Source organism: Colias croceus, chromosome 4 (assembly GCF_905220415.1).
Source record: "Colias croceus chromosome 4, ilColCroc2.1".
Classification (NCBI taxonomy): Eukaryota; Metazoa; Arthropoda; class Insecta; order Lepidoptera; family Pieridae; genus Colias; species Colias croceus.
In genome coordinates, this window is record NC_059540.1 from 6768267 (window position 1) to 6892677 (window position 124411).

The following is a 124411-nucleotide window of genomic DNA, read 5'->3' on the forward strand; positions in this document are numbered from 1 at the left end:
AGATGTTCTTAGCATTGCCGACGTGAGGAAGGCGCTAACACGGTTGAAGCCAAAGCGTTCAGCCGGCCCGGATGGTATACCAGCCTTTATTTTTAAAGATTGTGCTCGAGTGCTGGCTGAGCCACTGCTGCATATTTTCAATACGTGTTTGAATGTAAATACATTTCCAACACTATGGAAAACTACGCGAGTGATACCTGTGCCCAAGGCTAAATTGTGTACCAGCGTACAAGATTACAGACCTGTTGCAGTACTATCAACGCCTGCAAAGGTTTTTGAGGCCGCTATACATCACAGGGTGTACGAGCAGGTATCGGGGCAGCTGTGCGATGCACAACATGGGTTTCGGCCGGCGCGTAGTACTTCCACTAACTTACTCAATCTTATGGCGAACTTAGTTCCGGCGGTGGATGCAGGAGTGCAGGTAGACGTAGTATACCTGGACTTCCAAAAAGCATTTGACACCGTCGACAATGATGTCTTATTGAAGAAGTTGGCGGAAGTAGGATGCACACCGAAGCTCTTGCAATTCTGGGCATCGTATATGCAGGACCGGCAGCAGTATGTTTCTTACAATGGAAGTCAGTCCGAGCCCTTCTTTACAAGATCTGGCGTAAGTCAAGGCAGCAATCTCGGTCCTCTGGAGTTCGTTCTAATGATTAACGACTTACCGGATGTTCTGGAGTACAGTCAGTGCCTACTTTTTGCCGACGACCTGAAAGTTTTTCTCCGAATAAACGAGGAGACGGACTGTGAGCATCTACAAAGTGACTTGCTAAACATCTTCAGCTGGAGTCAGCAAAACAAGCTACATTTCAATATAGCTAAATGCTCCGTAGTCAGTTTCACTCGCGCGAATAAGAGTATACACTACAACTACTCGCTTGGATCCGTACCTATTCAACGGGTGAATAAGGTGCGTGATCTAGGAGTATACTTCACACCGGACCTGATGTTTCGTGAGCACATCACAAATATTTGCAAAAAGGCTTACAAAAATCTTGGGTTTCTACTGCGGCACGTAAGGGACTTTACAAATGTAGCAACTGTAAAAGTGCTATACAACGCGCTAATACGCAGCCACATGGAGCACAACTCCAATATTTGGTCTTCACATGAAGAAAAATATAATGTGATGTTAGAGCGGGTTCAAAATAAATTCGTAAGACACCTTTATTTTAAACTTTACGGGGTATACCCCTTTTACCCATTAATGTATCCTACCTTATTCATACTGGGTATGGTAGGGTACAATGAACTTAGAGTGCGACGGGAATTTTCCATTGCGCTGTATTTAATTAAATTATTGCGGGGATTTGCACATAACCCTGGAATGCTGCAATCTCTCTCATTATGTGTGCCGGACAAGTACACTGAGAAGCGTCACAGGCCGCCGCCAGTGCCGGATTAAGCCAGCGCGGGGCCTGTAGCAAATTCTGTCAAGAGGCCCTTCGTTTGCTATAGTTTCTCAAGTTAAAGGGTATTAAATAAAACTGTACGTACACGGTGCTTCTGTGTGGGTGTTATGTTACCAGATATTGAAAATTTTCCCAAATTTTTCCCCGACTACGGAAGAAAGAGTGTTATGTTTTTCGAGTGTATCTATGTATAATATTTCTTTGGCACGCCCTGCAGTATAAACCACTGAACCGATTTTGATTTATGAGGTGACATTGCAATCATCTGAATTATTATGGTAGTGGTGTTAGTGACGTTCTACATAAATTAGCTGTCAGGGTTTAATTTTAATTTTAATATAAATATTTGTATAAGATAATTTTTATAATATTGTAAAAATTCTTTTGTTACATAAACGATAAATTTTTAATTAAATAAATTACATAAAAAAATGTTTCAAAATTACAATGATTACCTATATTATTTCTTATTTTCAAAATATATGAATGCGGATAGCGGTAGTTTTTAGTCTAGAACACGGGACATTTTACTTTTAGAAAGAAAGAAGGAAGAAACCATATTTTATTCCAATACACACAAACACACAAAAATAGCATTGTAAATTATGAATAATAGGTAATAGAAAACATAAATTTATGTATGGTTGCTTGCGCTAAAAAAGGAAGCCACTCAGGATACCTGAGGCATAATACCTTAACACTGATTTTCAGTGACACCTTACGACATCCACATTGTCAGCTGCATTACTGGATAATAAATAAATATAATTCCTGAATAATAATAATTATGTCATATCCATCATGGAGTTCAAATGAATTAAATCGCGGGCGAAAACGTCTCTGACGTTTTTGTAACAAAAAAAAGTATTATGCTTATTAAAATTATCTTATAATGATCATGAACCTTTATTGCACTATACAAATAATCACATTCACGATCGAAAAATCCAACAGCACTACCTCGAAGATCTTTTAACCATTTTACCGTTTTACCCATAAAAATGGCAAATTCATTTTCAAAATACTGGCAGCATACGTTGAAGTTTTGTATTCCTTCGTTATTCGTATATGTAAAATAAAAACTGCGTTAAAAACAACCGACTTCAAAAACGCAAAAGTAAAAAAATAAAATAGATTTGATATTATTAATTACTACATATTATTTAGATGTGCTATATTTACTAAAAAGGTTTGATGTCGGTGCACGGGCTTAATACTGAGTGCTTAGTGTATTTACTACTAATACTTTTTAGTGTATTTTTCAACACGAATCAAACGAGCCCGAATTCGATAAAGTTGACTCAATATATTACTGAGTTCCTATGGCCACCTTCCGATTCTATCATCAAATGAGCTCTATGTCGTGATAATATTTCATAGCTATCTAATTTACATACTTATACGAAATTTCAGCTCAATCGGTTACCGGGAAGTGAATCAAAGTTACTTGCTACATTTCAATATTTTAGTCATCGAGTACAGACAAAAATGCTCATAAAATAAAAACTACTGGGCCTATCCAAATAAAATTTTTATGGGACTAATTGGACACCATCCCGCATCGAACAAAAAAAGAATCACGTAAATCGGTTCAGAAACCTCGGAGAAATCGGCGTACATACATCAAAAAAAAAAAATTATACCGGCTGAATTGATAACCTCCTCGTTTTTTTTTTGGAGTCGGTTAATTATTATTTGTATACAAAATTAAATAAGCCAAATAATCTACAGAGAACCTGTAAAACGATGTTTTATCTTTTTGTTTGTTTTCGGGAACAAATTTTACAGCGTTTTAATATCACAAGACAGCATTTTTTTACTAAAATAGCAAACCCCTTTTGACGTATTGCATGACACTATAAACGCTATAGCACTGGCGGAGGTTCGTATTCGTTTTTGATTTCGTATTTTTTTGACAAGGGCGATGGATGATTGTCATGCTCCATCTGCCTTTTATTTTGTAATCTAAGGTTTGATAGTCGATAGAATCCTATTTTATTTGATCGGGTTGTTACGACTAGCTCGTTCGATGACAATATCAGGGGATTTGCCGTGCTACCAACTTGCGTGTAGCGCAGTGCAAGCAGTACAACACAACTTTTGGTGTAGCCAGCGCTCAATTGTAGAAACGTGGTAAAATTTTAAATTATTGTTGTAGATTTTGATACCAACGTTTCTCGTGGTAGGTACGTGTATTTTTTTTACGGTACGTGTATTATAAATTGATATTTTTTTACGGTCAGACAGGTATTAGACCGCGGGGCCCCCCGAGCCGCGGGGCCCGTAGCATTTGCTACTCTTGCTACGTGGCTAATCCGGCACTGGCCGCCGCTACTTTATGTCCCTCAGGCGCGAACCATGCTGCTCGCGAAGTCTCCTCTCGTGCGAGCACTACCTACGCATCCTTAATGACCTCCATGGCAAAGTGGACATTTTTACGTGCCCGTTGGGTGAATTAGCAAAGGTTCTTCTGTATATTATTAGCTATTAATTGTATAATTATTATCGTGTTAATTTATTCCTTAGATTAATTACTATCTAGTTTGTTAGTTTAAGTTGTTTTATTATTAGTTTAGTTTCTGTGTAAAGTTTTTAGTGTAAGTCAATACCGCATTAGGTTAAGCCTGTAATGGTAATTTGATATAATGATAAATAAAATAAATAAATAAATAAAAAATAATAATTCTACTAAGATGGTAGGTATGTACTATAGATTTTTATTTTAAATAAACGCGATAAGTACGTACCTATACAAAAGTCTAATTGCGTAATTCTTACTTGAATTGACCCGTAGAAATAGCCTAATTAACCCGATCGTTATCATAAATTGTCGTTATTATGTCATTCTGACGAGCGTTTGGCCACAGGTTTGGCGTAGTGAGTTACTTACCAGATGGTTACGAGTTACCATTTAGGTTGCTTCGGCTAACGGTTAATTTCCAAAATATAACCATTAGGTACTCATATTGATATAATAATATGTATAATATTAATTTTATTTTAATGTGAATATTTGTATTCCAAACATTCATTTCATAATGTCTAATAATGTTAACTTTCAAAAGACTATCATCATAAGACATCCAAAGGAAGCAATGGAAATCATAGAGCGTGGTATATAATGAGTATTGTGTATTTTTTATCTAGATCTATATTTGACTGCAATATTGGTTTTATATCGGTTCCAGCATTACTACTGGAAATCGACCTACCGACGTTGTTCTTTTTTGTGATCCCATAAGAAATATTTTGTAGTATATTTCCACTTAATTCCATAAAGAAGCTAAATTATATAGGTACATATATTTATTTATTATTAATTAAAAAGTGATATGTGCGGTAGTGACCTACCTACCTGTGGGAAATTATATTGTCTTACGTTTTGATTACACTAGGGAATAGAATAGAATTTCGTCAACGTTGCTGCTGCAGAAAAATATGTCATAAACACTAGCTTCTATTCAAGATAAGGTCGATAACGTGATTCATATAAGTTTCTAGTTGCAATGACTCTACAGTCTGTATTATTCTCGCATCTATATCTGTATGTAAATATAGATATACTTCTTGTATATGTTTACGTACCTAATGTTGAGCAGAGTGTTCTTAGCTACCTACTGGGTATCTACAAATGCAGCAATATTATATGACATTTAAATAAATCACAGCAATATATCATTCGATATCTTGAGAGGACGTGTATGCGTCGTGACGTATCAATTTACAAAATACATTGTTCGTAATTCACACTGGGCTTTAATGTTGTTTTTATACATATGTACATTGGAACCCTGCGACAACTAGTGCCATTTAGCACCAGATGACACAAACAAATTGGACACGATTGTAAATCTATGTTTTCAAAACAAACGCATATATTATTAGGTACCTATTACGATTTACGACTAAAGCGTTAAATCGATTTGAAAGTGGCTCTTCTCAAATAAACATACAAAGCTGAACATCTTTTTTATAATAAATGACTATGAAGATAAGTTATTATTTATACAGTAGAGTTAAGAAAATATAATATACTTATATAAAGTAACTTTATAGGCTCTACATTGTTGCGAATTGATTTTTCAAAACAAACCATAATATAAACAATAGAGATAGAATCATATTAATAATTAATTAATGGATGCAATTACGATAAATCGTATTTTGAATAGTTTATTTTTTCAATAGTGAGAAATTAATAAATAACATACGCTAAGTCACGAATCGCAAGCACGACACCCATTGTCCATTAATCGAAATAATTTAGATAAATATTTATGCAAGATGGTGAGTGTATTATTTCGTGCATAAAATATTTTGCAGGGTCAATTTAATAAACATATTCGGTATATTATGTACATTGCACGTACCGTACGTAATGGGAGTGCTATGGTATGTAGTGACGTATCAGAGTATTTATTGTTCCTTAATGATTTTGTCACGATGAATGTAGAGATCTTAGTAGAGATATTATATAATATGTAAAGATGTATATGGGAGTGTTTTGTTTTAATTCTGCTGTGTAATAATAATTATAAGAGTCAGTATGTTTGAGTCACAAATATTGGTAATTTGAGACTCGTGTATTTAGTGGAGTGCCCGGAGCATTCAAAAGCGTAAACATCGGATTAGAGTTCGTTTTAATTCTATCATTGAATTTATTTTGAAATGTTGTGACATAAAGTGTTAAACATTAAAACAACATACCTCCCCCACTTTTATAACAAAGATATGGGAAGCGCCACACATTGCCCAGCCCTACGGAGTATCCCACACATGCTAAAACAAATTGTATTTTGTTCGCCCAAAACGGTCTCCTCGGCTTCAAGTGGACGGTTTCCGCATCCTCCTCTTCTTCCCCGCAATCACTTTCGTGTGACGCAGTATCTTCATCGGGAGGCCTAAAACAAAGAATTTCAATAACTTAATACTTGTACAGTTTCAGAATATGGTGATTTTAATATAAGATTCGAATTATAGCCACAGTTGCCAATATGGTTTTAAGGAGAAAATACTAGAGGGAAAATTCAAAAAGGCCCAGAAGAGATCCTTTCGTACCGTAGTACCGCCCATTTTCGAGTTGTCTTCAGTCTTGTATTATTGAGGTTTTTTGTAAGAAATTAATCTAAAAGTAATCAATACATTTTTTTGGTTTTCCCCATTAAATTTATGAATTGAAATTGCTACTATAACCAAGTAGGTATATGGATGTCTATATGTAATAAAAAAAAATAATAAAAGAAAGAAAAAAAATTTAATACTGAATCTGAACCATAATTTCGCGGATTACCTTACTTCATAGGGTAAGCATCAAATCGACTAAGATTAATACAAGGTAATAAGGCTTAATGGCTTTAATTATGTACCTACTTAGTGAAATGAATGACGTCACATCAAGTGAAGTCTATTAAATAACTTTATAAAATAATGGACATCCATTTCATATCTGGATTTTCGCCAGTTATCTTATCTTAATATATATAAATCTCGTGTCATCTTAATATATAATAAATCTCGTGTCACAATGTTTGTCCTCAATGGACTCCTAAACCACTTAACCGATTATAATAAAATTCGCACACCATGTGCAGCTCAATCCAACTTGAGAGATAGGATAGTTTAAATCTCAAAACGTTTAAGAAAAAGCGGGCGAAGCCGCGGGCGGTAAGCTAGTATTATATAGAATTTTAGATGGGTTCTGCCGAAAATAGTTTTGCAAGAATATAGGTACTTAGGTATTTAATATAATATCACAGTATTACAATATTATTTCCTATGTAATACTGTGATAATATGCATTACTGTCTACGCTGAGCTTTTTCATACGCAGTCGTACTCGGGGCACCCCGGGCGGGGGCAAATAAGTAAGTATTTCTATAGGTTATAGTCACTTTATAGTAGTATTTAGTGATGCAACGAATACTACTTTTACGAATACGAATACGAATACGAATATCAAACCTAATATTCGGCGAATACGAATACGAATACGAATATCTCGCCTTGGTAATAAAATACTTATTTATTTAATGAATGTTTACTCTTCTAATAATTAAAATTTACAATAGGCAAATTTTTATTTAAAAAACATAAAATTCGTAGATTTTCTGGTTTTAGGCGATTTTTTTTTCAGTCTGGATGTTTCCAGCCGTTGAAAAAGTCTTTCCGAAGCGACTCTACATGGCTTCAGTGAAAAATATTTTTGGGCGAGTTTTTTCTGACTTGGAAAATGGAAATCTTCTCGCTAAAAGGCCAGTGGATCAGCAGTCTCAGCACACGTCATATTTTTACGCGCGTTTTTTAAATCTGTAGTAAATAGAGTTGCGTACAAAAATATTCGTTTTTAAATATTCGTATATTCGCCGAATACGAATATTCGGTAAGGGGCCATCCATAAAGTACGTCACACTAATTTCATGAGATTTTGAGCACCCCCCCGTCCTTGTCACAGGTGGTCACATTTCTAAGATCCCCCCCTCCCTAGTGTGACGTCACATGTTTCGCAATTTAACATCGAAAAATTATTAAATTAAAACAGCAGTTTCAAAATAGTTTGATTTCCATTTAAATTAAGTACTTTTTTTATGAAATCAACATAGTTAGTCCATTAAAAAGTTACATTTGGGTTCGCATTTTTTAGAGGACGCAATTTTATTTTTTTGATGTGTAGGGGGGGTCAGTGTGAAGCTATCGCTAAGTTTGTGGGGTCGCCACCCTTGTTCCGCGGCCGCCATCTTGAAAATAGCGGTTGATATGGTTTTTACGATATATCTCTTAAACTATTTATCTGATAAAAATAACATTGTAAGCATTATTTGTTGCAAATTAAATTCTCTACAACTTTAGTCCAGTAATTTTTTATCGTAGAACTATAAATAAAAAAATTATAAGTTCAGAAATTAGAGATATTTATAATTTTAGATAATTTTTTTTATCATTTTAGGAAGAAATTATATCAGACAATTTTTGTGGATTGTTTTTCGAGGAACAGTTTTTATTTACAACATTTTTTAATCACGTCAGTAGCGGTTTTACACATCCAAAAAATAAAATTGCGTCCTCTAAAAAACTTAAGATTTGGCCTAAAAAATGTAACATTTCAATGGACTTTTGAAACAATAACAAAAAAATAAACTAATGAATAAATATAAATTGTCAGCAAAACAATTTAAATCGTATTGCCCTAAAGATAGAGTTGGCCATATTTTTTAGATTAATTTATATTTCAAATTACGCGATTAGTACCTGTAGATTTTGAAATGTGATGTCACGAAACTTAGGACCCCTCCCACCCCTTGTCACACCATGTCACACTTTGTCGACCCCCTCCCCCCCTCTTTACGTGTGACGTACTTTATGGATGGCCCCTAAATGTCTACTATTCGGCGAATACGAATATTCGTATTCGTATTCGTTGCATCACTAGTAGTATTTCTATGTGTTATTCTGATACAAAATTTCATCACTGCTTCTTTTCTCCATCTTCAACATTTATTACGCAAAATTAATAGGTATCGATTTTTTTTCACATAATATAGGACATAGAAAGGAAGTGACAAGAACATTACGATACGCCCGAAACAATGACCAATGTACGGATTTTTATATACATAATGATTAATAATTGTAGATACATATTTGAAATCTGAATCGGAGGTGACTGATATTAACTGAAATCGTTCCATATCAAGGTTTATACCTATTAATGTATTATTTGTGTAAATATGCCTATTGCTAGACGCACTACTTCAGTTGACTTTATTTCAACTAGTTCCTAGGATTTTATTTTATATTTTACCAATTTATTTTATATTATTTATATTGTCAACAGATTACGAGTTAATTGGTGAAATGCACCTAAAACGGGTACAGCAAACAGGACATCCTATAATATACCTATTACCTTATATTGTATACGTAGTATATTATTATTAGTCTGTGCTATTACCTACAAGGTGTAAATATTGGTATAATTAGATATATAAATTATATCTAGTAAATAAATCCTACTTATTAATATTATAAATGCGAAAGTTTGTGAGGATAGATGCACATAAAGTGTATGTATGTATGTTTGTTACTCTTTCACGTTTTCAAAATATACTACTGAACCGATTACGTATAGACTTGGATTAACACATAGGATAGGTTGTATCCCGGAAATCCCACAGGAGAGGGAACTATGCGAGTTTTTCTTTGAAAACGCGGGCGAAAAGCTAATTGGTAATAAGACAAAGAATTTGGAAAAGAAAAACTGAAATTATTTTCGTCAAATTTTATTAAATGAACTCTATAATATATCCTAGAAAGTAAATATGAAAGGAAAATGTGGGTTGAAAATTCGAGCATGCAGAATTTAATAATACCGATGGTCGAACAGCTAAGCTTTTGTGTTTTAATTCTGTTTTCAGCAAATATGGAAACCAATTGGAAAAATACAAAGTAAGACCGAATCTACACTGTGGAACATTTTATCAAGTTTTTTTTAAAATATATGAGTAATAAACTTCATATTTAATTTTATTTGACATACCTTTATGTTTTAAAGAAACAAGTAAATATGAGTTTAATATTATAACTATAAATGCTGATGATTTATGTAAAGGCTTACCATATATTATATAACTTAAATATCTGATTCCAGTTTTAACTTGTGAATTTAATCATACTGTACATAGAACGATTTTAAAAGATTATGAGAAACGTGATAAAACTTACAATAGGCAATCAAATTTATGACAAAATGAAAATTCATTTCCGTAGATGATTCATGTATATTCGGAAATACGAAGGTATCAATGGGTAATAGACCTATTTTTGATATTAACAAATATTCGGATATATAGGTCTGATTAGTTTATTTTCAGAAACGAATAGTAGTAGTTTGAGCCTTAAAAAATAGATAGTACCCATCTATTTTTTTTAGGCTCAAACCCATGTTTTGTCACGTATTCATAAAATCTGTCGACAATACAATATTGGTAGTTATTTAGGTACAATCATATTGCTAATAATATTATGTGAAATTTTAATACATATCTACAAAATATATCTACTGATGTAGGTATCTAAAGTATTTATTTTATAATGCAGGGATATGGACATTTAAATCTTACAAAATGTATTATTCATTACTCTAAAACCAGTGTAATTAAAAGGTGATTTCATTAATTCTACATTGGTAAGTGTTTGGTAAGTAAGTGTACATCTAATGTATGAGTGACAATGACACTTTTCTAAAAACTGCGAATTGTGTTTAATTATGAGATTGTTTCGGTGTGATAACGTTTGGAAATGGGTATTTGCTATCATATCGCGGGTAAATAAACATTTGACAAGAGTTTAAAGAATAAGACAGTAATCCTCAGCTGTCAACTTGTAAGTACGTAAACGTTTTTAAAATCATTATCAAATAAACGGTGATAAGGCCGAGCGCGCGATCAATCGTTGTAACCATGATATACGGGAGAAGATAGCGACGTTGCAGTCTTATCTTTGAACATGAAGGTCATGTGCCTAAAATTTCCCTATTCTTTCGACATAACAGGATGTAAGGATCTAAGTACTTAATCATCAATACCTACTTTGCACTTTACCACGGTTTCAATGCAATTCTCTAAGAGTGCTAAATTTAATCCTTTATGTACCATTTATCTCGACGATAATATTATCGAAGATTACGAATTCCTACGTCGCTTCTTATCACAAGTTGTATTATAGGTATTTGACGTTTATTGTTTTTAAATAGTAATGGGAAAATTAGATGGTATCTAATTATCAACTCATAAGTAGAATCAAATGAGAGAAAGATAATCAATTAAGAATACCTAGTTCGACGACCTATGAAATATTATTCCGAGCTAATCACGTAAAAATAAATTCAATTAGTTTTTTCCATCAAGTTAAAATTTAAAATGTTGTTTTTATATTTTATAAAAAACTTTAATTGGTAGATAATCATGAATACAGTAAAGTATACACATTGATTCACAACAGAACAATTACAATTCGAACGACAAGGAGAAAACGGTTTTTAGAGGCATGGTTAATCTATAAATAGTAAAGTTAGGTATGTTACAAACAAAGAGTTCTCGTCATCTTTCCAGGCCAGTAAATAGTTGAAATTAGTCCAAATAGTGCTTCAGAGTAAAAATACCTCGTCTAATGAGGAATTACTGCGGTACCTACTTTTAGCTAGACGTCTGAGTGGAAAAATTGCTTCTCGAACACCCTTTGAGATCATTAACCTTACGTGCCTGTATGTTTTCTAAAGGCTAAATAATTATAGTGTTATATCAACATTTGAGGAATATAACTATATACTATGATAAAATAAATTCGATGTCCCTGTCTATCCATCTGGTATGATTAAATCTTTAAAACTGCGCAACGGATTTTGATGCGGTTTTTTTGTAAAGTAGATAATATTTTGTAGAGTAACTCTCCAGGAAGATTTTAACTTTTAGTAGGTATATCATTTATTAGGATTTAGTCTAAGCGAGTGAAGCTGCGAGGGAAAGCTATATATACAAAAGCTACCCTTACCTAAATAAAAGTTAGATCAGCTGCCACTCAAACAGACATTAGAAATTTAAAAACATATAATTAGGTACCAAGTATTTCTCTTTAATCATGCTATTTTATATTTTAAGTCCAGTCTATATTTTTTGCTATCGATAAATTGGTGAGACTGAGATAAGATTTGCTTCTACGTAAGCACGGATAACCCAATGTAGTTGTACTATAAACCATAAAGATCAAACAGTCATAATTCATAAATAACACAAAAACCTACCTACTTCATATACAATACAATTTCATCATAATGCTTATTTTATATGTTACCTATATTATAATAGATACAATGAGGTATAGACAATATTATATGGAGAAAAATCTATCCTAACAAAATTATGTACCTAGGTACCTATATCATTTATTCTCATTAAAAATTATAAACACATAATATGCTGATAATAATTGTTTCAGAGGTACTAGATGATACTAATTGGATTACAGTGTATAATTCTGATATTTAATAGTTAGTTACATTTATAATAGCTCAGTTGTTAGAATTTTAACAATGCCTAAATGTCCTAATATTGGTTATGGAACAGGTTTAGGCTCAGGGCCATGGTCTACTTGCGAAATAGTTGATAACAATATATTACAACATTTAAGATATGGATTTTTTATTAGTTAAGACATTCCTGTACGATTAATAGTTGATTTATTAATAACTAGCTTTCCACCCGCGGCATCACCCGCGCAGTCAAAGAAAACCTGCATAGTTCCCGTTCCCGTGGGATTTCCAGGATAAAACCTATCCTATGTTCTTTCTCGGGTATCAAAATATCTCTATACCAAATTTCATGCAAATTGGTTCAGTAGTTAAGGCGTGATTGAGTAACAGACAGACAGACAGAGTTACTTTCGCATTTATAATATTAGTATGGATATATTCTTACGCGACAATTTTTAGATACCTATATTAAAACCTATGAGACTTGAGAGACTGCTGTAAAGAGCGATATTTATTATTAATTATTTATATATAATCTAACTAATAATATCTAATTAATTAAAGTAAGTAAATCGATGGTTAATTTAATTTATACATTTATTTTTAACATAGAGCAAAAGTTTATAAAAAAGTGATATACGTATTATATTGTACTAGTTACATTAGTTACGAAAGTAAGTAAAATGTATTATTTATACCTATTGTTTAATGTTTTTACTACATTTATTGCAAAAAAGGAATATTGAACAGAAAAGTAATTTAATTTAATAATGAAATTTTCCTGTATTTTTATTCCATTTTCTCTATATTATAATATAGAGCATTGTTCATAAGGAAATGGCAATCAATGGCATAATTTTAGAATAAATTATAAATTTAGCCATTTTTTGCGATTTGATAAGCTAGTAGTTAATCCTATGTGATTGTTTGGAAGGAGGATCAATTGAATAATGGGTTCTTAGAGGATGTGACATCCGTTGCTTACTTACGTAGGAGGACGAACAAGATGAAATAGTTCAGTTGGTGAAGTTGGAACGCGTCTTATAACCATTTTCCGGCCGTCCGTGCATCCCATGCCAATAGAAGCGAGGGATCGGACGGATGGGGCATATTGGTTTGTGCCGGCATCGGAACCCTCGGGGTACGTGGTCACTTGGTCGTAAGGGCGAAGGCTTCTCGCAGACGCTGCACCTGATGCAGCATTGACATCTCGAATGCGATGCGTATCGGTAAAGCTTTTCACTTTTCGCATCTGACCAGATGGCGTAACAGTCGGTGTCGGCGATTGTGAATACAGAAGTTTTGAATGTTCCATGTCTGATCCATCATATTGATCCACGTGGACCGCCCGGGCGGCTTCCGCTGAGGTTTCTTGTGAGTCTCTATTCATATTATCACGTCACAGGGTCATTACGCGGTGATTGATGTCGCGTTTGCCGCTGGCAACGCGCTACTTATAAATAAAAATAATCTACCGACTCAACGAGCGAGATCGGGTTAGATGGCCGACCGACTGACTCGTCATCGTCATTCGCGACAATTCGTAAACACAATGTGATTCTGTTATTGTAGAGTGGGGAGAGCGAGAGCACAGGAAGAGGCGGGGGAGGGCAGAGGGCCACGCATGCGCTGTAACGACCGTGATATGCTAAGCTGCGCCCGCGCAAATACATTAAATTTAAAAATTTACTATGGTTTCTTATCGAAGATTTTCTCTCTTAGTTTATGTTTTTAATTGCGATTTGTATTTGTCTACATACGTTTACGTAATTATACATTATGTACCTATACGCAAAAATGTATCAGGTAGAGCAAGCTAGGCGGCCTCATACCTACTTCCTTTATTTTAATAATTAATTATCGCTTCTGAATTAAAATTATTTATGTTTATTTATTACAAAATTAGCTGCATTTCACTCATACTATAAATATTGATATAATATTTCACACTAGTTGTGCAACCGGCTTCGCCTATAGGTATACATTGTCGAAGATTGGTCGTATAATCTCCGAAGCCTCCGAAGCCTTCTTGGGCTCATGCAAAAAACTATACTGATGATCATATGACATTCTTTTTAAATTAACTCAACTTCAACTCAATTAATTTAATCTAAGAATAAGAGATATAATTTTCTCGATGTCGGTGTTGTGAACATTTTTATCATAGCAACTCTTATTGATTTGCTACCCACAATTTAAAGATTGGAACGATTTCCCATCTCATTGTGACACAATTAATTTAAAAAATATGAAAAATCGGAAACATCTCTACATATCCTTACGTTGCGTTGGAGAGAACTAAGTATTTAATAAATATTTATTTATTGTTATAGAATATTTCGAAACAAGAGCCTCCCCGTTGTCAAAATAGTTTTATATATCTATAATTTAGATAAATTTTCAAAAATTATATCTACAATTAACCTTATTTATACATACCTAGTATCTACTATGACATAGTTACGACTGTTTTAGTAACTATAAAATTGACGACGATATTGAAAAGGAGAGTCACAAATTAAAGCTAATAGTCACAATGATATATCCTGTTTTCATGTTGAACAAACAAAACATCTACCTAATTTAACAGGGATGGTATTGATAGCAATGCATAGGTACCTACGGCTACAAATGAAGGGACAAAAACTATGTATGGTAGTAAATCAAGTTCGTAGGTGAGTTTCACTTTCAGATGCGCCATTTTGAGAACAGAGAAAATAAGTCATGCCTATAAAATATTTCGATATAATATCACGTAGGATTTTTTTTTGAAATATTATAGTTTCCGAGTATCTCATGCATTTGATTGCTTTCGTATGTGTATTCCTTGGTGTATTCTATTTTATTTATGTAATAAATCAAATGCATGAGATAAGTACTCGGAAACTATAATATTGTTACATATTATAGTTTCCGAGTATTTCATGCATTTGATTGCTTTCGTATGTGTATTCCTATGTGTATTCCTTTGCTGTGGTTGTCTGGCAGAAATCGCTCGAAGCGATAAGACCGCCCTCTGTACTTGTTCTGTACTTTGCTGTATAATTGTTTTATCCTCTCTTTTTGTGTACAATAAAGAATTTTTATTATTATTATTATTCCTTGGTGTATTCTATTTTATTTATGTAATATCACAGATTAAAAAAATATGATTATATATAATTATTATATCTACGCGAAGGAAACTTTCTGTCCTTATTCCTGTCGTATTTATTACAAGAGACCACTTTTTGTAACAATTTTATTATGCTCTGTGAGATTATTTGTCAGTTAGATAATACCTCTAATAAACAGTATCTATATCAATCAACGTAATTTATATTCCCTTAGAATAATGTCTCATTACTAATTAGTTATTAACATAGATCAAACATATGAAAAATAAAATATTTTAAAACTAAACTTTAATCAGAATTAATTTTGTTATCATTTTCATTTTATTGTCTTATTTAAGTGGTCTTACAAGTGTTCATACCGTTTGAGGTAATTTGGCAGTAAAGGAAATTTAATAATTTTGAGATTGTGTTAAGCATACACACAAATCCGGAGTAATAATGAAGTGATAAAACTCGGATTAAATGAACTATATGGCCTCCTTACTCTTAGAATAATTATGAAATATCAATTATAAGCATCTTGGAAATATCTAAATGGTTTAATAAAGTCGTTATTATTTTCTAATCTAGTCGTTACCATAAAAATAAGTCTTAAAAGGAATTTATCGTGTTAATATATTAATATGTTAATATATTTGCAGTTTAGAGCATCAAACTATTTCATTTATGCTTCAGTGCTTCATTATTATGCAAAAATGAATCGCCAAATGTGTTGCTAAGCGTTTAACTCGGGCAGAAGGAAAGTTCATAATATTGAGATAATAAGTAAAGGGGGCAAAAGAACAGATCTACTGCTCTGCCTACTGGGGCAGCTAGTAATCAATATTTTTCTTTTTTTTTTGCTCTGACATCGTACCCCTTTATTCATACTTTTTAATATTTAACTTTTTATTACTAATTATTAAGTTATTTTATTTGTTTAACTATTTAATGTACAACACCTAATTAAAAATAATTACAAATATTCAAGACGAGCTCAAATCGTTTACTAATATAATTTATGGATTATTTCTTAGATATTCTTTTCTTATAAATATTCCGTTTGATAATTAAGTGTCGATTTTTCAATCCTTGGTTAAAACTTATCCGTCCAATAAAGTATTACACGATAATATTAAAATGTCACCTGTACACTGTCAAATACAGGTAATTACTAATTAGAATACATTTTTGAAATAGTAGTTTATTAATACGTTATTCAACGAATAAGTTTTAACCAAGTATTGAAAAATCGGCCCAATGAAATAAGAGGAAAAATTTTATAACAAATATTGCACAATGCACACATTTATTTAATTCACCACAAATTAAAGGCGATTATTTGTGATTATACGGTTAAAAATACAATAACCTACCTACTCAGGTTAACTATTTTTCATCTATGATCCTATTTCCTCTTCTTTCGATAAGTTGGACGCTAAAAACATAATATTAATGCCGAAACCATTTTTTCTCGATTTGCTAAATATAATTTACATACAATGGTTCCATACTAAATAGTTATTAATGATGATTAATAAAATAACACATTTTTTTAAATAGTACAAAATTTAACTTACCATTGATTATAATTTTTTTTCACTTGAATAAGATTTTTAGGCATATTTTTAATGGGTGCGATGTTGTTCTCTATATCGTTACGTAAAAATTACTAAATTGAGTTAGAGTAATGCGTGCTATAAATATTTTGGCACTTCAAGCCCCTCCTTTACTACCTACATGCTAATTACTCGAACGTTATATCTTTATTATCACCGAGTTTATCTTCTTTAAGATTATAAATATGAATAAGGTGTGTCTTATTTTCAATTTCTTGTACTAAGACATGTTTAGTGCTAATCCTAAGAAATGACTTACGAGTAATTATTAACGTAGAAAGCAATATTATTACAATCATTTAATTTATTATGAAACATGTGAAGATAATTCCTCATTCCGTCTTTCACTTTATACCTACTCGTAAGTTTAACTAGTGTGTTACTAGTCATCTCGTAACATTTTGGTGACAATGTAGGTAATAAGTACAAACTATATATTAACAATAAAGCCACACTTATTGTTTTATCTAGCTAGCCAAATCACATGACGAAAAATCTGCCTTCATCTGATATTCACAAGAGAGAAAGGCACAGACAGATTCCTTTATGTTTTTCATATCCTACTTCTTGCTGAACGGATTTTCATGAAATATGGCGCACACACAGAGGGTAATTTGGAGTAACACAAAGGATAGGTACATAGTTTTTATGCCGAAAATCTAATGTAACCCTTCCCCCAGAAATTGGGAGAATAGTATGTTTGTTATGCCAGGTACAAATACCTATAAGCTCCTGCGTCATTTTTTTAGAAGGAGAAGGAGAGACTCGATATAAAAATTAAAAATAGTGATCATGATCGTACAACATAGTTACATATATAAAAAAAATATCTTACTCTATCTTGCTTTTGAGTCCTCTAGCTAAAATGTTCAAAAATAAAAACATAGGTAAGTATATACGGATTCGAAATTAGGAAGATTAATTAAAAATTAAAAAAAAGGAAATTCTTGTCCCTAATAGGTAAGTGGGAATTTTTTTTGGGTTTATGAAAAATATATCGTTTTTGGGGGGAGGGTTTAAACTGAAGTATATAGCGCAATAATTGACGTCACCATGAGTGAAAATATCATCGTACTCGGCGATGGGTGAAAAATTGAAAAAAACGTCATAACTCCGAAAATACGAAAAATCGCTTTATATACATGGGGGTGATTCGGATAGCCCTCTAGGTCCTCTACCTCCCAGCTTCCGTTCATCACTACTTTTTGAGACACCCTGTATATCATAATAAGTTTTATGCTTATCTATACTTTATAAGAAGTATAAAACATACTGCGCATACTGCTTATAAAGTAGATAAGCATAAAACTTCTATACTTTATAAGTAGTATGTTTTATACTACTTATACATTTATCGCAAAGGTTAATTAACTGATATTTTTTTGTTATTAATTTAAAAATGCTTTCCGTTCAATAAAATATAAATAAATACAGTAGCAAACAAAACCTTAAATGTAATTCGGGGTACCATTTTTAGTGCTGGGGATGTATGTTACATAAAAATTACTGGGCTGATTTACATATGTGAATATTTTCTTCGTATGTGGGAAGGAAAGGAAAATATAAGGAAAACAACAGAGGACTAAAGGTGTAAATAAATTAGTTTGGTTATACAAGTAAAAAAAGAGGTTTCACTTTTATATTATCGGGTAGGTGCTATATATGTAATCACATATTATGTAGTAAGAAGGACTGCACAAATAAAACAACATTTATTATTATTATTTTATTAATTATTTGCTTACAAACTACATTCGATAATTATTTTACACAAAATCATGGTGATTTCGAATATTTATATAATGAATATCACAACGTTCAAAGAAGGCGACGTTAATAGAAATAAAACAGTAAATAAAATATAAACGTTAATAAAGTAGGGCGCGGCGAGCGCGAGCGAGGGGAGCGCTCGCGGCGCCCTGCCCGGCGGTCCTCCGGCGGCGCGGAAACCGAATAGAGAAGAGCCGACACCGCCCGGCGCCGGCGGAGGAGCGGGGCGAGACTAGCTACGGCGGCCGGCCCGCAGGAGCGGGGCAGTGGGCGGGCCGGCCAGCGGGCGCCCTAGCGCTGGAACAGCGGGTTGGGGAAGTCGGGCGGGTGCGGCAGCGGCGCGGGCGGCGGGCGCGCGCGGCGCCACGCCACCAGCCAGCACGCCACGGCCGCCGCCACCGCCACCAGCGCCAGCAGCGCGGTCAGCGCCAGCGCCACGGCCAGCCCGGCGGCCGACACGCACACGTCGGCGGCACCGCTACCGGCTGTACCGGCGTCGCGCTGCCGAGCCGCGCGGGACGGGTCGCGCCGCTCCAGGGTTAGTATTTGATTAGATTCCACCGTCACCTCCTCGCGGAGACGACCCGATAGCGAGTCGTCCTCGATAACTTCTCGCTTTCTGCGTTTGCCGAAAGCGTCGTAGCCGCGGCAATTAACCTGTGTAAAAGGTTTCATGTTTAAAGATCACATCGTTACCTATTATGCGAATAGTGTACACAATTATACAATACTACGACAATATCAACGAGAATATGATGAAAAATGCTTCATAATTGAGACAAGATTTTAAAAACGTTGTCCAACTTCATACTTTCATTTTCATTAATTCATTCCCAAATTTTATGTTTAAAGAAAAGAATTCATTGCTTACCGGTTGACATTTTCCAAAGCAGACACGTATGTTGCACTGGAATCGTATATTATCGCTACTGGGGAACTTGAACGCGTTGAAGGAGGCCCGTAGCGCGGTGCCGTCCTCACTGCGCTCCCACTCGCCGAAGATGGCCGCGTCCGTCGCGCACCCGTCCGCGTCCGTCACCGTGTACTCGTTCTCTATGTTCGTGGATACTTCGCTTGTTTTCGCTATGCAACTACGCGCAAAGCCTCCGTATATGTCTATAAATAGTGATTTTTATGAGTTTCATAGTAGTTGAGAACATGGATTCAATATTTACAGTCTAAAAGAAAAGTGAGTCAAAATATCCAACTTGCAGATTTAATTAGTTCTTAATTAATTATAATAAAGGTTAATTCGATATTTTAGATTAAAAGTTTTTAATTTTTATATAGACTATTCAACTTTTATGCAGTTACTTAATCCCTTCCAAAATCATTGCATCTTCGCAAGCCATTGTTAAAGACAATTAAATAACAAACAATTCATCAATTAACAACCAAATCCTAAATCAAAACTTACTCGACGGTTGTACATCCACTTGTAGCACCAGATTCTCTCCAATCTCAGCCGAGCTGACCTCATCCCCGGTTCTAGACACAATCCGCATGGAGCACGTGGGCGGAGGGCCGGTGTTAGCGATCGTGCCCGTAGTGGTCAACATCGACACGTTGAAAGCGAGCGTCACGTTCTGTTCGCCCGTCTGGTATATGCACTTTATGTGGAACGCTTTAGCGTTTGATGTTACTAGTTTGGGATGTTTCTGCATTACTAGCACGAAGCTTGCAAGGCCCTGTGAAAAAGTTCAAGAAGGTTATTTGTTGAGTCCCACAAGTACGAAAACGTAAATATACATTAAATTCTATTTTATTATTTAGAAGGACCATAGACAAAAGAAGAAGAAGAAAAAATCTTCATCACCATAAAAGAAAAGACGTTGCACTTACGTTAACGTGAACCAATCCACAGTCACCGAAATGAACTGTGAAGTCAATAGGGCTTTCTTGGCTTTCCGTTGTGTGTACTACAAGACGACACCGTTCGTCTTTACTGTATCCTTTCACATAAAGCACTCCATTGAAGTCTTTAATTTTAAGGCTGACTCTCACACCATCGGCTAAGCAATGGACCTATAAAGTGAAATAAAATTAAATATTTATAACGAGCTTTATTAAGAGAAATTTACATATTACTAATGTATATATTGTGTTGTGATAATAATAAACAATTACCTGCATATCCGGTAATGGGAAGTCTGTTCTATAAGTTATGTTCGGTGTAGTCGTGGCATTACATTGGACTTTAGGATTGCCGATATATCCGGTTATACACGTGCAGCGTGAACGATGTCCGACTGCTTCACAAGTAGCGTATAAGCCACAAGGTTCGGCTTCGCAAGCATTCACGCATTTACCATTGATACATCTAGAGTCGTCGTTACAATGATCGTCTGACCGGCATCCGATCGGCACACATTGGTCACCTCTGGCCGTAAAACCACGTTCCGAGTCGCACACGCATCTACCTCGAGCGTCTACTATTTTGCCCTCCAAGTTAGTACAGGGCTCGCATTCGCCGTATTCATTTACACCTTGACCATCGACGCATTTTGTAACAGGAGCTGGAAAAAAATCTTTATAAATTTCTGCGTAATTTTGAATAAAAAAGGTATAAAAATATAGCATCGAATGTTTTTATGTGTGAAATCATTTTTGAAAATTACTTACGTTTGTATGGTGTGCATTCCAATAGAGCATTTCCTTTGTAACCTTGTTCACATTCACAAATCATAGTTCTTACTGGATTTGTATCCGCTACTTCGCATTTCGCGTTTATACCACACGGTTGTATTTCTAAACAAGGATTGACACACTTTCCGTCCAAACAAGCGGTTCCAGGTCGACACTCCACGTCAGAGGAGCATCGTTCTTCAGTTTTATTGCAGCCACCTGCAGTACTCTGGTAGCCTGGCGGACATACACAGTAGACTTCGTGCAAGTGCACGCGACATTCCGCAGGTTTTTTGCATGATGTAATAGTGCAAGGTTCGGCGCACTTGTTGTTAATACAAGATTTCTCAGGTGGACATTCACTGTTTGCGCGGCAACTGATCGGTGAGCAAGCTATATTAGGATTGCCAGATGTTCCGAATTGGCAGCGGCAAAGTGCGCGATGTTCTTCTCCATAACATTCTGCTGATTCTCCACATAGATTCGGTTCCGCTGCACAAGCTGGCACGCAACGGTTGTTTATACAAGTCTCATCATCGGCGCATTGACTGTCCGCACGACAAGTTACGGAGAAACAGCCCGTGTGTGGATCACCAAGGAAGCCAGGTCGGCAAGCGCAAACAGGTTTATGATCTCTTATTTGACAATCTGTGTTGGGGCCGCAGTCACAAGGGTTCTTGCAGACGGATGTTATGCAAGCATGATTTGAGGTACAATCGTTATCAGCTTCACAAGCGACATCGGATATTGTAGTGGCGGGTCGGCACACGCCGCCACCGCCGCTAATGTATCCAGGTGGACAAGAGCATAGCATAGTGCGTACGGGTAGAGTCGCTAATACTTCACAATGAGCTGGTGTAGCACATGGTCGCAATTCGGTACATGGATTTACGCATCTAGCGGACAAACACGCTAGTTTAGATGGACAATCTGCGTCGACGATGCATTCTCCCGTTATTTCAGGTCTACATTCCACGTACGGGCTACCACTAAAACCATTTTCGCATTTACAGACTGGTAAGTGATTGCGCACTAAACAAACAGCATTTCGACCACAGTTGTTGTCAGACAAACATGGATTAACACATTTGTGTCCTCTGCAGAGTTTGTCTCGTGGACAATCGCCATTCGAGCGACATTCAATAGGGATACAGTTTGAATACGCATCTCCTTCGAATCCAACGCGACATCTACAGAGTGGATGGTTTCTTTCTACATAGCACTCAGCATTAAATCCACATGTGTTGTTTAATAAGCAAGGACTGACACAATTGCCGTTAACGCAGGCTTCGTCTGATGGACATTCTGAGTTTGTGCGGCATCCTACAATACGACAGGCGCTGTAAGGATTACCGTCATAGCCTTCTCTACAAGAGCATACGGGTCTATGGTTTCGTATGAAGCATTCAGCATTATCACCGCAATTACATGGGTTTCTGCAGATTCGGTTAACGCAAGATTCTTGATCGCTACATTCACTATCTGAAGCACAGCTCAAAGGTGGTAATTGAACTGCGTCGCACGTTCCACTTTCATTAGGAACATATCCTTCAGGGCATTTACAAATTAGTGTGCGGAATGGAATACTATCAGATACTGAGCAGCGAGAGTTTCCTTTGCATGGTTTCAGTTCGTAGCAAGCGTCACGACATTCGTCCTTAAGACAGGCGTGGCCACTGGGACAATCCGCATCCACACGACATTCGGGTTGACCAACAACTTGTACTCTTTCACATTGCACAAGAGGATCTCCCAAAGGTAAGGTCGCAGGACACTTGCAAGAAGCGGCATGATTTTTAGCAAAACATTCAGCATTTGATGCACAAGGGTTTCGTCCGGCGAGAGAGCAGGCGTTTTGACAAACACCGCTTATACAAACACTATCATCACTACAATCAGAGTTTGCTTCGCATTCTGAAGCTTGGCATTTTGAGAACGGATTTCCTTTTGTTCCAGCAGGACATCTACAGTTGGATCTATGGGAGCTTCCGTAACATTCAGCACTAATAGCGCATGGAGTTTCGACTAAGCATGGACTGATGCAGGCTCCGTTGTAACACATATCGCTATCGTTACACTCTCCATCTGAAGAACAGCCCACTAAAAGAAAAAAAAATGTTAAAAATGTCACGAATAAATCCAATATGGCGAATTTCAGGGTGAACTGGGAAACAACTAAATGTGTGTTTACATTACTAACCTTTAAAGCAATCGGTGTACGGATTACCGGAGAAACCGCGTTGACAATAGCAAACTGGATGGTGTCGTACTACATTGCATTCAGCGTTCGTTCCACAGTTACATGGGTTCGCACAAGCTCCGTTGATGCAAGCTTGTGATAGAGGACAGTCCGAGTTTGCTTTGCAGCCCACTGGGATTATTGAATCTTGTGATGCTATAAAAATAAATTAACAAACGTTGTAACATTTTGTGTTAAATTTAAATAAGTACTGATTACAAGTATAAGTATTTATTACACAACTGATCATTAATATGTTGTTTCTGTATTGAAAGAAAGAAAAATGATTTATATGTGGCCAATATTTAAATTTAAAACTACTTATATTAATTTCAGATAAAACAATTTATTATATATTTTTTTGTCAATCAACTTATTGTTGTTAATAAACTAAAAATTATTGATGTTAATAAACTAAAGAAACTTACGCGGCAAGCAGCGTACTCTCGCATCCCCAGTGTACCCCTTAGGGCAGGAGCACTTAGGCCTTGCGTCCACCACACGGCACAGCGCGGCCGGCCCGCACGCACCGGCGCACGGGTTCACGCACGTGCGCTCTACGCAAGCCCGGTCTGCACCGCACTCCTCGTCGCTGTAGCACTCGTAGATTGTTGGTTGTCGCGGTTCTGTGGTAACGTAGCGAGTGATGTATTGTTTTATTTAGAATATTTTGTCAACACTAGTATTATGAAAAAATGATGTGTTTGTTTGAAATGAATAGGTTTCAAAATTACTGGACAGATTTTAAAAATTCTTTCACCAACAGATTGCTTAGCTGCATTATAGGTTTAAAGACTTTATTACTCATAAGAACAATTTGTTTTACCTGCTATCTTAAATTAACTTACATTATTCCTGATTGACGTGAAAAAAAAGGAATAAAAAATATAAAGTATGTCGATGATATACTTTATTTTTGTGCCAAGTTAACTAAGGAAGTGCAGCTAGTAATTTATAATCATCGTTACTTTCAAAGATATTCATGATTACAGTTGGAAGTTATATTTATAACTCTTACCTGTATTACATTCAATTCTTGGATTTCCAGTGTATCCGGCTGGGCACGTGCATCTCGCTACGTGGTCTACTGACTCGCATAGAGCGTTCTGTCCGCACGGTGTAGATCTGCAGGCATCGACGCAACTTCCACGTCGGCATATTTGGCTGTTAGCACATTCTGAGTCAGACGCGCATTCCGCTTGTGGCGGCGCGCGACAACCAGAATCAGGCGCCGCGCGACCACCGTCTGAACAGACGCACGCTATCGCTCTCAATGGCAGTATATCTATAGTTCTACACAGCAGACCAGCTTCACATGGGTTGTCTTGACAGAGATCAGTACAATGCGAATTCACGCAAGCGAATGGTGACGCGCAGTCAGCATCCACTGAACACTCTTCTACATTTTGTACTGTAACGCATCCGCGGAGGTATGGATCGCCAGACCGATCGGGCGGGCAACTGCACACTGCTCTGTGGCCAATTGGTGTACAAATAGCCCCAGAAGCACATGCGTTCTCAGAGCAGACAGGTTGACAGACACGATTGAGTCGATTGCAGGCTTTAGTATCGTCGCAATCCTCGTTGTATTGACAAGCGGCTGCGATGCAGGCACGTCGGGGGTCACCCTGAGTTCCCGCTGGACAGCGACATGTCGCTACGTGAGCGATGACGTCACACACAGCGTTGCGGCCACAGGTCGTTCCAAGTACACAAGGATCTTGACAGTATCCATTGACGCAGGACTTATCAAATGGACAATTATCATCTGCAGTACATTCAGCTGTAAAAAATATAACATATTGTAAAATAACTAATAAACCATTAAGAATCTAAGCCATTAAGTCTCAAATTATTAGCAAAATATGTTTCATCCTGTCAGGTATTGTATAAACTATAAGTAATGTGTATATTTCATGAAAAATTACAAGACAAACCACTGCATTTCGTGATACAAAGTTAATTTCTAACTGTTATAAGGTATAATTCAACATACACTTCTAATAGACACTTCATCACGAAAATCTCTATAATTTTTATTAAAACGGTAATCATAATGTTAATTTATAGCATTCAGTAAAAAATAGATAATCTCAGAAAAAAATCAATTATACTCAAAAAACTCACGTGTATAACACGATCTAGCAGGATCGCCAGCGGTACCAGGTGGGCAGCGGCACCGCGCACGGTGCGCGGAAGCTTCACACAACGCACCGCTACCGCACGCGTTTGCACACGCAGACACGCAGCGGCGGGACACGCACGCCTCCGCCGCACCGCACTCCACGTCCGACAGGCAGATGCTGCCAACGGCGGCTGTACGAAATGTTAGTTATTTTAATACTGCTTAATAATAATAAAAAATAAACAAGTTAAACAAATGGAAAAAGTGAAGTATACAGTTTCATATAGGAACAATGAAATAAACGGGCTTCTAGTTTTTTTAAGTACATTTATTTTAAAGGCAACAAAGAGGTTTCAAAAGGATGATATTTTCTAAATATAATTTACAGAGGATGGTAACATTTTTATTACGTCAGATAGTTTTTAACATAATAATTATAAGGTACGCGTCACGCGCACTCACTATAGAATTTCCATGTTAACAATTTTTTATTCAATTTTTTAACTACAATGTATAAACTATAAAGCAAAAAAAGAACTTACTCGGTGTGCAAGCAACATTAGGATCTCCCTGTAGCGGGGGTACACACGAACACGAGGCTCTATGCGACACCGCACGGCACTCCGCGCCCGCGCCGCACAGCTGCGCTTCACACGCTGGTGTACATTGACCTTGTAGACAACGCTCTTCGTCATTGCAGTGCGTGTCTTCGCTGCATTCGCCCCCTTGTGAATAATTGGATGTGTTTGTTGATCGTAATGTATTTATACAGCTACCCGCAAAAGTTTGAAAAAATAGGTTGAATTTTACTTTGATCGAGGTTCTTTCTATATCCATGCTAATGCATTGATATATTATATATGAAAGTTATTGTGTCAACTCATCTCATAAAATACTCACCGTGAAGGTAATATAGTTACAGTTTGTACAAAAATTGTCTTATTGCTATTTTTTATTTAAAACGAGCTGTTAATGTGAAACCTTCAACATTCTGTGTGGTTTGAACAATCAAACGTTATCAAATTTTTTTATAAGTTTACATAAATGTGTACAGATTACACGTTTGTAAAAAAACAAAACACGTCACTTGATAATTTGGATAATTGTTGCAGTGTATTATACAAATTTTTACACGGTGAAACACAATCGGTGACAATATTTACATGCCAGTTTCGTAGGACCGTTTGATTACCAATACTCACAATAATGTCGATTTCTATTCCTTCCATTAAATTAAAGGTCAAATGGCAATACTGCAAAAAATAGGTTAACAAAATTTAATGAACATTTTTTTTATATCACTTTATACTTACTTGGGTTGCATTGCAAGGAAGCATCGCCGGTCAAGGGCTTGGGACACTCGCACACTAAGGTTCGGAACGGCAGAGTGTTCGCAACTCTACACGTAGCGCGAGTACCGCAAGATGTCGAGTCGCATGGGTTCTTACAATTTCCTTGCAAACATGCCAAGTTGGGACCACATTCAGCATCGCTTGAGCATTCTACTTCTTCGAGGACTACAACAAAATGGAAGTATGTAGTTTTGCAATACTTACAAAAACTTTGTAACATTTAATTTTTTTCATTTTTGTTTGTACGTTGATTATAAACAAATTATATTATTTTGATTTACTGTAGGAACTTACCAGGTTGACATTGTATTTTGGGGTTTCCGATTTGCCCACGCGGACACTCGCATGTCGCCTTGTGTCGAATCACTGAACACTGAGCTCCTGGCGCACAGCTGCCGGGGCACGGATCTTGGCAAGTATTGCCACGACAGGCCAACCACGATGGGCAATCGTCGTCAATAGTACATTCTTCTTTACGGCACTCGACCCATGGATCTCCTCGCGAACCAGAGTTACACTCGCAGCTCGCAACGTGCCCGCGGGCTACGCATTGAGCGTCAGTACCGCAACGGATGCGGGAACACACTTTTACGCATGAACCGCTGTCGCAGCTTTCGTCGTATGGGCAGTCGTTATTGCTGTGACATTGGACTGTAAAGGAAATTATGAATTTAGTAATACAATCCTCATAATGATTAAATTTATAAAAGGTGAGTTGAATATTTACGTACCAGAATAGCATCCAGTGTAAGCATCTCCTTCGTATCCAGGTAGACAGGCACAAAGTGCCCTGTGTTGTTTGGCGATACAGCGTGCGTTCAAGCCACAGCTGTTCTGAGCGCAAACTGGAAGACATCTAGAGTCGATGCAAGCTGCATTGTCTGCGCACTGTTCGTCTCTTGTACACTCTGGACTTGGAGTAGGCGTATATGTTGGTGTAGATATTTTAACACGTTCACATCGAACCAGCGCATAACCTGTGTAGCCGGCAGGGCACGAACATATAGCTGAGTGCCTCACACCCGTACATATAGCATTTTCACCACAAGAATCGATGCATGGGTCGGAACATTTTCGATTTATACATGAACGATCGCCAGGGCAGTCGTCATTGACTATACACTCTGGGTATGTACAGAAGCCGTCTCGACAGGTTCCATGCGGGCCACACGGGTTCGGGTCACAAGGATCGTAAACGGTTGGCGATGTTGTGGGTACCTCTGTAAGATTAAAAATAAAAAAAATTAATATTATTCACATTTTATTTGCTTATTGACAATAAATGCACTTATTTTGATAATTATTAATACATATTGTTGAATTATTAAAAAAAAAAACCTTCTTTTTAATTGGAATAGAACAATTACCTCTTGCAACACAGTTGCTGAAGGGATCGCCAGTGGTTGATGGTGGGCAAGAACAAATAGGTGCATGATCGAAGACACGACACATAGCGCCATTGCCACAAATTCCTTGACATGGGTCTATACATTTATTGCGGACACAAGCGCGATCTCGTGGACATTCAGAGCTGACGACACATTCGGGGCGACAACCAGATGACGAGGCGTCTCCACTAGTGCCACTTGGACAGGAACAAACAGCGTTGTTGTTCACAACTGAGCACAAGGCTCCGGGTCCGCACGGCGATGGTGTACAAGGCGGCGCTATAACAATAATAACTTACATTATTGAGTGAAATACTTAGCTAAGATTAATCGAAATAAAGTGGCTATTTTGCTTTAATGTTATCACTTTTATATAGAGCTTGTAATTTACCTGTTATGACTACGTCACATTTTTCGAACGCATTTCCTCTCGTTCCTGGTGGACACGAGCATAACGGCACATGGTTAACGGTTTCACAGTCGGCTCCCACGCCGCAAGTGCCCTCACACGGGTCGCGGCATTTAGAGCGGATGCAGGCTCGCGTCGGAGAGCAGTCCGAGTCGGCGAGACACTCCGGCCGACAGCCAGTGTATGGGTCGCCTCTTAATCCTGGCTCACATTCACAGGACGCTCCACTTCCTCGAGCGCGACAAATCGCTCCCGGACCACATGGAGAAGGATTGCAAGGGTCGTTTGGTAGTTTTTCTGTAACATTTAAAATAGTGTTATAGCGCGACTCCGTAATAACTCGACAAAGTTTTGAAGGGCAAAGCGGTACGGAAGCTTTTTCGATAGTTTTTTTGACGAGTTTGCGATTGATTACGTTTCACTAGAAAAACCCATGCCTAAGTTTTTAAAGTGAAAACCTATCCGAATCGCGCTTTCGTCTCGACTACAACTTTTAGCAATAATATTTCACGCGTCGTTGTAAGATTAAGCAATCTTCCAACTCAGTCTATCTTACGAATATTCTCGACGAGTCGACACTCTATAAGGGGGTTTCCGGTGGTGTTGGGAGGACACTGGCAACGCGGTTCGTGTGCAGCCGGAGTGCAGAGGGCGTTGAGGCCGCAAGCGCCGGGGCAAGGGTCGATGCACCGCTTGTTGACACACGTGAAGCGCCACTCGCAGTCCGACGAGCTTAGACACTCGGGGCGGCAGAACGGTGGATTGCCCAAATAGTTGTCTCGGCAGCGGCACGATCCACCAATACAATCTGCATTGGGGCCACATTCAGTGCAAGCTGATGGTATTTTTGGTTCGGACTGGATTGCTGTGGATAAATGATTTTTATTGCTTAGTGTGTACATAATAATATGTATTATGACTATATAAAATTAAGAATACAAAAAAATAAGTTTATAAATATTTTGTAAGTTTACATTTTCTAAGAGAACATAAATGATTTGCCTGTATTCTTTTAGTCTATTTTACCTGGTAAGCAGCGAATGAACGGATCGCCCGTATATTGTACGGGACAACTGCAAATTGGTGAATGTGCCATTGTGTGACAAATTGCATGCGTGCCGCAGCTGCCAGGGCATGGATCTTGGCACTTGTTGTTGCGACATGCGAGGTTGGCGGGACAATCAGAATTGTGCCGACATTCGGGACGGCAAGCTGGCGGCTCATCATAGGTCGGTGGCCGGCAAGAGCAATGCGCGACTGTACCATCAGCGCGGCATATACTATCTGGACCACACGGATTTGGCATGCAGGGATCGCTTACCGCTGGAGCTAATAAAAAAAAATACATTCAAAAAAATATATTTACTAACCAAAATTTTTTAAAGATTTTAAAGGCAGAAGGAAAGAAAAAGATCTTCAAGTACTATCAAAAAATAACAAAGAAAAGACGGAAAATAAAGAGAACAAAACATAAAACAGAATAATTGTATGGTGGAGTTTGTATCTGTCAAGTCCTCATTTGCACTTATGCTTGAACATGATACATCGCTAGTTTTCTGGGGTTCTTAATTAGCTTTTAAAATTATAAAACCTTACCTATAACGCGACGGCATGCAATAAATGGATCGCCTTGAAGTGGCATAGGACATTCACAAATTGCAATATGGTTATATACGTTACAAACGGCATCAAATCCACAAGCGTTTATGCAAGGGTCGATGCATTTGTAATTAATACATGCTTGATTTTTAAGGCATTCATTATCACTAGTACATTCTGGTCTACATTCCACGTAAGCGTTGCCGTGATAGCCTTGAATACAAGAACATGTTCCGTTCGAGCAAATAGCGTTTATTCCACATGGCGATCTTGCACAAGGATCAGATGTCAGAGATGGGGTATCTGAAATAATAAACATGCATTATTTTTTACAAAGCAGAGCAAAGAATAATATTTAAAACGAAATTATTGGAATCAAAATCACTTCCAAAATAGTTCATCTAATAGTAACAATTCTTTTACCTTTGATTATTACATAGCAGCCGACAAATGGATCTCCACGGTATCCTTCAATACACGTACAGATAGCAAGATGGTTCATCGCCCTACATTGTGCATTACTTCCACATGATCCTAAGCAAGGGTCAACACATTTTTCACGAACACATGCTTTATTATTGGGACAATCTTCATTAATTGTACATTCTGGCGCACAACGAGGCGGAGTACCGATGTATCCTTCTTTGCAATTACAAATTGCAGATCCGCCAGAATCCCTACAGTAAGCATTTGGTCCACAAGGATTGGGACTACAAGGATTTCCAATAGTATTAACTTGAGGTCTTTCTTTAACGCAGCGTACAAATGGATCTCCTTCATAACCAGGCAAGCAAGTGCAGTATGGGCTATGGCGATGTATTTGACATTGTGCATTTTCTCCACAGGTGTTCACACATGGATCGACGCATTTTTGTTTAATGCATGCTTTATTGAGTTCACAATCTGAACTCATGACACATTCTGGTCTACAGTTTGGTGGATAACCCGTGTAGTCCGGTAAACATGAACATATTGCTTGATTATTTCGAGCCAAACAAGTACTATGAGGGCCGCATGGCGATGGTGAACAAGGATCAGACGGTTCTTCTGTAATAACAAAGATTTCGTTATTATATTAAATTATTACATTATAAGAGATTCAATACATACACAGTAAATAGGTGTAAACTTACCTTCTTTAAGGATACAGTTGTCATAAGGATTTCCAATGTATCCGAATATGCATGAACATTTAGGTGAATGATTTACAGTTTGGCAGATTGCATTGATACCACAAAATCCAAGACAAGGATCGCGGCATTTATTATTTATGCAACTAAGACTTTGAGGACAGTCAGAATTAAGCAGACACTCTGGTCGGCATCCTTCATACGGGTTGCCATAGAAATCACTTATGCACGCACAACTTGCTGAATTATCACGTTCTTGGCATACAGCATTTGGACCACACGGATTTGGCGTACAAGGTTTCGTTTTTTCTACAGGGTTTTGAACTGCAACTAAAAACAAATGTAAATTCTTATTTGTTGTTACTTATAAATTTTTGATTAGCTATGCCACAAACGATCAAGAAAAGACAATCAAATAAAACAAATATTTTAACAAGGATTCATTGATTATAAAAGTACCTGAAATAATCACGCATTCGTTGAAAGGATCCCCTCGGTATCCCTGTTGACATGAACACTGAGGCGAGTGACTGACCACACGGCACTCAGCATTGCGACCGCAGGTGCCCACACATGGATCCACACATTTTTTATTTATGCACGACTTATCGAAATTACACTCGCTATTTGATACACACTCTGGACGGCAATAAGGCGGTTGTCCTATGTATTCATTCAAACAAGCACACTGTGATTTTCCGTTTGATTCTTTGCATACTGAGTTCGGACCGCAAGGTGAAGGTTCGCATGGGCTCCTTTCTATACTGGGTTCATCTGTAAACAATTTTTAAACAATATGAATATTCTTGCAACACATTTACACTAGAAGTTATTAAAATATCGGTAAAGTCTTACTTTGTACTTGTAAACATTGAATAAACGGATCACCAGTCAATCCATTACGGCAGTAACAAATCGGTTTGTGATTGTGTATTTTACATTCTGCGTTAATACCACAAGAACCGAGACATGGATTGACGCATTTCTGGTTGGAACATGATAATAATGCTGAGCAGTCTGAATCGATCACGCATTCAGGACGGCACGATGGTGGAGCTCCGACATATCCCAGAAGACAAGAACATACCGCCTGGTTTTGTATATTTCTACATACACTGTTTGGTCCACATGGTGACGGTATGCATGGATCAATATTTTCTTGGACAACTAAAAAAGAAAAAAACATTATAAATCAAACGTTCTTGTCATTTTTGTTACTACATATTATCAAAAGCAAGTTATCATTTGAAACTAACCTGCAAGAGGAGAACAAAAGACAAAAGCATTGCCTGATGTATTGCGCGGGCAAGAACACATCGGAATGTGGTTGTAAACTTCACAGGTTGCGCCTCTACCACAAAGATTGGTACATGGATTGACACATTTAGTGTTAACACAGACTAAACTAGAAGCACAGTCTGAGTTGTGTGTACATTCCGGGCGACAACTCATGTAAGGATTTCCGAAGTAATTGGGTAAACAAGAACACCTTCCGTCATTACATTGGGCATTAGCTCCACATGGGTTAGGATTACAGTTATCATATTTCTCTGGTATAGGTTCTGTAATAAATATATACATTTTAGGAATTGATTTGCACATTTAAGACAATTAATCATAAATACAGTACACAAAGTTATACTAATACATACCAATAGCTTCTTGACTATAACAACTTTCAAATGGATTTCCAGTGTATCCTTCTGAACAACTGCAGATAGCCGCATGTTGATGGACGTGGCATACGGTCTGTATTCCACATGATCCAACGCAAGGGTCTTTACATTTTTGGTTGATACAAGCCTTGTTGCTCGGACAATCTGAATTAATAGTACACTCAGGCCTGCAGTTTGGTGGTGTTCCTATGTAATTAGATATGCAGGAGCACACTGGTGCTTTGTTCATGGTTTGACACAATGAGTTTGGTCCACAAGGCGATGGCACACATGGGTTCGAATCCACTACTTGTATTTCTATAAAAAAAATATATCAATTATTGGTACGTATATAAATTAGCCAACTTAAGAATAATATTAAATAGGAGTTGTTTATTTTACTTAGTACAAGTTTTAATGTGAATTGTATAGAACTCACTTGGAAGAAGCGCGCATCTTATGAAGGGATCTCCTTCATATCCTTGTCGACATGAGCAAATGGGAGCATGGTTAACCACTCTGCAATCGGCGTTTTGACCACATACATTAATACATGGGTCTACACATTTTTGTTGAACGCAACTCTTAGTCGATGGGCATTCAGAGCTTACTGTACATTCTGGTCGGCAATTAGGCGGTACACCGAAATATTCTGGTAAGCAGGAACAAGACGCAAGGCCATTGTTACTTTTACATACAGTGTTACTTCCACAAGGATTTGGTACACATGGGTCGCGAGACGTAGTTTCTAAAATAACAAATAAAGAAATGAGATAAACTTGATTGTTATGAATAAATATTGATAACAGAACTTATTTGAAACAAAATTAGAAACCTACCTTCTTCCTTAATTATAATGTGGCAGTAGGAATATGGATTTCCTGTATAACCAGGAGAACATGAGCAGGACGGTAAGTGGTTTACAACTTGACAAATTGCTGTTGAACCGCAGACACCTGGACAGGGATCTTGACATTTATTCTTTAGACATGCCTTATTATATGGACAATCACTGTTTACTACACATTCAGGGCGACATCCTTCATAAGGATTTCCGAAATAACCTTCATGACAACTACAAGCAGCAACTCCAGAAGTTGATATTCTACAGTAGCTGTTTGCTCCACAAGGTGATGGGTTGCAAGGATCTGTTGGCTCCAATTTCTGTGGTATTTGATAGCATGATAAGAAAGGATCACCACTATAACCCTCTTCACATGTGCACATTGCTGTGTGAAGCCGCACCGTGCATTTTGTATTTGTGCCACAAGAGCCCACGCACGGGTCTTTACATTTGTAATTTATGCAGGCTTTGTCTGCTGAGCATTCATCACTTGATGTGCATTCACGGCGGCAGTTAGGCGGTGTTCCTTCGAAAGTGGGTTGACAGGAACAAATATATGAATCACCAGTATTTGTTACTGAACAAGCACTGTTTGGTCCACATGGTGAAGGAACGCATGGATTTTTTATTGGCTCCTCTAATTTTTGAACTAAAATAAACAAAAACAAATAATTATGACTTTGGAATAATAAATGCTTTTCTAAATTGAAAGATGTACTAATAAAATAGTGTTTTTACTAACCAAAACAATGTGTAAACGGCGAGCCTGTATATCTTGGCGGGCAAGAACATACAGGATTGTGGTTGATAACTTTACAATCCGCATTGGGGGCACATGATCCTGGACATGGATCTTGACACTTCATATTTATACAAGCTAAAGATAGTGGACAATCAGTGCTTTGTATGCATTCTGGTCTACAATTAGGCGGGTTTCCCACATAACCTTGTATGCATGCACATATTGCTTGTCCACTAGAATCTCTGCAAATACTGTTAGGCCCACAAGGAGAAGCTTCACATGGTCTACTCGAGGGTTCTGAAAATGAATTTATTTGATAAACACTTTTTCTTTAAATAATTACTCAAAATTAAGTATATTATATTATATTGTATGAGAATAATTTTTATAAATACGTACTGTCGATTTTCAAGCACTGTGTAAAGGCATCACCAGTCATACCAGTTCGGCAACTACATACTGCAACGTGATTGTAAACATTACATTCAGCGCCCACTCCGCACATATTAATGCATGGATTCACACATTTAGAACGTAGACAAGTTTTGTCGAGGGGGCAGTCGGTACTGAGCACGCACTCTGGTCGACAACCGAAATAGGGATCTCCTGTATATTCTGGCAGACATGTGCACTCTCCGTTGTTGCAAAGGGCATTTGGACCACATGGCGAAGGATTGCAGGGATCTTGTTTTTGTGGTTGTTCTAAAAACATAAAGTGAATTTTAGTTTGAAAACTGACTAAATGGTTTTTCTTTTTATGATAACTAAAATAACATTGAATATAAAAATACGCTAAAAATATATAAAAAAAATTGGGCAACCAAAACTGTACCTTCAATTTTAATTATGCACGATGTGAAAGGATCTCCTCTGTAACCTTGCGGGCATAAACAAACTGGTACGTGATTAACAACATTACAGATTGCGTTGAAACCACATGAGCCCTGACAAGGATCTTGACACTTCATATTCAAACAAGCTCTATCGCTGCTACAATCTGTGTTAACTATACATTCTGGTCTACAATTTGGTGGGCTCCCAAGGAATCCAGTCTTACAAGAACAGGATGGTATACCTCCCACGTCGCGGCATTCAGAATTTAATCCACAAGGAGAAGGTAGACAAGGATCTGTCGGTACACTTAAAACTGGTTCAATATCAAGTACAATACAAACTGAGAAAGGATCTCCCGTGTATCCGTTTTTACACGAACATATTGGATTGTGATTTATAACCCGACAATCTGAATTAATTCCACAGCCGCGAGGACATGGTGATACACATTTTTGGTTTTCGCACACTTTATCAAGTGGGCATTCCGAATTACTTAAACATTCAGGTCTACATGTAGGCGGTGAGCTTTGATAGCCCGGTTGACATGAACAAACAGCAACATTATTTCGAGCGTTACATAAGCTATTCGGTCCACAAGGTGATGGGTTACATGGATCCACTATTTCAGCTGCAAAAATAAATTTTATTGTTAGTTTAAAAGTACTTCCTTAAAAATATTATGTTCGAAAAGTACTCAATAATATAACTTACTGTGAGATTTATATGAGCATATTTTATACGGATCTCCAAAATGTTGCTCGGGGCAGGCACAGCTTGGTATGTGGTTAGTAACATAGCATTGAGCATTAATTCCACAAGTTCCGGGACATGGGTCGATACACTTATTTTGTTGACAGGCCTGATTCGACGGACAGTCTGAATTAATTAAGCATTCAGGTTTACAAGAAACATATGGATCACCGAAATAGCCCGGAAGGCAAACGCAAGATCCAACGTTATCTTGTTCTCTACATTCAGTGTTGCTTCCACAAGGAGAAGGCACACACGGTGTCGGTCGTTCTATAATAGTTGGTTCTGATTGTAAAGTGCATTGAAGGAAAGGATCGCCAATATAGCCATTTTGACACAAGCATATCGGCGTATGACTGACGACTCTACAATCGGCGTTTATACCACAAGCGCCCGCGCATGGGTTGCGACATTTTCTATTAATGCACGCCATGTCAGAGGAACATTCGGTATTGCTTGTACATTCTGGCCGACATGCAGGTGGTGAACCAATAAAGTCAGGCAAACATTTACAGTCAGCTTGATCTCCAACCTCGACACATTGTGAATTAGGCCCACATGGCGATGGCAGACATGGGTTTACTCGAATAGGTGGTGAAGATTCTGTAATGATAAAGTATTTTAAAACACGGGTGCATAACATAAAATATGCAAGACGATAATTATTTTAAAAATAATTAAAATAAATTACAGAATTTTGAAATTGAGATAATAATGTCAATTACTAGAACAATTTTGTACTGTATATATATATATATATAAAAATAAACACAGTTGTATTTATTAAGATAAGAAACTTACGAATCGGTTGGCAAGCAGAGAATGGATCTCCAGAATATCCACGCAGACAAGTACACACTGGATTATGATTAATGACCATGCAATTTGTATGCTGGCCACAGGCGCCTGGGCATGGATCGATACATTTCTGGTTGGAGCAGGCCTGATTTAATGCACAATCGGAGCTGAGTATACATTCAGGACGGCAGTTCGGTGGTGAACCTATATAGCCTCGTACACATACACATACAGCATGACCATTTATCTCTCTGCATTGACTGTATGGGCCACATGGTGATGGATTGCACAAATCGGTAGGTGTGTAAACTTCTGCAAATAAATCAGTAAAATAAATACCTATAACCTTTGCTAAATAAGAACATTACGAAAACTTTGTGAATTATTTGTGCGTGAATTACCTCTGATTATGGAGCAATAATTGAAAGGATCACCGCTGGTGCCGCGTGGACAAGAACAGGCCGGTATATGATTGATTACATCGCAAGTTGCGTTCAATCCACAAGTATTTGCACAAGGATCCATACATTTGTTGTTTATACAAGCCTTATTGCGAGGACAATCAGAATTCAAAATACATTCTGGTTTGCATCCAACATAGGGTTCTCCATAATATTCAGGAAGACAAGAGCACTCTCCGTTATTGCATACCGCATTAGCCCCGCAGGGAGATGATGAACAAGGATCACTTGTAACGGGTTCTAAAAAAAGAATATTTTTTATATATATTACTTTTAAAATAAAAATTAAAAAAAAATCGGTAAATCAGTAATTTTTGCGTCATACTTAATTAATATAAAATATACTTTATTATAGAAATGCTTCATAATAAGAATAATATACAGGGTTACAGGTTAAGTCGACCTATTCCTGTTAAGAGCGTATTGTAGGGGTCAAAACAAACTGATTTGATCTTATAATACCATATCCAAAAGTTAGTCGTTGAAGAGTTATCGCAATTTTAATTTTTTTCTTGAAAATGCAACTTTATCTTCGCATTTAGCGTTTAATTTTTTATTTTACTTATTTGGTCTGGGTTTTTTTGAGTTTTTATGTAAAGGTTGAGTTAAACAATAATTCTCAGCAATAAAAATCCATATCGCTGCAAACAATTCAAAGAAATGGCTTTTAATCTAAAAATAATAACATTAAAGTAATTTAGTTAACTCGTTTTAAAGACAGATATTGAAAAAAATCTCTATGAAAATGTGTCTGCAGATGTTTTTAAAAACATGTACATGTTCTTAGCTATGTAAAAAGGTATGATAACCTCAGGTAGCATTCGTAGATTCCAAGAAATCGGGGATAAACATGGGACAGTGGTAGTAAAGTACAACATCAGAATAAATTTTGTCATAATTTATTTTTCTTAAAAACTTTACAGTTCCTGCTCAACATGACTTCCTCTATTGCGAACACATATTCGAAACCTTTTCCGCAGAGTACTCTTAGTCAAGAGCCAATTAACAACTGGGGTAGTCACCCCAGTTGTTAATTGGTTCCTCATCTTATTGGCTGCATCGATAATTTTTTGTCGTAAAATATCAACAGATGGAATCGGGTTCGGCTCATTGTACACCAGACTCTTCATATGCCCCCATACGTAAAAGCCCATGGGGGTTAAGTCTGGACTTCTAGCCAGCCATGGTATGGGCCCACCTCTTACGATCCATCTGTTTGGATAGTTGATGTCTAACCATTCTCTGACACTTCTTCTGTAATGTGCAGGGCAGCCATCATGTTGGAACCACATGTCTCTTAACAAAGTCAAGGGTATGTCTTTAAGTAGGTCACTTAAATGTTGGCGCAGAAAGGTCTCATAATTTTCACCATTTAGGTTGTCCGGAAGGAAGTATGGTCCAATTAATTTATTTGAAATTATCCCCATCCACACATTAAGACTGAATCGTCTTTGTGATTTTTTTGGATTCTTCTTGTTAGGATTGCCACGTGCTTTCGGAGCCCAATAGTGAGCGTTGTGGTAGTTTGTGATCCAAGTTCTCGGGCAACGGTTGCCCGAGAACTTGGTCTGTCTCAGTGGTTGGTCACAATGAACACTTCAGGATATTACCCATATCACTACATGCCCGTGCACGTGATGGAAGAAGGAGATCCTTTAAGAGGACTAGATTTTTATTAGATTCATGTTGAATGCGGATCTGAAAAACCCCTCGTTTTTCAAAAAAAAATTATGGACAGATGAGTCCAAATTTTATCAAGACGGTATCAACGATAAGATCGTAAGAGGTGGGCCCATACCATGGCCGGCTAGAAGTCCAGACTTAACCCCCATGGGCTTTTACGTATGGGGGCATATGAAGAGTCTGGTGTACAATGAGCCGAACCCGATTCCATCTGTTGATATTTTACGACAAAAAATTATCGATGCAGCCAATAAGATGAGGAACCAATTAACAACTGGGGTGACTACCCCAGTTGTTAATTGGCTCTTGACTAAGAGTACTCTGCGGAAAAGGTTTCGAATATGTGTTCGCAATAGAGGAAGTCATGTTGAGCAGGAACTGTAAAGTTTTTAAGAAAAATAAATTATGACAAAATTTATTCTGATGTTGTACTTTACTACCACTGTCCCATGTTTATCCCCGATTTCTTGGAATCTACGAATGCTACCTGAGGTTATCATACCTTTTTACATAGCTAAGAACATGTACATGTTTTTAAAAACATCTGCAGACACATTTTCATAGAGATTTTTTTCAATATCTTTCTTTAAAACGAGTTAACTAAATTACTTTAATGTTATTATTTTTAGATTAAAAGCCATTTCTTTGAATTGTTTGCAGCGATATGGATTTTTATTGCTGAGAATTATTGTTTAACTCAACCTTTACATAAAAACTCAAAAAAACCCAGACCAAATAAGTAAAATAAAAAATTAAACGCTAAATGCGAAGATAAAGTTGCATTTTCAAGAAAAAAATTAAAATTGCGATAACTCTTCAACGACTAACTTTTGGATATGGTATTATAAGATCAAATCAGTTTGTTTTGACCCCTACAATACGCTCTTAACAGGAATAGGTCGACTTAACCTGTAACCCTGTATACATTACCTTCCAATTTAAAATCGCATCGAGTGAACGGATCGCCTGTATATCCAGGAATGCACGCACAGATAGGTAAGTGATTATTGACATTACATTCCGCATTAAGCCCACAGGCTCCAGGACATGGGTCTCTACATTTGTTATTTATGCAAGCATTATCAGCATTACATTCTGAGCTTAATGTGCATTCCGGTCGACACCTAGGAGGAGTTCCAATATAATTTGCAAGACAAGTACATCTAACGTTGCCATTATATTCTTGACATTGCGCATTCGGTCCACATGGTGATGGTATACAAGGGTTTCTTTGGGCTTCAAGTTGTGGAACCGACAAAGGAACTAAAAACAAAAAAAAAAAAAATACATCAATATACAAAGCAACAAATAAAAATTATTCCAAGTTCGAGTCATTTAAGATATTTTTTAATGATTTGTAGTTTGTTATGTAACATACCTGGCATACAATATGAGAAAGGATCTCCAGTATATTGTTCCTGGCACGAGCATATTGGGTTATGATTTATAACTCTACAATTAGAGTTCCTGCCACATTGTCCTTGGCACGGATCAACACATTTACGATTAATACATGCTTTGTCACTTGGACATTCGCTGTTTATTGTACATTCTGGACGACAGGAAGGAGGAGCACCGACGTAGTTTTCTAAGCAAGTACAAATTGCCTGTGAATTTATTTCTCGACACAGACTGTTAGGTCCGCATGGTGATGGTGTACAAGGTGTTACCTTGACATCTGAAAATTAGCAAAAATATGAGAATATAAATTTATAAAGAATAGAAAAAATTCGATCACGAGGCGGGACTTGAACCCGCATCCTTCGCGCCATTCCGGGGCGGATGCCTAACCAACTCAGCCACTCAAGTCCCGCCTCGTGATCGAATTTTTTCTATTCTTTATAAATTTATATTTATAAAGCATTTGAATGCCATAAAAACCAAAAAATATAAATTCAAAAATATGAGAAGTCAGATATTTTAAATAAAAAGTAAAACAAATGTAATAAAATAGCTACATTTTACATACCTTCGATTTTCTCCTTACAGAATGTGTATGGATCACCAGAAAATCCAAGTGGACAATAGCAAGAAGGTATATGGTTCACAACTTGACAAATACCATTCGGTGCACAGGTGCCAGGGCAAGGGTCTCTGCATTTATTTTGAATGCAAGCTAATGTTGGATTGCAATCGCTGTTCAATACACATTCGGGGCGACATGCTTCATAGGGATTGCCGATATATGACTCTAAACATTTACAAGAACCTGCACCGTTTCTTTCATTGCACTGAGCATTCAGTCCACACGGGGAAGGTTCACAGGGTGAATTGTATTCTATTATGGAATCTCTTATAGGATTACAGGACACAAATGGATCTCCTGTTTGTCCATAAGGACAAGTGCAGATTAAACCATGACTTATAACGACGCAATCAGCATTGTAACCACAGCTGCCTGGGCAAGGATCCTTGCATTTTTTATTTATACAAACTAGATTTGTAGAGCATTCTGAGTTACTTATGCATTCAGGATGACAATTTGGTGGCGCTCCTTCATAATCTGGCATACATGTACATGAAGGTGCCTCGCCTATAACCTTGCAAATTGAATGAGGCCCACACGGTGAAGGTGTACAAGGATCTACAGGTGGTAATGGTTCCGAAACTAAAACATAAAAAATAAATATTATTAAATTATGCAGTAACATACTTAATTCAATCGATTGAAAGTAAAAAAAAAAAAAAATTACTTACCGGTAGGTGCACAATGTGAAAATGGATCGCCTGTATATTGCGGTGGACATGAACATATAGGATTATGATTTATTACTTCACATCTAGCTTCATAACCGCAACTTCCGATGCAAGGATTTATACATTTATAGTTGTTACAGGCCTGATTGGAGGGGCATTCGGCACTTATTGTACATTCTGGACGACAAGAAGGTGGACTTCCAATATAGGTTGGCAAACAAGAGCATATAGCTTGATTATTTATAGCTCGACACTGACTATTAGGTCCACATGGATTCGGACTGCACGGTTTGACTTCAGAAACTACAAAAAAATTGTCAATATTAATGATAAATAAATTTTTATATTATGGCTTATGCCAATCACGCATGGAACATCTGAAAAGTACTTACTTTCAGTTTTATGACATTCGACAAATGCATTACCAGATGTTCCAATCGGACATGTACAAATGGGAATGTGATTGTAAACGTTGCATTCAGCATTTGGCGCACACATATCAGGACAAGGATTTATGCATTTGTTTCTAGAACATACTTTATCTGTTGAACATTCCATACTTGTGATACATTCAGGTTTACAACCGGAGTAAGGATCACCAAAATATTCGTCAATACAAGTGCAAATGCCATTTGAACATTGAGCATTGAATCCACAGGGACTCGGGTAACAGGGATCTGGTTGTTGTTCTTCTAAAATTTGAGAAAAAATATAAATTTATAAATTTTAGAGATAAAAGCATTATGTAGTTTCGAGTAATCAATCACTACGTTACCTACCTTTTATTGGTTCTATAACATAGCAGCGGGTGAATGGATCACCAGTTAAACCTTGTTGACATGTACATGCAGGGAAATGGTTGAATACTGTACATTGAGCATTTATTCCGCAACTACCAGGGCAGGGATCAATGCATTTCATATTGATGCATGCTTTGTTAGATGGACAATCCTGGTTAATTGCACATTCTGGTCTACAATTCGGTGGTGCTCCCTGGAAATCTGGCATACAACTGCATACTGGCATACCATTATTATTACGACAAATAGAATTTTCACCACATGGATTGGGTAGACACGGGTCTCTTTGTGGAGTATCCTGTACGGGTACTAGAATAAAATATAATAAAAAATAATTAAAACCTAAAAGCGTGATTACAAAACAAAATTACTATTTTATGTATAATTTATTCAAAAACTTACTTTGTAAATAGCATCGTGTAAATGGATCACCAGTGTACTGAGATTTGCAAGAGCATATTGGACTGTGAGCTATAACTCTACACTCAGCATTAAATCCGCAATGACCCGGACATGGATTGGTACATTTTAGATTTATACATGCTTTATCTACAGGACATTCAGAACTAATAGTACATTCAGGGCGGCAACCTGGAGGTGATCCTTGATATTGAGGCATGCAAGAGCATACACTTTGGTCGTTTACCGCACGACAAATACTATTTGGTCCACAAGGATTTGGAACACATGGCGTCACCGGTTCCATTTCTTTTTCTGAAAAAAAAAATGTATATGCGTTTTAATTCATTACCAATTTTATTAACCTAAATAAACACGTTAATTTAAAATGTATCTTTGCGTACCTTTTATAATGACGCACTGCTGATACGAATCACCTGTATATCCAGAAGGACAGTAACACGATGGAAGATGGTTTACAACAGTGCAGATCGCATTTGGTGCACACGTACCAGGGCAGGGGTCTTGACATTTATTACGAATGCAACTTTTATCTGGTGTACAATCCGAATTTATTGTACATTCCGGTCGACATCCTTCGTAAGGATTTCCGATGTAATTAGGTAAGCAAGAACAAGAACCGGCCGAATTATATTCCTTACAAATAGCATTAGATCCACAAGGTGATGGCATACAAGGTGAAGATTGTTCTTGTATTTGTTCTCTTTGGATGTTGCAATTTGTAAATGGGTCACCAACATATCCTAATCTACAGAAGCACATAGGTGAATGGCTGATTGTTTTGCATTCTGCATTAGAACCACATGCACCTAAGCAAGGATCTACACATTTTTGATTTATACATGCTTTGTCACTTGGACATTCACTGTTGCTGCTACATTCTGGTTTACAATAAGGTGGTGAGCCAAAGAAGTCCGGTAAGCAAGCACACGATGGAGCTCCAGCTACTTCCTTACAAATGGCATTAGGTCCACAGGGCGACGGCGCACACGGTGAAACATCTAGTAACTGTGGCCCTAAAAGTAAACATACATTAAGCATATTATATTTGTTGATTTTTAATTCGTCGGAATAAATATATGGACGGCAACCTACGTATGGGTCACCTTGATAATCATGAACACAAGACTTAACGCTATAATCATAATAATATTTTACTTACTATAGGGAATACACCGTACAAATGGATCTCCAGTGTGTTTTGGAGGGCAAGAACAGATAGGATTGTGCTTTACAACTTGACATATTGCTTCAGCTCCACAAGATCCTTTGCATGGGTCAATGCATTTTTGATTACTGCACGCTTTATTAAGAGGGCAGTCTGAACTGACTACACATTCCGGTCGACATAGTGGAGGACTGCCAATATAGCCAATAACACACGTACAAACTGCTTGTCCATTAATTTCTCGGCACTGACTATTTGGTCCACAAGGAGATGGAAGGCAAGGGTTAGTTACGACTGGAACTAAATTAAATTTTGTCATTAATAACAATTATGTCTGCGTTAATATTATTATTCCACTAAATATATTATTTTATTATACCTTGTATTTTTTCACATCCATAGAAGGCATTACCAGTCATACCATGGGAACAACTGCACATAGGTACGTGATTAATAACTTCACAAACAGCAGTTGGTGCACATGTATTTAAACAAGGATTAACACATTTATTCTTGACACATGCCATATTTCGATTGCAATCAGTGCTCAGTACACATTCTGGACGGCAACCTACGTAGGGGTCACCTTGATAATCATGAACACAAGAACACTTTCCATCCGTACATATTGCGTTTGTCCCACAAGGCGATGGGTTACAGCTATCTATCGTATCGTATTCTGCAAAGAATATGGAAATATAATATGAATATTCAGAATTTACATATAAATTTCTTTTAAAACAATACAATGAATTGATCAACATACCAGGTTGCAATTTCGGATTACAAGCAGTAAATGCGTCACCAACATAGCCATCGGGGCACGTGCAGATAGGTGTATGTCGCGAAACAGTACATAATGCATTAATACCACATGACCCTTGACATGGATCTCTACATTTTTGTTGAATACATGCTTGAGATGTTGGACATTCAGAGTTCAGCGTACATTCTGGTCGACAATTTGGCGGGTTACCAATATAATTATCCATACATGTACAAGAAGGTATGTTTCCAAAATCTCGACATATTGCATTTGGTCCACAAGGTGACGGCAGACATGGATTACTATATGGTTCTAAAACAGCATTTGCGACAGGAGCTGTAAAAATATGTTTAAGTTCAGTTATTTCCGTATATCACTTATTATAAATTCAAGTACATAATATATTATTTATGAATATGAAATATTACTTACGTGGTAATGGAGTGCACTTAGAGAACGGGTCACCTGTATAAAGTGATTTACAATAACAAATGGGACTGTGGTTAATTACTCTGCACTCCGCATTCAGTCCACAGGCGTCGATACAAGGATCAACACATTTTTTGTTTAAGCAAGCTTTATTTTTTGAACATTCAGAGCTTATAACACATTCAGGATGACATCCAGGTGGAACACCTATAAAGTCTGGTAAACATGAGCACACAGCCTGTTTATTTACTTCTTGGCATCTACTATTAGGACCACATGGTGATGGACTGCAAACATTTACTGTAATATCTTGTTCTCCTGAAAGTTAAATTAGAATCAAGTGACAAACTAAAAACACATTAAATTGTTATAAATACTTTATATTATATTAAACTTACTTTGTATCCAGCAATGTCGAAATGGATCTCCTGTGTGTCCTGATGGACAAGAACACGATGGTGCGTGATTCACAACTTGACAAATAGCATTCGTTGCACAAGAACCTGGACAAGGATCTTGGCATTTATTTTGTAAACAAGCCTTGTTTGATGGACAGTCGGTATTGACAATACATTCAGGTCTGCAACCTTCATAAGGATTGCCATAATATTCAGGCAAACAAGTACAAGAGCCTGCATCGTTGAGTTCCTTACAAATAGCATTAGCACCACATGGGGATGGTTGACATGGGGTCAAAATTTCTTGTACTATTTCAGATTTTCGACATTCTCTAAATGGATCCCCAGTAAATTCAGGTGAACAGAAACATGACGGTGAGTGGCTGATAACATGGCAAACTGCATTTAAACCACATGATCCAATACAAGGATCAACACATTTCTCATTTATGCATGCAAGATGTGTGGAACACTCAGAATTAGTTATGCATTCTGGTTTACAGTGTGGGGGTTTTCCAAAGTAACCTTGCTGGCAGGTACAGGTTGGCGATTCCGAAACTACCTTGCAAATAGAATTAGGGCCACATGGTGATGGAATACATGGGTCTTGACGTTCAGGTGTAAATGTTTGTAAGACACATCTTATGAATGGATTTCCGGTATACGATGACGGGCATGAGCAAATAGGATTATGATTGATAACTTGGCACTTAGCGCCTATACCACAAGCGCCTAGACATGGCTTAATACATTTGCTATTTGTACATGCTTCATCAGGAGAACAATCAGAGCTTACAGCACACTCAGGTCTGCAGGAGGGCGGTAGTCCAATAAATCCTTCCAAGCAAGAACAAATAGCTTGCCCATTTATATCGCGACATTGGCTGTTAGGACCACAAGGAGATGGACTACATGGCTGCCGATTAACAACTGAAACGAAACATTTTTTTTGTTATAATTCAAATGAGTAAGTAAATATGTAAATATAAAATTATTTTAAATTTAATAAAACTAAACTTACTTTCAATTGTTGAGCATTGTATGAAAGCATTTCCTATCATATTTGGTGGACATCTGCACATCGGTACATGATTAATGACTTCACAAATAGCATTCGAAGCACAAACTTGCGCTTTACAAGGATCCACACATTTATTTTTATAACATGCCCTATTTTTATCACAATCAGAACTAAGTGTACATTCTGGACGACATTCAAAGAAAGGATCCCCGTAGTAGTCGGGCAAACATGAACATTCACCATTATCGCAAATGGCGTTAGGTCCACATGGTGAGGGATTGCAAAGATCTATCGTTTCTTCTATTACATCTGCAACTAAACATTAAAATATAAATATATTAACTAATGGTTATGGATGATTGATAGTGTAATTATTATTAACTCAAGAATATAACGTACCTTGTGGTTTACATTCGGTAAATGCATCTCCAACAAAGTTCACAAGGCAACTACAGATTGGAGTGTGATTTTTGACTAAACATTGTGCATTTACACCACATGATCCAGGACAAGGATCTTTACATTTCTGATTTATACAAGCTAAATTGCTGGAACAGTCAGAGTTTATCACACACTCTGGTCTACAATTAGGTGGGGCACCAATAAAGTCTGGTAAGCAGGTACATGTAGGTATGCTTCCTATTTCTAAGCACTGACTAAATGGTCCACAGGGCGATGGTAAACATGGATTCTTCGAAGGTTCTTCAATATCCTTCAAAATAATTGGGTAACATCGGCTAAATGGATCACCGGTGAAGTCATCTTTGCAAGAACATATCGGACTATGGTTTATACTGCGACATTTTGTGTTTTGACCACACTGACCAATACAAGGATCAGTACATTTCTGCGCGATACATGCTTTATCAGAAGGGCATTCAGCGCTGACAACACATTCAGGTCTACAATTAGGAGGTGAACCTCTATATTCAGGAATGCAACTGCATATAACTTGTTCATTTTTGTATTTACAAATACTATTTGGACCACAAGGCGAAGGAGAGCATGGATCAGTAGCAACTTCAATTTCTGAAATCAAAATATTTTCACATACAAAACCACACAGTAAACATTACATAAAAAGGAACTGAAAATTAAATAATTTAAAAAATTATAAAATAAATTCGAATTTACCTTGCTTATAAACACAATTTTTAAATGGATCTCCTGTGTATCCAGGGTTACATGTGCATATTGGAGCGTGGTTGACAGCGTGGCATTGTGCATTTCTACCACAAGTCCCAGGACATGGATCTTGGCATTTATTTTGCTGACAAACTTTGTCGGACGGGCAATCCGTGTTGACTATACACTCTGGTCGACAACCTTCGTAAGGATTTCCAAAATAGCCAGACAAACAAATGCAAGAGCCAATATTATTGCGTTGTTTGCAAATAGCGTTGGTTCCACATGGAGAAGGAGAACATGGTGTTAGCTGTTCTATGGCTTGAACGCTGTTAATTTCGCAAGAAACGAATGGATCGCCAAAATATCCTTGGGGACACATACAGTTTGGTGTATGGCTTACAACACGACATTCAGCATATGAACCGCAAGAACCCACACATGGATCATTGCATTTATTATTTATACATGCCATATTATTTGGACATTCACTGTTACTTGTACATTCAGGGCGACAATTTGGTGGCGATCCAATGAAATTCGGCATACAGGAACATGAAGGAGATTCTTGTCCATTCTGACAGATCGAATTTGGTCCACAAGGCGAAGGAGTACAAGGATCAGTTTGTGGACGTATTTCAAGCGCTGAAAAAAACAGTCCAATTATTATAATGATAATAGTACAACAATATTAGAAAACTCTTAAATAAGAAAAGAAAAGTGAATATATTAAAAGGTACTGACGTTTCGGAAGACATCTGCTGAATGGATCCCCAATGAAATCATTTGGACATGTGCATATTGGATTATGATTAATAACATCGCACAAAGCGTTGAGTCCGCATGAGCCTACACATGGATTAATGCATTTATGGTTGTTACAAGCCTTGTTCAATGGACATTCAGCGCTAGTTGTACATTCTGGTCTACATGTTGGCGGGTTTCCTAAATACTCTGGTAAACATGAACAAACGGCAACTTTGTTTATTTCACGACACTGGCTGTTTGGTCCACAGGGACTTGGATAGCACGGATTCGTTGGTGTAAACGCTGAAAAAAGTATTCCTATGAGTAACAAATTTTCAAAGAATGTATTTACACGGATATGTTTCCATAATAAAAAAAGCAGTTTACCTTGAATGGCATTACAAGAAACAAAAGCATTGCCCGTATATCCTGTGGGACAACTGCACATTGGAATATGGTTGATAACTTCACAATTGGCGTTAAGACCACAAGTATCCGGACAAGGATTGTGACATTTTTTACTGAGGCATATTTGTTGCCTTTGGCAATCTGCGCTTGTTGTACATTCAGGTCTACAACTGATATACGGGTCACCGTGATAATCAGGAAGACACGAACACTCTCCATTGTCACATATTGCATTTGATCCACATGGGGATGGGGTACATAAATCAGCTTCAACCGGTTCTGCAATACAATAATGACTCTAGTAAAAATATTCTGAAAAAAATTATTATAATAAGGCCAATTTTTTATCTACAAAGAATATTTACCTCGCAAAGGCTGCAATTCGCATCCTGTGAATGGATCACCTTTATAGCCTTCGAAACATGTACAAATGGCTAAATGTTTAATGACCATACATTGTGCGTTAGAGCCACAGGAACCGGGACAGGGATCTCGGCATTTTTCATTTATACAGGCAAGAGAACTAATACAATCTTCATTAGAAACACATTCTGGCCGGCAGTTAGGTGGACTACCGATATATCCTGTGGTACAAGAACACGAAGCTTGACCGTTGATGACCTGACAGATTGCATTCGCACCACATGGCGAAGGAAGGCACGGATCTTTGATTTCATCTCGCTGTGGCAATGGCACTGAAAAAAAATAAACAAAAAAATAAATAAACATCCAATTTTAGTTTAAAATAAAAAGGTTCAAATATAATATCATACCTGGTTTTTTATAACATCTAGTGAATGGATCTCCAGTAAAACCTGATTGGCAACTACAAATAGGGTTATGGTGAATTACACGGCATTCGGCTCTTAATCCGCATGTCTTGGGACATGGATCGATACACTTTTGATTAACGCACGATTTATCTTCAGAACAATCAGAATTATATGTACATTCTGGTCTGCATTCGGGTGGTTCACCAATATAGTTAGGTAAACAACTGCATATTGCCTGGTTATTGATATTCTTACATTGACTGTATGGTCCACAAGGACTGGGTTGACACACATTAGTGGTCTGTACAGATAGAGCTGTAATAAAAAAATGGTATATTACAATATGATTTTTTTACATAAGAGAAGCAATAAATGATTTATTATTTTTTTTCTTTTACTACAAAATAAATAGGCATTTGTACTTGAGTATCCATGTCTAAAATAGTTTAATATAATATATGGAACAAAAAACTAGTTACAACGACATTAGAATATTATTTTTAAATGAGGTAAACAATATATACTTACAGTATTGTACAATATTGCATCGCCGCCTTGGATCGCCTGTATAACCATTAGCACAGATACATGTAGGTAAATGGTTTACTGTTAAACATTCTGCGTTTATTCCGCAGGAACCTGGACAAGGATCTTGGCATTTATTACCCACACAAGCCCGGTTTTCAGCACAATCAGAATCACGAACACATTCAGGTCGACATCCTTCATATGGATTGCCAAAGTAGCCCTCATTGCAGGTGCAAGAGCCTACATTATTTTGTTCTCTACATGCTGCGTTTGGTCCGCAAGGCGACGGGAAACATGGTGTTAAAATTTCAACAGTAGTATGCACAGAACACCTCGTAAACGGATCGCCAGCATAACCTTGTGGACAGACACACATAGCAGAGTGGCTTACCACATGACATTCGGCATTTTCTCCACAAACCTGTACGCATGGGTCTTTACATTTTTGATTCATACAAGCTAAATGCGGTGAACATTCACTGTTACTTATACATTCTGGTCTACAATATGGTGGCTCTCCTTTAAATTCTGGCAAACAACTACAAGAGGGAATGCCATTGTTTTCTTGGCAAATTGCATTTGGACCACATGGTGAAGGTTGGCATGGGACAATAACCTCTTGAGGTGTATCTGCAGAGATAGTATTTTTATGAATAAAAGATAATGTTAATTATGATATTTATTATTTTAATTAATATTATAGCAATTGAATTTAATTAATGTTATTATATTTTATAATCACGACGGGGTCACCACTTTAGAGGTGCTGGTGTACTAATGAAACACTCGCTTATGAAGCATACATATTTAATGTATACGTCCGGCGCTGTCAATTAGGAGTTTCACACTGTGTTACACATTACATATTTTATTATTACATTATATATTTTGCAAGTAAGCAAAACCCCTACAATATAATATATAATACTCACTCAGAGGAAGGTGACACTCTACGAATGGATCGCCTGTGTATTTTTCTTGGCAAGCACAGACAGGATTATGGTTAACAACTTCACATGTTGCTCTTATTCCACAAGCTCCAAAGCATGGGTTTATACATTTTTGATTCATGCAAGCTTTGTCCAAAGGACACTCGGCGTTTCCTGTACATTCAGGTCTACACGCTGGTGGTACACCCAAGTACGTAGGTAGACATGAACAAACAGCTTGGTTGTTTACAACTCTGCATTGGCTATTTGGTCCGCATATGGCTGTATTGCAAGGATTTTCAATTGCTTGAACTGAAATAAATAGACAGGCACATTAATAACTTTTATAATATTGAATTAATAATGTTTATGTTGTTATAAATAGTAAATTTTGTAATAAACTACGAATTAATTTTACATACCTTTAATTTGATTGCATGCAATAAATGCATTTCCAGTATAACCAGTGCTACAACTACACATGGGAATATGATTTACGACCTGACAATTTGCGTTTTGTCCACATGCGTTTATACATGGGTCAATACATTTTTTTTGGCTACAAGCCTTGTTTTGTTCGCAATCGGTGCTATATACACACTCTGGTCTGCAATTAAAGTAAGGGTCGCCATGATAGTCTTTTAAGCACTGACAATGACCATTAATGCACTCTGCATTTGATCCACATCGAACATTTGTGCATGCATCAGTCACCGCTGCTTCAACTAAGAAAAATAAATGAAGTATTGTAAATTAAGATTTCAATTATATTAAAAAATATAAAATTTGATGTATCGCTCAAGTGTTTATAATTTACCTTGTAATGGTTGCGGTCTACAGCTCGTGAACGGATCACCAATGAAACCCGTGAGACAAGAACAGATGGGAATGTGATTAAGCACATGACACGATGCAGACAAACCACAGGAGCCCGAACAAGGATCTTGACATTTAGAGTTAATACAAGCCCGGTCACTTGGACAGTCGGCATGTATTGTACATTCGGGTCTACAATTGGGTGGACTTCCGATAAATTCTGGCATACAAGAACATGATGGTGAAGATCCAACGCTACGACAAACAGAGTTAGGTCCACAAGGTGATGGTACACAAGGATCGGTTGTTTCTTGAGGCGATGCAACTGAAAACAAATAACATGTTCAATAAAGTCATGAAAATATTAAGAACATTACATTTCTTTGAAAAATAATTGAATACAAAAATTAAATGCAATATTTTACTCACCAGGAGCTAGACTGCAAATCGTGAAGGGGTCTCCTACATAAGAATGTTTGCATGAACATATAGGACTGTGATTGATTACTTTACAATTAGAATTAACACCACATGCGTTCACACATGGATTAACACATTTGTTATTTATGCAAGCATTTTCACGAGGACAATCTGAATTAGCAACGCATTCAGGTCGGCAGTTTGGAGGAATTCCAACATATTCCTTCAAGCACGAACAAATTGCTTGATTGTTCACAACTTTGCATTGGCTATTTGGACCACACGGTGATGGATAACAGACATCAGTGGGTAATAATGGCGGTGCCGATTCTGAAAAACAAATATTATCAATGTTTTATACTTATTACCAAACACTTACGACAGGAGATTTAATGAATTTACTTATATGTATATTATAGCAAGTATTTCGTTACTCACCTTGATAAACACAATTTCTGAAAGGGTCTCCTGTGTAGCCATTAATACATGTGCATAAAGACGCATGATTAACAACTTGACACAAAGCATTCGATCCACAACTGCCTGGACAGGGATCAACGCACTTATTGTTAGTACAAGCCTTATCGTTGGGACAGTCCGTATTCACTACACATTCTGGACGACAACCTTCGTAAGGATTTCCAATATAGCTATCAATACAAGTGCAAGAACCAGCATTATTCTTTTCTTTGCATATAGCATTAAATCCACACGGAGATGGTGTGCATGGATTGGAATTTATTTGTTCTCGCAATGGTTCTAACACACAATTGATAAACGGATCTCCTGTATATCCATATATACACATACAGTTTGGCGAATGACTGACGACCCTACACTCTGCGTTAATTCCACACGCACCTTCACACGGATTAATGCATTTCATATTAACACATGCCATTTGTACAGAACATTCTTCATTACTTGTACATTCTGGCCTGCAATATGGAGGTTGACCTTGATAATTTTCTAGGCAGGTGCATGATGGAACATCATTTATAATTTTACATATTGAATTGGGTCCACATGGTGACGGAGAACACACGTTATCGGAAATTGGCGCTTTTTCAGCTAAAATAAAAACATCTATTTAGATTCATGAAAACAAAATTTTCTAAAATAAAATTCACTCAAAAGAAATAATACGTACGAAGTCTATAACAGCGTGTGAATGGGTCTCCTGAGTATGCGTTAGGACAAGTACATATTGGATTATGGTTGACTACTTTGCACTCAGCTGTAACTCCACAAGCACCTTCACATGGGTTTACGCATCGTTGATTAGTGCAAGCTTGATCCAACGGGCACTCTGCACTAATTGTACATTCGGGGCGGCAGGCTGGTGGACTGCCAATGAAATTTGGAGCGCAAGAACATACGGGTTGACTATTGACTACTCTGCATTGGCTATTAGGACCACATGGAGACGGTTGACATGGATTTATATTTATAGGTTCTAAAACAAACAAATGACATTCGTTCATAATTATAAATAATATATTAATATAATTAATATGTTGCAGATCTAAACCCGAAGGTATAGATGTTCTCACCTGATAATGGATAACATTCAATAAACGCATTTCCTTGCATTCGATCCGGGCAACTACACATCGGCACATGGTTAATAACATTGCATTTAGCATTTGAAGCGCATGTTCCAGGGCAAGGATCTTGGCATTTATTGTTTATACAAGCTTTGTCTCGCGCACAGTCAGTGCTAATTGTACATTCAGGTCGACAACCAATATATGGGTCGCCATGGAATTCAGCAAGACAAGTGCATTTTCCATCATTACACAACGCGTTTGTTCCACAGGGTGATGGATTACATAAATCAATTTCAACTGTAAAAATGGAAATATTATGAATAAGAAAATTGAATACACTATTAAAAGAAATGTATAAAAGAGAAATTAATGTAAATTTTTTCATACCGTTTTGTGGCATAGGAATACATTGTGTAAATGCATTCCCTGTAAAGCCTTCGTCACAATTACATATCGACACATGGTTTCTCACAAAACATTTAGCATTTATCCCACAAGATCCAGGGCATGGATCCTTACACTTTTGATTAATGCAAGCCATGTTGCTAGCACAGTCTTCATTAATTATACATTCTGATCTGCAATTTGGTGGACTTCCTTCGTATTTTGGTAAGCATGAACAGGACGGAAGACCGTTCAAATTCCTGCATTGCGAATTTGGACCACAAGGTGATGGAACACAGGGATCGACTTCTGGCTGAACTTCTAATGGAGCTGAGGTATTTAAAAAAAACGAATAAATAAATAAACAAAGACCAAAAAATTACAAAAAAAAAAAAAAAATATTTTATTTTATGGATTATAGCGAAACTTACCGATAACTCTATAACAGGCCGAGAAAGGATCTCCTGTGTATGATGGTAAACATGTACAGATTGGACTATGATTTATCATCTTGCAATTTGTATTTTGACCACAAGGTCCAGGACATGATGACTGACATTTATAATTCTTACACGCTTTGTCTGCGGGACACTCTGAATTTATAACGCATTCCGGACGGCAGTTTGGAGGAGATCCAAAATATTCTGGCATACATGAACAAACACTCTGACCATTTGATACTCTACATTGACTATTCGGTCCGCATGGGGAAGGATTGCACGGATCTGATTTCTCCTCTTCACGTTCTAAAAAATTAAATAAGATTACAAAGTGTCCTTACTGATATATGTGTAACAAGTTGTAAAGTTTGTAAGTCTAGTAGTAAGGTTCACCTTAAAATGTTTAATTTACTTACGTATGAGTGCGCAATGCTGGAATGGATCGCCCGAAAATTGTGGTGGACATGTGCACAATGGGGAGTGATTAACAACTTGACATTCTGCATTTATAGCACAAGTACCAGGACATGGATCGACGCATTTATTCCTCGAACATGCTTTATTACTTGGACAATCTGAATTCACAACACACTCTGGTCGACATCCTTCATAAGGATCACCGAAATAACCTTTCAGGCACACACATGCTCCCGTAGTACCTCGTTCAATACATTCGGCATTTGGTCCGCATGGAGATGGTGAACATGGATTGGATTGTTCAATTACAGCAAGTGCATTTAATGTACATTGCACAGATGGATCGCCCTTATATCCTTCAGGACAAATACAAATGGCTGTATGACTAACAACGCGACACTCAGCATTTGAACCACATGCTTGGTTACATGGATTTAGACATTTTCTGTTAATACAAGCCAACGACGAAGTACATTCACTGTTGGAAATGCACTCAGGCCGACAATTTGGTGGGGCACCTAAAAAGTCTGGTTGACATTGACATGTAGCTGTTCCAGTTGCTGATTCTTGGCAGATTGAGTTGGGGCCACAGGGCGATGGCTGACATGGATTTACTGCGATGGTCGGCTCCGATAATGCTGCGAAATATATATTATGTCATGAAAAGATAAGATATATATATATAAGAACTGTTAAATGTACATGAAAATGAAAACAACTTACGTATATTAATGCATCGTGTAAATGGATCACCAGTGTATTTAGGCGGGCATGTACAAATAGGATTATGATTTATAACTTGGCACTTGGCTTCTACTCCACATGTCCCTACACATGGATTTATGCATTTTTGATTGCTACAAGCTTTGTCTAAAGTGCAGTCGGAACTTGAAACACATTCTGGGCGACAGGAAGGCGGTGCTCCGTTATATCCAGGCATACAAGAGCATATTGCCTGTTGATTACGTTCTGAGCAACGACTATAGGGACCACATGGACTGGGTTGACACGGATTCGTGACCAAAGATTCTGCAAAGTAAACATTGAAGTAAAAATATATTTAAAAAATTCACAATTCAAATAATTCAACATGTATTTTATTTCGAGCAGTTAAATCATTTTTACTGTCAATTTTATATCTACGTAACTACAAAAAATCTGATTTAATTACTTAAATATTTAATAACAAACCTTGTATTGGAGAACATCGCAAAAATGCATTTCCAGTCATTTTAGGTGGGCAAGTACAAATCGCCATATGTTTAATGACATCACAAACAGCATTTATACCGCACGTATTATTGCACGGATTTACACACTTGTTCCTTACACAAGCCTTGTCCATACTGCACTCAGAGCTTATTGTACATTCGGGGCGACAACCGAAGTATGGATCACCATTATATTCAGGAAGGCACGTACAAATACCATTATTACATATTGCATTCATTCCACATGGGGATGGATTGCATGGATCGTTTAACGTTACATCTGAAAATTACAGCAATTGTTAATTCACTAAAATCAAAGTTTGTCTGAATGTAAATGTTCACTCAATAAAATAATATGATGTGCAATCTAATCATAATTAATATAACAAGACTTACTATCATATGCTTTTTTATTTGAATACTAGATATAAAAAATATATCAAAATTTTTAATTCTAAAATATTGTAAACATTAAAAATACCTTTTTGCGGTTTTATATAGCAGCTTTGGAACGGATCTCCAATATAGCCGTCGATGCAGGTACAAATGGATATGTGATTTTGTACTCGACATTCAGCATTTAATCCGCAGGAACCAGGGCATGGGTCTACACATCTTTCATTAATACAGGCTTTGTCACTGACACAATCCGTATTAATTGTACACTCTGGTCTACAATTTGGTGGACTTCCTATATATTGTGGCGAACAAGAACATGAAGGTACACCATTTATATCACGGCATTGCGAAAATGGACCACAAGGTGAAGGCACGCATGGATTTGTGGGAACTACAACTGCTTCTGCTTCAACTGTGAAAGATATATACGACGTTAATTTCATTTGTCTGTGTAACTATGTTTAAATTTTAATATTATAAACATGGGATAAAAAAAATCACCTCTATAGCATCTAATGAATGGATCTCCTGTTGATTGGGTCGCACAAGAGCATATTGGACTATGGTTTATTACTTTGCATTCGGCGTTAATTCCGCATACTCCAACACATGGATCCCTGCATTTCTCATTAATGCAAGCTTGATGTTGTGGACATTCTGAACTTATGAGACATTCTGGTCTACAGGATGGGGGTGTACCCAAATAATTTGCTTTACAAGTGCACACAGCTTGATTATTTGATACTTTACAAATACTGTTAGGACCACAAGGTGACGGTGAACAAGGATCCCTTTGGATTAATTCATCTTCTGAAAAAAATTATTAATGAATGTATTTCTACATCTAAAGATAGTCGAAAGCTCTCAACTACAATTCGAAGTGGATACAAAATTGTAGTGTTCCTATTCCAACAATACTATGAATTTTAATGTTTTAAAACAGAACAGTTAACGAGAGAACATACTGTTTACCCAAAACATATGAAGAAATAAATTTAAAAAATGTTCGTATAGCAAATAATTTCAGAACTACGTTCGTATTAAAAAAATCCTCATATCCTTATTTGATATTTGCAACAACTTATTGTTTATAACAACAGAGATTAGAAAAAAAATATATAACTGCTATATAAATACACTAGCTCTCCACCTGCGGCTTCGCCCGCGTTTTCAAAGAAAAACCCGCATAGTTTCCGTTCCCGTGGGATTTCCGAGGTAAAACCTAGCCTATGTTACTCGTGGATAATGTAGCTTTCGAATGGTGAAAGAATTTTTAAAATCGGTCCAGTAGTTTATGAGCCTATTCGTTACAATCAAACAAACAAAGTTTTCCTCTTTATAATATTAGTGTAGATAAGTATATTATACGAACCATGTTTCTCTATGCACTCTTGATACGGACTTCCAATTAATCCAGGCAAACATTCGCATTTTGGAGTATGGTTTACAACATTACAAATTGCATTTCGGCCACAAATATTCGTACAAGGATTTTTACACTTGTTTTGAATGCAAGCTAAGTTTATAGCACAGTCAGAATTTACAACACATTCAGGGCGACATCCTTCGTATGGATTTCCAACGTATTCTGGTAAACATACACATGATCCTGCTCCCCTTTGTTCTTTACATATAGCGTTCGGCCCACATGGTGATGGTGAACATGGGGTAAGGGGAATGTCAATCAAGTTACACGAAATAAATGCGTCACCAGTATATCCTTGTGAACAGTAGCATTGAGGAGCGTGGCTCACAACTTTGCATTCAGCACCTGAACCACATGATCCAGGACAAGGATCTTTACATTTTTCATTTATACACGCGAGTTCATTGGGACATTCTGAATTAGAAATGCATTCTGGTCTGCAATTTGGTGGAGTTCCTATGTATTCGTCACGGCACGCACATGATGGCGAACCATTAATTTCTTTGCAATCTGCATTGGGTCCACATGGAGAGGGATGACATGGATTAATATAAATGGGTTCCTCGATATCTAAAAAAACATGTTAACTTAATATTTTTGAATGAAGATTAGGTGAATTAGTTATTTATCATTACTCATTTTTTAATAATCCAATTTAATTTAACAGTTGTATTAACTCTTACCCTTCAATAAACATCTGCTAAATGGATCACCAGTTAAACCTGATGGACATGAACATATAGGGTTGTGATTTATCACTTGACATACTGCCCCAATTCCACAATTTCCTTTGCATGGATCGATACATTTTTGACCAGAACAAGCTTTGTTGAGAGCGCATTCAGCGCTGGTTACACATTCAGGTCTACAAGTCGGAGGTGCATCCTTATATCCAGGTAAACATGTACAAATTGCTTGTCCATTAACTTCACGGCACTGACTATTAGGACCGCATGGCGATGGGTTGCAAGGATTTATATTTTCGATCATTACTATAGGTCTGCATTCTACAAATGCATTACCAGAATGGTTCGGTAAACACGTACACATTGGAACGTGATTAATTACATTACATATAGCTTGACGTCCACATGTATTTTCACAAGGATTTACACATTTGTTTTTGAAACACGCCTTATTCTGTGGACAATCACTGCTGGTAAGACATTCTGGTCTACATCCAAAGTACGGATCACCCTGATATTCAAGCACACATGTGCATTTTCCATCATTGCACTCAGCGTTTGGCCCACAAGGATTGGGATTACAGGCATCGAGTTCGGGCAGTTCTGTAAATATAAACGGAATTAAAAATACCTACACTATGGACACAATATAATTTGTATACTACAATCAATTGTACACACCATCTTTTTGAAGTTCAGGATAACATTGTACAAATGCGTCTCCCGTGTATTGATCTAAACACCTACACTGTGCGATATGATTGAATACAGAACATTGTGCATTGAATCCACAAGCGCCCAGACATGGATCTTGACATTTTTCATTGATACACGCTTGATTGCTTGGACACTCAGAATTAATTGTACACTCTGGTCTGCAATTTGGTGGAGTACCGATATAGTTTGTTTCACATGCACATGAGGGTGCTCCTCCAATATTACGGCAGATAGCATATAAGCCGCATGGTGCTGATGAACAGGGATCGACACTAATTGGTTTTTCTGGCCGAGAAGATACTGAAAGATTTAAGAATTTAATATAAAATCGTCAAAAAATTAATCATTATTTATGAAAAAGTGTGTATTGAAATGTACATTCGAAACTATACGTTCAATTTTAAAACAGCTAAGCTTGCAGTTAACAGTGTAAATAATATTTATTGCTTTCTGGTGCTTTCTTTCGGTCAAATCTTTTGGAAAAAAAATTAATGATATGTAGGACATATTTTATTTTACAACAAGAAAAGATGTATGCGATTTATAAGAATAATTCTTATCTAAAATCGAAATAAAATTGTATTATATAGTTCGCAGTTCGCAACAAGGAAACAAACCTTTGCGTTATAAATATAGTAAAAAATCATAACTTACTTATCATAGGATAACATCTTGTAAATGGATTTCCCGTTAATCCTTGTTTACAAACACAAATCGGACTATGGTTGATCACATTACAGTTTGCACCTTCACCACAGCTGTCAATACAAGGATCCGAACATTTTTGGTTCATGCAGGCTAAATTGGACGGACATTCTGAACTCACTACGCATTCAGGGCGGCAGTATGGCGGCGATCCAACGAATAAGGGTAAACATGAGCAAGTAGCTTGACCGTTTACTTCTTTACATTGGCTATTTGCACCACATGGACTAGGATTACATGGATCTTTTTCCAAAATTTGCGCTAAAATTAAAACAGTAACTAATTATTAATACATCCAGATTCCTAAAAACAATAATTATATGTTCTTGAGCCAACACTTACGTTCTTGTAGTATGTTACAGTGACTAAATGGATTGCCTGTATAACCCGACTGGCAAATGCAATTTGGCAAATGATTGTTTATTTGGCAGAAAGCATTTACACCACACGTCCCTGGACATGGGTCTATGCATTTCATTCCTGAGCAAGCCTTATTCAGAGGGCAATCAGAATCAACCACACACTCTGGCCGGCATCCTTCGTATGGATTACCTGTGTAGTCGCTTAAGCATTGACAAGCGCCTATTCCATTCTGCTCGCGACATATGGCGTTTGCTCCGCAAGGATTTGGGCTACATGGATGTAAAAGCTCACTTGGTTGAGATAATATTTCCAAACTACAGTGCGAAAACGGATCTCCTGTGTATCCAGCTTGACAGATACACATCGGAGAATGACTGACTACTCTACATTCTGCGTTTATACCGCAACTGCCAACACAGGGGTCTGAACATTTTTGGTTGATACAAGCCAAGTTATCATTGCATTCGCTATTACTGATACATTCTGGTCTACAATTTGGTGGAGTTCCCTTATAACCATTAAGGCATGCACAAACTGGACTATCATTTGTGTTCCTACAAGTCGAGTGAGGTCCGCAAGGTGTTGGTTCACATGGATTTATTTGTATCGGTTCCCTTACTGAAAAATATATAGTTTAATTTTGCTAAGTATACCAATTTAACAAGAACATGAATAATTTTTTTTAATTCAATTCGTAAAAACTTACAAGTTTTCAAGTCTATAAGTAATACAAGTTTAGTAATACACTTACCAACAAGATCACATTTTATGAAGGGATCTCCGGAGAAAGAAGGCGGACATGTACAGATAGGATTGTGGCTTATTACGTCACATACGGCTGCTATGCCGCAGGCGCCTTCACAAGGATTTATACACTTTTGATTTTGACAAGCTGCGTTTAGAGGGCATTCTAAGCTTACTACGCATTCGGGTCTGCAATTGGGAGGACTTCCGCGATAACCTGGGATGCAAGAACACACAGCTTGGCCGTGGGACTGTTGACATTGGCTGTTTGGTCCACAAGGTGATGGATTGCAAGGGTTTTGATTATTTACTGCAAAAAAACAAACATCAGTTTTAGTTACATATCTATTTATCGTTTTCATTTGTATGATCAAGAAGAAAACGAATCTCACCAGCCATGGCTCGACATTCGACAAAGGCATTCCCACTCATTCCGCGTGGACAGGAACACATTGGTATATGATTATTTACTTCACATATAGCCTTTTGACCACAAGTTCCAATACATGGATCAATACACTTATTCCTTCGACAACCTTTGTCACGGGGACAATCTGAATTATGCACACATTCAGGTCGGCATCCAAAATATGGATCACCATGGTAATCTGCAAGGCATGTGCAAATTCCATTGACACAGTTTGCATTTGCTCCACAAGGGTTTGGATGACAAGGGTCACTCGGATTAGGCACGACCACATCTAAAAACATAATTACATACTTTACTTGTTTAAATTGTAGGTTCCAAAAAGTTAATTTATTCAAATTTTTATATTATTTACTAACCTTCAATCAATTGAGGCTTGCAATCTCTAAATGGATCACCCGTAAATCCTTCTGGACACAAGCAGACCGCAATGTGATTATTCACGAAACAATTTGCATATAGACCACAAGATCCCTCACATGGGTTACGACATTTTTCTGATATGCAAGCTTTGTCGCTAGGACAATCTGAATGAATTACACACTCAGGCTTACAGAACGGCGGTGATCCAATATATGAAGGTAAACATGAACAAGATGGGAAACCATTGACGTTACGGCACTCTGCGTATAGACCACATGGCGATGAAAAGCATGGATCCCTTAGCTCCGTCACGGCGAAATCAATTTCTAAAAGTGAATGATATGTTGTGTCATTAAGTTATAATTTTATAAAATAAGCTAAAGAGATATTATTTCAATTAGTAACTTACGTAATTTTGCACGGCACTCTATGAAGGGGTCTCCAGAATAACCTTGCCGACATGAGCATACAGGGCTATGATTGATTACCTTACAATCAGAGTTAATCCCACATGGTTTAGGGCATGGGTTCATGCATCTATTATTGATGCAAGCCCTGTTTGTTTTACAATCTGAATTAATAATGCATTCAGGTTTACAATTAGGTGGATTTCCCATATAGTTACTCAAACAGGAACACACCGGTTGATTATTTACGACTTTACAAACCGCATTCAACCCACATGGTGATGGATTACAAACATTCACTATGACATCTTGAGCTAAAAAAATTGAAGCATATAGAAAACAGAAAAGGGGAGAAAACATAATAAACATGATTTTTTAATATTTATCTACTTACTCCTTATTTGTGAACACATCGTGAGCGGATTACCCGTAAATCCAGCGTGACAATTACAGTTTGGTTTATGATTAGCAACATAGCAATCTGCATTAAGACCACATACTCCTGGACATGGATCGACGCATTTATTACGAACACAAGCCAAAGTGAGAGAACAGTCAGAATCGGCAATACACTCTGGCCGGCAACCTTGGTAAGGATCACCAAAGTAGTCAGGAAGACATGTACATGATCCTGCTTTTCCTTGTACTTTACACTCTGCATTTGCCCCACAAGGCGAAGGCTCACATGGGTTTATATATTCAACGGCTGAAGGAGCTGAAATTTTAAGTAGATGAAATGTATTCACTTACCATACAAATCCATTTACCGTAGAAGCACTTACTTCATCCGAAGCGTTAGTCGAAGCTTATCCCGGCATGGCGACAATAAGTGATGAATCCGATGACGTCTTGCGAACCAGCTGTATATCCAAAGCGGCCGCTCGAGGAAACGGCCTAAGCTTACTGTAAGTGCTATGTTATCTCCGCGTGCTCCGGTCATAAGCAAGGCATATTAATTTCAAATAAAAAACATGTTACAATATTTTTGTTACATCCCTTCTGAAAGCACTTAACGATCTAATTAATTTATTATTATTTATGAAACACATTATACACCGTTTCGTTGTGAATACCGATTTTATTATTAAAGCACATAAATAAAACGTGCATTAGCGAAATTACCTAACCGAGCTTTTCGACTGGCATGGTAGTCAAATCACCTTTAAGTAAAACCGCCAATGCAGTTCTATTTTAACATTAGTATACCGTGTCAGGCGTAACCTTCAATGATTTTCTCAACTTAAGCACTTATTTTAAGGCATATTTTGTAACGCTTTGCAAAGCAGCAGGGTTAAGGCATATTGTATGACATTGACTTATGTTTTATTTATACTATCTAGATCCATTGTTTCGAAAAATGTATTCACTCACGTTTACATTTTAAGATTTTGAATAATTTCATATTATCACTTTCTATATTTGCCTTTTTCTTTGACATAATATTATGTAATTCCTATAGAAAATAATTGTAATTTATTACAGTAATATTTAAAACTGAATAAAGATATACCTTTAGGTGCAATGCAACCCTGGAATGGATCTCCTTGATAACCATGTTCACAAGCACATGTCGCTCGATGATCCACAACTGAACAAACAGCGTTAGAGCCGCAAGCTTGCGTACAAGGATCTTTACACCGTTGAGCGACACAAGCGAGTGCCGCGGGACATTCTGCACTGATTGTACATTCCGGTCGACAATTTGGTGGTGATCCGATAAATCCAGGTTGACAACTACAAGCGGGTATGTCGCCTGTTTTTATACATATTGAATTCGGCCCACACGGTGTAGGCTCACAAGGATCGACTGGTATCGGCGGAGTGGCTGAAAGCGGGAATATCACGTAGTTTTGCTTTCTTACATAAATAAAATAAATTTAACATTTCATCCCTCTTCTAACTACAATAACTTACATGGTACTGGTGAGCAATACGTGAAGGGATCACCGGAGAATCCATCGTTACAAGTGCAAATCGGTGAATGCGCAATTACTTGACACCGAGCACCACGACCGCATGCACCTTCACATGGATTTCGGCATCTATGGTCGATGCAAGCTTCTTGTAATTTACACTCCGAGCTAACGAGACACTCCGGACGGCAAGATGGAGGGGAGCCGATGTGACCGGCTCGACAGGAGCACGCGGCGGCGCCGTTTGCGCTCACACTGCACTCACTGTACGGGCCACATGGTGACGGAGTGCACGGCGACCGTGGTGATTCTGTATAATACAAAAATGAATGTCATTTGTGAATTGGTATACATACAAGTACTTGGTATACATAAGCCACCAAAGGAAATGACAAATAATAAAAAAGAAATATAAAATTGATTGCAATCGAAAACTGTTTTATAAAAATAAGAAAATCGTGTAATCGTGGTCCATACCTTCTTGAATTATTTCTGTGCAATAAGCGAATGGATCGCCTGAAGTACCGATTGGACAAGTGCATGATGGTATGTGATTGTTGACGGAACATGTAGCACCAGTACCACAAGCTCCTGGACAAGGATCTAGACATTTTCCTCCCTGGCATGCTTTGGTCGGTGAGCACTCGCCATTCGTTGAGCATTCTAGGCGACATCCAATGTATGGATCGCCAAAGAATCCTTTAGCGCACAAACAAGATCCGTTATCACATATGGCATTAGATCCACATGGTGATGGATTACAGGGATCTGGTGTTGGTGTTGGAGCTACGTCTGCAAGAAATAAAATATATATAATTTGAAAGTAATTTTAGGAAATATGTCTATATTCTATGATACAGTTACAGAAAATGATATTTTATGTGAATATGATTCTTAGATAAACTTACCGATAACTTCGGCACATTGTATAAATGGATCTCCTGAAAATCGTGTGGGGCAGCTACAGATAGGAATATGATCTTGAACTCGGCATTCGGCTCTAAATCCACAAGATCCTTCACATGGATTTCTGCACTTTTCAGCTATACAAGCTTGATGCGACGGACAATCAGTATTGACTAGACATTCTGGATGACAGTTTGGTGGTGCACCTATGTATCCACCAGTGCATGAACACGAAGGATTTCCATTAATCGCTCGGCATTCGCTGTATGGTCCGCATGGATTTGGAGAACACGGTTCTATCGGCTGTACTTCAGTTTCGGTAAACTGAATTTCTCGACATCGACTGAAAGGATCGCCAGTTGTTCCAAGTGGACAACTACATAAAGGACTATGGTTTATAACTTGGCAATGTGCACCTATTCCACAAGTTCCTCTACACGGATCAGCACATTTAAGTTTATGACAAGCGCGGTCTGGTGAACATTCGCTACTCACTGTACACTCAGGACGGCAGTCAGGTGGTGCGCCTTTATAATCTGGCAAACATTCACATGATGCCAAACCACCGTTTTCTCTACATACACTGTTTGGCCCACAAGGAGATGGCTGGCAAGGTTTTATTTCGAGTGCAGTTTGTTCCTTCGAACATTGAATGAATGGGTTACCCGAATATCCTTTAGCACAAGCGCACGTAGGGACATGATTTATAACAGTACATTCAGCAAAGTTTCCACAAATTCCTGGACAAGGATCTGCGCACTTATTACGTATACAAGCTTTATCTGCAGAACAATCGGAACTTAATACACATTCTGGTCTGCAACCTTCATATGGATTTCCTTGATAACCTTCTAAACAAGAACATGCTCCTGCACCGTCTCTTTGTGAGCAAACAGCGTTCATTCCACAAGGTGAAGGATCACATGGTTTCACAACTTTTTCTGAAAAATAAAAATTATACAAACATATTTATATTGAAGTAGGTCATAAGGCAGAATTATAAAGCATCTACAAATTTACAAATATCATAGTTACTATTCCACAAAGCGATTTTTATGACACAAAGATATATAAAATTATGAATAAAATATTCCATATACATAAATTAATTACTTTTAATCGTACCTTCTTGAGGAACACACTGTAAGAAAGGATTTCCTGTATATTTTTCGCGACAAACGCAAGATACAGTGTGACTAACAATAACGCAATCTGCGTTTACTCCACATGATCCTGGGCAGGGGTCTATACACTTATTTCTAACACATGCTTGGTTAGATGGACAATCTGGATTAATGACACATTCTGGTCTACAGTTTGGTGGCTGTCCAATATAATCATCAGCGCATCTGCAATTAGCTTTTTCATTTCTTTCAATACATATAGAATTTGGTCCACATGGAGATGGATTACAAGCGTCTACTGGTTCCAATGGCGTCATTACAATATCAAAGCAACTCTTAAACGGATCACCAGTTTGTCCTAAATTACAACTGCAGATTGGACTATGATTAATGACTTCACATCGGGCCTGAAGACCACAGGCGTTAATGCATGGATTAATACATTTTTGGTTTACACAGGCTTTTGTAGGAGGGCACTCTGAGCTAACAACACACTCGGGTCTACATGCAGGTGGAGAACCTTGGTAACTTTCAACACAGGCACAAACTGCAGTATTTTCGACAGTTCTACACACGCTATTTGGTCCACAAGGTGATGGATGACAAGGATCTAAAGGTGGTGACTTTTCTCTTTCCATATGTTGACAATGCGTAAATGGATTTCCTGTATAATCTGAAATACAGGAACAGCTAGGTATGTGATTTATTACGTCACACTTAGCATTCTGACCACAAACTCCTGGGCAGGGATCACGACACTTGTTACGGAAGCATGCCTTATCTCTAGGACATTCTTGGCTACCTGTACATTCTGGTCGGCAGGACTCATAAGGATTACCTCTATAATCTGGTAAACATGTACAAAAACCATTATCACATTTAGCATTAGGTCCACAAGGTGATGGATTACATGGATCTTGGGGAGATGGCGTTGTTGGTGCTGAAAAAAAGTTTACATATTCATAAAAATTATATATTGAAGTACACAGTTTATTTTTGTAATTAAATTAATAAAAAAATTGTTTAACTTGCACGCTCGCTATTAAGGAGAGATAGTGTTCATAGTTATGTTTTTCCAACCATTTTCGAGTCATTGATTATACAATTTAATTTTGTAGAAATTTACCTTCGGTGATAGGTGAACATCTTGAGAAGGGATCTCCGGTATAACCTTCATTACATACACAAACTGCAACATGGTTTAAAACGTGACAATTAGCTTCAACTCCACATGATCCTGGACATGGGTCTTCACATTTTTGTCTGACGCATGCAAGTGATGCTGGACACTCCGAATTTATGGTACATTCAGGACGACAGGATGGTGGTGAACCAACATATCCTGGCAAACATGAACAGGCCGGCCCACTTGACAATTGTTGGCAGCGAGAGTGTGGGCCGCAAGGTGATGGAGTACAAGATGGTGGTCTATCAGTAGTTGCTATAATAGCTGCAATTGAAAAGTAAAATTTAGGTAATATAATTATTTATTATTATTAAGAAATATTCAATAATTTTTAAGTATTGTACTCACGATAACATTGCGTAAATGGATCGCCAGTCATACCAGCGGGGCATGTGCAGATGGGGTTATGATTTTTAACTTGACAATGAGCTCGCAACCCGCAAGTGTTTGGACAAGGATCGTCACATTTCTGATTAATACATGCTCTAGATAGATCGCATTCACTGTTTACTACACATTGGGGTCTACATGATGGTGGTGATCCTATGTAGTTCGGGAGGCATGAGCATACTGCTTGCATATTGACCTGTCTACATTGACTATTAGGTCCACACGGTGTAGGTTCACAAGGATTTGAAGGTGGTTCATATGCTAAAAAAAATGAAAACATTTATTTAACCTTAAATAAATAAATATACTCGGCTCATTTAAGGGTAGAATAAAAGAAACAAGTTAGTAATTATGAGAGGAAGTCAAACAATTGATCGATTTAAAACACATGCTTGTTTTGGTCAGTAGCACCAAGTGTTATAGCTGAGCCAAAAACTCATTTCTATTAATGTTATAAAAAATAATACATATTTTCAAAACTTTATAGGATTAGTTTGCGCTTCTTTTTTTAAAAGTATATTTTAAAAAATGAATTTTAACACTTACAATCCAGAGCTATTTGTTTACATTGGAAGAAAGGATCTCCTGTATATCCCTTAGGACAAGTGCAAACCGGTATATGTTTTTCTACCGTGCATTGTGCAAACTGACCACACGTTCTTGGACAGGGGTCAATGCATTTATATCGAGTACAAGCCAGATTTAAAGGACAATCGTCATTGCTCTCGCATTCTCTGCGGCATCCTTGCGGGCTGTATGGGTCACCCTCATAGCCTTCAGAACAGAAGCAAGCTCCTGCTCCATTGTGTTCACGACATTCAGCATTTGGCCCGCATGGTGACGGTGAGCATGGACTTGATGTAGGTGTCATTTCCGTAGCTAAAATCAATAAAAAAAACTTTTAATCACTTATATTTAAAAGTTTAGATGGGATTATAATAGTATATAATAAATAAGAATATAATACGTATCTATTTATGTTACTCACACGAAATTATTATTTGCACGCAGTTACTTGTAGCGTCCCCAGTAAAACCTTGCTGGCAGTTACATACTGGCCTATGATTAACCGTCAAACAGAGAGCATTTAGACCGCATGCATTTTGACATGGATCTTTACAACGTTCATTAATGCAAGCTGTATTACTGGGACATTCAGCATCTATAGAACATTCTGGTCTACAGTTTGGTACTCTTCCGATGTAGTTTGGTAAACAAGAACAAGCAGCTTGATCGCCTATTACTCTACACTCTGAATTCGGTCCGCACGGCGATGGTTCGCAGGGATTTGTTGGCACAGTTCCTATGAAAAAATAAACAAATTTTAATTTATATTTTGTAACGACTCCATTATGACAAGTATTTATAGCTCGGTAAATTATATTTTTTAAGTATTCAATTCCAAAAAACAAATATTATCACAATTTAATAAACAAGTCAAATTTCTTAGTAGGTATAACTTTATTCTTACTTTCTTCCAGAGCGCATCTTGTAAATGGATCACCAGTGTATCCAGGGGTGCAACTACATATTGGATTATGGGTAACAACTTGACAGCGAGCGTTTAATCCACATGTGTTCGGGCATGGATCTACACACTTCTTATTAACACAAGCCTTGTCTTGGGGACATTCAGAACTAACAATACATTCAGGACGACAAGTAGGCGGTGTTCCGATGTATCCACTTTCACATGTACATACACTGTGACCGTTCACTGTACGACAAAGACTGTTTGGTCCACATGGAGATGGTTGACAAGGATTTTGGTCTGCATCATCTCTTTCGGGTATAACTAAAAAAACAATTGGAATTATGTCTATTCTTTATTAAAAAAGAAATTACTTACTTAAGCGAATATAAAAAAATAATAATTTGTATCCTTACGTTGAACTTCGCATCGAGTAAGTGGATTTCCGGTGTAACCAGTAAGACATGTGCACGTTGGAGCATGGTTTATAGTTCTACATTCTGCATTTATTCCACATGCCCCTGGACATGGATCTCTACATCTATTATTTGAGCAAGCTTTATTGCGATCACAATCGGAATTCGACACGCACTCCGGCCGACAGCCTGTGTATGGGTCTCCAAAGTATTCCGGGAGACATGAACAAGATCCAATACCATTTCTTTCTTTACAAATTGCATTAGCACCACAAGGTGATGGATTACATGGGTTCGGCGGCGGTTCTGGAGTATCTGTTAATAATAAATGAGTAAACAATTATTTAGGCCCTATTTCACAGTTCGAACCTGACATTAAATTAGAAACTTACGTTCAATAATAGAACATCCACTGAAAGGATCACCTGTATATCCTTGAACACAATGACATAAGGCTACATGATTTGCTACCGTACATTCTGCATTGAATCCACAAGATCCAGGACATGGATCTACACACTTTTCATTTTGACATGCAAAATTACCAGGGCATTCCGCATTAATAGAACATTCTGGTCTACAGTTTGGTGCAACACCGATATAATTTGGTAAGCATGAGCATGCAGGCGCTTCACCAACTACTTTACATTGTGAATAAGGACCACACGGCGATGGAATACATGGATTTCCCTTAGGCACCGGAAGAATAGGTTCTAAGAAAAAAGTACAATCATAAGACACAAGTAGATAAAGTAAATAATAGTAGAATAAAGCAAAAAGAATAGTAAAAGTAATAAAGTAAAAGTGTAATAAAAAGTTCACAGAAAATAGAGATCATGCAAATAAATGGGGGATTGTAATTTAAATAACACCAATTTTTATTGATTTGTTTAGTTTTAATATTCATTTTAATCGAACTTTTTAATTGTTTCTTACTTTGTTCCAGTTGACAAGTTACAAAAGGATCACCAGTAAAACCTGCTTTGCATGTACAAATAGGATTATGGTTTATAACTTGGCATCTTGCATTGACACCACATGTTCCCACACATGGATCTCTACACTTTTGTTTAATACACGCTTGATGCTGTGGACAGTCTGTACTGATGACACACTCCGGTCTACATGTCGGTGGGGATCCTATATAGTCTTCTTGGCACGAACAAACCCCATGTCCATCGAATACTTTACAGTTGCTATATGGACCGCATGGTGACGGAAGACACGGATTTATGTCTGCTGGAACTAAAATACACGATATGTGTAATTTGATTTTCAGCAAATTATTATAATAACGTATAACGTGGAATACTAACTGTTTTTCTGTGGATAACAAGATATTGTGGGGTTTCCTTCGTATCCATCAATACACAAGCAAACAGGAGTATGATGTGCTACGTTACATAATGTGTTGACTCCACATGCGCCTTCACAAGGATTAACACATTTATTATTTGAACATGCTTTGTCTGTGGGGCAATCATTATTTGTAACACATTCAGGACGGCAGCCCATGTAAGGATCACCAAAATAATCAGGCAAGCATGTGCAAGCTCCAGCTGAATTTTTTTCTGTGCATATTGAGTTTGGTCCACATGGGGATGGATTACACGGAGTTGTGTCATATTCGCTGGCAACTGTTACTGTACAAAGAAAACCAAAGTTTTACTATTAATAATAACTCTTTTCTTAGGTTTAGAATATATTTTATAATCTACACTTACCAATAAAGTAACAACCACTAAATGGATCTCCTGTATAACTTTCTTGGCAATGACAAACTGCTTTATGAGAGATAACAATACAATCTGCGTGTGCACCACATGATCCCTCACAAGGGCTGGTACATTTTTCGCGTATGCAAGCAAGATTACTTGGACATTCTTCATCGTAAATACATTCTGGGCGGCAATTTGGCGCTCTACCAACATATCCAGGTTTACATGAACATGCCGGTGTTTCACCAACTATACGACATTGAGAATTTGGCCCACATGGAGAAGGAATGCATGGATTACTAGATGGTTTTATTTCGCCTAAAATTTAAATAAGATTTTATTTTTCACTTAACCTGTTTAATTATATAACACTTGCAATGTTAAAATGTATATCGACTTACGTTGTTGAAAGATACATTGTATAAAAGGATCGCCTACGTAGTTATGTGGGCAACTGCACAAAGCATTATGATTTACAACGGTACATTTTGCATTTTGTCCACAAGCTCCAATACATGGATCCACACATTTAGTATTGCTACACGCTCTGTTTGGCATGCAGTCGCTGCTAACCATACATTCGGGACGACATGAAGGTGGTGAACCGAAATATTCTTCTTGGCATGCACATATAGCATGACCGTGACTTACTCGACATACACTATTGGGACCACATGGTGATGGTGTACAAGGATCTATTGGTTTGTCTATTTGGCCTACAATTTAAAAATTTCATGTTAAATATTTGTCATATTATGGATATTAAATATTTTTCAATTATTTTTTTCAACATACTTAGGTAACATGAAGTAAAGGGGTTTCCTTCGTAACCGTCAAAACAAGCACATGACGGAGCATGATTATTTACACGACATTCTGCATTCATACCACAAACTCCAGGGCAGGGATCTTTACACTTATTGTTAATACATGCTTTATCCTTGGGACAATCGGAATTTAGGACGCACTCAGGTCTGCATTCTATATATGGATCACCATAATAGTCTGGTAAGCAAGAACATGATCCTGCTCCATTCCTTTCTTTGCATACAGCATTAGAGCCACAGGGTGACCTAGCGCATGGATTCTCATATTGAGGTTCAATTACTGAAATAACAAGTTATCATAATTTTAAATATTTTCGTAATAATATGCACTTCACAAGCTATTGTATATTTTCCGTACAAAACTTACTTGGCATCAAATAACATCCGGAAAATGGATCACCAGTGTACCCTGAATCGCAAGTGCATATAGGTACATGTTTAACAACATCACATGCAGCATGAATACCACAAGAACCTGGACATGGGTCACCGCATTTTTCAGAAATACATGCTAAATTTCCGGGACATTCAGAATTCATAGTACATTCAGGTCTGCAATTGGGTGGACGACCGATGTAATTGTTCAAACATGAACAAACCGGTAATCCGTTAATATCCTTACATTGTGAATGTGGACCACATGGATTGGGCAGACAGTTATCAACTGGAGTCATTTGTTCTGTTTAAAAAAATGTTTTATTTTTGTCAATTACGATCATTAATGATTGATGTTAATAATTAGTACTAATTGAATGTTAATAACTTACTGTCTTCCAAATAACATCGCACAAATGGATCACCCGTATAATCACTGAAGCAACTGCATACAGGATTGTGATTTACAACTTGACAATTTGCGTTCATACCGCAAGTACCCGGACAAGGATCTTGGCATTTTTGGTTTACGCATGCTCTGTTTGGTCGACAATCAGAACTAACGATACATTCCGGTCGACAGTTAGGTGGTGAACCCACACACATATCGAGACACGTACAAACAGCGTGACCGTTAAATGTTCGACATTTACTATAAGGGCCACAGGGTGAAGGGTGGCAAGGATCAACTGGATCTTGAATAGCTGAAGTACATAAGAGGAAATAAAGAAATCATAATATAAATTTACATCAAAATAGTATAAAGAAGGATAAAGAAATAGTATCTTACGTATTATAGGAGTACATGCATGAAGAGGGTTTCCAGTAAATCCATTTAAGCAGTAACATGAAGGTGCATGATTCGTGACACTACATTCAGCGTTGCGCCCACATGTTCCTGGACAAGGATCTACGCATTTATTATTAAAGCAAGATGTGTCCATGGCACAATCTGTATTCATAACGCATTCGGGTCTACAGCCTAAATATGGATCCCCATAAAATTCATCTATACAAGTGCAAGCGCCAGCACCACCTTTTTCCCGACAAATTGCATTAGGTCCACAAGGCGAAGGATTGCAAGGTTGTCGTGGAACTTCTTTAGAAACTGAAATTGGAAGGTGGAAGAACAACACATATGAAAAGATTTCATGCAGTCATAGCGGGTATCGAGAAATAATAACAAACACTTACTTTCAAATGGATTACAACCGGCAAAAGGATCTCCAGAGTAACCTTCGTCACAGGAACATATCGGCCGATGATTCTGAACCGTACACTTGGCGTTGAAACCGCAGGAGCCCACACAAGGATTGATGCAGATTCCGTTGAGGCATGCGAGTGCGAGCGGACAGTCTTGATTGATGAGGCATTGTGGGCGGCAGGCCGGAGGAGCTCCGAGCGTTCCCGGCTCACACGCGCACACGGCACGTCCAATTTCATTCCGACACGTTGAATGGGGTCCGCACGGAGATGGTAAACAAGGATCGGGTGCTGGTTGAGAAATAGCTGTGGAACAACAATAATACACTGAATTTTCTGATAAAAATTAATTGATTGGTATATTTCAATGGAAACTAAAGTAAAGAGAATATCATAAAACATATTTCAAAATAAATATAATACAAAAATAGGACACGAAAAGTTTGTTTTGTTTGATTTTCTAATATGTTCTAAGAGCGATAATAAAGAAGAATTTCACTTGCTGAATGCTGATCTTTTGTGTTAAAAAATAACTTTTATATAAAAAAATAATGTCGTGTTAGTTACGCTACTCAAGATGACTGGACGAATTTTAATGATTTTTTTTTGTTTAGATTTGTGAGGACACACTGGTTCTGTATAGTAACTGTTAAAATTGTGAAAACACAAAAATTACGACTACCCGGGTAACTTACACTAAATAATGCATTCTAAATTAATACTGCATATAAAATAAATAACTTACTCTTCCTATAGCATTTGATGAACGGATCACCCTCTGGGAAACTTTCTGGACACGAACAAATCGGATTATGTCCGACAACGTGACAACGTGCGTCAAGACCACAGCTGTGTATGCAAGGATCTTTACATTTGAGATTTATGCAAGCTTTAGTAGGTGGACAGTCAGAATTAACTGCACATTCCGGTCGGCAAGCGGGAGGAGCTCCTTGATATCCAACTCGACATGAACATGCTGCTCTGTTATTAACGATGTGACATTCGCTGTTTGGTCCACATGGAGAAGGCTCGCAGGGGTTGAAAGGTGTGGCTATTGAAAAAAATAAAGGTCAGTATGGATATTCAATACGATTGAAGTTTATGACAAACAATTGAATAAACTCCAATTGTAGCGTTGCCTGTTAGTCCATTGAAATGTTACATTTTTTAGGCCTAACCTTGCGTTTTTTAGAGGACGCAATTTTGCGTATTTTTCTACACATCAAAAAAATAAAATTGCGTCCTCTAAAAAATGCAACCCCAAATGTAACTTTTCAATGGACTGTGTATGTAAATCTTTATTAATACTCGTATAATAGAACAAAGAATTTTGTCTAAAGAGATAAGAAAAGTAAAGTGATGCTCATTGAGAAATGTTGTAAGTATGCAATTAAAATGAACTTTTGAAGAGTTGCAGAAATTATTTAAAAGAAATACTAAAAAAAAGAACATTTCTTTTTACTTACGATTTCTATACTCCGGTCTACAAGAAGAAAACGGATCACCCTCATAGCCTTTAAAGCAGGTACACACCGGCACGTGATTAGTTACAATGCATTCTGCATTAACTCCGCATAGGTCTTTGCATGGGTCCCGACAATGATTTGATAAACAAGCTAAATGATTGGGACAATCTGAGTTTAAGATACACTCAGGTCTACATCCTCCTGCATATGGATTGCCAATGTTAGGTGGGATGCATGAACAACGAGCTGCATTATTTATTACGGTGCATATCGTATTTTCTCCACAAGGCGAAGGATTACAAGGACTTACAGAATCGTCCTTTGAAATTGCCACACAACCTATGAAAGCGTCTCCTTTATGACCTTCCAGGCAGCTGCATAGGGGTGTATGATTGATAACGTTGCATTTTGCATTGTTTCCGCAAGCTTCTGTACATGGATCGGAACACTTTTCATTAATACACGCCTGATTAGGTGGACACTCTTGACTTATAACACATTCCGGCCGACAGTACGGAGGTGCTCCTGAGTAGTTGAGTTGACAAGAACACACCGGATGATTTGATTTAATTTCACATACTGAATTAGGTCCACAAGGGGATGGTACACATGGATTTGAGTCAATTGGTGTACTTTCAACGAAAGCTGTGCATGCTATGAATGGATCGCCGGTTTCTCCAGATCCACAGCTACATATAGGATTATGATTAACTACAATACATTGAGCACCAACGCCACAGCTGCCTTGACATGGATTTACACATTTCTGATTTACACAAGTTTCTTTCTGCGTACAGTCAGAGTTACTAACACATTCAGGTTGGCACATGGGTGGTATACCTCTAAAACCTGGTAAACAAGAACAAACTGCAAATCCTGTATCTGATACGAGGCAACGACTGTACGCTCCGCAAGGAGACGGGTCGCAAATAGACAATGTTGTTGGTATATTCGGCTGATTTTGACACCGAACGTATGGATCGCCTGTTAAATTGGGTGGGCAATAACATACAGCATGATGATTAATTGTCTCACATTGCGCTCCTATACCACAAACATCTCTGCATGGATTTTCACATTTATTATTTAAACATGCTAAGTCTGAACTACAATCACTGTTTACAACACATTCTGGTCGGCATGAAATATATGGATTTCCAACGAAATTTGGAAGACATTGACATGTTAAACCACCATTTCTATCATCACATCTAGCATTTGAACCACACTGCATATTATCACATATTTCCGGTAAAATAGCTGAAAATAATTAAGTTTAGTTAATTATTGAGAACTTACTTCAAAAGGGGAATGAGAAATCTAAGTTATATAGGTCTACCAGAATCTGATGGCATATTTATATTTGAGAAATAAAAGATTTTCATGTGGCAACTTATTTGACAACTATCAAATTGGTTGTCAAATTATTTGTCTTTTTTGTAGTTGATGAATAATTTTTAGGATTTTGTCTAAAAAATCTTCGAAAATGTCGAAAAAGCCGCTGCGATCACAAGCAAGATGTGTTGTTTATAATGTGTATAGAAAAACATTCGATGAAGAAGGGTCAAACACATCACAATTTTCAATTTTGAAGATTTTATTGGTAAATTGGACTTACCCGTTTTGATACTTTAAATTAAAAAATATTGTATGTAGGTTACTATAATATTGTTCGTTGATTAGAATATAATTTTATGAAAACTTATTACAGGAGTTTCCAATACGGCTATTCTTCAAGTCCAAGCTATCCAAGTCAATTTTATAATGTGTGTATCTGTTAATACTTACGAAAATAAACATAGTTTTATTTTATTTTATAAAAAATTATAAGCAGTTTTGATCTACATTATCATTATATCGATATTTTCACATGGCATACTGGTAATGAATATACAAATATAGGTATGTGTAAATAATAATATATAATACCTGTATAAAAGTAATATGTATAATTATTGTATATTATACATGTAAGTATGTACCTACATAATATTAAATGGATATCTCATTATTAAGTACAGTATTGTCCACTTATGTAATGTGACTATATATATTGAGGACAAAATAAAAAATAAGCAGTATCAAGATCGTTCAGTCCATTTTCCCTAGGGTTGCACACTCAAAATTTTGATTTCCCTAATTGCCATCAGATTCTGGTTTACCTATACTTACGATTAGAGGTTGTTTTACAATTTTCATAAGGATTTCCATCAAAACCATTCCTGCATCTGCACACAGGATTATGTTGGTAAACTGTACATTCTGCATTTAGACCACAAGAGCTGGCGCATGGATCTACACATTTATTTCTTATACATGCTCTATCAAATGCGCAATCCGAACTCAACAAACATTCCGGCCTGCATGCAGGATTATTGATGGAATTAGGTCCAACACATAAATTACAAACTGCAAATTTGTCTCCGAAGGTATCGCAGTAAGAACTGGTATCACACGGATTTGGTAAACAGGGTTGTTTTGTGGAATTATCCGGCGTTATTACTATAGCTAAAAAGAAATAGATAATTTAATTAAGTTGAGAGACACATTATTTTATTAAAAAGAATTTTAAAGCCATAAAACGTAATATAAAAATAATCATGAGAGTTGTGTAACAGTGTAATCAAGAAATACAAGAATCATAATATGACTTTATAAATAACTTACGTCGATATATGCACTGGATCAATGGATCTCCTATATAGCCATCTGGGCATAGGCATGATACTGTGTGGTCAGAACACAAACAAACGGCGTTAATTCCACAAACGTTTTTCGTTGCACATGGATCCACACATTTACTATTAATACAAGATTCGCTGGACAAACAATCGGAATTCATTATGCATTCTGGTTTACATTCTGTCAATGGGTCACCTTGGAAGTCTGGTGGGCATGAGCAAACTGCTTTGTTCCCAACATCTTGACACATGGCATTTGTTCCGCATTTCGTTTTAGAGCACGGGCTATTTGATTTCTGACTTTCTGGTAGTAAGCAGCAAAGAAGTGGATTGCCTTCATAGCCATCTTCACATACGCATACAGGGTGATGAGATTCAACATGACATTTTGCATTCAGGCCACATACGCCAGGACAAGGATCACGGCAAGTATATCCGATACAGGCTCTATTTATTGGACATTCATCATCTATTTCACATTCACGTGACAAGCACCCGTTTAAACTATATGGGTCTCCAGTACTACCCTCTGGACAAATGCATGATACCTGACCTTCATAGTTAACGTTACATATGGCTTGAGGACCACAAGGATTTGGACTACATGGACTCTTTTGAGGCTGACAGCCTATATAAGGATCACCTATAAATCCAGCACGACAGAAGCACATTTCAGTGTTACTGCTGACGTAACAATCTGCATTAGTTCCACATTTGCCTGGCTTACATAATACTTCCGGTGGTAAGTAAAATTGATGGTTGCAAGATTTATAAGGATTGCCAATAGTATTTTCAGGACAATAACAAGCAGGAGTTCTATTAGGATCACAACGAGCTCCAATGCCGCACGTGTTAGGTTCACACGGATTTCGTGCTTCGATGCATCCTCTGACAGTATTCGGACTTTCTACGTAACCTGGTAAACAGGTACACTTCGAAAAACCATTAGACAAAACTGTGCATTGCGTATTAGGCCCACATGGAGAAGGATTACATGGGTTATTCGGTAACTGGCAAGGTTGCCTAGGTGGGTTGCCTTCATAATTTGGTAAACAGAAACAAGCTGGTTTGTCATCTATTACTCTACATCCTGTATTCGGTCCACATGGATTGGGTTCACATTCATTGCCCTCAGGAACTGAAAAAAATGTTTTTGTAAAATTATTAACCAAACATATTTTAGAATTAATAGAATTAACCGAGAGTCATTTATATGAACCGAGCATTACTACACTTACTGCAATTTTTGAATGGATTTCCAGTAAGACCTTTAGGGCAGAAACATATTGGATTTCCATTATCGTTTTCGCAGAATGCATTTACACCACACGGGTTAGGTGAACAGGGATTTGCTGGGGGCTCACAACCAATCATAGGATTGCCAGTAAAACCAGTCAAGCATTTACAAGAAGCACGATGATTGATAACGTCACAAATTGCGTTTATACCACATCTGCAGGGAGAGTCACATTTACCATTTATACATGCTTCTGTATTTGCGCATTCGTTATCTGATCGGCACCCTTGTACTAAAATAATAACACGAATATTAGTTAATTTTAGAACGACGAAATAATAGAAAAACCATTGCTCGTGAAATGGGATTAGAACCCGCGGTTTACAATGCATCGTAGCGTCACTTTGGGCAGCTACTCAAAAATTTAACTCAATCTAAATATTCTCAATATGAAAGTGAAATAACGTACCTTGGTAGCAGTCGAGGAAAGGATTTCCCGTAAATCCAGCTAGACATTTACACTGAATACCGTGGTTCACAGGGTAACATTCGGCATTTTCACCACAAGTATCAACAGCGCACGGGTTAATACATACTCGATTCAATCTGTCACATAGCAGTTCGGGCGGACAATCTTCATTATACTGACATACTGAATGGGATTCAACGACTAAAAATAAAACGTTGAAATTTATTGTACTGTATCTTTATTGGTGAATATACCCAATATGTTCATGATGCTTACCTGGCACACACCCGACGTATCCATTTCCCTGGTATCCTTCAACACAGCTGCAATCTGATCCATGATTGGTGTTTATACAAACTGCATTAGGTGCACACGGGTTATGTATGGCACACGGGTGTTGACATGCATTATTTATACAAGCTTCCGTCAAGTGACATTCTTCATTTCGAGTGCAACCAGCTGAGTAAAATATAAAATAAATATATTTACAATTTCCGCATGCATTCTGTTTATTTACATTTTTAACTCTATATAATAAATAAATAATGTTCACATGAAACTTTAACGAATTGTTCTTTTTTTTTTAAATATATTTTCTGATGAATACTCATATAATATTACGTTCAAGTATATTATTTGAAACAATCTGGACTTGCAGAATATTGCTGCGGACAGAATTTTTTTGGACTAGCTCCTATCACTGTACTAAACTCAGAAAATTGATAGCACATCTTACTTACTTTCTAGGCCAACGAAAGAAGATAAAAAAGTTAACAAACTGTCAAGAGATCATTTTTTTGTTTTGAGAAGAAAGACTTACTTACTAAAGGCGCTACTTGATAAAGGTCAGTTGTTAACGTTATTTACACATTTATCTTATCTCGTTGGCCTTTTAAGACATAATTTTATATAAATGACAATATTTCACAAAAGCACATAATGTTAACCAGCCATTTTATTTATGAAACTACATTGTGTTTAAAATTGATATATTTTATGCAAATAAAGGTTCATCACCAAAATATATTATCTGCATTGGGAATCGAACCCATATTTCCTGTCGTAATCAAACGCGTGATTTCAAATAACAAATTAAAAACAAAAGGACTGACCTTTTCATGTTTATAATGATGTATTTGAACGCATTATTTCTAAATTAAAGACTTTTTAATAGCTATTCAATGCGATTTATTCATTATATTCGTAATGTCTTTGTCTCTCCGTTACCACGTTCGCAGTAAAGTATTTAAAACGTCGTGTTAAATAGTAAGGAATATATCACGTTTAGAATCTGCTAAAAAGTCTTTAAAATCTAAATATATAATACTCGCGTAAAATAAAAAAACACTACTAGCATAATTTTATGTACATATTTTTGTGTAGATAAATAATGCGAGTATTTTGTCCCTATGTATTCTTTTGCCCGAAATAATTAAAACTGTGATAAGAATGACAGCTTACATATTTTAGGTGAACATTTAACAGCAGGATCTCCCTCATGTCCGGCTGGACATGAACACATGGGCCTTTGTTTTACGGGTTGACAATTAGCTCCAATGCCACAAACATTGTCAAATTCACATGGGTTTTGACACAGTCCCATAAAACAAGCTTCAGTTTCTATACAGTCCCGGTCAGAATGACAAGGTTCTGGTGCCTTTGGAGTCCCAGGTGATTCTAGTATGTTACATGGTATATTAAATATTAGTTTGTTAAGAAAGAAATGAAGAATATTAATGTTTTATTTACAATTTACAATAACTTTATGTACACATTTTGTCCGATAAAACGCAAAAAAGTATATTGCCATATTGATTCATTTCTATGGAGAAATATGCAATAGCATACCTCTTGCACAGTTGTTCCCGGCCGGATCATCGCATTCACAAACTGCGACATGGCTGTAAACCTTACAGGTCGAGTTCTTTGTACACGGATTCTGCACCTCGCACGGATTTTGACAAACTCCATGGCTACAATTTTGGCTTAAGTCACAGTCGTCGTCTGTTGTACAGTGTGTTTTTGGGGTCAAAATGTCAGTGTTAGTATTAATTTCAGTTGAAGTTGATTCAGTTGATACAGTCATGTCAGTCCAAGCAGAAATATCGGAATCTTTCTGTCGAGAAGACAAATTGTCCGAGAAAGAATTAAAAGTTGCAGGTACAGTGGAAGGATATTTATCTTTACTTTGCAGTTTAGTCGAGGAATCTGTTGTTTTATCAATATTAAGTTCCGTTCTTGAGTAATCATAATTGGTAGAAATTGTAGTTATAAAATAATCGGGTATTGTACTCGAAGTAAAATCTTCATCATTCACAGTAATGGAATTTAAATTAGGTGGAGTTAGTGTAGTTGTTTCCGTAGGGCTAGTGCGATCATTTGCACTGTCTAATTGAGTGTATGATTCTATCGTACTCAATATTGTAGAGGATATTAAATTGTTATCATTTATCGATTGTAATGGCATTGTAGTAGTTTCGGTAGTATCCTTATCATTTTTTATAGAGTGATCCGTAGATTGAGTATAATATATATTTTGAGTAGAATATTCCGTTGTAAAGAACGTGCTTCTAGTAGTAGCTGGTGTTGATGGATCTGTTACTTGTTCTGAATTTTTCATAGGGTTTTCAGTCTGAGAAGATTGAGTTGTTTCTTTATATTCTTCAATATGTGTTGATTCAAAATCGTAAGTTATCTCCGTTATCGTTTCTTCCCTAGTAGTTGATCTAATTAGTCCTTCTGTAGAACTTGCCTCATCTTCTATTTTAACATTTTCAGTTGTTCTATAATCTGAATGTATAAATTGATCTTCATTAATGGCAACAGTAGAATGTGTATCTTCGATATCTAAATTATTTGGCTTATTTATATCTGTAGGTGTGGTTTTATGCAAATCTCCCTCATGTGTTACTTCTGACATATTTCCTTTAGTATCGATATCAATCAAGTCTACCGTTGACAATTTTTCATTTTCATTCTCAGTTGTAGCAGTTGCTTCTAAGTTCGTAGTATCATAAGAAGTATGATCAAAAGCAGTTCCCAAAGTGGACTCAGTGTTTAAATCACCTAAATTGCTGCTAGAGGAAGTAAGTATTGAATCCTTGTCAATTTGTGTAGTTATTGTATATTTCTCAGTTGTGATGTCAGTTTGAACTTGTTCCGTGGTGCCTTTATCATAAGTATCAGCATCATTTGTAGAAGCTGTATTAAAAATATTGTTAGTAGATATTGTGGCACTACTTTCTAATATATTTGAAGTTGTTTGAATATCTATCTCATTTCCATATTGAGTTATATCACTTGTAGTTCCTAATTCGTTATTATTGTTGTTTATATTACTCGTATCTACTGGAGGAATTTCTGTAGATTGGTGTATGTTAATTTCTGTATTTGCACTGTACTTGTTTGTAGTTGAATCTTCCGTCGTAAAGTCCGTCTCATTTTTTATTGTTGATATAGTGAAAGATGTGGAGCCAGAGTTCCCTGAATTATCAACTGTTGAAATCATATCAATCGACAGTGTTGAGTCGGTTAAATTGATATTTGCCGTATCATAGTTCTTACCAGGCTCAGTAGTATCCAAAGAAACATAAGCCGGAGTAGTCCCTAGATTATCTAGAGAATCATGCATAATAGTTTCAGAGAATGTTGTTGAAGTATTCGAATCAATATAATCTGTACTAACCTTTTCATACAAATCACTCTGTGTTACCGCATTCATAAATATCGGAATTGAGACAGGTTCCTGGTTAATCTCACTACGTTTTGTCGTTCGATCATACTCATTTTCATCAGGTCTATATTTTGGAATACTGGTAATTTGACTAGATGCATCTGTAGGCTCTGCGTGATATTTACTATCGCTATTTATTGTTTCAATGTTTATGCTAGAATATACTGTAGTCTTCTTTTCATTTTCTAGCTCAGTAGTTGATTGCGTAGACATTGATTCAGAATCTGTAATATCACCCTCATAATTAGTTGTGTATTTGGAGACACTTTCGATTATATTATCAAAGGTGGTTGTTGGAAGCTCAGTGTTTTGATAATCCAAAGTTGAAGATTTTAGATGAAGGTCAAAGTTGCCTGTTGTGTAGTCCAATGTATCATTTAATTCAGCTATTATCTCTGTAACTTGTGATAAATTTCTGATTTCATCTTTATTGCTAGTAATAACATCAGTAGTCTGGCTATCACTTATTGTATTTACAGTTGTTGTAACTGTATTTTTATACAGCCCTTCTTGTTCAGTAGATAAACCTTGTGATGAAGTGATAAAAGTATCACCTGTGTTGTAATTAGCGGTGGTAGAAATCATATCAGAGTGTCCCTCGGAGTATATAGTATTCACTGCGACATTTTTTTTGGTACTATATATTATTGTATTGGGTTCTGTACTCATTTTACTAGTATTTTCTGTTAATGGGTTTGTTACATCCTTACTTTTTATGGCAAATGTACTGAATTCACTTTCTTTATCCTGAATGGAAGTTGATGTGGATAAGTCGATTACATTGGATTGCATTGTAGAAGTCATTAGACCATTATTTTCATTATACATGTCGGTTACTTGGTTAAACGGAGACATACCATGTAACTTATTACTTAAATTTGAAGAATAGGTTTTTGTAGATTTTACTTTTTCTGTAAAGGATTCTGTCACTGTACTAAACTCATTCAAATTTGTTAAATCTCCTGTTGTAACGTCTTTAATTTCATTGGTTATTTTATTAATTTCTGGATTAATAGTTGTCTTACCACTTATGGAATCATCGTTTATAGTATTCTGAATATCTTTGCCTGTTACATATTTATTTGTTGCTGTTGGGTATAAAGTAGTATGATCTTCTGGATTACCGGTGGTAGTTTCAAATTCAGTGGTAAAAGTTAATTCGTTACTCAATGTACTTATTTTACTTTCTGTATAAGTTTCTGAAGTTTTTTCAGTTGTTTTATAACCATAGTCAATGTAGTTGGTAGAAGGTAAGGTAATATCACTAGTTACAGATTCCGTGGTCGTATCGAGAGAAAAACTAATGTCTCCTTGATCAGCATTACCAGTCGTCTGATAAGAATTTATGGCATTAACAGTCATATGAGTATGGATTGTAGTAGTCTTTTGTTCGGAATTAGGTTCATTCAAATTCTGACGACCAGTTATGAAGCTACCTACAGATTCAGTAGTGCTTAATAAATCTTGTGGTGAATATTCTTCTGTTGTTGTTTCTAGCATATCAATAGCTTGGTCACCTCTTTCGTGTGACACCGTAGTTCCTATATTAGAATCATTAAAATTTGTTTTGAGATTATTCAGGGGTGTAATAGTTGACATGAAATTTATAGTAGTAGCAGTTGAATTGACCGAACTTGAAGCAATAGATGGGCTAGTTGTATTCTGATACGAAGTTTTATTAAGATTTGTATGCTCTTCAAAAGAATTTTGTAAGTTTCGTCTATTCTCCTGATTCTTTGTATTTACAATTTCATTGATTCTCTTATGAGTACCGCTTGTTTCATTGCGCTTTAAGTATGGTTTATTAGTACTCGAAGTTGATTGTTCAGAATACGTGGTGTTATCAATCTTTATTGGTTCTTGGCTTTCAAATACAATGGGGGTGACTTCTTTCTTATTTTCAACATTTATAACTTTTTGAGTGTTTGTATCTATACCTTCACTAGTAATTTCACGTGTTTGATCTGTAGAATATGTACTTATTGTAAAGCTATCTGTTACCAGTGTAGAAGAAGACGTTATTTCTTCAATATCGACATTTGATTCTGTTACAATCGAATTCATTTGTAAAGGAATAATTGTTGAATCCACTTTATTTATTAAAGTATCGGTTGCTTGTGTATTAACATTATCGGTTATAGTATTAGTAGTCATTATAGTCGAGTCATAATTGTTAGTATTCAATTCAGATATCGTGTACTGTATTGTTGTAGTATCGGCGTTTGTTTCGGTTAGTGGGACATGTAAAGGCCGAGCATCTGTTAATAGAAATAGAGTAAATGTCGAATTAATTAAAATATTCACTTACTATAATAAACAACTATATTTTGTCCTAGCAAGGGCTATAAGCAAACAGAAACATTACATACATAAATAAATTAGAAATATAATGAAATGATTATGAAATGTGTTAAAAATATAGTATTTGAATGCTAGGCAGATAATTCACATCTACTTTATATAGCAGTGTTTTTGTGGAAAGTAAAGTTTTGTATTTACATTCCAAAAACTAAGAGAAGAAATATATATAATGCACAATTTAATTTATATAATATATAAAATATGATAGGACACAGAGTAGGTACTGTTAGTTACACCGAAGTTTACTACAATGTTATAATATAAAATAATCATACGAATCACCAATCACCCAAACTAATTTATACATACAATAAAATGTAACGTTTATTATAGTATTTTCAAGAATTCTTTGTCATAATCCGACTTCATAAGGATTTTTAGAAAAATAGTATAACCGGGTCTGCCGAGATATCATGGCCAGTACTTCGTGGCGTTTTATCGGACAAATGGTACCTTGAAAACTATAGCAATAACCAGTTCATTTGGAGTTAGTTTTGCTATTTACATATTAATTGATAGACACAGACTTGCTAGCTATATAGTAGAAGTCTGTAATTTATCATAAATGAAAAAATGCATGAGTAGGAGTAAGTAAATCAAGAAAGTAAAATTTTTTACATATTATTTTATAAAATTAGCATACTTAGTAAGATTATACATTAAATGAGATCGTTTACAGTTATAGTACTTACTCTCCATACAGGCGCCGGAGAAGGGATCACATGGTACACCTGGTCGGCAATGAGCACAATTTGTGGATACTTTATCTTCTGTGAAATATTACAAAATTTAGATGTTAGTGTTGATTTACACAGGGTCAGTAGACAAGTCAGTCGCGGCGCCGAATTTCGGCGCCGTTAACTGTTTACATAGACTTCAAGCCTCTGTACTGACTTCAAATCTGTTTACACAGGGTTTTTTTTCGGGTCAGCACTGATTTGCCTCGAATTTGTAGTCAGTTACTGACCCTGTGTAAATCAGCACTAACCTTCACGTCTATGAACTAAGTGAAATGTATACAAAACACCGGACATTCAGCCTGCTTTGTTCTATAACATAAAACTTTCGTCTAAAAGATTTTTTATTTTAAAAATAATTACTTACCACGAATACAGATGCAGCCATCACATTTCGTATTTGGATATCTCGCGCAGTCAGATGAGGTTTGACACTGGCACACTGTAAAAACATTATTTGATCAAGAGTCACGTAGATTGCAAAAAAAAATATTGTGTTAAAAACTTAGAGCATTAAACCAACTGGAGACGACACGCGCAATTCTTTCATAGTCAAAAAGTCTGTCATTTCCCACGGCTGGATAATATTTATATCGATATTATTCTTTTACCGTCCCATCCCTAATTTTTATGCAGTGATACCAGAATAACGAATTAAAAATGCCTTTTTACGTACATGTTACGAACGTAAGTAATTGCATTATAATTAATAAAATACAAACTTAAACTTAGTATATTATATAAAATTAACTGCGTTAAAAACAACCGACTTCAAAAACGGAAAAGTAAAAAATAAAAAAGATTTGATATTATTAATTACTACATATTATTTAGATGTGCTATTTATTAAATAGGTTTGATGTCGGTGCACGGGCTTAATACTAAGTGCTTAGTGTTTGGCACCGACTTCAAACCTATTTAATAAATAGCACATCTAAATAATATGTAGTAATTAATAATATCAAATCTTTTTTATTTTTTACTTTTCCGTTTTTGAAGTCGGTTGTTTTTAACGCAGTTAATTTTATTTAATACTTTTTAGTGTAATTTTCAACACGAATCAAACGAGCCCAAACTCGATAAAGTTGAGTCAATATATTACTGAGTTCCTATAGCCACCTTCCGATTCCATCATCAAATCAGCTCTATGTCATGATAATGTTTCATCGCTATCCAATTTACACACTTATACAAAATTTCAGCTCAATCGGTTACCGGGAAGTGAATCAAAGTTACTTGCTACATTCCAATTAAGTCATCGAGTACAGACAAAAATGCTCATAAAATAAAAACTACTGGGCCTAGCCGAATAAAATTTTTATGGGACCAATTCGACACCATCCTGCATCGAACAAAAAAAGAATCACGTAAATCGGTTCAGAAACCTCGGAGTAATCGGTGTACATACATAAAAAAAAAAAAAAAAAAAAAAAATATACCGGCCGAATTGATAACCTCCTCCTTTTTTTTGAAGTCGGTTAAAAATATTAAAGAAAAACATGTGTTGGAGATAAACAATAAATGAATTTGCAAACGGTATTTATCATTAATTCATAAAGTTTATACAAATTATACTTCACGTTATTTATGGTTTCTTTGGCTAAATTTTATTACTCTATAATAACAAATATGAACGGTGATAAAAGTTATAATTAAATATTAAAACAGTCTACGTACATTAAAATTTACCCAAAAGTGGATGTAGTACCATTATGTGGCAACACTTTTACATTGACAATATATTTCAGTATTTTGCAAATTTGCTGCAATATTTCACAATATTTTGATGTAAAAGTACTTACAGATGAAAAGTAACATTATCCTTAATTACATTCCACGTTTCTGACCACTTCTTACACGTAAATTCACTTCAATTTGGCATATTTCGCTCCGGTTTTTTCACGTTCACTGACATTAGCAAAATGGCGTTGGGCGCGCGTCAACTAGTTTTATATAACAGGTATGTAACGCGTACTCAAACCTTTGGCGAGCGGGGAACGCCTGCCAATGGCCACTCCGGTTGGTTTAATGCTCTAAGGTTAAAAATGTATGGTTACAATTTTGACACTTTAGCTTAAGCTTTAATTTATTAAGTTAAAATCTGAAAACTCCGCTTTACATAAAATTTAGTATGGGATCAGATTGTGCTGTGTGTGAGAAATGTCATGAAAGTTTTATTTTATTGAAGTGAAACTTATTTAGGTTCGTTGAGAGTAAAATTTCAAGGTCGCGTCATGGCAATACCGTCACGTCATGGAGTAAGGCGATTTTGGTATCTTTGAATCTTGCCGAAGTAGTTTCACTTCTAATACGTGTGCTTGGCACACTCGCTCTTTATTATATATTTACCTTTGGAACAAACAGGTTGATGATCAACAACCGCGCAGTGATGTCCGGCCGCGCACGGGCCGCCCCGGGCGCACGGGTCCGAGCACCGGCCCTCGATACAAGCTTGCCCGGACGCGCATTGCTCATGCGCACTGCATCCTAAAGCTGTGACGAAATACACAATAAGCATCTACTCTTACGAAACATAATTGTTTCAATACTAACTTGAAATAATAATACTTTAACGTAGACACAACGAGATATTATCATCAAAATAAGTATCTATTACGGAAACTGTATTGCAATGAATTCGTTTTGCGCATTAATTTCGTAAATATGACGTTGCTTAGAATGATCAATAAAACAGAATAATGACACTTTTTTGTTCGACTTTATTTCACGGCGAGCAATCTCTATGAACACTAGACAGTAATTTTAACGCAAAAACAACTGCACTCTTTATAAAAAAAAATCATTCTCAGTCTTAAGATGTATATCAAACTCTAGAAGGCGCTATCTACAATACTTTCTATAAGATAATACATAGATAATTATAATAGTTTTACAGTTAGAAGCATTATGTTAAAACATTGCAAGCTCTGTCTCGTGGCAGATGGGCTGCATTGTTTATACTTGCAAAAGCATTAGAAATATTACTTATATTATTGCATTAAAAGTCCTCTAAGCATACCAACACCAAGGGTTAATACAACAATCTCTTTACATTCATAAATTATAACATGCTGAAAACTACCTTATCATAAGGAGTTTATTTTGCTGAAAGACATACAAATAAGCTAGAAAAGAAGAAAAAAGGTAAGAACTGCGTGAAGGGTAGATACGATCAATATTTCCTGGAATATGAAGAAAAAAATTATTAAGACTCATTCAAAGACTAAAATAGATAATAATATGACTAAATACTTTCATATCCTAGTGTTTTCAGAACAATTTACCTTTAATGCAGCCGTGTTTTTCATCATGTATGAATCCATACGGGCAAAACTTGCAAACTGGGTGATGATCTTCCACTGAACAAGGAGCATCACCGCATGCATCTTTGCATGGATCTTTACATTGAAAATCTCGGCAGGCTAAATTTTGTGGACATCCATTGTCTCTTAAACAAATAGATACTGTCGCGTGACAATCTTTGAGGCACACGCACATGACGCGATGCTCCACTACTTCACATTGTTTTCCTTTGGGACACATAGGTTCTCGTGCTGCTAAACATGGATTCATGCATTTCGTTTCTCTACAGACCGCATTCGATGGGCACTGTTCATCCCTAGTACACTCTGCGTGTTCGGGAGCACAAGTCAATTCGCCTCTTTCGTTCAATGCGAAACCATTTCGACAAACGCACACCGGTTGATGATTGCGAACTTCACACTTTTGATTCGGTCGGCAGCTATGATAGTCCAGGCACGGATTTCTACATATATTTGTATCGAGATCGCATGCTAATTTAGGTGGACATGGTTTAGTTTCGGAGCACGTGAAAGTGTTATTGAAATCAGTGGACGGTTTGCAAGTGGGGTCCAGCCGACAGGCCTGTCTGGGGTCGCCCACGTAGCACTGCGGGCACGAGCAGTGCGCGCGGTGCAGCACGGAGGCACACAACGCGTCCTCGCCGCACACGCCGCGCACCGTGCACGGGTCCACGCAGTGCAGGCTCAAGCACGCCTTGTCCACGGGGCAGTCCTTGTCGCTCGTGCATTCGATACCTAGGAAGATGTGAAAGAAGAAAGCAGAGTCGAAAGAGCGGTCCCTTCAGCCGCGAAGAGGAAACTTTCTCACGAGACAGTGCATGCTTTTTGAAACTGATAGTTTATGACCAGAAATATATAACGGTAGGTATATTATTATTATAATAAAGCGATATGTACATGAAGCCGAACAAAATGTTACTGACTGTAATCAAGCACGAATGGTGAGAATGCTTCCACTAATATCATCATTAAAATGTGACCTAGTGTTTTTTAAATTATATATTTATACACGGAACCAGCTTTTTACATATATTACAAAAGTAGAATAATTCGGTATACTTTTGCAAAAAACATAATATCTTACAATTTTTGAAAGAATATGAAAAAACAGAGAGTTGAACCCATCGAGGCAGTGAAAATAAAAAAAATGTCATTTTATAAAATTCCCAATAACTAGTAAAATGAAACCATAATTAGTTTTGTTTATTTTTAATGTTGATGAAATTAATGACTGCACTCAATAGCTGATATTTGTCTCATGCCAAATTATGCTTAAAAACTATCTTCTTTGCCTCTTAGCGCATAGTGAAAACTCTCTCTTATTAGTTATTTCATTGTTTCTTGCATCTTTTCATAGCTATTTAGATTTAACTATGCCTTGATATGATAACTTCGTTCATATTTCTCACGACGATATGGGATATTAAATTTATATGGAAAATTATAACATTTACTCCTCAAATAGGTCGTGCATTTTTACAAGTGAATGATTATTAGTTTTTATAAATTACTCACTAGTATGACATTCAATATCAGCTTGACCTTCCGTGCCGGGAACACAACGACAAACAAACTCAGCACCTTCTCTTAGGCATTCGCCATTAGTACCACACCCAGTTGTTCGACAATCAACAACGCTACGTTCTTGGGTACCTAAAAATATTGAAAACATTTTTTTAATACAAAAGTCGACGCTTGTAACTGTTTTGTTACTTTTTAATGATACATACATTCAATATTTGGATCTCCGTTTGGATAGTTCCGAGGGCAATAACATTGGGTTTCCCTATTTTGGCCAATTCTACATTGTGCATTTGTACCACACACTTTGTTAGCGCACGGCGCCATAGTTCCACAGAAACATTGGTGCTGAGGATTGCCTGCACATCCAGGAGGGCAAGTACACTCATAATTACCATCATCCATATCTCTACAACGAGCGTTTACTCCACATGGATTTCTTGAACAGGATCCTGATGTAGGTTTCGAACATTCCTGTTTCGGATTACCAATGAAATTCGGAGGGCAAGAACATTGTGGGCTTCTGTTTACAGATCTGCATATTGCATTTATTCCACATGCGTTTAAACAAACATTTCTACATTTACCCTCTGTATTGCACTCCTCGTCTAAAGCACAGTCATCATTATTAGAACATTCGTAGGATTTACATTCTTTAATAGGATCACCAGAATATCCACTTGGACAACTGCACACAGGGCGGTGTCGAGTTGATATGCACACAGCATTTTTTCCGCAAGAATTTTCCCGACAAACAGGAACACATTGTTTTGAGGAGCATATCATATCTTCGCCACAATCTCTGTTACTGTTACACCCTGGCAAACAAACTTCTTGAGAACAGATTTGCCTTTGCGGGCATTTATTTCGAGCCGAGCACATGACTCTACAACCTCCGTTGTAACATTTTTCACCACAATCGCAATCAGAATTGTTGTCACATAAAGCTATACAATAGCCACTATCATCGCATGGGCAGAATCCATCGCATTGCAATTGCTTTCTCTTACATTCTACCAAAGGATTACCAGTGTAATTACTGGAACAACTACATGTAGCTCTGTGGTTAATTACTTTGCAATCTGCACAAATACCACAACTATTGTTTTCTTTACACGGGTCTGGAAATAAAATGTATTTTTAATTATATTGCAGACTTCAATATAATATAAATTTTAATCATTGTTTTCATTGTATTATTGTAATCATCTATTAAATACTACCATACCTTTACATTGTCCATTAATACAAGAATGATCATCACTGCAAGCGTTATCATGGCGACATCCCTGTTTACAAATTCTATTTTCACAAATATGACCCTCATTACATACATCATCACTATTGCATACAACTCTACAAATGCCGCGTATACATTTTTCATTAGACATGCAAACGCCATCACTAAAAATAACAAACGAAACAAATTAGTTAACACATAAAAAATAATATCAATTTATAATTTTTTAATTAATAAGTTAAAAATAATGTAATACCTTCTACAGGAGGGATAACATGTGTCTCCATAGCAATTGAAGCCTTCAGAGCAAGTTTTATCCTTATTACAAGGTACAGATATTCTACGACAAGCTACTTTCGGGTCACCCGCTAAAGAATTGGGACAACTGCAGACTGGTTCATGGTCTTTCGTTAAACATAGTGCATTGGCTCCACACGAAGCCGGTTGTGTGCATGGATTAACACATTGTCCAGATATACACGCTTTATCAGTCGAACAATGCGAGTTGGATTTGCAACCAGTAACACAGAATCGGCCGTCACATATTTCACCATCGGAACAGTGCTCATCAGAGTTACAAGCGAACCGGCATACGCCTAGATCACAACGTTCTCCCTGTAGACAGTCGGCCCCATCAGGAGTACAGGCAGGTCTACACCGATCGTCCTCACATCTCCATCCAGACGCACAGTCGGTATGCATTGTGCAAGTAGGTGATGGCGCCCTTACGCAGCCGACGTTTGGAGTCGGATTCGGAATCAGGCCGTCGAAGCAAGAACAAGATGCTTTTCGATCTACTACAGTACACAGGGCGTTCGGTCCACAAGGATTAACGGTTTCCGCACACGGGTTTCGGCAATAATTATTTCTACAGAATTCATCAGGTCCGCAATCGTCATCGTGCCGACAACCATAGTGGCAACTATTTCCTAAACATATGTGCCCAAGGAAACAATCGTTATCCACACGGCAAGTTACTAAAATAAATAAGAAATTAAATTAATAAAAGCATTATGTAAGCGATTTAATAATGGAAAAACCTCATAGCTTATTACTGGATGTTTCAAGGGATATTATTATAAAAAATGACAATAGAGATGAAGTAAAATAATATGACATTATTTAGTTCTTACACAAACAAGCTCCTTTAGAACATCGTTCGTTTTGAGCACAGTCCTCGTCATTGTTACAGTTTGGTAGGCACATGGAGTCCTGACATACATGATTATCTTCACATTCTCCAGAGCCACCACACAGCCTTGGAACTAAAGAAGTACAAAAAATACCATATTTAAGTTTTTAATACTTAATCATATTGTATTGATAAATTTTTAACAATAGAAAAAAATCGATCATGAGGCGAAATTCGAGTATTTCTACTTGCCACGGGCATTTTTTCTATTCTTTAAAAATTTCTCATTTAAAAGCATTTGAAAGCTATAAAACGAAATATCAAATATATTTCCTAAAATTCTTATACTTACTTCTGACACATTCAACGTCTTGATTTCCTGTAAATCTGTATGGGCAACTACATTGAACGATGTGATTTTCAGTACGACAAATTGCATTTAAGCCACAAGTCTTTTCCATTTTACATAAATCTAAACATTGTCCATTCACACACTTTTCTGCAGATCCACACTCTTCATCTTGGATACATAGACCTTGAAATAAATCAAAAGATATTAAATATAGTAGACTTTCGTATAAATAAAAAAATATCGTAATCATAATTGAAATTACCTTTGCAAATTTGATTGTGGCAGTATTGGTTTTCGGAACAATCTTCTTTTTTAGTACAAGTGATTTCTTGGGGTCGGCAACCTTTTTCACTAGCTGGATTACCGATAAAACCTGGCTTACATTTACACTGTCCCGTGTGTCTAGCAGCTACACAATCCGTATTCAGCCCACATTTCACGTTATCACAGGCATCTACAAAAAGATAATTAATACAATATTCATAAATGAAAATGCAAAGGAGCACTGTATATGCATATATGACGAAATTGTTTTTACCTGTGCATTTCCTTATACCATCGGTTATTGTGCAGCGTGCAACTGTTGGACAATCTCTATTAAAACGACATTCCGATCCTTTTTGACATCCTTTTTTATAAGGATCTCCTACTGTGCCTTCAGGACAAGAGCAAAGAGCACCGCTTCTTGAATTTTTACACTCTGCTCCATCGCTACAAGGATTTGATTCACAGTAGTTGATTTTTTTACAGCTTTTTGATGGGTCGCCCGTATAACCGGGTTGACAGTAACAAACAGCTTGGTGATTTTCAGATGAGCATATTGTATCTTGTCCACAGTGGTTTCGCGCTAAGCATGCAATTTTACACATATTCTTATCACAAAATTTGTCGTTAGAGCAGTCATTATCTGTATTACATTCTATCTTTTTACATCCTTGAACCGCATCACCGAAAAATCCTTCTCTACAAGAGCAAGTTGTTTTGTGAGAAGCAGCAGTACAAATAGCATTTCTTCCGCATGGTTGATTTTTACAAAGTTTAATACATTGAGGTTTTCCATTTTTATCTTCAGTACACTGTTCATCATCAGCACAATCTTCGTTACTTGAACATTCTATTTCTTTGATACATATTCTATTTGAACAATAATAAGATTCGGGACACGTATTATTTGAAGTGCACATTAGTCTGCAAGTATCTTTAATACAGATTTGGTCATTTAAGCAGTCTCGTGAATTTTTGCAGACACCTAAAATATAAAAAAATAATAATTAATACATTCAATAGAAAAATGTATCATTCATATATTAACACCGTTATCTCAATAATTACTCACCAAGACATAAATTGTCGATACATTTAGTTCCAGAAGAACATCTACTATCATCACTACAGTATTGAACTGGTACACATCCTAATACAGGATCACCCGTAAATCCAGAAGCACAGTAACAATGACCAATATGATTTCTAGATAAACAATTAGCGTTTCTTCCACACGCGCGTGGGATGTTGCATGAATTTCTGCATTTATTATTAACACAAGCTTCTTCAGATGGACAATCAGAATCCTTTATACATTCAAATTTAACGCATCCTTTGTATGGATCACCGTGACTTCCCGATTGACATTCGCAAACTGGTTCGTGCTTGGACACATAGCAATCTGTATTTGCAGCACAAGGTGATTTATCACAGGGATTAACACATTGATTTTCTATACATTTTGTTATTTCAGAACAGTCATCATCAGAAAAACAGTCTCCTGGCCGTTTGCAATGATTGGTACTTATATCGTGTATTGTTCCATTCACACAATTGCAAATAAATGATCCAGGTGTATTTTCACAAACTGAATTTAATGGGCATGGGTGTAATAGGCATTCGTTGATATCATCACATCTATTACTTATAAGTTCGAATCCAGGTGAACACATGCATGATGCACGATGGTTTATGATTTTACAATTTCCACCTTGACAGACAGTTTCATCGCATTGGTCTGTAAAATAAAAAATAATAAGATGTTAAAATACGTAAATTGGTATGATTAAATATAATAAATACATATATACCATTGTAACTAATAGCTATATAAGCAATTTCTGCAATTCTTAATACATACGTCAAAAATAAAATTTTGTAATAAGATAACTTTAATAAACATTTATATATCAATTTCTTTAATTATAGATCTTTATGTAAGAAAAATGGAAGTGACTAAAATTGAAAATATTTGATACAATCTCATGATAACTAAGTACGATAGTATTAGTAAGATGTTACATGAGTTTCACTGAAAAAATATTAAAATAAACTTACCAGAACATTTATTAGTATCCTGACGACAGAACTTATCGTTTGGACATTCAGAATCCTCAATACATTCGACTTTGAAACATCCGACTTTTTTGTCAAACGGATTTCCTATGTGACCTTTCTCGCATGAACAAGTAACTTTGTGTTTTTTAACAACACAAAGAGCATTCGTCCCACACGGATCATCTTTTTCACAAGGATTTGTACATTTTCCACGTAAGCACACAAGTGAATCCTCACACTGATTATCACGTCTACATTGATTTGGCATCAAACAACCAGTTTTGTATGGATCTCCTATGGCCCCACTGGGACAAACACATTTAAAAGATCCAATAGCATCTATACATTGTGCTGTTGGGTGACATGGATTTTTCATACATTCATTAATATTTATGCATTCATCCTGTGTCATTTCAAAGCCAGGTAAACATTGACATTTTGTTTCTCTACACATTTGATTATTCAAGCAGTCAGAATTACTTTTACAGCCAACAATACATAATCCAGAGCTACAGTGTTCACCGTGTAAACAATTGCTACTGGAATGACAAATTTTGTGACATTTGTTATCATTACAAGTTTCTCCTATTGCACAGTCAGAATTGACTTGGCATGGCACTTGACATAAATGAGCAATGCACATGTGATCTGGTGGACAATCCAAAGTTTTTGAACATGAACTTGGTTTTCGAACACACCCTTGTTGAGCCGTGGGTGTTCCCTCGAATCCAAGGGGGCACTCACATATAGTTTCATGCTGATTTCTAGAACAAATAGCATTAGGACCACAAATTTTTGTACCAATGCAAGGATTTGTACATTTGTTATTTACACAAGCTTCTTCGGTTGGACAATCTTCGTTATTTCGGCAGCCTATTAAGCATTGACTTCCAATGCATGCCTCTCCAATACTGCATTGGGTATGTTTGGAACATTGTTTTGTGCATAAATTTTTAATACAAATGTCTCCATGGTCACATTGAGTAGAATTTTTACAAGCTGCAAAACATTGTTGGTTATAACAAATATCTCCTGCACAGTCATTGTCACTGACACATTTCACTAACTTCTTCTTACATGCATTTATTCCTTTTATTAATTCATAGCCTTCGGAACATAGACATACAGCCTTTCTATTAACAATTCTACACAAAGAATTAGTGCCACAAGCATTTTGACATGGATTAGTACATTGGCCACTGACACAAACAGTATCCGCTGGACAGTCATTGTCCCCATTCAGACATTCACTCCGTGTTCTACATCCTTCTTCCTTCGGGTCTCCTACTAAACCTTCAGGGCATTTACAAATAAACGATCTGCCTGAGGGCTCACATAAAGCAGTTGGGTGACAAGGATTAGGTTTGCATATATCAACTCTTTTACAATTAACTTCTGCAATCGGATCCGGCTGGAATCCAACAGGACACCGACATGTAAATTTATGATTTTCAGGAACACATACTGCGTTATCACCACAGGAATCGTCTCGACAAACGTCAATGCATGTATGAGTCATTCGATTGCATAATTGATGTGGCATGCAATCTATATTGTATACACATGGAACTAATTTACATCCAGTGGCTAAGTCATTAGGATCCCCAGTATAAGGCCCAACGGGACACTGACACTGTGCCACATGGTTATTAGTAACGCACAAAGCATTGGGTCCGCAAACTACTTGGTTACAAGCTGGCACACATTTTTTTAAATTGCCAATATTTCTACAAACTTCGCTTTCCCTACATTGAGCATCATTTGAACATTGATTTTCATCTATAGGTGCACATCCATCTCGATCATTGGGATTTCCAACAAAACCTTTTAAGCATTCGCATTGACTTTTATGATCCTTTGTTATACATTTTGAGTTCTGGGGGCATGTAAATGTTTTACAATTATCCAAACATTTTTGAACGCCTAGTATATCTTTTTGACAAGATTTATCACTGTCACAATCTAAGTTACTCTTACAGTCTGATGTTGTTGGCTGTTCACAAATTGAACTTAAAGGATTCCATAAATAGCCGTCCTTGCAATCGCATCGAGCACTATTATCTACAACTTTGCATATTTCATTAGGACTACAAATGATAGTCGAACACAAATCAAGACATCTTTTAGTTGATCCATCCACTGATACACAAATCTGTGGCTCTGCACAATCACTATCTACATTACATTCCACCTCATTGGGTTCAGGTTGTTGCAGCTGGCAACCAATTTTAACGTCATTAGGCTTTCCAATAAAACCCTCTGCACATATACAATGGGCGTGATGATTAGAACTGACGCAAATGGAATTAGGACCACACTGCAATTTACTGCAAGCATCTAAACATCTCCTTGTATCTTTGCCTATTTGGAAACATATTTCAGTATCTCTGCAATCCCCATCAGTTAAACAATTTTTATCAATGCTGCAACCTTTTAGTAGATCATTAGGCTCTCCGACATGGCCTGGAAGACATTCACATTTTCCTTCTGCGCATATTGTTTTAGGTCCACACATCATAGAACGACAAGCGTCAATACATTTCGATTTTTCACAAAAATATCCTTCTGGACACGTATTATTATGGGAACAAGTACAGACAGTACCATCAATGCATTTCGAAATAGATACTTGTGTGCACAACTCGTATGGATTGCCGATAAATCGACTTTTGCAAATACAACTAAAACTTCCGGGTGTATTAATACAAATTGCGTTTTCACCACAAGGCCTCGAGTTACATTCGTCTATATCAATACATTGTAAATTTGGATTGCCAATATATCCAGGCGGGCAAAGACATTCCACATGTGATCGAGTCTGTTGACAAACTGCATTCACTCCACATGAGGCTTTGGCACAAGTAATCTGTCTTCGTGGAAGACAATTCTTATACGGATTACCAGTGTAACCTTTATCACATTTGCAAACGTTTGTTTGACCATAAACACAATGTGCATTATTGGCACATCCAGGTTCACAAGTAGGCGGTGCAACAGCTGAAAAATAGGTTAAAATATAGAAAAAGAAAAACACCAAATAGAAAATGGAATGAAAAAAATTAAACTTTCATTTTAATAAAATTGAATTAATATTATACTTACGAGGCATACACAGTAGGTCAGGATTTCCAACAAAGAATGCGTTACAAACACATCTCCCAGTTTCTTCGTTGCAGCTTGCGCCTATGCCACAGACCACATCTTCGCAACGCTGACGACATCTACCCGCAACACAGGACATGGGTTCTTCACAAGGCATGCCAGCTCCGCATAAGTCTCTTCTACAAACCCCTCCGGGAAATGGGTTCCCCACCATGCCCTCCGGACACACACACGTTGGGCCAGTTTTAGAGATTATACAATGTGCCCCAGATGCACACGAGTAGTTATCACAACCTAAAAATTTGAAATTAAAAATTAGAAATGACATTTGAGGCACGTTTTAGAATAAATAATTAAAATAAATAATATAATATTTACCAGAAATACATTTTCCACCTTCCGGTTTGGTATATCCCGGATTGCAGCGACACCAAGCTGCATGATTTTCTACTTCACAAAAAGCATTTGGCCCACATGATACACTTAGGCAAGGTGAGACACAAGTACGATTAAGGCAAGCTTGATTATTTGGACACTGATTATTTTTGCTGCACAGTAACTTTTGCGAAGGTTCGTCCTGAGCGAAACCTAAAAAATAATTATTTTAAATTAGCAAATAATAGTAGAAGTAGTTCATAATAGTACATTGTAATATAAAGTGAATATAAAACATCTTTTGACATATAATATTATACTTACATCCAGTTTTGTATGGATCTCCAACCATAGATTGTGGACAAATACATTTATAACCACCTTGCTCATCATTACAAATTGCACCATATGCACATGGAGCACTATGACACTCATTCCTATTCGTACAACCTGTATACGGGTCTCCTTCAAAGCCAGGCATACACATACATCTAGGTGGATCACTTGGAGTACATTTAGCATTTATACCACATATGAACCTCTCGCAAGGGCTTTTACATTTTTGTCCATCGGTAATGTCTAGATAAAATGGTGGTGGGCACACACAGTTCCCAGGTTGAACACATTTTTCATTAGCAAAGCAATCGCTATCACTGATACATCGTTTCTGATTCAAACTACAATGTCCTGAAACGGGATCTGTTCCATATCCAGGAGGGCATTTACATATGAAAGAGCCCACTGTATTAACGCATTCGGCGCCAAATCCACAAGCTGGTTGATCTAAAGTACATTCATTTATATCTTCACAAGCACCAGCAGCAGTTTGCACAAATCCAGCAGGACAAGCGCAATAACTAACAGTTTCTGATATTACAATACATTCAGCTCCTTTTCCACATTTCTTATCTTTCGTGCATCCGGACAGAACACAATTGCCATCAACAATCTTGTATGGTGGTTGACATTGACATGAGATATCGGTACAATATTCACACAAATTATATGGATTACCGCTATATTCAGGTGGACATTTACATTCATAGCTGCCTGGTAAATTTTTACAAATAGCATTTAATCCACAAGGTATTCGTCCATGCTGGGTACATTCATTAATATCTTCACATACGCCAGTTTCTAAATTTCGCATAAATCCTTGGCTACAAATGCATACATTCTCATTATCATGTAGCACGCATTGTTCTCCCTGAGGACACGGATTCGTAGAACTGCATTCAGTGGTTTGCTTGCTTACAAAACAACCTTCTATGTATGGATCTCCTTTGAACTGACTTGGGCATTCGCATTGGAAGTGGCCTGGTAAATTTTTACAAACAGCTCCGTTGGCACAAGGATTTGTTTCACATTCATTTATATCCAAACAACCACTGGGCGATGTAGGGTCACCTGTAAATCCGTTACGGCAAGTGCATTGCGCTGTTTGTTCATTTAAAAGGCACTCTGAATTGCTTCCACAATGCAAAGCTTCACATGGATCTGTAAAAGAGATTTATCGATAATTAAAAACTGCTTCTGGTCTATCAAAATTAACATCATAATCTTATTAAATTAAAAATATATTCAAAATACTTACGACGACATTCATTTCCAACATTGGGTTCGGGACAGACGCATTTCTTGTTTCCATCACATAGGCCATTTCCGGGACAATCATCATTATTATTGCATGTAAGAATTTCTGAACATTTTACACGAGGATCAGGATCTGCGATCGTTCCCTCAGGACAGACACAGTTATATGACCCTTTTTCGTTTAAACATTCTGCTCCAGAACCACAAGCTCCATCTGTTTCACATTCATCTATGTCAAAGCAATTTTTAAATGCATCACCAGTAAATCCTTCCGGACAGTGGCATACGAAACTTCCCAAAGTGTTAGAGCAGGCTGCATTACTACCACAATGGGAAGGTACTCCATTAGCAGTATCACACTCATCAATATCCACACAACCGGCAGATATATCGTTCGGATCAAAATTCCAGCCATCGTCACATACACAATAAGCATCGATTCCATCAGACTTGCAATAGGAATGTTCACCACATTTGATATCTTCACATGGAGCGCGACATTTCAATTGAGGTGGAGAGCCGATAAATCCTCTTGCACATTGGCAAGAAAAGCTCCCTATAGAGTTAATACAAACTGCATTCTCTCCACATGTCGATCCGTCTACACACTCGTCGATATCTGTACAAATCGATCCCTTTGGCTCAAATCCATTTTTGCAAAAACATTGATCTTCTATGCATTCAGCATTATTTGTACAATCGAAGTTAGATTTGCACAGAGTATTTACATCGATCTGCAATATAACATAGCGTTAGGAATTTTGAACAGTTGAAAAGAAACATTTTTTTTTTTATATTTTACTTTACCTGTTCACACGCAACTTGAGCGTCTGGCTTAGCTCTATATCCTTGAGGACAAATACAGTTATATCCAGGAGAAGCATTTTCACATATCGCGTGCGATCCACACGGGCGTTCTAATATTTTGCATTCGTCAACATCTCGGCAGCCATCCGACACGCGCGCGTCTCCAGTGTAGTCGGGCAGGCAGGTGCACACGAAGCTACCCAACGTATTCGTACAAGTAGCGTGCGCTCCACATACCGCTTCACTACTTTTACACTCATCCACGTCTGGTTTAACAAACAACTCATATCTCATTATTTCGTTCCATTTTCGTCTAAACATAAATTACATACGTACGTCAAAGAAACGACGACAGCCACTACGAAGAAGAAATGGCAGGAGCCCAGATTTCCAAGGATAGAATGACTCGGTAAAGAAGATGAGATCTAAATTTGAAGAAGAGTATGACTAATTTGTATGACCTGTATAAATGAGAGACGAAAAGATCGTACCGCAACAGAAGTTCTGAAACATAAAACGTAGAGAGCCCGAAATAGATCGACGTCAAGAGTGTTATTGGTAAACGTTTAGGGTTAAGTTAGTAGAAGCGTGAGCCACCGCGCGTCACAGCGGCGGGGCGGTCGGCTTGTTGGGCCGTTGTAAAGATTAGAAAGCATTAAAACCGGACAGAGAATGTTGAGATTGGGTTTGTGACTCACCGACGCACTGGACGTTGGGGTCGCCTTGGTAACCGTCTGGGCAGAGGCAGCGGTGGTTTCCGGGCAGGTTTTCGCACAGGGCGTTGCGTCCGCACGGGTTGCGTGCGCACGCGTCGCGGTCGTGGCAACCAACACGTGGATCTCCTTCATGTCCTGGTAGACAGCTGCACTCGTAGCCACCCGCTAGATTCCGACATACTGCTCCAACGCCACATGCATCCTTGTTCGTACATTCGTCCACGTCTACACACTAAAATCGAAATTTCATGTTACACGTTTTATGTGATACTGTTATCAGACTATGTTGGATTTAATTCAATACATACACAGAATCAATACAACTTTCTGAAAAAACTTTGAATATGCATTTAACTACTTAATTCAGAACCAAATATCAAATAATCAAAACGCTAATAACAGCATCGTTAATACTCAATCAAGCCAACTAAGGTAAATTTTTAAATGTAGTTTAAGTACATAGAATAACAGAAACAACCAAAAAAGTATGGCGGTTTCTAATATAGAGCATAGTGGTACTTTTAAAAAACTTACTCCATCAAATGGATTTCCCGTGTATCCCGCTTGACAAGCACACGTATAGTTTCCAGGGTAGTTTTGGCATACAGCATTCGCACCGCAAGCGCCAGGCCTTCTACATTCATCAATATCTAAAAAAAACATAATAATTATAATATTTTGGTTGATTTTAAATTCCTTACTTTCTTTCACATTTTCTTGATTATTACATACACAAAATTACAGATATAGAAAATCTTCGTAATTCACACTGTCAAAAGGGAATACTTTATATTTTTTTAAAACAGGATAAACATTTCTCAGAATTTAGCAAAATATTAAATAATTTTATAATTCATCTCAATAATTAAAGTTTAATTATCTTACCTCGACATTCCTCTTCGCCGTCGCCCTCGAAGCCTCGGTTACACTTGCATATGAAATGTGCGGGAAGATTGCAACATTCTGCATTTTCCACACACCTAGATGCTATGGCTGGATCTTCACATTCGTTGATATCTACCAATGTTGTATTAATATTAGTGAATTTTAAATTTACTGAGAAATCTCTGTTCAATCAAATCAGAACATTTGTAGAGAAAAATTTAGATAATTTTCGATGGAACAAAAATTAATTACAATTAACTAATTAAGTATATTACAAATTCTCCAGAAAAAAAAACAAAATCTCAAATCACCTGCATTTTTTGGGGTTTGTGACTGCAGAACGTGCAACTAGGTGAACCGATAATATGATTATTTTAGCCTTTAAATAATTTAGTTCTAATAATTTAAAAGTGGTTTAGATTTACGTTTAAAATAATATTATTACCTTTACAAGTGAAACCATCGCCTACATAACCTGGGAAACATGAGCACTGAAAGCTGCCTACGGTGTTTGTACAGTGAGCGAATACGTCGCATGGTCTGTCTTTGCATTCATTTACATCTGAAAGTAAGAAAATATTAATTACCATGTATCTGTTCAACATTTTTTCTTAATTATAAAGAAGATTAGGTCTAATTAATTAACATAATAGACAATAGTAGTAATTCCCTTACAATATTTCAATGAATAAGCACATTTGGAATACCTACTGCAATTTCGAATATACCTACGAAATTGCCATCTTAAATATTCCGTAATCAAAAATTATGTGAGTGAGGAATAACATTCGCGATACATACGATGCATTAAAACTCACAAATGCGTTTTAGGAACTACATCTAATATAACTGAATAAAATCATAAGTACACACTACACCCTATTCATTTGGAACAACAAAAAAAATTGTATTGGTTAGTTTTTATTTACTTACCAGGTTCTTGACAGTTACAACCACCAAACCCGTCGTTACAGTAACAAACTCCGTTTAGACAAGCTCCATTTATACAACGCGCACCGTCTTCTTTGGTACAATCATCTGAATAAAGTATTAAACGATTATATAAAAAAAATAGTGTGAGAGCCATTTAAGAAATTTTGTTTACTCTCTACAACTAACTCCTTCTGCCCCGGTTATATCGGGAAAAAGAAACAAAAATAGGAGTCATACAAGGAAAAGCGAATCAGTATAGTTTTTTAAATTGATAAAAATCAATCAAAGAAGCTTTCTAATAAGATGAAACTTTTTATTTGTAACTAAAATTAGTTTAGAATTAAGAAACTGTTAATAAGAATCACAGATATATTCCAATTACTAAAAACATTGTCTTGTCAATACATACCTGAACATTTTAAATCTGTTCGTAATTCATCGGATGCCTTATAACAATCTGGCACACCGTCGCATAATTTGGATAATTCGTATAATTGCAATAATTGTGTAGATTCGTTAACTTGACAGCCAAAGTAACCGTCTTCTAAATTTAAGAAAAATACTTCTCTTTTTATTCCTAAACCTATTCCATACTGGCTTTGCGTCGCTACCTGTATTGGAAAATAGAATAGAGTTAATTAAACTTACACTAAAAGCTATTAAACTTTTTTCTTCAAACGGAAATTTCAATTAAAAAAAAACTCTAACTATTCTTTGACAAGATAAGCGTATATACAACCAAAGGACAGAGCAACCAAAGAAACCAACACAAAAAAATCGTTTCCCACCAGCATGGCACAAAAGGCTAGTCACGCCCGTGCCTGTAGAGTGTACAGTTTATATTGTTTATATTATTCATATAATTTCCATATTTTAATATATATATGTATTTATAGTAATGCATTATGCTACAAGGGCAAAAAAGAACATTTCAATCCAAAAATTATTATTAAATAAAAATGCAAAAATATAGATTACTTCTTTTATATTGAATTAACAATTGCCAAGACGAACTCTACTGTCTAAAACTAGCTGTTCAACTGTAACTGTACAATTATTTACTTACATTGGTTGTTGTGACGATTAGCGTCCAAACCACAAGCGGCAAGGTTCCTATGTACATTTTCTCTGAAACAAAACAAAATATATGATATTAATCTTATAAACCATATAGCCTCTTAAACTTAAAAGTATCTGGATAAAGATTTCTAATAATTAATTACTTTTCTAAAATTTATTCTGATCTCTATAAATTATTTACTATGCCATATGATAATTATTAAATAGGCACCACGATGTTCACATTATGGATCATATTATAATCTATACATATAATAAATCTGTAGAAGGGTCAATTCTGTACATTGAAAATATTGAAAAAATAAATAGCAGGGGGTGTTACTGGATCGATACCAAACCCAAATATGTGATTAAAAAAATTTTTGTCTGTCTGTCTGTATGTTCAGGCATCACGTGAAAACTAACGGTCCGATTTCGATGAAACTTGGTATAATTATACCTTATTATCCTGGGCATAAAATAGGATACTTTTTATCCCGGAAAAATACGTAGAAAAAATAAATCTTAATTTTTCCGCGGGGCGGAGTTGCGGGCGAAAGCTAGTTTTAGAAATATAATGAAGCACATAGGATTTATACTTGATTAATACAAACATTGGAAAAAAGATAAAGCAATCGGAAACTTGCAAGTAACAGTATTTTTTTACATAGACAAAGGTGAAGGTTAATTTGCGAGGTCTCGTAATTGTAAGAGCTAAGTTATCATATCTATTATGAATACGAAACGACAACAACTAATATTAATAGGCCCTATTTACTATTGTTGATTAACTTAAGTTACGTTGTCATATAATTTAATTTTTCATAGATACAATATAATATGATTATTATTATTTGTGGATATCACATGATTGGAATTGGCCTAGTCTGCTTATATTATAAAGAGCAATTAGTTATTTGTTGGTTTGTTTCAGGTGTAAAGCTTCAAAACGAATGAAATAATTTTGAAATTCTTTCAAGAAACCTACATTAAGCTTGTTTATCCGAGAACCCGGATAGAGCAAAGAGACAAATCTAAATGTACAAGTTTGTTATAAAATTCCTTGAAAGAGTGATATATCTATACATATAATAAATCTGTAGAAGGGTCAATTCTGTACATTGAAAATATTGAAAAAATAAATAGCAGGGGGTGTTACTGGATCGATACCAAACCCAAATATGTGATTAAAAAAATTTTTGTCTGTCTGTCTGTCTGTCTGTCTGTATGTGAAGGCATCACGTGAAAACTAGCGGTTCGATTTCGATGAAACTTGGTATAATTATACCTTATTATCCTGGGCGTAAAATAGAATACTTTTTATCCTGGAAAAATACGTAGAAAAAAAATAATCTTAATTTTTCAGTTTTATCCATAGACGTTGTTCCGTAGAACCGCGAACACACGTTGCGTATTATTATAGGCCTAGCCGTATTTGGGAATTGGGTCCAATAGATATTTATAAGATGTTATTGTCAGAGGTACTCAAAATGGATAAATAAACCATCCACGAGAAGACCGACATCCGCGCGGACGGAGTCGCGGGCGGAAGCTAGTACATAATAAAATTTACTTGTGAACGGCATATAATGTACGGCGGAAAAATTCAATACAATCAAACTACCTACGATAAACTTATTAAAATATTTTATACTTAAAATACATAATCTATGTATCTTCAAAGTCAAGCCATTATGTTTTAAAATAAAACTATGAAATAAAACCACGAATGAATAATTAATTTATTACCTATTTACCCACATGTGCCGTGTGTCAAACCTTGACATAAGCTAGTCGTGACAAACGATTTATTTATTTTCCAGCGAAAATATTAATATTGCCTTACAACTTAAACGTTTTTGCTATATATGTACAATGCCACACATTTGATCGTTTTATTCTTTAGTTATTTTTCAAACTCGATATAATTGAAAAGTATTTTCAACTGTACCCGCTCGTACACGTCTATTTAATTTAAGAATTTTAAAACTTAAATTAAAATATCATATCTATAATATTACCACAATATGAGTGATGTTTTCATTTTCGAAATGTGTTTTAAAATTACCACGCGAGCAATAATTGACATTAGTTTTTTTTGCAACTTTATCATATTACTCATGTTTTGATTTTGGAAAGTTGCTTCATTCAGACGTAAGGATACGGATTGCCTTATTCTTAATCAGATAACTACCACGCGAGAAAAAATATACGTTAGTTCTTTTTTGCAACAAAACATGTTCATACAAAATTTCTAATACTTTCCTTTCGTCTACTTCCTCTTTCTTCCATCTCTAAGCCTAATTATGAATAGTAAGCATTATTTGCTTGTATTTAATATCAGAGCAAGCAAGTTAACTAAGTTCCCAACAATATTATAATAAACTGTATGCTTGACTAGTTTTTAAATCATCATACCTGCATAGAATTTAAACGTATCAATATGTTTATAGAACATATAAATATCTATATACACAATTCAGCTAATTAATATACACTACAAGATATTCTCATGCGTGCGTAATAATACTTGTAAAGAGCTTTTTTTCCTAAAGCATATTTTTTTAACTTAAAGTACCTACTTATGTACTTTAGGACTGCTTTTAATACGTCCCAGTACAAATGTTCCTGAATGAAACACTTCATCAGTTATTGCTTTGATATTAGCTGAAATCAATCTAGTTGCAATAAATAGCTATTATCGTTTAAAGCACATCATCGAAAATAATCGTACTAATTAAATTCTTAAATTATCCACGTTATACTAAACTAGCTGCGCTGATATAATTATCGCCTATAGCCTTCCTCGATGAATCTATCTAACACTGAAATAATTTTTCAAATCGGACCAGTAGTTCCTGAGATTAGCGTACTTAACATCAAACATAAGACATGAAGGAATTATAAGCCACATAATATATTCTAACAAACAAACAACAAACAAACAAACAAACTCTTCAGCTTTATAATTAAAAAATTAGAACAATATACCTATGCAAAGCCTCTGCAAATCTCACACACGTCAAGGTACGGAATTACCAATTAATTCTTTTTTCATCCGTTAAATTTTCACGCAAGTGCCAATTTAGTTACATACTTGTTTAAGTTGATACCTAATCGTCTTTCCGTGTACTAACAAGTAACAACCTCTGACGGCATCGGAAACAAGTGATAACTGCGTTAAAAACAACCGACTACAAACTTGCACTTGCAAAAATGCCCATAAAATAAAAACTACTGGGCCTATCGAAATAAAATTTTTATGGGACCAATTCGACACCATCCCGCATCGAACAAAAAAAGAATAACTTAAATCGGTTCAGAAACCTCGGAGTAATCGGTGTACATACATTAAAAAAAAAACATACCGGCCGAATTGATAACCTCCTCCTTTTTTTGAAGTCGGTTAAAAAGTAACGCATCATGCTAGCAACGAGCAATACTCATAAATTGAAAACCGGTGAACAGATACAAATTATTTTGGTTTCTTGGATTTGTCTCCATGTTGATTAGAATAATAACCACAGATAATAAACCTTATTGTAACTGTCAAAATTTTAAAAGTTAAAACGGTAGGGAGGTACCTATATTAAAAAATATCCTTACACAGAATCACATGATAACTAAGGTAACAGGTAAATGTTATATGTATTATGTAGGTTCATATGAATGTACGGTACATTGTATGGATAAAATGTATAATCTTTACCTACTTATTAAAATGATAATGAATGGATGAATGTTCACAGATGCTAAGACCTATCCTAAGTATGTATTTATAGCTCGCTAATATTATTATCCTTACTTAATTTAGGGAAGAACTTATATTTGTGCATAATAATATTAAATGGTTTTATCTTAGATAAATGTAACACATCATATTCTGTGCAAAATGTAGTAGAAATTTATAAAATAAGCTTACGTGTTCCTGCCCATATGTGTCATTCCGTTTAAGTACTTATCTATATCATTGATATTTGTCTTCAAAGGCAACAATGGGGACACCGGTATTTGTAAATATTTAACAAATGAAGTGTAAAATGCGTCTGTAAAACGTCCGTCTGCGTATGAGCTTGCTTGCGCCATTCACTTTCACGTCTCAAGTAATTCGCTTGCAAACCGTTTGTACGGAAAGTGGGCTGCAAACAATAGCACTATAGGTACATACTAGTTTCTCTGTCTTGAGAAACAATTCTTCGCTACCCAAAGCTTGTAATTTGTATAAAAATATACCTAGTTAAAAAGACGAATCAATTGATATGCAAAAATAAAAGCAATAGATTAAATTTTATGTCATTATGCTTTTACAATTAAAGATGAAGGTGTTTTTTCCATACGCTTTTTGATCCTATTTTAGTTGCTTGGTAAGGTTCGTTATCTCTGATATGTATGAATGGCGTTTAGAAACTAGGTACTTACATGTACCACAACAATAAATGTCGCTTAAGTAGCGCTACTGTGTTTATAGACTCAGTGGTCTTCCAATTAAAAAAATACGAATACGTACCTATTATGATAACACGTGGCCTATATTACAATAATTAATGTTTCTTAGTATACATTGAAATCATATTATGAACCATTATTTATGATATTAGTGACAATTCCAAAGTACCTGAATAATTACTCTATCATCCCACTACTCCTACTCTACGAATTCAGAAATATTTTTGGCAACCTTCGTCCCTTTGGAGAAAATATCAAAAAGTTATTTCAAGAAAATTATACAGAAAAAATTTAAAAATAAATTTTGGAAGAGTAAAACATCAATCTGCTAAGAATTTACACTAAAATTATTAGTAGTGATACAAGCAGTCTCGGTTATATGTAAATGACATAAAACTGGTTCGCAGTCGCCTATCCCATCTAAGTAATTGATTACGATAATATCACTGTTGTTTAATATCTGCTATTAATTTCATACATAATATACCTACATTATAGAATAATTCAGTTAATACCCAAAAGAGCTATTATAATATAACAATACATATATTATTAGATAAGATTAACAATGCAATTGTAGTTAATACGTAACGATAAACAATTTAAGAATAACGTAATTAGTAAATCTACCGTTTCCTCTTTATGACTGCTTCGCGTGAATTTTAAACTGAAAATGTAAATCTTATAAGTTTGTTTAGATAAGGATAGAAAAAATCTTATTTCATACCTACTTGCAATAATAATTAATAGATTTTTAATTTATTACAATATCTATAAAATCGGTGACCTTTTTATAAAAGCAAATTTTGTAAGTTTTAGAAGTTATGTGGTGGCTCATTTCGTCAACAGAACTAGTTATTCATTATATTTTAACGCTACCTAGTTCTTAAAAAATTTTTCTGTTTCAATATGTACACCGGTTTTTATAAATGTTGGTTGTTGTTGTTTTTAATAGTGATATCCTAGCATCAAACTTGATGACCTCTGTTAAAATGGGTTGAATATGAGTAAGGGCGGCCGTACACGGACCGCTTCAAGCAGTTGAGACCGACCGCTTGAAGCCGCGACCGCGCGGTGAACTATAGGCATTCATTCACCACCGTACACGTGACGGCTCGAGCCGTCGCGACCGCTTCAAGCCGTCAACTGCATGATGAAATTCCATCGTGCCGTTGACGGCTCGCGAGCGGTCGTGAGGCATACACTGACTGCTCGAGCCGTTGACTGCGCTAGAGCCGTCGACGGCTTCCTCTCCCCCTGAAAATCAATGACGCGACTAGTCAAAAAATCAACGGCTCGAGCGGTTGGTAGCGACGGCTCGAGCAGTCAAGAACCGACGGCTCGAGCCGTCAACGACCGACCGCTCGAGCCGTCCGTGTACGTCGCTCAGCCGTTAACTGCTCGAGCGGTCCGTGTACGGCCGCCCTAAGGTATTTCAACATTAGTGAGATATTTTATCTAGCGGCACACGCATTTCTAGAGCCGTAATAACTAGTACTGTTGTTTTACTGACACCCCGCATCAAAAACAAGCACGGAACAAATCGAAAAATACAAGAAGTATGTAACGCTCTAATTCACAAAATACTGCTGAAGATATAACCGATTAAAATCTCTTTATCTGATATGGGGTATCGTCATGATCTTCGTCTCATCACAAAGATTGTTTTAATAACATGTTACTTTTCATAGAAAATTTATGAATTCCAATAGAATTGCCGATACTTTGTTTCAACCGATACTATAATAGGTTGCGTGTTTTATGAAGACAATGACGGTAATAACTCGTATATTAAAGGAGGAAGAGTGATTCCTATTGCTCACTGTTCCGGTGACGGCGACGATCGGCGACGTCGCGAACATAGCACGATTCACGACTAGAATATTTTAAAGGCTCATCATATATTACAGTTCCATCATTTTGCATATTCATTACCCATGAAAACACTGTGCGACGTGATCGTGATTTCATATAATATTACAAATCATGGACGAATTTATTGGGTCCATGTTACAAATAAAGAGTCGTTAGTTTTACGAATTGAATATATGATTCAATTCAACAATTTAATTCAAATTAGGTACATTGACGTGTGTATAATATTATTTTTTATTTATTCAAACTATTACTAAATTATCCTCTTATTGAGATCAATTTGCATTTTTAGTATATTATAAAATAATATAAAGAAACTTTATTGTTTATAGCAAATAGAAGGAATAACGGATGTAGAAATGTTGTAAACTGTTAACAACGAAGTACTTAATTAATAGTTATCTATTTCCATTGTTGAAGAATTCATTTATATATATATATATATATATATAGATATCTCCATGGGCACTATGTTGATCAAACGTGCCATATAGTTAGTAATTATTTGATCCGTTTTCACTTGTTGTTCCGGTTGGTATTTGTGGATCCATTGCCACACCACCGTCCGTATGTGGATCCGAACGGAGCCACAAGTGTCACCATCAGTAATAATAATAATTACGTGCTTTTTATACAAATCCACCTTTTTTGCGTTTTAGCTCTTGTTGATCCGATTCAAATGAGCCAATCAGAGCCCACCGAGCTCAGCCATTGGTCGCTTGCGGCCTTAGCCATTTGAAGGTTTCAAGACATTTATTCCCGTTACAGAAACGTATGTTGCCGTTCGCCTTCCATAATTTGTTCGGATCTTCAGGAGAGCAAGATAGCTAGCTCGTCCATTAGGATAGTGGCGATTTGATGTTGAGATTTTAATATTAATTGTATTTATGTTTTTATGTAGCGCTTTGCGGATGAACATACACGTATTATAAAAGTATAATTGTTTTAAATTCATTATTTTAGTGTCGTCGTAGATTTTATTTGTAGAAGTTAAAAAAGGATAGTTAAAGATAGGTAGTTTTAATGATTTTATTTTGTAAAATTTGGAGTGGCGCTAATTTATTTTTGTAAGCACTATACTTCTATTAAATACATTACGTGCGGCTTTACAAAGGTGTTGTAGATGGTGTGGCGTAATTTATGAGGAATGCAAGAAGTAATATTACGCAGAGATCTAAGAAGTGCTGATAATTTATTTTTTAGGTGGTCGATGTGATAATTCCATTTCAGGGAGCTGCCGATTCGCAGATCTAGGTTATAATTTTGTTATGAGCTTTGAATTTAGATATATTTATTTTTAGTAGATTGCATTGAAACCATTTATTTATATTATTTTGTGCTTGCGCTATCATGTCATGTATAGAGGGACCAAAATAAAACAGACAAGTGTCATCCGCATAAAGTGTTAGGTGACCATTTAGCTTTAAATCTTGTAAATTATTAATATAAATTTAAAAAAAGCAATTGGCCTAGAATCGAACCTTGTGGTATGCCATATGTAATTGGTAAGGGAATGCTATCGTGGTTATCTATTTTAACTATTTGTGATCGATTTTTTAAATATGATTTCTGCTTTACCATTAATGTTAATGGATGTTAATTTCTTCATTAAAAGTTCGTGAGAAACGGTATCGAAGGCCTTTTGTAGGTCAATAAACACTCCCAAAACTATATTGTTTGCGTCAATGTTCTGTTTTATTTTAATAGTTAGGTCCATAGTCGCTGACAGAGTGTTACTTTTTGGCTTAAATCCGTATTGACGCACTGAAATAAAATTAAATGAGTCTAAATATTTTTCTAATCTCGTGTGTAAAATCTTCTCCAATATTTTTGACAACACTGACAAAACCGAAATTGGCCTATAGTTACCAGGTTCAAATTTTGAGCCACTCTAATAGATAGGAGTTACCTTCGCTATTTCTAATGAGTCCGGAAAACGTCTTTGATTTAATTTTTCTTTGATGCATTTAATTGCTTTTGTAGTATTACCATCAAAACCTGTACTACAGTTTGAATTAATGTTATTTATAATTATATATTTTTACTAGCTTCGGTAGGTCTGAACTTATTAGTGAGGTAATTTTTAAAATTTCGTAGTTGTCTTTAGATTTCCTCTCCTCTGAGTTATAAGATGTCGATTCTGGGAAACCAACAAAAATTACATTTTTTTCGCGGCTCTTTCTGTCCCGTAGTTCCTTGATTAAGTTTTAATTTATATGAAGTTGATTTTTAGACGTAAAACCCGATGGATTGGCTGACTGATTTATTGATTGAAGATTTAATTCCAGTGATTTTATTTTACTCTCACCCTGGTTTATCTGGGATTCTAATTGAGAAATAGTACTCTTCAATATGTTTTGTTCAGTAATTATCATACATGCTGATGACTAATTAATTTCATTGATTTGATTCGTATTTTGGCGAATTCAATTCAAGGATTGTTCGTTGGACGATTTAATTTCGGTAATTTGTGTTTTTACCTCAGAAATGTTTTCATGAACTTTGTTTACTATTTGTTCATTTGAGCATACATATTTTTCAAGTAATGTACTAATACGGCTCAACTCCGACCGAATATCCTTCATATCATCACTACATCTGCAATCTTGTTCTAGCGGTTGTTTCCGTTTTCTGTAAGTAATTTGAGTATCAGTTGGCATAGAACTCGTAGAAAACGAACTTAGCTTCGATAGGTCGGTGCGATCCACCAGCAGTACCCACTGCACCACTGCTGATTAAACGTGTTGGCGATCTGCGTACACTCATATTTACTCCGCAATGTATAATTTGTGCAGGAATATGAGTCGTCATTTGTTTGACCTAAATCTAACATTTTAATTATTTTATCAGATTATCAGCATCAGGGCAAAGGCGAACGCTATACGTCAATAAATATTTTGATAATAATCTTGATATTTACTGATGATTCAAGAGGTAGGTTGTTATTTGTAGGATGCATACTACTTGAGAATTATCACCGTCGCTGTATGATGAAAGGTTCGTCCAAATATCTATCTTTTTAGGGTTCCGTATTTTTAGTTTCACAACGTTTTCTATAAGTTTCAATTGAATTACGGTCGACTTCTTCAACTTCCATAAGACTCAGGAGATTTTTTGCTTGCCCTAATTTCATATCCCCATGTCAATGTCATGCAAGTGCATATAAATGGAACAGATCAACATACGACTTATGATTTGGTATATAAAACGGAGTCAAGAAGTGTTTGAGCATTTCAAAATTTGAACCGTTACGGAGTCGAGTTCGTCTAGTCTATGCGGATTTAGCAATGTATGGAACATTACCTAACTATAATATGTTTGTGTACGGAGCCAACAAATACTGTAGTATTTACGAAAAATTAATCTACGTTACTTAATATACAGTTTCGTTTTGTCGGATCAAATAAAGCTGTAATTTTGATAATATAAATGGATCTGATCAACATACGACTTTGGATTTTGTATATAAAACGGAGCCAACAAGTGTTTATGGGTTTCTGAATTTTAACCGTTACGGAGTCGATTCAGTTCGAGATCTTAGCAATAAAAATGTTGAGTATATCAATTTCTCCATGAATACGTTTGGCAACATCGCCCAAATATTTGCGCCGTTGCCACTCCGGGCAAGATCTATGCAACCGGAGTCGAGTAATATGGGGGAAAAGGTGGAGTCGGCAATGCACGGCAGTCAGGCTGGATCAACTTAGTGCCCAGGTTGGTATTTATATATATATATATATATATATATATATGTATATTGCATATGTACATAATTATACAATGGCAGCCTACTTTAAACAGGTGTATATATTGTTGAGTTCAATCGCTTATAGCGGACCCAATTTCAATTTTAATTTTGTCCATTTGAAAACTTAGGAAACATTAAAATTAAATTAAATATGAAAATTATTCCTAATTATAATAATTTTCATGTTTAATTTAATTTCAACGTAAAATTGGATTAAACGTGAGAAAATTAAAACATACCTCGGGATGATAAATAAATAACACTTTTTTCACGAAGAAAACACATAAATTAATGGTTGTCGGCCTAAGCGTGAGAACGCATCATTTATTATTATTAGCATGGTGTAGAATGACATAACGGGTGTCGCCGGTCGAATGCCTGCAGTCATTGACAGGTGCACCAGCATTTGTGTCATTAAAACTCCACGGCATGTGCTATAAACGATACACGAACAATATAAAATATGCAACATCAAGCGTAGATTTTTCGCTCGAATAATCTGCCCGTAATTGTATAAGCGATAGTAAATTTTAAACGTGAAAGTAAATAATTTCTTTTTAACAATTAGTATGCACGTGATTCACTAAGAACGGTTATATTACTAAAATATTCAAAGAGAATGGCTTGTAATAACATATTATATGAAATTATAAAGAATATTGTATGAATGATGTTTATTATACATAATAGTTAATGATATGTTGTTCTATTAGGAAGTTATCCAAACGTCTCTATTAGTATTTTATATATATTTCAGTAGAGATGGCCACATAGAACGATCCTAAAAACGATTTAGTTGACTGGTTTAGTTGGTTACTTATTTATACTTGACTGTGTTTGAAGGAGGGTTATGTTTGCACATATTATTATTATCAAATTGGTGTAACGATGAGCTGTAATGTTACGAAATATCAAATCGAACGTATACGTAACGTAATACGAAAAATCAAATTACGGAACCAAAGTAAAATAAAATGTAAAATGTACTGTGTATTTAAACCAAAGAAAAAAAATAGGTAAGAATTAAGCAACCTTAAAACGAAGCCCGTTCAATAAACATCGAACATCCAATAACCATTTCAAAATTCTAATAGACCTTGTTCCATTGCAAATCGATTATGCTCATCTTCAAACTCGAAAATTGAATTTACCTTAACTACTTGACTAAGACGTGTTATTTGCTTGCTTACAAACATTTTTTCAAATAAAAAAAATTGGCTTAACTAATAAGAAATTAGCAAATAACGTCCATACTAAAGACACGTGCACTTTTGATATGAGTATAATATTATTATTATACATAATATCTTGAAATTCGTTGTCGTAGACTTAAGATCATGATATATTAGTTCTCATGTATTTTGTAAGAGCACTTTGTATTCAAACAAAGTAACCTTGAAAAAGGAACTAGTGTTAAAGCAATTGTGCAAGGGCTGTCATTGATAAGATGAATCAATACGGTATTAACGTTTTAATTGTTAGTTACATGTCCGAAAATTTTGCCAATTAAATATAGAGGAACACATTACAGCTCTATATAAATAAAACGGCCAAGTGCGTGTCGGACTCGCGCACCGAGGTCTCCGAACGAACTTTTTTTACTATGTTGTAACTTTAAATATATGCTTTTAGCAATTTTTTTTACCAAATTTCAAGTCTCTGCGTTCATGGGAAGTACTTTTGATTCCCTTGCGAATGTCGAAAATAGCGAAAATTTGCAGCATAAACCGTTGTATCTTTTGATAGCACAAGCAAATAAGTTTGATTTATCACAGCTTCAGGGGACCGAATTGAATATTCAATATAAATTTCAGCTTGATACCTCCACGCATTCCTGAGAAAAAGGGTCTTGACAGACAGATACATAGACAGGCGGACGGACAGCAAAGTGATCCTGTATAATGGTTTCGTTTATCCCTTTTGAGGTTCGGAACTCTAATAAGGAAATTTAAAATAATTGCGTATGCCTGAATATTATACTGGAGACATATTTTTACTCTACATCGCAAAATATTGTTGGTAACCATTACCATATTTATTTGTCACATTATTGCTTTGAACTGGGTCATCTAAGAACGGTCTAAAATGTCTAAATGGACATTTTAAAGAAGTCGTTTCTAAATTAGTTTAATTTATTTTTCATTATATATGGAAGGGATCGCGAATTCGTGAATTTATGTTTCATACATTAATTTTATATTTTTTGCGCGAAACGTTTATTCATGATTTTTAATGAGAAATAGTTCTCATTCAATTGTAGAGTCATTAGAATTCACTCTAAATTGACAGTTTTATCCTAAACGTTAAAAATTAAATGTGATTAAATCATGTTAATTAATCACGATCTACGTCGGATCCGTTAAGGAAATCGCTCGCCTTTATATGGAGATGAAGGAGCTAGTTCAGGTCCAGCTTACATAAGCAGAGAGCGCCACCTAGTGAAACCGCCCTGGTTTGTAATATGTAACAAGAGTTAACTTTCAATAACTTTTGATATTTAACCTCATGTCAGCACAGAGTACTACCGTGGACTTTCTAATGTAGAATATGGAGCTCTTAAAATGTATTGTACCTATACTCTACAATCAACAAAACATCTCTGAAAAATACCTAATTCTTATAAAAATAGGAAGTGTTTACTTTCAAACTTGACAGACATGAAAAACTTTTGAAAGGACAGCCAGATACCAATAATCCAATATGAATTTAGGAGGTTATTTTAAGTGTTAGCGAGCTACAGTTATAAATATTTATGATGGAATAACAGTATAGCGAACGTTTGCTTGAGCGTAAATAGGTACTTAAGAAATGTTATTGTAATAAGAACAGAAAGGAGAATGCGGGCAATTGTGGGACCGTGAGAAGTTACGCCACGGTACGTTGAGTTTAATACCAACCTTGAGATCATCGGTGAGTATGGAAGTAGTGGTTTACGGGGCTCATTCCTTCCGGAATATGCGATCACCTTCCCTCGCTAGGTGAACACCAAATTCTCCGAGGAGAGTCCACGAACCTCTAACGGGTATTTTGTAGATATACACAATCCTATTGTATAACTAAAAACACACCATCACCACACTTCACCTACACTCCTCGTTTGGAGCGAATTTGAACGGATACACAAACGGAATGTAGTAGCGACGCACGTCAGTTAGCGTGCACGAACGGCGCGCTGGTCGTTGTGAGACTGTGTGTGTGGTGCAGGCTGTGGCGCGCACGCACCGCGCCCCGCGCCCCCGCGCCCGCGTCCGCACCGCCCGCGCCGCCCGCCCCGCTGCCTCGCAGCCTCCACCCTCCTGCAAGGCGCAAGCGCGTCGGCAAAGCTTTACATAGCCGGATTCTTCATCAGATAAAAAAAATTGCAAGAAACTGCACGATGATAACCAAACCGGACGACCGGTCAACGATTTTAATTTTTTTTTTACTTAGAGGTCCAGTCTTTCGTTCTTTCCCCAAAACTCGATAGAAAGCATCCATTATTATCCAATAACCTGTTGTTTTGAATTCAATATTTAGAGAGTTATGTTCGAAACTTCTTTTGTTTACTTTATACATATATACCTAACTGAGCCTATAGGCTGATATCAGATAGGCTCGATACGAGCCTATCTTCAGAGAGAGTAAACATTTCAAAAGCTGTATAATATAGATTATAGAACATTATGCCAGGAACGATAATTATATCATCATCAAAAGACAAAGTAAATATTAAAATTTGAAAATTTTCCACGGATTTACCTAATTGGCATGATAATAATGACAAATAAAATGTTTTTAATTGTTTATTAATAATTAAGACAATTTTTAATAGAAATATTTGTTTTATAGCAACAAAAACATCTAAGGTGATTGCATCTAAATGTGATTTTATTTTATTATTATATTATATTCAAAGTCGGTAAGAATGCTGAATTGAAAAGATTGATAATTTATTTTTAGAATAACTAGATATTTTGGTAAAATTTAAGCTTTTTTGTATGTATAAAATAAGGTATAGCCTAAGAGTCCACTAAAAATGTAATAGGAATGCCTAAAAAATTCGATGTAATTATCCCATATGGAAGACATCAACGCGCGCGACCCATATTATTCATGAAACAATCCAAGGCTAGTGTACGTGGCTTAAATTGTATGAAAAAAAGATATATTTTGAGCTATTTATTTATTTTATAAAGCCTTGTGGCCTTCAACTAAATAGGTAGAATAATTAAAAAAAATCCTAACATTATACAAAACATGGTCGACCTAAACTTGTTTTTAAATACATAATATTAGCATTTAAACTTCAATTTTATTGATACGTATAAGACGATGTTTATGTAACGAATATATACGTAAATTATATATTTAAAAATAATTATGTACATACCCTTATGTATAGCAAATAATACGTAAAGAAGTATATTATGTTCATTACATTAATTGTATTTAATTTTATAAATATATTAAAGAATCTATAAATCGTAAATACACAAACTCCTTCTCAACTTTTTCAATGCTCTACTGCGCTTTATGCATTTGATTAAATTAGCTGTGTTTTTTTTTCTAATGGTATATTGAATAAAATTGACTTTACTCTATTTTATAAATTATATGTATCTTCTTCTAAAGAAAGTGACACAAATGCCAAAACTACAGCCCGATTGTGAGTTTCTCAATTACCGCTATAATACTTAAAATTCATGAGAGATATGTGATGAATGTGTACTAATTAGAGCATATTTTAAGTCGTCTCAACGTCTCTGTTCTTGAATATTGTATGAAAATGAGATACATATAAAATATAATATTCGTATATTCTAGAGGCTGAACGGATGTCATTTGTACTAAGGTTGCTCGGTACTCGGAGTAGCGGTGACCGGCTAACGGTCACGGTGCTAACGCTTGGAGGGCAATCTCACAGAACTATGTACTTGTACGAAATCTTGAAAACAATATTGGACCTGTTTAATAAAAATGTTCAAGCTCACATGCATCAAGTTTCCAGGACATTGGTTGCGTAATATTGTATAATGCTGTATGGCAATATTCTGAAATCGAGGTTAAGTGGATACGCTGTAATATTAAAATATTTATTCTTCACAAATAACGTTTTAACATTTTTAAGATAATATATTAATTTTTCGGTTTATAAAAAGTAAATGTCATAAAAAGTATTTTTAGCAGGCTACTACGTATATAATATAAGCTACCAAAAATGATCGGTATTAGGTACCAATAATAATTTACTTACTACTTATATGTAAAACTTTTATAAAATATGTATATTTAATATGCCCGTCAGAAATTTAAATAAGTACGTACGTAATTTACAATGCTAAAATTAGATGGAAATTGTTCTGAAGTAAAAATTCCAAGATAACCAGTGTGAATGCCACGATTTAAAGGATAATACAGAATGTTGAGTTATAATGGTAATGGTAGATTATTGTCTTCCACTCTAACTAAACTTGTTTTGCACAAGTGAATTTATGAAGAATTTTTGGAATAATCAAGTTTTTTAATCAACTGCTTGTTGGGAATGCAGGTTCTACCGAGAGAGAATAACTAACAAGAAACTCGAATAGTAACTCCATTGCAAATTAAAATACGTTCATATCAAAAGTAATTATTTTTGTTGAAACAATAACAGATTATCCTTGAGCTTTATCTTTAATGTAATTACAAAATACAATAGGAAATTATATAAAACATTTTTTTCATACATTAACAATAATTAATATGATGATAATTGATATCATATCATCATTGATATGACTAACTAAAAAAATTGAAATCTCTATCGAGCCAATTGATGAATCTGAAAAAAAATAGTTTACTTTAAATTTTTTATCTTAAACACAATACCAGTCAAAGATGGGCCGCATAAATTAAACCTGTTAATCGTCGCGTTGTTGTCATACCTAAGTGCTTTAGCAGGCTAAACTAGTATATAATTATGTAGAAAAAATAAATAAATTAATTTTTGTTAACTCTACCAACTCATTCCAATAAATTATCTGAACTTCTGCTTGAATATGTTTTACTTTTGTAAACTTTTGTCCACACTCGTAGTTCTTAGTTGTAAGATATCATAAGAATAGGTTGCAATAAATTCCTAAGCCCGGATGAAGACGTCATTATCATGACCCACACCAGTGTCACGGTCGGCTTGCCACCATAATCAGGGGCCGTCGCCGTGCAAGGTTGAAGCATATATAATATACGTTATATCAAATAACAAGATAATGCAAAGCATGCAAACGCTTAATGTCGATTCACATTTTGTGCTGGATATAATTTAGTTGCCATATTTTCGATCGTGCTTTTGATATTAAAATGTAGAGTTTACTTTTTACAAACATATTTTATTACATAAAAACTTTGAAAATGTACATTATGTTTTAGGACATTTTGTTTATTCATAGTTTTGTAACATTAGAACTTTCTGATGATAAAATGAATTTATTAGTCTGGATGAGTTTGGGTTTTGGTGTACTTTAAATTTTTATTAAAGAGATTAGGTCACTACATTAAATAATTACGATAGAGTTAAATAGTTTGATTTTAATGAAGGAATTTTTCCCAAAATTACAAATTTTTTTTTTACGTACATAAGCCATAGCATAATAATATGTAAATTATAAAAATGTAATATATTGCATCGTGAGATTTCTTTATGAGATTTATGTTATAAAGCTTCACATTTTTATTAATGAGATTTTATTCTTATAATAACTTAAGTAACTATATCTCGATCGCATATCACAACAAAAATTAAAAAATATCAGAATATATGAATATATCTAAATACCACCAGTAATTCATTAAAACGCTTTATAAATATATGCTTAGTGTGAAGTCATCAACCAATATTAATATTATTTGATTACCGATACATGCTAAAACACGTCGTATTATCAAGGAAAGGTCATATAAACATCATATTACTTAAGGCTTTATATTTTATTCATTCATTTTCAAAACAAAAGTATAGTGAGTGATACAATCGAATTCAATGAAAAGTATTAAACTTGTCCTTCTCAAATGAATAAGCGAGCAAAAACAACTTTTACTGCTCTCGCGATTTAAGATACCATATAAGTGAGGGTTACTTTTTCGAAGATTTGGCACAGCGCAGCGCTTGTGGGAGTGATTTCGCCAGACGAGTTAAAACTTTCTCCGTATGTTGTAATACATCGATACAGTCATTGGTCCGTATGACACTATTATGTGACATTTAAAAAGAAACACATTCAAATATCAAGGCGAGCCGCTGTGCTCTGATTGGATGAATCTGGAAAATACAAACAACCGGAATTATTTTATTCACCATTGCCTTTGAAAATAGCGAGTGACTTATGAATCAGAATAAACGTAGGTGTTTTTATAAAATAGGAAACTTGTTGATTACTTCACTGTGTTAAATTCAAAAGCAAATTAATATTTTTAATGATTTTTATACCAGTTTCGCCTACGCTCTTTTGACGGCTGAGGAATAAGTTTTAAAGAATACTGGTGGTAATTAAGAGACTACTTAAATTATC

At 36.2% G+C, this 124411-nt stretch overlaps 2 protein-coding genes across 2 annotated transcripts in view; both read right to left on the reverse strand.

The window, feature by feature from the left end:
• LOC123691088 (sodium- and chloride-dependent GABA transporter ine-like) overlaps positions 1-13973 on the reverse strand; it is an 18145-nt gene extending 4172 nt beyond the window's left edge. Inside the window, exons 1-2 of the mRNA XM_045635317.1 lie at positions 13431-13973; positions 6126-6319 (exon numbers count right to left, since the gene is read on the reverse strand). Of these exons, the coding sequence (XP_045491273.1) occupies positions 6126-6319; positions 13431-13831 (595 nt within the window). The 5' untranslated portion in view covers positions 13832-13973. The remainder of the gene's footprint in view (positions 1-6125; positions 6320-13430) is intronic.
• A 4893-nt stretch (positions 13974-18866) lies between these two features.
• Positions 18867-120073, reverse strand: LOC123690972. The gene is made up of 135 exons (XM_045635133.1): positions 119783-120073; positions 106824-106885; positions 106167-106368; positions 105758-105862; positions 105270-105386; positions 104825-104956; positions 104474-104589; positions 103922-104171; positions 103224-103489; positions 102418-103150; positions 101148-102320; positions 100827-101036; positions 100449-100742; positions 97347-100343; positions 96361-97026; positions 95563-96273; positions 95287-95478; positions 95025-95207; positions 94674-94805; positions 93797-94517; positions 93529-93704; positions 92510-93421; positions 92295-92432; positions 90741-91514; positions 89806-89949; positions 87824-87898; positions 87412-87489; positions 82474-86616; positions 82087-82302; positions 80902-81084; positions 80626-80826; positions 80158-80448; positions 78906-80057; positions 78411-78746; positions 76239-77498; positions 75518-75823; positions 74764-75078; positions 74360-74677; positions 73962-74273; positions 73562-73873; positions 73163-73474; positions 72769-73083; positions 72374-72685; positions 71966-72292; positions 71586-71894; positions 71042-71362; positions 70650-70964; positions 70234-70557; positions 69751-70065; positions 69309-69641; positions 68721-69023; positions 68313-68636; positions 67188-68126; positions 66065-67003; positions 65634-65948; positions 65158-65466; positions 64754-65068; positions 63638-63958; positions 63246-63557; positions 62833-63162; positions 62439-62747; positions 62054-62356; positions 61282-61920; positions 60889-61200; positions 60199-60534; positions 59515-60120; positions 58778-59401; positions 57907-58215; positions 57488-57817; positions 56987-57286; positions 56519-56824; positions 55795-56433; positions 55370-55684; positions 54942-55268; positions 54558-54851; positions 54155-54460; positions 53443-54075; positions 53014-53334; positions 52586-52909; positions 52191-52493; positions 51772-52080; positions 50840-51469; positions 50312-50626; positions 49904-50233; positions 49518-49817; positions 49128-49433; positions 48393-49028; positions 47658-48287; positions 47259-47573; positions 46238-47167; positions 45843-46157; positions 45411-45746; positions 45024-45323; positions 44639-44944; positions 43860-44492; positions 43459-43770; positions 43036-43365; positions 42649-42948; positions 42257-42559; positions 41529-42167; positions 40938-41237; positions 40490-40822; positions 37817-38116; positions 37419-37727; positions 36579-37220; positions 35866-36495; positions 35433-35735; positions 35034-35330; positions 34287-34940; positions 33887-34195; positions 33445-33765; positions 33049-33354; positions 32648-32959; positions 32252-32566; positions 31796-32122; positions 31086-31709; positions 30660-30965; positions 30090-30392; positions 29620-29928; positions 29046-29360; positions 28634-28933; positions 27998-28486; positions 27561-27917; positions 27228-27431; positions 26457-26639; positions 25917-26105; positions 24808-25572; positions 24218-24415; positions 23751-23945; positions 21548-23650; positions 21053-21441; positions 20768-20950; positions 20343-20613; positions 19797-20041; positions 18867-19582 (listed from the first exon to the last, which is right to left on the reverse strand). The coding sequence occupies exons 2-135, from the start codon at positions 106878-106880 to the stop codon at positions 19217-19219; spliced, it is 58752 nt and encodes a 19583-aa protein (XP_045491089.1). The 5' UTR covers positions 106881-106885; positions 119783-120073; the 3' UTR covers positions 18867-19216.
• Positions 120074-124411: the final 4338 nt, after the last annotated feature.

Bases quoted from the DNA above. Each gene is read 5' to 3' on its own strand.
- LOC123690972 (XM_045635133.1), bottom strand. From the start codon at position 106,880: ATGTACATAGGAACCTTGCCGCTTGTGGTTTGGACGCTAATCGTCACA. The intron at 62,357-62,438 runs GTGAGATTCGTT...GTTTTTTTGCAG, and splicing joins CGAATGTCGAGCCATGGCTG to TAAATAATCAAAACCCTTGC. The intron at 44,945-45,023 runs GTATAATAAAAT...AATTTAATTTAG, and splicing joins TGGATGTGAAAAAATACAAG to TTCCAGTCGTAACTAACCCT.